This window comes from Poecilia reticulata, chromosome 11 (assembly GCF_904066995.2).
Source record: "Poecilia reticulata chromosome 11, P_reticulata-male-v2, whole genome shotgun sequence".
NCBI classification, from domain to species: Eukaryota; Metazoa; Chordata; class Actinopteri; order Cyprinodontiformes; family Poeciliidae; genus Poecilia; species Poecilia reticulata.
The window spans coordinates 10190014-10334192 of record NC_088840.1 but is presented as its reverse complement, the minus strand read 5'-3'; the positions used below and the strand labels follow the sequence as shown (position 1 = coordinate 10334192).

The following is a 144179-nucleotide window of genomic DNA, read 5'->3' as shown; positions in this document are numbered from 1 at the left end:
CTCTTACTTTTGAGGCGCTACTCTTCTGAATAGTGCATGTGTACAGGCACCCAAGGTGTGGAATTCAGTGTTTACTTCCTATATATAAATATTTAAGGATCAACTGACCATCTGAGAAAGGAATGTCAATGCTCCATAAACAACCTCTGGTGGTGATCACTTACACGTTAGCTGAAATAATCAGAATGTAGGTCAGACTGTCAGTAACACTTTCAGTTTCAAGCAGCCTGCATGCCGAACTGAGTTAACTTTCACAGATTGCGTAGCGTAATGTGAAATTACCAAATGTTAAAATTGGTTCTGTGGTCCAATATCCAAGTCATAGTTGCATTAATTTTGATGTGCAGTATCCATGATGTGCGATAGACAGTATGACAGCACGCTCCCATGTCAAATGTGCAGCAAAGTGATGCCGGAGCGTAATTTTCCTATCCTGTTGAAACTAAAGAGAGGGACACAGTTGTGTGACAGCGGGGAATTGCACATTTACTGAATAGGGGGAAAAAAATAAACATTTTTCACCACCTGACCAACCTCTTCAGGAAACATCCAATGACATCTGTTATGATGTTTTTTTTCTCCCTCTCTCTCTCTGCGGCATAAACGCTAAGGCACACAGATCCATACACAAACAAGGCGGTGAGCCTCAGCCGGTCCCCTAGCATCTTTATAAGGGTAAATAAATGGTGGGCTTGGCAGTGGGTAAATGCATGCGCTCTCAGCCTGCGGGGCCCAGATGGCGTCCCAGTCGTTTGCTTTACCTTGTTTTGTTTAATTACTACAATCTACTCTCTATTTCCAAAATTAATCACCACCAACCTGTTCCATTAGTCTCTCTCTCTCTCACCCTCTTTAGCTTACACATATCACAGCCACAAATCAAATGTTGAAAAATGGTGAATACCACACATACTAATGCATTACAGAGGCAGGGGAGGCAGCACTGACTTGGCTGTTTTTTTTTTTTTTTGTTTGTTTGGTTTTTTTTTAAATAAAATAATACTATTTTTATGTTAACCTAATGAAGAGGAAACAAAAAAAAGGAGAACACAGTTCTAGAGAAGGAGCTGGAGAGACGAGTGGGGGGAGGAGTGGAGCGTCAAGGCTGACAGCAGTCGGGCATATATGAGAATAACGGGGCGGAAAGCACTTCATTACGTCCCTTTTATTCCGTTATAATCACCGCACGGCCATCACTCCTGGGCGACACCGGGGCCCAGGCACTGACACGAGGATTGATGCACCGGAAACGTGGGGCTCCTGCAACACAATAAACAACACCATTAACCAATGTGCTCCCCCCACGAAGCCCCTCTCCCCTGCTCCCCCTCCCCCTCGTGCTTCCCCACCCCCTTCACCCCTCCTCTCTCTCCTCTCGACGCTGTAAACAGTTCATAATTATGGTCTGCCTGATACGCGCCTGCACGTTGCATTTAATCTGCACTAATTTGACGACAGTCGAGAAGATTGTCAATTATAGTTTTATGTGCAGATGATCACGGATGCAGGTTTAGCTGCTTGTAATGGAATTAGATGGAAATCAATTTGAGGCGGCGGAGGGAGACAGATATGAATTGATATACAGGCGAGCCCATGTAATTTAATGATAAGCCAGAGGGTTAAATTTACATACCTGATTCTTAATGGCCCTGCCCACCTCAGAAAAAAAAAAAAATCTTAGTTTTACCATTAATAACTAAATGCGGTTTTTTTTTTTATGTAAATTATTATTTGGTATTCATAATCAGCATCTTATTCAGGCTATCCAAACATACTGTAACAACATGACATGTTCACAGAAAGTGAAACTTTCCCAAATGTCAACAGCACCGGGTTAGTGTGTTAGAAACCCAACGTAACAGACACTTTGTAACACACACCACTTTGCCAGATGGCTGAGTGCTGCAGCCACTCTGTCTTCTACTGCCATCTAGAGGTCAAAATGCAGCATAGCGCCTACAGGTTAGGCCATGCAAGCTTTTGTTAGGTCTTTGTCACCTCTTTTATTCTTTTTTCTTTGTTTCTCATTTTAAATTTAACACAACCTCCCCTGCTATTTTTATCTACCGTCTGACAACAGTTTACCATGTATAAATATTCCCACCCCTTTAATTGGGTTGATGGATTTTCAGTAATTGCCAGTAAACTTTTATTTTAGTATTACTGCCACAACAATTTTGATTACAGAAACAAAACTGATAAAGATGTGGAAAAGGGAAGAAAACGAGCAGCTAGATATGAAATGTCCCTACCTGCATTGTGATCTGAGAGAAGAAAACGTTGTAAATTCCCATTAAAATGAATGGCAGCTCATTATAAAAGGAAGCTCCTGAATGAGGTTCATATAAAATGACATTGGTAAACGTTTTATATTCCCACCCATGAGAAATGCGCTGTGGAAATGAATCACACTTCTGTTTCCAGGGCGTTGACACGGATGTTTACTCTTCATGTAAACTGCTGTGTGACAGCAACACAGTTCCTGCTCTGAGAACCAAACAGTGAAACATCCTTGTTTCTGTTATGTTTTTCTTCTGCAAAATAGCTGATGCTTAGCTGGTTCTACAGTTCATAAAAATAACTATAAGGAAAAATAAGCCGTTATTTTCTGACATAATATTGAAGCCTGGCAGTTTGTAGAAAAACTGACCCGAACGTGGGCAGCATTATTCAGATAAAAATAATAATAGTAATATTAAAATCCAAGTGTACATTTTCAGAAGCATAAAGCCATGGAGTGCTTTGCTGAAGTCTTGAGACCCCTTAAATTTTTCACATTTTGCACAAACGTTACTGGATTTGGTCATGGTTTTAAGTGATGTGGAAGGCTTTGGGGATTTTTTTGTCTCTGCAAACTTTGCTTTCCTATAGGCTGCAATTTTTCAAGTTCAGTGCAATTGGACGTAATGTGTGCGTGAACAGCAATTCTCCTGCATTGGATTCATGAATGCATTTAGGTTGCAAATAGACTAGATCAACACATGGATAAGTTATGATCTATGCCATTCATTTGTAGCCCTAGCTGTATCATTTGGGTTGTTCTGTGACACTCTGAAGTAACAGGCCCTCTTCCAGGATTTCACAGTATTTCGATTTTTGTTTTTAAAGCAAGGTACAGTCGATCAGTCGTTATTCAGACCGCATTGTGAACTCTTAAGTTCACACCGACCACACACTATGCTACCATCCAGACTTATGTCACCAACTTTACTGCATAAATACACCATTACTGAACAATGCAATTATTTTTTTATTTATTTGTCTTTTGTCAAAGTTTTGTTGTCAGCGAGATGAACTGAACAAGTGTGGGGACGTTTTTGTTTACATCTCTACAAACAAGAGATACAAATAATTGAGTAATAATTAAATGTCAGATGTAGCTGAGGCCACCCTGAGAAGCACTGCCGTCACAGATGTGTGAGAAAAGAAAACGGCAGCTCTTCCCTGTGAAAAATATATTCAAACCACTCAAAGCAACAACAGCAGCTTACATAAGTGGTGCCCCAGGTGAGTACTTAGCCCTCTTTGTTTTTTTTGAAAGAATAAAGATTTCACACTATAACAGTTTAGAATAATTCAATTCTAGTTTCCTGAGTCTAAGTGTTGTGATTTACTTGTTTGATTAAGCTCAAGAGTGGGTCCTATTGATAGAGCGCACCCAAAATACTGACTTTTGTACCTTCAAGATAGTAAAAAAAACAAAAAAACTAGTTTTATAAACATTAAACTTAGTTTGGTTCAGTCTAAATAATACTGGGCTCAGGTTTGTATTATTTAATCAGATTTCCAGCTAGAGCTGGGCTTTGATATATTTCCAAATTGAAATCTTGAATGAGATAAACTTCGTAAAGGCAGTTCAGTAAAAAGGCTTCTGTGTCCATTTCTCTTCCATCTGTTCCTTTTGTTCTTTTGATGCAATGCAGCAATATTCTGGGACTATTTAACACAATTTGTAGTACTTTAAATGTATACTGTACCGTTTTGTTAATCCCAAAATGACTTTTTTTAAAAATATTGCTGTAATTGCTTAGAGGACCAAAAAAAAAATCTAAACAGTAGAGTATTTAAGTTTAAAGCAGTTTCTAGTCAGTACTTTAAATATACAGTACTGTTTTGCTGTCTCTTTTAATATTACTGTAACTCCTATAGGAACATAAAAAATATCTAAACATTATAGAGGGTATTTAAATTCAAAGCTGGTTCTGTTCAGTGATGCAGCACAGTCCCAGTTTTCGAGGCGTCGTTGCGTGTTTCCGTCGGTAGATGGCAGCCTTGAACGTGTAATTCTTTCCGAGGCTGGCGCGCGCTCCTGTGGCTTCGGAGAACGCGCACAGCTGCACTGAGTTAGCTCCTTCCTGTTTGTGGATAAACCCCGCCTCCGCGCGGCGTTTCGACGCGGTGCCGTCACTGTCGTGCCCGGGTGAAGAGTTCACGGCACGGACTTGTCGGTGAATGGTGCTGAGCCCGTGTCACAGCCTAATCTCATTGTACAGCGCGGTGAGTGTTATATTACTGGAATCAGTGAAGGCGGAGGGAGGACCTAAGGAGAAGCATGCCAATAAACAAAAGTAATGTCCCTCTTCTCATTTATAACTATTAGGAACACTTAACCTTCTGGTCAGAATATGGTTATGTATAAATCCACCACCCATTTACTGCTGTGGTTTATTGAGAGGAGAGACACTGCATCATCACTATTAGATTTTAAGAAAATAACAGATATTTTATTGAGCCTATTTGCATCTTTTACTGCCTGCTGCAGCTTTTGATAAAATTGACTTACTTTGCTCTCATGGCTCCACAAAAACGCACACAAATACACACTTACATAGACAACGCCGCCTTATCTGCTCTGTTTATATGACACCACGCAGACAGCTGTGCACCTGTTCTCCGAGTCTTCCAGTTAAAAACGCTGTACTATATCTCTGTTTTACTCACACACTGACACACACTCCAAGCCACAAATAGTTCCACAGCTCTGCCATGTCCTTCGGTGTGAAGATGCACTTGAATGATAATGGCTCTGCAGAGATCTCCCTTTGCAATCAGTGATGTTTTTTTTTTTCACAATGAGTTATTTCCATATTTGTTCATATTTATCATGTGCAATCATTTTATTAGAGGAAATCTACCCATATGTTACAGACCTTTTTCGTGTACCTTGTTCTCGACGATGTGTTTAATGATAAAGTGTCGTTAGTTGCTGTGCTTTGCAAAGGAAATAAAAAAATGTGAAGTTTTTTTTTTTTTTTTACATTTTGATGTGTTGAAACTACACAGCAGCATTAGTTGGATATCAGTTGGATTTGAAGTAACAGACCAACACAATAGATGTGAATTGGCATGAAAATGATAAATGGTTTCTATTTGTTATTATTTAACCCCTGTTTTACCATTAAGTCCCTGGAGATAAAATCTATGTTTTGAGGAAGAACTGGCCAAGAGCCACACTGGGATACAGTATACAAAACAAAAAAAAAACAAAAAACATTTCTAAGAAGATGTAGAAATCCAAAAAAACATGGTGTACATTTGTATGTAAGCCCCCTTTTTCAAATACCCTTAAATAAAATTCAGCAGTATACATCTGGTCTCCGTTTGCCTCGGGTTTGTTAGGCAACATTAATTAGCACCAACCGTCATGAAGACAAAGGAACACAAGAGATGGAAAAGCAATAGCCCAAGCTTAAAACATCTGTTGGAGGACTGCTCAATTCATCATCCCAAAACGTAAAGAATATGGTAGGCAAACCTTCCAAAATAAGACTGAGCACTTTAGCTAAAATGGAAGGCGAGGAGAGCGCTGATTGGAGAAGCTGCCAGGAGAAACATGGTAACTTCTTCTACCCACAGTTAAGGTAGAAGAAAGTTTTGACTGGACAACTGTTAAACTGTGTTAAAAGAAAGTCATAAAAACTTCAGCTTAAAGCAGTGCTGCCCGATTACCTTCATTTTGTGTGGTCGCAGATCATCCGATACACGAGAAACCGACCTTATCAGCAGATCTCATCTACCTCCACAGAGGTCTGAAAGTCAGCCACTGTCCCCTTTTGCTCTGTTGCTGTGAGAGAGGACCAGCAACTGATTGACCCGCCCATCAGGTTAACAATAGTCACCCCACTGCTGCCAGCTTAGCAACTTTGTGGCTATATTTAGCTCAAAAGATAAATTGGAATTGGCAGGTCAGGCTTTTTGAAGATCGGTGATCTGTCAGAAAACCGCAATCGGTACACCCGCGGTTTAAAGCCATGCAATGTGACACGGGAAATATGTGTAACAAGATGGTAGGGTCAGATAAGACCAAATAAACTTCTTTGTCTGCATGCAAATTATTATATGCGCGGAGATAAACTAACAGTGCACAACTCCACAGTGAAACATGGGGATAGAATGACGCTGAAGGCCTTCAGCGTCAATAATGAGTTTTGGAGAACTTTCCCTTGGGAGTGGAAGTATTTTTAGATTTGATTTGAACTGACAAGTTGGTCAGCATTGACAAAAGAAGATGAATGCAGCTAAATACATGGCTATCCTGGAAGAAAACTTGTTTCAGAACATATAGAAAAAAAGACACCATGTAAACTGATTTATCTCTTTTACTCTCCTGTGGAAATATTTATTTCCAGCGCACACACACACAAAAAGGAAACTGCAAAGCTTCAGTTTTCTAAGAACTACCGGTATGAAAGGAATATAGTGTTCTGAATTATGCGGTAAATAGGAGGAGCATTTCCTCTAATCTAACCATTTTTTTTTTTAAATTCAAAAAATAAATTGATTTAGTTACAAATTTCAAGAAATTCAGCATCTTTTGCATCTACAGCATAAAATGTGAGTGGTGTGTGAGAAGAGGGTCATCTTCTCCAAGTTGTTACAAGTTTCTGCAGTTCATTTGTTTCTCCAGTAGTTGGCAGTAGAGGACTAAAGCTGCTGAGACTCGCTTGTTCTCTCCAGATATTCCACACTGGAGTCTTGAATTAAGATTAGTTGTGGTAAAGTTAACTCAACGAATTAAACAGAAGAGGCAGCGACAATGATGGTGGCTAAAACATTTTATTGCCAGCAGGTTAGAAATGAAATATTTGAAAAAAGAAAAAAAAAATTGTTAAAATTTGATTTTTTTTGTCTTATAAAGAGCATTTGAGAAAGGGTGCAGAGGGCAGCCGGTATGTGTCACCAGTAAGACCCAGACTGCACTTCCTGCTCACCAGACAACTATCATGACACACACACACACACACGCACACATGCACCCACACACAGAGGGACTGTGGTAGGAGAGCCGACACCAGATGGAGGTGCTGACACAGACAGAGCTGATAACGGGGTTACCCTCATCATTCCCACTTTACACCCTAACAGCCGCAACTCTCTCTCATACACACACACACACGCAAGGACACGCACTCTCTGGTGGAGTGCGTGCTATCTGCGGTCATCGCACCCTCGGCTCACGTCACACCCCTGTCACCTTATCAGTGCCTCTCTGCCCTGAGCTGTAATGTTCTCCCTCAGAGGGGCGAAGGGACTAGTGAGACAGCTTAAACGTCTCCAGTATATGTGTGTGTGAGTGTGTGCCTGGAGAAGAGACCGAGGGAGGAAGTGTGTGGAGATGGCGTGGGTGCAGAGGGCAGCCGGCAGACACACAGCCTGGCACGGGGACGCTGAGTGAAACTGCAGAGGATGTGCGGTGTGACTGCTGAGGTGAAAGTGTTGCCAGCCACATGTGCTGCACCTCCCTACCTTTCCCTTCACTCCTCCTGCTCTAATTGTGTCTCCCTGCAGCAGTCTGTTTTCCCACCCGCTCTGACTCCTGGCCCTTTGCTCGACTGTGTCCTTCCTGCTACGGGTCCCCTCCATTTCTTCACTCCTCCCTCCCCCCCCTCATGGTCTGGTGTCTGCGTCACACTAAAGTTATCTGCAGTTCTGAGGATTTAAATGTGTTTTTTCTCCCTGGCTGATGCAAACACACAAACTTCTTGTATGATAGCCAATGATTTACAGGGTCTGTTGTTATTTTTACATGCTGTAAATGTTTTTATATTGCCTTGTAAAAATATTCTTTGAACTCAAACTTTTTCACATTTTTGCCACACTATAACCACATACATTAATATATTTTATTGAGATTTTATGAGATGCCAACAAAAAAGTACTGCATAATTGTCAGATTGAAGAAAATAATACATAATGATGGGTATTTTTTTGCAAATAAAAATCTGAAATTTGTGGCATACGCCTATGTATAGCCTCCTTGAATCAATAATGTGTAGAACTGCCATGTACAGCAATTACTCCTCCAAGCATTTGGACTTATAGAAACTCAACTTATTTGTAAAAATAAATAAACTAATTAATTTAAAAATATTCAGGATTGGATAGGTCAAACATCAGTTCTCAAGCTTAGACTTTTCATGGGCCATTCTAACAAGAACATCCCATTGTAACTGACTGTATATTTAGGGTTTTTGTTCTGCTAGTGGGGTCAACCTCTGCTGCAGTCGATGTGCATAGTTCCATCTACACCATATCATAATTTTTATGCATATTTTCTTACTCAAGAAATCAGTTGAGGAAAAAAAAAGACAAACTAACTGTCAAGAAATCTACATTGTCTTTCAGTTCTGTCATTTTCCATAACCTCAACCTACCTGGAGCACACAAAAGTGCAAGATGTTCACGTCTCAGAGACATGGCCAAGGTGAGAAAGGCTGAAACCCGACCAAGATGGAACAATAGGCCCCATCTGAAACGTCTGGACTGGGCCAAGAAATATCTGAAGACAGAATTGTCAAGGGTTTTATGGACTGATGAAAAGACAAGTGACTCTTGACAGACCAGATGGATGAAGCCATGGCCGGATCAGAAATGGGCACAGAGCGTCACTTTAGAGTCAGATGACATCAGGGTGGAGATGGGTTGCTGGTATAGGCTGGTGTTACTAAAAATCAGCTGGCTAGATATTTTCGGATTGAAGATGAGCTCAGAATCAACTCCGGAACCTACGGCCAGTTTCTAGAAGACACTTTATTCAAGAAGTGGAACAGGAAGAAGACAAAAAGAAGGACGATGCACCATCACAAGCATCCTCTTGGATTCTGTTTCAACCTAACAGTTTCTATTATTAAAGGATTTTGATATGTAAGAAGAAACCTGAACTTTGAGCAGACTTGTGGCAAACTCTTATGCTCTTCTTCTTTGTTATTCTGTTTTTTGGTTCAAGTTGAATGAAGGAGCAAGTGTGTTCATTCACTGTGACAGTAACACAGGCGAGCTGTTAATGATGTTCAGAACATGCCGCATCAACATACATCTGCATTAGCACAACTGGGACAATGAAATGAGGCAGCACCGCCTTAAACCAGGCTTTTTTTTATTTATAAGCAGAAGCAGAAAAATGGAGCTTTATACATCTTCATCCTTTATGTTTTGCCACTACCTCAGGCTGGTTTGGGGAAGTTATGAGTCGCCCAAGCATGTACAATGCAGATCTTTGTCTTTCATCTTCTTAGAGCTGGCCCTCCACCTCCCACTTTCTCTCTGACCATTTAGCTCTAACAAGTGCTCTCATGGTTAATGAAATTTCCCTGTCTTTGCTCAAATTTCTGCGATTAATCTTACTGTCTCCTCTCCCACTTTTCTTCCTCTCACCTCTTAATAACGCCTCCCTCCCCTCATCTCTGCAGAGAAACGAGGTTTTCCTGGCTGGGTACATTTTTCTGTTTCCTCCTCCACTACTAGCGGCGTCCTCCGCGCTCTGCTCCAGCCCCTCGTTCCTCCCCGCATTTTAATTGTATGCGAGAAGGACAAGCAGAAGGGAGAGGATGAGGAAAGCTCGGCCAACATTTGCCTAAGGCTCTGCAGCCCGGATCGATAAGTGGTCTTAAGTTTATCTGATTTTTATCAGCGGAGCCGACAGGGGGGTAGGTCAATGGGCTGTGCCCACGTCAAGTTGACCTTTTCAGGGACGATGGTGAGAGACCTCCCCCCGAGACCTCCACGGTCCCCTGTCGCCACCTGACTGGCACAAGTCTGTTGCGCTCAACGACAAAGTCTGCAGAGACGTCTATATCAGCGCTTGGTCCAGCTGACAGGGCCTGGCTGTTGTATTTATAAACTGTCCTTTGGCCGTGACACTTTGCCAATGATCGGCTTCTAATTTATGCAGGCAAATCTCCTCGGTGCAAAAATGAAAGCTAATAGAGTCATTAGCCGCTAATTCGTGCTGGGATACCTTGTATAAATTGGCTTACTTTGTAAAGCCCTCCCCAGATAATACCCCCCACCACCACCACACCTTGCTCTCTATCCGTCTCCCCTTTTCTTTCATTCCTCACTCGGACCTTAGCATAACATCATACACAGTCTGAGCACACAACATTATTTCACTGCCTAAATGGTCGATGGTGTGTGTTTGTTTAATGGTGTGTGAGGGAAGACATTTACCGTGTGTGTAGAGGCGAGGCTTTCTCCACATATGTGACCGACTTACACAAACACAGTCAACGTGGCGGGGATGCAGCGCCACAGAACGTTACTCCCCTTCTTGCATCTGTGCTCCAACATGTGTCCCGGCACCTTGCTGTCTGTGCCCCGAGCTGTTAGCGCTGATGTGCTGGTGCAGCCGCTGCTTGATGGCTGATTATGACATTAAACGTTCATGAGCATTGATCAGCGGTATCCCCAAACGCGCGAGCCATTTCATACCCTTACTGGCCTCTGCTTAACGGCGTACTGATGGATGCACAATGATCTCCAATACGACACAACTGGGAGACCTGCACACACAAAGACAGAGGAGCACAGTCAAAACCTCACAAGAGCACAGGGATCAAGCGGGCCCACGTCGTTAGGGGTACGTTAACGGGTCTGGTTTTGTTGTACGGTGTTTGTGTAGTGATTATGAGGACAAAATTGGTGTTTGGGAGATAATATGACTAAACTGGATGTAACAATTCAGGAAGACTGACTGAGAAACATTCTACTGATTATGAAATAATTATATGATCTTGTGTTAAAAATTGAGGTCTTAAGGTAAAAGCCCATAACTTGAAAATTTGCATTCAGTTTCTTTTATTTTACTATGTGTTCCTTACTTTACATTAAGTTGCACAGTAAGCCTATTATTTTATGGAATAACCATTAAGACTCTTACACTCATCACTATATTGTAATTGAATTTCCAAAAAATGTTAAGTAATATTAAGAATCCAACCGAACCATGTAAAATTGTGTAAGGCTAAACACTTGCCAGTGTTCAAATACAAAAAAGAAAAACATAAATCCTCTTTAGGGAAGACCTAAATGTATGATGTCATTTGCCATTCGTCTCAGTTGCCCTTTTCTCTTGTTCTGCCTCCAACCACCCATCTGGTTCCATGTCTGACTCTTATCAGAGTCGGTTGTCCTCTCAAAGCAAATCGATTGAACTTTCATCTGTTTTATTGAAAAAAATACTTCTAAAACACGGTTTTTGTGCATTTAAGTCAAGAAGAAATAATGTCACATTTTAATAATCATCATTCTGTCGAGTCACAGTTCATTGGCCACATAGCTCCACTTAACTTTTACCCGACAAACTGAACCAAGCCCATATCATAATACTACCATGTGTCGGCTTGTAGGCACTATGAATTACAAGCTCACATCTTTTTCATTTTCTTTTTGTCCTGATGAACTACTCTTGACTCTGGAACAGCGTAAATATGGATTCAGCAGACCACATTACCATTGCCATTAGTAGATTGTTATAGAATCCAATCTATTAACTCACTCACAAATGTACCCTTTCTTTTTGTTTTTAATAGCCTCACTGATGAGTGGTTTTCTTAATACACCACAGTGAATCCCTTGAGCTCTCTTCAGATCAGAAGTTTAAAGGTTCTCTTGCTTTCATTATGGCGCGGTAATGGATTTCATTTTTAGCTGGATTTTTACCAAGTATTTAACTCATGCCTGAAAATAAACAATTCAGATGAAGTGCTAATCAGATTTCTTGTTCAACAAAGATGAGTTCAACACTAATTTTCATAAAACCTCAGAGAGTTCTTAACCTTCTGTTAAATTAAACAGTTTCACTGGTCTCCTAACTCAATACACACCAATAATTTAACTAATCTAAAACAGAGCAGTATCTTTAATACAACCACAAGATGCTTTTTCTATGGGATGGTGAAATTGGTGTAAATGTCCGTACATATGTAAACATTTCTATTTTATTCAGTTTGTTGAGGGGACTTAAGATGGTTCACTGCTGTTAGTTATCCCTTTTCTTTATTTTTAATCAAAACTGCAGTATGTAACTTTTAGAAACAATATTTTTTTTACATATTGGTTAAAACCGTCACCATATCATGACAGAATAACATGAGACAGATAATCTGCTGAAAAAAAAGAGCTCCTTTGCTTCCTCCCTGTGGTTCTGTTGTCATCTGCAGAAATACACTGTTCAGTCAGACGCAACCAATCAGAGCCAGGAGGAGGGTCTGAGCACTGTCAATCAAACTTGCGTATGCACTGCTCACACCATCTCTCTTGTTGCCTTGAACAAGCAGCCTACTAAGTATAGCCACCGATGATGGCATTAGCGCATTTTAAGGACATACACAGGCATGATTGATAGCACTAATACCCTCCTGGCTCTGACTGGTTGTTTCTGAGTGGGAGTGGTGCATTTCTACAGATGCCAGTGGGAGCACTGGGAGGAGGCAGAGGAGCTCGATAATTTTTTGGAGTCTCATAGTCACAAAAGAGTGACAGTTTCAGCAAATATGTAAAAAAAAAAAAAAGAAAAAAAAAAAAGTCAGATTGTTTATAAACGTTACATAGTGCAGCTTTAATCAGTGGTGAATCAGTATGTTGATTATTACCTTTTATTTATCTAATAATTTTTAGTTGAAGTGTGATTATCTTTTGTGTATCTAAATAAATCCTAATCCCAAAGAAACTGACAAAAATGTCCTGCTTTCTAATATAAGAGATCACTCAGTGGAAAGGTTGGATTCTCCCTAACGCTTAATGGAGCCTTTTTGTGCCAGTGTTATTTATTTTATTTTTTTTTCAATTTTTCTACTGGCTATAATTGCTTTTGGTGTAATTCTGTGAGATCTGTTGTTGAGTGGTAGTGGCAGGCGTGTTGGTGTTGGAGGACGTAGCTGAAAAGAGAACATGCAAACTCAGCAAAGTACCATCCGCGTTTAAAAGAAAGAGCAGATGTAATGAAAACAAACAAAAAAGATTTTATGACGTCAGTTGTTTAGAACTTAAATGTCAGGGCAGAGGCTGGGAAATTGTTAATAGATGCAGGAGAAGAGCGTTGATTTTCAGCTCGCAGACATGTTGTCATTGGTGTTGTATGTCGTTAGCAAAATCCAGCTGCCATCTGACATTAAGCAGATGTAAGGCTAACGTTTGCTAGAGTTGGCCAAGAACAGAACCGGCCTATCATTCTTTTGTAATGCAATTTATGGTACATTTGAGTTGGTTTTTCCATTGGCGCCACTTTTTAGTTAAAAGTTCTGATGCCAGGCATGACACATGCTGAAGCTTGCGGAGACGGACAGTGCCAGCTTTTTAAAAGAAGATCCAAAAGCACTGCATGACTTCCCTGGAAAAGCTCACAGTCCTCACAGCATGTCCAAGGAAATAGCTCCCACACACACACACACATACGCACACACACCCTCAACAGCAGGCGGCAGATGGAAAATACCAAGTAGAATCTCAACATTTATTTCCAGATGTACTGTGCATATGTGGAAATAGGATCTCGGATTTTCTCCATAGTAGGACAGCTTGCAATTATAATTTATGTTATTAAAAAAAAGAAACTTATTGGGTTTAAAATTATGTTCTCATGAACATTAAATGTAGGAGAAAATCATGGCGCCACATTTCATCCTCTGATGAAAGCTGCTTTCCGTCACCTTGGAAACATTTTAGAAAAGCGAAAAGGAATATTTGACTTTATTTTTCCAAATGTTTAAAAGTGTGTTTTGTTACGTCCACCAGGCTCGTTTGATGGGGCAACATTAATGGAGACCACACAAGGATTTAATGTGTAAATGAAAGTAGAATTTATTAAGTTATATGAAAGAAATAACCCTGAAGAAAAAAGAAATGCCTGAAATAAGAAACCAAAATAGATTAGAGCAAAACCTATAAATAACCAGAAATGAGCAAATGCAAAACCTAACAAAACTCAACCAAAAGATACAAACCAAACCAAGTGGGGATCTGAGGAGAGGGAAGGGAAAAGCCTTCCCTCTGCTGTACGCCTAGCAGCTTTAAAGCTGCAGGACGCCAATCAGAGGAACACCCAACACCTGCAGGGCCTGACTGCAGAACCCTGCAAGGAAAAAGAGGGCAGGGCCCACTGATGCCGTAACACCTTCCCCCTTAAAACAGAGGTTCCCACTAGGACCTCTGTAGACATTTTTTCCTGCTAGTCTGGTCCATCAATGGCACGAGACAATGCATCAGCCAGCACATTTTCAGTGCCTCGAATGTGCCGAATTTCAAGGTTGTAAGGCTGTAGAAATAAGGCCCATCGCATCAACCGCTGATTGGGGCTCTGTAAAGAGTGCAAAAAGGTCAAAGGGTTATGATCTGAATATACCACAACAGGAAATGCACCCCCACCCACATACACATCAAAGTGCTGCAGGGCCCAAATAAGGGCCAAGGCCTCTTTCTCAATGGTCGAATAATTAAGTTGATGTTGATTGAACTTCCTAGAAAAGAAACACACTGGATGTTCAATTCCTCCTTCGTCAGTCTGCAACAAAATGGCTCCTGCACCCACAGTGTAAGAGTATAATCCTGATGGTACAATAAAGGAAGACACCTCTTGGGCTCGAGCAGACAAGGGTACTTGATAATAACCTTTGAGCAAATCAAATTTACTCACATACTTTGCAGTTCCAACCTGATCGACACAATCTTCCATCCGAGGAAGCGGGTAAGAGTCAGGCTTTGTAATGCTGTTCAGTTTCCTATAATCAGTACAGAATCTATAAGTACCGTCAGGTTTTTTAACCAACAAACATGGCGAAGACCAACTAGAACAAGATGGTTTAGCCAGGCCATTGTCCAGCAAATACTGAATTTCTGACTCCAAAAACTTACTTTTTTCAGGAGGCACACGATAAAAATGTTGACGGATGGGTTGCGCATCTCCCACATCTATGTCATGCTCAATTAAATTGGTACATGTTGGAATGTCACTGAACAAGACTTGAAAATCCATAATGGACTGCTTCAACTGCTCACTTCTTTCTGCAGACAAATGACTCAATAATGTCTGTATGTTAGACAACATCTCAGAGTTTTTAAGTCTGGGCTGGAACACTGTGTCATCTGGAGTCTGCACATCCTCATCCAAACCTGTGTTGCAGCTCGAGTCTGCCTTCACAGAAGCAGCAACTGCCTTCACATCTTTTCCTTCCAAAGTAGAACCAAAGTAAGGCTTCAATAAGTTCACACGGCAAAGCTGAGTTGGTCGTTTACGGTCTGGGGTAGAAACCACATAGTCCTGTGGTGACACCCATCTCAACACAGAATACGGACCATAAAACTTTGCTTGGAAAGGTGAACTCTGAATGGGAAGTAAGGCAAGCACCTTATCTCCTGGATGAAACACTCTATTTTCAGCTTTCTGGTCAAACCATCGCTTCATTTTCCTCTGAGCCTTTTTAAGATTCTCAGAAGCTAGTTTGCCAGCCAAGAAAAGTCTGCGACGAAAACCATTGATGTAGTCAAACAGGTTTGATGGTGGCTCAGACCTCTCCAAGTTGGTTTTTAAAATAGCAAGAGGACCACGCACATGATGTCCAAACACTAGTTCATTTGGACTGAACCCTGTGCTCTCTTGTACAACTTCACGAGCTGCCAGAAGTAGCCAAGGCAGACCTTCTTCCCAGTCTCTACTCAACTCTGTGCAGTATGCCCTCAACAAAGCCTTCAGGGTTTGGTGAAAACGCTCTAGTGCCCCCTGGCTTTGAGCATGATAAGCACTGCTCTGTTGATGGACTACACCTAGTTGTTTCAAAATCTCACCAAACATGCGTGAGGTGAAATTGGTACCTCTGTCAGTCTGAATGGTCTTTGGGATTCCAAACACTGAAATAAAGTTAGACAAAGCTTTGACCACCGACTTTGTTGTAATGGTTTTCAGAGCATATGCTGCAGGATAACGAGTGCTTTTACACATAACCGTCAGTAAATACACTGATCCGGACTTTGAAGGACTCAGTGGGCCAACACAGTCAATGATCAAGTGTTCAAAAGGCTTATCAGCAGCAGGTATTGGAAAAAGTGGAGCTGGTTTCAACGTCTGATTAGGTTTTCCAGTTAGTTGACAAGTGTGACAGGTTTTCACAAACGCAGCAACATCTTTTTTCAGACGCGGCCAATAAAAATGATGTAAAACTCTATTATAAGTTTTATTGACTCCGAAATGACCAGACAATTCTCCATGAGCAGTTTTCAAAACAAGGTTTCTGAACTTGACTGGAACAACAACTTGATAAATTGGACCAACAATATCCCTGTCACTGTAGGGTAACCATTTACGTACCAACAGATCTGCTTGTAGAAAATACCCACATGACGTTTTTGTGTCCTGTTCAGCTGTCTGGACTTGGTCAAACAGGACAGCTAAGGTTGTGTCCTCCTGTTGGGCTGCAATCAACTCACTGAGTGACAAAGGAACAGGAAGAGTTGGCAAACAAGCAGTCTTCTCAACAGAACTAGGCTTACCAGACTCAACCTCCTTATCAGCCAAAGCACGAGTGATGGCACGAGTTACTGCACAAGCTGGAAACGCCTCAGGGAAGTCTTGAGCACATTTGTCTGACACGGAAACAGATGGAGACGCTCGGACCACTAGAGGAGGTGCAACATCTCGCCACACACGTCCACCTGCCAGATTGTTTCCTAAAATGAGAGACACCCCTTCCACAGGCAAAGAAGGACGAACACCTATCGTCACTTCTCCTTGTACCAGTTCTGACTGCAAATAGATCCTATGGAGAGGCACAGAGAAAGTTTCCATCCCAATACCTCTAATTAAGACACTACGACCAGTATCAGAACATGAAGAAAATGGTAAAATAGAATCCAAGATGAAAGATTCAGATGCTCCGGTGTCACGCAGAATCTTTACAGCCACTTTATTAGAACTTCCATTCAGAGTAACAAACCCATGTGTGATGAAAGGAGCGTAATCTTGTCCGACATCCTTCACAAAGTTCTGGGGATCTGAATCAGTCAGTTCTGAAAAAGATTGAAAGTCAAGAGGTGCAGCTAAGACAGTTGGTCTTACACTTTCAACTTTAGGTAGCGGTGTAGACTCCACTGAATGCAACTGTGTAACACTGGCTAAAGCCACAGGTTTTTGATGATCCTGTTTGCCCCTATTTGATTTAGTTTTGATATTCAGAGGACACTCATTTTTCCAGTGTCCCTTCTGGCGACAATAGTTACAAACCAAGTCTGCTTTAGATCTCAGTGTATGATCCAATCCATTTTTACCAGGAAACCGGTCATAATGAAATTCCTTAAGGCTGTGGTCACCTTTCAAATTAGAATCCCTCAAAGCTTTATGGGTCAGAACATACTCGTCTGCTAAGACAGCAGCTTTAGCAGCAGTTTTTACTTTATGTTCATTGATATATATAGCCACCCGTTCTGGAATAATGTTCTTGAACTGTTCCAACACCATCAAGTCACAAAGTGATTCAAAATCATCCACACCTTCAGCTGATAACCAACGAGAAAACTGGGTGTTTAGTTCTCTGACCAGATCCGTGTTTGACCGTTTTTCAGCTTTCCTGCAGCTCCTAAATTGTTGCCTGTAATGCTCAGGAACCAATTCATAAGCTTTCAACACAGCTTTTTTAACAGATGTGTATACCTTTCTTTCAGCTGAAGTTAATGAAACGTATGCTTCTTGGGCCTTACCCACAAGCACACTTTGCAGCAGCATGGAGCAATCTAGATCACTCCAGTCATTGTCCTCTGCCATGTCCTCAAACAAAGAGAAAAACACATCAGGATCTCTTTCATTAAACTTAGGCAACAGCTTCAACATGTTAACCAAGTTATGTCCAGAAAACCCATCACCACCTTGAGACAGATTAACAGATCCACCACTTAACCTGCCCTCAGACCTCAACTTCAGGCGCTCAGCTTCCAAAGATAATTTCTTCACCTCCAACTCATGTGCTAACCTCTTCTCTTCTTGTTCCTGTGCTAGCTGCTTTTCCTGTAAAGCTAGTTTTTTCTCAAGCTCATATGCTAGCCGCTTTTCCTGTAACTCTAATTTTCTCTCCTCAAGCTCATGTGCTAGTCGTAATTTTTCTAACTCCAACTGCATTTCCATCTCAGTTTTATTCGACTGAAACTTTAATTGAGAAGCTTGAGACACTGTTGAGCTCGACAATTCATTTGGAGCACCAGTTAAAGAAACTGAACCGAGGGAAGTTTCATCTGTCACATCAGCATCTGAAAGAGAGACAGGAAAGACATTCAGTTTTACAAGTTCGTCTTTTAAAAAACTTCTTAGCGGAGGTAACCTTAATCCTTTTACATCTTCAAGATCAACTTTAAAGTGTTCAGCTACTTGACGAATCTGCTCCTTTGTAAGCTTTTCCAAGAGTTCTAATGTTGGAGAAGACAAGAAAGAACTCACAACGTCCATCCTCAAACCAAACTAACCCAACAACCCCACTTTCAAAAAAAAAAACAATACAGGTCAAAATATACCCAATTGTTTAAACAACCACAAGGAAGTGCATGACTGGTACAAACAAATGGCAAACCTCCATTTTCCTACCACTAACTAAGTGCCAAAAACTCTGACTAACCTTAGCCTAGTCTTCAGGCCTTCCTCCAAGAGCCAAGTCACTTTAAGCACCAAGATACCGCTGGCAGCAAATCCCTCCAGGCCAAGACCTCTCAGGCAGCAAACCACGGCGGTGCCCTCAGCCCAGAGTCCAACCCAAAAATAACAAACCAAAACAACAAACAGGGTAATCTAAAATGAAGTTGCCACAAACAAATACCAGACAGCACTTACCTTTTTTCAAAACACAATCCTCTCTCCCCAACCAACAAAAATCCTCATGGACCTCCAGCAACAAACATATGAAACATCAAAAATGTCCAAAATCTAGTAAGGTAAAATTCCTTAAACTAGCCAAATAACCTGCAGTACAGGAAAACCAAAGTCAGGGGCATGTAACTGCAACCTGAACTCACCAATGAGGCCAATCAAGCATAATTAGCTCCCACAATGGCAACCATGAAGGGACGAGCCCCCACAATGTTACGTCCCCCAGGCTCGTTTGATGGGGCAACATTAATGGAGACCACACAAGGATTTAATGTGTAAATGAAAGTAGAATTTATTAAGTTATATGAAAGAAATAACCCTGAAGAAAAAAGAAATGCCTGAAATAAGAAACCAAAATAGATTAGAGCAAAACCTATAAATAACCAGAAATGAGCAAATGCAAAACCTAACAAAACTCAACCAAAAGATACAAACCAAACCAAGTGGGGATCTGAGGAGAGGGAAGGGAAAAGCCTTCCCTCTGCTGTACGCCTAGCAGCTTTAAAGCTGCAGGACGCCAATCAGAGGAACACCCAACACCTGCAGGGCCTGACTGCAGAACCCTGCAAGGAAAAAGAGGGCAGGGCCCACTGATGCCGTAACAGTTTTGACTGCGCTACCTTGAACCTTCATCCGCTGAAACTCAATTTCCCTGAAACCTTAATCTTTCCTGAACTGTTTGTTTTCTTTCTTTGCTACTCTGTGTCTTGTATGTGCATTACTCCACCGGTACTGAGGCTGTTGCTCCTCCTACTGTCTGCAGGAGTCTTCCTGCTTCAGACAAGTGTTAATTTTTGCTGAGTAAAACTGTCAAAAACATTTTATTAATTCACGAGAGCGGGTTCCGTCCAGCCTGAAGTTGCATGTGTTCATGTGGGTCACGTGTGTTCCCACAGTTTACAGAGGAACGTTCTCGGAGCTTTGCAGAAAAGTTGACACAGAACAGAAAGAGAAGACATTTCGGAGAATTTTGCAATGTGAAGCACTAGTAACTGACAAAAACAAGACAAACCTGAAGTGTTATCTGGATTCAGGCTGTTGCGGGATCAGTGTGACGGAAATCATGCTTCAGCTAATGTCATGCAAGTTGAGTACCTTCTGGGATGTTTACAAGGCTACAAATTGAAAGACTGATCGAATGCTATGTAAATTATTATTCGCAAAAATTGCAGGAAATTATCTGAGGCTGGCCTGATGTAGAGCTTAAACTGTCCAATCTTTCCAGAACGCGAGGCCCTGGGTTTCTTCACCCTGCTAACTTTTCATAATAAGCACTCTTCTCCATTTCACATTTCCTTTCAGCTTCAGACACTTCAGCTGTCAGGAGAGTAGCTGGTAGCAGCCAGCTGCATGTGGTCTTTTAGTAACATCGGTGCAGTGTGAGGTCCCAGTGGTTATTCCAAAACAAAACCTAACTCAAACTGCCCACTGACTGCACATGCTTAAAAGAAATTGAAAAGTTTGAGAGCAGAACTGTAGGTATGTATTTTTGTCTGTTGCGCATGAAACCGTCTTTTTAATATTGCCATTGAAAACAAAATAAAAGAAAAAAGATATATATAAAAAAGTACAAAAAAAAAACTACTAAAAAATGTTTAAAAAATGACTGTAATTATTTAGTAATTGTCGTAGATGGTAACGCACAGATTAAAATAAGCGTTTTACACATTGTTTTTCTCAGTTTAAATATTTCCAAAGTGGTCATTGACATGTAATCAACATCAAATGTTGGCAACATCTCTTTACTCATGAAAAGAAATCAAAGCAGATTATTCCCCAGATAAAGTTATGATTAAGAAACTGATATGAGAAAGGGAAGAGTATTGAACACAAAGAAATGGATGGACAAAAAGGCATAGAAAGCCAAAAAAGAAGCAAAACGTATGTTGTGTTTGTCCATCAGTATCAGCTGGTTTATGATTTACTGATGACACATAAGATAATTCTTCTTACCAAAGTGTAGCTCATTTTATTCCTAAAAACAAGGAGACCTTCATAAAAAAGTCTTACTGATTCAAAACTTACTGACGGCAATAATAACAACGGCATTTTTAAACTTCTTAATGTTCCATTGAACACTGATTGACCAATAATCTAGAAGTGGAGAATGAACATCATTTGAAAATATACCAGCCACACACATGATTTCTGAGATATAAGTCAAATTTAATAAAGAATTAAACAAAGCATTTAAAAGTCCTGGAAAAAGCAGTACAGTTTCCCCATGAAAACAAAAACTGACATTGCGCCATACTCCACCGTTTAAGAAAAATAATGTTAAATCATGTTTAGAGTTTGCATTAAAATGTTTGGATAAATGCCAATATTTCATGTTAAGTACTTTGCAGCAACCTGCTGCTTGCAGATATGATGATAAATAATTTCATATATGCACTTATTCTATTTCAGCAGACCCAATGGTAATGTTGCGTCATGTACTTATTTATCTGAGAAGTTTAGATTGAAATGAAGGCACTGGCTAACTTGAAGTTTCAGATTGTTGGTCAAGAAAGGAGAGTTATATGTGTATATTTTTTTTTTTATATTGCAGATCTATGTTGGGACTTGTTTTTTTATTATTTTATAGGAAAAACAGATCTAGAAATGCTAGAAAATGCTTCAGAAGATGAAACATTTTCAACTTCAAAATATGTGTAAATGTATGTATTTGCACAAACTTAGAATCAAAACGTATCCCACCTCATTGCACCCCGACTTGAATTTGCAACATGAGCTTTCCCAATAATTGGACGATTAAGAAATACATAATTAAGGCAACTAAATTGCTTAATACATTTTTCTTTAATCACAAGCTCACAAATTTCCTTTTGCCTCCATTCGTCATCTGGCTCAATGGCTTCATTACGGATCAATGTGGAGCTGTCCCCATCAAGAGCCGCGCTGTCATCATGGAGATTAATCCGCCTGCATGCAGAGTGCGCCTTCAAGACATTTCCGTGGTAACCAGTGTGTAGCGCTGGACGCAAATAATAAGTGCCGTAAGATGATGCAACGGCAAAAGGTTTTTCAGCACAACAAATTCACATTTTCTTTCACCATAAAAGACTGTTCTTTTACACAAAAAAAAAAACAGAATCTAGGGCTTTCCATTACAAGGCATTGAAAAGAATGTGGAAAATGTACATGCTAAATGAATAGATCTATTCATGCTAAATGAATAGATCTATTCATTTAGCATGTACGATCTGATTTTGTACACAAATTTCGAGACAGTCATCTCTCTTCATTATTTTGTCTGATTTTGCAATGCCCAACTACCTCAGTGAGTAAAACAACCCAACATTATGATGCTACCACCACCGAGCTTGAACATATGTACAGTGTTCTTAGGTTTGAAAGTCTCAGCTTGATTTATTTAAACATTATTCTTGTCATTTCGGGCAAATAGCGTGATGTCAGTCAGTGTAAACATGAAAGAATTTGCTAGATGTTATTTGGCTCAGTTCTGTTTTGGTTGGTACCATATAAGCACCTTGATGTCAAGCACACTTCACTGTGTTTTCAGAAGTTACTTCATCTTCCAGTCCATAGAAAGCTTGAGGCTTGATGATTACTTGGTTTTTCTTCAACACACCTGCCCAATTTCCTTTCATCCGAGGGTGACAGGAATGTACAGACTGTTGATGCTTGGAAATAACTCTGGGTTGAAACAGCACAATTACGTCAAAGTGGCTTGAGAATTTATATGCAAGATACCAGATCAGACCTTCAGATGGCTAAAAAATGTGTGTGGTTGAGATCCAGCTTGTTATTGAGACATTAACCAGATAGTCAGTGTGTATTTATACATTTGAAGCTATATACATAATTAGCAAAGTTCCTCATCAAAACCAAACATGTGCCTTGAACCTTGAAATTAATATGGTGGTTTCCCTCGTAATGATTGCATGTAAACTTGCAAATGAAACTGTACATGGTCATCATAGGCAAAAAAAATTGTAAAATGATTTCTTAAAACTTGTTTTACAGAGCTATATGAATAATACAGCAAGTAACTACGCTGTTTAATTGTATAAGAACAGGCCAAAAGTGCAAAAGCACAGAAATTAAATTTAAAACAAACCAGTGAACCTAGTTTTTAAACACCTATTTATAAGTTACGGGTAATATGTATATGAATTTAAAGAGTGATCCTCCCCTCCTTGGCTGGGAGGTTGGTGCTACTTGACATATTAGCTGGTTGAAAAGTGGATCTTTGCAGCAATGAGCAGTAATGGTCTTTGCAGCACTGAGCCGAACACAACATAAACCGAAAGCTCATCAGTCATGCTACGATTTTCAAGCTGGCTAATATTTCAAAGTTGCAACTGTTATTATAAATGAAATCTGCTGAGAGAGTAGCCTCGTATCTGTGTCACGTTTGACAGGACTTATGGGAAATAAATCGCTTCACTAACAATTTGGCATAAACATTTAAACGTTGAAATAGATTTTGGGGCTTTTATTTTTAGTCTGGGTGCACAGAGGCTTCTGGTCCAGAGGATAAAATAAAAAGGCCTGTTGGTGACAAACATACAGCTTTGTAATAGGTCTCACTGAAGCTTCGCTGGTCTTTGCTTCAACACTCATGACTGCGCAGGTTTGTTGCTGTGCTCACTGTAAGCACGTGTTCATTTTTGCAATCCTTGAGCTTTTTATTTGAGCGCCTTGGAGAGCAGACAGGGGGCACAAACACAGCAGCTGGGTGACAAGTACAAAAACCAGGTATGAAGTCGTCTTCCCTGTTTTTAGTCTAAATTCCTCGCTTATTTGTTTGATTAATTTGCGCGACGGCGTGCCGTAACCCCGTTCTGTCACACGCCTCCTTCACGGGGGTTTTATTTTAGCGGGGCGGTAAGTGGCCCCATAATGTCAATGTAATACTAGGTCAGGCTATTTTTTTTTTCTTTTTCCGAAAGAAGGGATGAGAAAGGCGGGGGCTCATAGTGGATAGACAGAGTGCGGGGAAAAGTGTGGGATGAGAGGAGGAGGAGGAGGAGGAAAACGTCCCTCGTTCATCTTCCGAAAGTGTGTGTTAAAATAACACCTGGCCTGACTGGATTCACTGTGGGTGTGCTGGAAGCATCTCGCAGCAATTGTCAGTGGAGATGCTCTTGCAGACTCAGTGAGTGGAAACACAGGGGAGAGCAGGATCTTATGCTTGATAATAAGGAGCAGATTCCTTTATTAACATTTGTGAGAACCTGCAAGCCTTAAGCGGTCAATAAGTTGGTGGGTTGGTATGTTTTGGTATGAACTTATGAGTTTTTCTATTTTTTTTTTTTTTTTTTAGGGGGATGGGTGATATGACAGTTAGATGGTAGAGTTAAGAGGGATGGAGATAGAGACATCTTGCATATTCAACGCTCTGTCGCCTAGCTGTCATTGGCCAACTGAGCTTTGAGGAGATTGCGAACTAGTCGAATTACCGGCCGTGCTCGACTCTGTCTCCTGCTCTGACAAGCCTGTCAGAAATGGGATTTAATCTCTTAATAACGTACTGAGCTGAGATGTTTTTTTCCCCTTCCAAATTCCCCCCCACCTACCTCCTCTCGCTCAATCCTTTTCTCTCTCGCCCTCCTCTGATCATATCTGCTCATGTCGACAAATCGGGTGTATATTTAAAAGTGAAATATCCATGTCTGAATATCTCACATCCCCTTCTGTCTTTTCTATCAGTATCTTTCCATCTCTAATACAAGTTGTCTTACTACATCATGATTGATCATGGCCTGAGTGGCCAACACCAGCTCTCCCCCTCCAACTTCCCATCCCCCAGAAATGAATTGTGATCAGATGCACTTTAACTGAGAAGTAGGGAGCTGAATTATTGGTAATATTGGAAATCATGAGGAGGAGTCGGGGAGGTGAGCAGGAAGTAGATTGAGTTTGGTGAAACAAGTGGAGGTGTGGCCAAAAACATTGAATAGTGGCAACAATTGGATGATATTTGGCTTGACATCAGGTTGAGCCCAGGGCAACACTCTTCAGTGCGGAGTTATTTACAGTAAGAAGACGTCTGAAGTTATTTTCAGAATCTGTAAGATTAAAGGATGATGCAAGTGGAGCAGCTGCTCCCTTATTTTTAACCCTTGTGCGTGCAAGGACTGAGGCAAACGTAGAGGACTATGGAAAATGATATAAGTTTTACGTGTGTGGGGTCAGTTGGACCCCATTTCGACATACAAGGGTTAAAATTGGAGGTTCAAACCTTGCCACTTTAGAAACAGTGTTATTTCAGACTAAGTCTTTGAAGTTTTTGAATAAAAAATACCCAAAATTCAAGCCGGGGATCTTCAGCACAAAAAGAAGCTTATACACATCTAATCCAATACACTCCACATTTTACCAGGCTATGCATTGACTGTTAGCTCCATCCCTTAGATTTCAAGAGCTGTGTACTTTATACATGACCTCAGCAAAAGCATCAGACACAACTTTTGGTTTCCTGTGGGAGTCAGCAGAACTTTTGCAGACTCTGTATTTTTTCTAAATTCGCTCCCCAATTTTACAGCACAACCAGGCGTCTATGACTAAGAATTAGTCAGAGGAAGCGAAACAGGTGTAGGAAGATATTTCCAAGGGATACTGATATACTTTGAGCCATTTCTGTCGTTCATTCAGGTGGTAACTACAGGGAGAATATGGAACAACACAATGTCAAGAAAACATAAAATCAGGATTTTATTACTCAATGATGTGATACTGCTACTGGTATCGACAATGACAAGTACACGTTCTTAAGATGTTTGTCTTTCTCTTTCAAACTGTTTTTCTTTAAAATATATTTTTTATGTACTCTAGCTGCAAAACCATTGTACACACGTCAAAGAATTGAGGAACACAATTGCATTTATTTACAAGCTGAATGTCTTTTTTTTTTTTTTTCCTTTTCTAATCTGAACCAATAGTTCTTTTCCCATTCCTATACTTGGCACTCACCTTGGAGACAGTTGTAACTCTGGTGATTAATGCCCCAGGAAATGAAGGTGTTGCCAGGGACAATTTGGGAACATCGTAACTTCCTGTGTTGTGCTGGGGCTGGAAAGGCTGGAATGCTTCGGCGTACGACACCGAGCCTTTAGCTAATTAGCTAAATCAGCTCGCTTGGGCTTAATTAGAACCAGCTCGCAGACACAGCCGTGTCCTGGGGCTCTTTAATTACCCCCAGATTCATTAGGAAAGAGGAGCTTCAAGCTCTAATTAACTGGCTATGTGCACTTGCAGGTGTGTGCGTTTATAGGCATATATGCCCTTGTAATAATGTGTATGAAGGCATGTTTTTCCACATGTACGAAAACGAGAAATTTAGAGTCCAAAGGGGCAACTCTTGCAACTCGCAAAACTGTGTTGCAGATTTAACAGAAAACAAGGGCAAGAGAGAAAGCAAAAATAAATAAATTAAAGTAAATAGACCACTTAATAAGAGTGGGCGAGGGTTTTCTAGAAGTAGAAAAAGGACAGAAATTTAGAGTGACAAGTGGAGCCACGTGTGTCAAACAGATGGATGAAGACGGAAGGAGGAAGACAATGCCAGCTTTGTGTAAACCTCGCTGTTATCTGTCTTTTCTCGCAGTTGTCCGTAGCGGATACTAAATGTCTTGGCATTGTCCCTCAACGTGGAAAATACAAAACATGGATAGACAGGGTGAAAGCAAAGAAGAGCAAACATATACTATGTGTAGCATATGCATTTCAGGCTAAAAGTAGTTAATCTGCCCTCTGAAAGAGGTTTTCTAGATTTTCGTTCATGTCTTTGCCAAAATGAACAGTGCTTTGCAGAAATATTTTTACTTTTTGAAAAAATGTTGTTGTGTCATGATAAAATGTCTAAGAACTCAGAACATATGGATACTTTTGTACCACACTGTATTTTAACTACTGCCAAATTCAAGTAATGCTATGACACCTACCTCGCCAAGAGTCCTGTTTTAAGGGTGAGATGAAGTCATGTTTAGGCCTCGCCAACTGTCTGTCAGCAAGATCGTTCAGTCAATTAGGTTTTCATGAAACGTGGTGGAGGGGTAAGCCAAAAAAAAAAAAAAAATCAAAAATACATGGCTTGACAACTTCTGAAGTTGCAGTGAAGATCAAAGCGCAAGTCCACGGTACAAAAGTGAAGCCGACAGAGTTTGTCCGCGTAGGGGTGAATTTCTCCAAAGCCCATATGGTTATTACTTTTAAATGGAAGATGAGACAGCACAAAATTAGCAGAGCTATTGGGTGAACAGAAAATGGCAAGTTCATGTCACGGAGCATTGACTTTTGTGTAATAGGGTTTGTTAATGCAGCGTGTAGTGAGGTTCCCACAAGGGCAGATGCTGTCTTTTATGAGGCTGTCATTTCTACTGGGTGTTGATCTTAGGCAACAACAACTTTTTCCGTCATTTGATAATTTGCTGTTTGCATTCAGGCTCGTTTTACTCATTGCATAAATCACAAGTGCATTGCAGGCAACTATGTTTTTTATGTGTGGTTTGTATGGCAATATGGGATTTTGTGAAAAATAGTGATAGTATAGTATTATTTTAGTCATCCATTGATAACTGTTAGAGTTGTGATATCTTGTCAATGTCTAGGATATATATGGGAATTTCCTGATACTGCTAGTTTAAACTGAATAAGCTAAGCACAGTGGCGTTTTACATTTTTATGTTTTCAAACTGTGGCAGAAGTACCAGTGGTGGCACTTTGGCTGTCAAAGAAAATATTTTATTATCAGTTTTTGCAAAGTAAATTTGAATACATTTGTGCTCATATCAAGCTAATAAGTAGCAGCAGCGATAAAGATGAGTTGCTCCAGCTCATAAACTTTTATTTAATCAAAAACTCCAAAATGAAATGCAGTGGAGAAAGATACTTTACTCACAAGCTGAAGTGGATGGCAGTAAACGACAACTAGCAGTGCAAGCTAACAATAATGCTTTTATCTTCATTTTGTTTTATCAATCACTGAGGAAGTGTGTGAACAAAAGGAGGTTTTAATAAACCGCGTATGAAAGATTTAAAAAGATTTTAAAAAATTGGCAAATGTGCAACTACATGGATACAAGCCTTTGAATGCAATGCAACCATGTTGGGACTATTGAGAAAATTCTAAATGATCCAACTTTAATTTCAAACTTTCTGTTTCCTTTTTACAGCTTGAATCTGGAAAACTGCAGTCTGTTAAGACTGTTGTCACCTTTTTTTTCTTCTTATTCAGCAATTATAAAAAAAAGTTGCTGTTGTAACACTGTTCTGTGTTTTATGTCAGTTTAGCTGTACAATGAAAGTATTGAATAATAAAAAATGACATCTAACACTTTAATTGGTTGTTTTTGTATAGCATGTGGAAAATCAAAGTTAAAAGTTTTTCTTGAGTGTCTTATAAATTATCATATAGATGAATGAAAAGTATCAGCATTGTGGTGGTAACTATATACTCCCTGGATTCAGTTAATAAAAATGGCAACGACAAATCTTTGCAGAGGACATTCCCAAAAGAGCAATTTCTTCAATCTACGTTCCTGGGTCATAATCCCAGTGTCCATACACAGAGAAATATGCACATACACCTATCTTTAGATGTTCACTGTGTTGTCTTTCAAGCATAAGATTGGAGCTGTGCGTTTTGCGATCTTAAGGGACCGCTACAGAGAGACGGTATTAGAGTTACCAGCACCCCGGTCCCCAGTTCTGTGGCTGCACAGCATCCTTCTTCAGGCTGTTGTCCCTTCAGAATGAAGGAGGATTCCCATCCATCTTCTCAGCGTTACGATCTTGTCAGGTGGAGTGCTTCTTTTTGATCCCCACACCTAACAGTAAGCTCACCTCTCTGGTGATGCTGCCCGGAAACCTATCTACAACAGAACCACGTGTAACAACCCGTAACACAGTGGTCTAAACCGCTTTGATTAATTGCATTAATTAATACTGGATGTTTCATAAACTCATCTTTTACAGGAGAATATGATTTGCTCACACTTGTTGCGTCACTAATCACTTTAAAGTTATACATTATTTGATATACAAGTACATTAGACTGATTCCTCTTAAATAAAATAAAACGCTTCCATGTCGTAATGTTTTTATGCAGTGCCCTGCATATTCAGACCTTTTGACACATGAAGTTACAACCAAACATGTCTGTAAGTTTTAGTATATTATATTAATTTGTGATATAATTGCTTCAACAAGGGCAGGGCAGCTGCTCAGAGTCAAGAGGAAGATGGATAAAGTCAAATACTGAAGAGACATTCAGAGCCACTATAAAACAGCGCAGGTCAAAACATATTAATGTAGTTAAGATGGTCTGATAAAAGCAAAGGCCTAGATCTAATTAGGAATTTGCAGAAAGATTAAAAATGTGATGTTTGCAGACACAACATTCACTGAACTTGACCAACCTGGAGCTAATTTGGAGCAGGTCTCCAGATCTGCAAAACTGGCAGAGAAATACCCTGCAAAGACTCGCAGCTGTAACAGCAGAGTAAGGTGTTTATGCAAAGTGTTGACTCATTGATGCGCAATGCAAATCTAAACCAGACGTTTTAACGGTTTTATCTGGAAAAATAAACTGAAAGTGATGTAACATTTGCCCCCAAATACACAAGTTGTGTTGGTTTGTCACATAAAACCAAAAAACATTCTGTTTGTTGTAACATAACAAAATGTGAAAACCTTTCCAATGTGCTGCAAATCCTTTGAGGTTAAAGTAAATGTGTTTTTAACATATTCCTGTCATGTTGTATAGAAGATTTGTGCGTTGTAAAAAGGTTCTTTAAATCGCTATAATGTATTGGACACTCGCAGCAATATTTGATAGGTCTCACTTCTGCTCACTTCCAGACTAAGAAACGTGTGTCAAAGTTACAAATCCAGTGAACACGTTTATGTCTGGACCACTTTTGATTGAATAATCAGCTAGTTATTGTATTTTGATATCAAGATAGCTTTCGTAGGTGCCTGTCAAGCAATCATAGGTGAAAAGCCTTTGAAAATTAACCCTGGGGAAGCTTGCTGTGTCTAGATAAAATACACATGTCTGAATTGTCTGTTTACTAACAAAACTTTGAGGAATGAGACAAAATCACCATTTATAGAACAAAAATTCATTTTTTATCTGGATAACTTCTCGATGAGCTTGTGATTATTTTCTTATGTCTCTAAGTATTGACATTTACTGTTCTATCAAAGTAAAACTTTTGACTGATGTTCATTAATGTAACATGTTTCCTATGCTACAATCTCTTCCCAGCTATAATCCAAGACGTTATAGCTGTAAACACTAACTGCTGTGAAAAACAGCCAAGCTAAGATTGATGTAGCATTTTTATAACAACTGAAGGTGATGTAGTAATTTGATTGTAGTATAAAAGGACACTAAGTGCCTGGAAATTACATAATATCGCCCCGTAATAATATATGGTAAAAACAATTAGAGACTCTGTAGTTACAGTAATATACTGTCAAGTTGAATGTTTACATTATCTTACTGTGTAGGTAAAGACTTTCTATTTTTTTAAATAGTTCCTTCTTAGTTTTTCCACAGCTGGGTTGACAAATGGATTTTGTTAAGTTTTGTACCACTAATCGAGTATAACGCAATTCGGTGAAACAGAGAAAACATGTTTTGACTTTATAACAGCAAATCTCGCAGATTGTAGGCAAAGACATGCAGACTTTAAAGTTTTCTTAGAACATATTTACCTCATTAACATTCCCTGTGGTCTGAAAGTCACAGATTCCTCTGCGTAATAAAGGCAGATGTTTTATTTTATTTTTTATTTTTTTGTTTCTCTGTATTTCCACAAAAAGACAACTTCATGTATTTTCAGAGTAGCTGTTGTTGAGTGAGAAGTTCGTCAAGCCAGCTGTCAGATTTCTTCCTCTGTGTTGTTTATGATGTGTACATGTCTTTCTGCGCTGTTCACAAAGTGCTGCGCCACACTCTGTCAGCCCTGCATGAGACAGACTTTGTATGGATTCATTGATTGACAGCATGACTGTAAGCTGCCAGGCTTGAAGCATTGAGTCGGCTCAGTCGATTTGTCCTTGGCTGACAGAGAGAGAAGTGTGATGACACACAGAAAGAGCAAACTATTAATTCACAGAGTCAGTGTTACAGAGAACAGCAATGCAAGGACAGCACTAAAAGCGATCAGAAGGAAAAGAGGCCAAAGGTTTGATGAAAGTGATGATAACGAAGATTAACTGAATGAAAAGGATCAACTTTTATTAAATGGTTAAAGCAATATTTTATTCATATATTGTAGAGCAGGTTCCAATACAGTTATACTGACCCTTTTATGCGACAAAATGAAAATTTTGTGTGTTTGTCGAGACTTAGGGTACTTAAAAGAAACATACAGATGGTTCAAAGTAGTTATTTATGACAAAGTGAATAAAAGTTTGAAATAAAAGACAAAATGTAACATTTACTCAACAGAGCAGGAAATATATTATGAAATATGTGTTGAACTAAGAGCTTATTAACATTTGAATAGCTTCATATTATGACTTCAGATACTCCACATCTCAATGTTCTCAGAAGAGCTATATTAAAATTAAGATTTGAATATGTTTTTTGCTAGAAGTCTTACAAACAGAAGACAACAAAATTAAAACCTTTTTTCTTTGCTCACAATTTATTTATTTATTTTTTGTTAAAAAGGGGTGTTTCTAATTTAATTTATTTTTGTGCACTGTACCGACTCTGTGAGTTCAGATGAAGTGTTTGTTTATAATAATTCTACGCTAAAGTTAATATGATCAGCACCAGTAATGGGAAGTGTACTTAAGTACAATTTTCGTGTATCTGTACTTTACTTAAGTAGATTTCATAATGGATACTTTACTCCACTACATTTTACAGTAAGTATCTGTACTTTCTACTTCACTACATTTCTACAAAAGTGTCGCGTTACTCGTTACATCCAAGTCGCATTGTGTTTTTTTCCGTTAAAATGTGAAGTTCAGGGATTTAAGGTGGCGCCGTAAAATCCAAGCAATAACGTGACTTAGTGTCTGTTGTCACCCATCGCCTCCACCTTTACTCGCACGCGGAGCTCCAAGACATGCGCAGTGGTTTCCTCTGGGCGTCAGTAATATAATAGCGCTGCATAAATCATACAATAAAATCAGCAGCGCTTCGCTTTCACAGACGGTGGGACTTTGTCCAATTTTTAACGTCACTTGGAAGGAAAGCTTAAAGAAAGGTAAGCTCCGTGGACATGATGCTAGCAAAGCTAGCTGTATTGATTGAGACGTGTTGCATCTGCGATGAAAAAAAGTTGTCACTCATGCCCTGAATTACTGTGTGGAGGTGTTGACTGAGGTGTTGCATATATGGGACAATGCTGTGACCAAAGTGCAATATAGTAATATGACTTTCATGGACGATCCGATTCTTCTGGACGGATCTTGACTAAAGTCCTATAGTGCTGAAGCCTCACTGAGAGCCGTTCTTTGTTCTTGTAATGCTCTGCGTACACTGCAGTAGCTATTTTATTTTCATTAAAATATCTTTATATTTAATTGGCGAATAGCAACGCAGAGCATGTGTTGCTACGCAAAGAGCTCATTGCTCTTTGTTTTCGTCACCTGTTATGGTAGCAGACGTTGCATCAGGAGGGAGGATGAGAACAGTCACGGTGCTCCTCCTGCTTGGTTACTTCTTGCTTATTGGGCCTTGGACAGCGTTCATAGTTGAGCGTTGTTAATTGCTATGTTTAATGGTGCAGACAATTATTATTTCTGACATTGGCAATATGGGCAACCGCCCAGGGTGTTATTTTCTTTAGGGATGGCAGGAGACCGTTGTGTATTGTGGCACAGAGCTGAAAGCAAAACAGAATGAAGAAGAGTTTGAATTGTCACTGGTTAAATTTATTTCAGCTCTAAGTATTTAATATCTAGCTGTTTTTATGGGAAAGTGAATCTTTCAGATCAATTTGAGAAGCAATTTTGATAGGTGCACTTAATTTTATTGTCATGTAGCACGGGGTGCTGGTTTTGATTTGGTCTTGGGTTCAGTGGTCCAGACTACAACTCTGCTACGTGGCTCCTTGGTTCCATGTCCTCCTCTGCCAGTTGGATTTCTTTCTAAATAAATGTGTGGCAAAAAAAGTGAAGTTCATGTTATGTTAGGACAGGAGACGAGATGTTTCCATCCCTGAAATTATGATGCATAGAATCACATATCTAAGTCTAAACTAAGTTACAGAGTAAACTCAATAAAAACATGCTTTATCTGTGGCTTTGTTCATTAAAATGGCACATTACTGATGTATTAAAATTAAATACGATTGGTACACTTAATGATATTAGTAATTAGACAATGCATTTAGCAAGTACTTTTACTTTTAATACTTAAGTATTTTTAAAAGCCAGTACTTTTTTACTTTTACTTAAGTAAAATGATAATGTGGTACTTTGACTTTTACTTAAGTAAATTTTTGTCTGTGTATTTGTACTTTTACTTAAGTAAATTTTTTGAGTACTTTCTCCACCACTGATCAGCACTGTGCGTATGATGGAGAAGCTTTAAATGCAGTCCAATAACAAATTTCAGATTTTCATATTTTGATGTGAAGCAGTTTCTTAAAGTACTATGCTAACATTTGGATGTTTAATTTGTTGTTGATAGGACTTGTTGATCATTTGGCTTGTGACATTGAAAACAGCTTAAACAAAAGTTTAGGTTTGAAGTGTGCATCTCAGCAATACGTTGGTATCTGTTGGAACAGATGCCACTGTTAACACAATGCTAAACAGCTAAAAACAAATATCACTGAAAAATCTAGATTTGATAGGTTTACAAACTAATGCGCCAACATTTTCAGTGTTAAAATTAACTGCATGGAAAGGGAAAGTGGTAATGTGGCAATGTTTTGATCTGCAAGAAAGACAGGCTATCTTGCTAGCTAGCTATTTAGCTATCTCTTCTATATAAATTTCTGAATCTACTTTTCTACTTCAAGAATTAAGTTTGTGTTCAAATTCCACAATCTTGTCTAGTACTTAGTCATATCTTATCTATTTTTTATATTGTGTCAATTTTGTCCCTTAACTGTTGACAGAGAGAACCCTGCTCAAGAATGCCCATGAGCCTGGACTGTAGGAATCATGCACAAATAAGAAACCTTGAACTTTGAACCTTGAGTTATCTTAACAAATAGAGTGGAAACATAACTAATTTTGAATTTTGAAGGTATGGTGATGATTAGGTGCTCAAAAAAAGAGGTCATTTGATTGATGGAGGCTGGAATGTTTATCATACCAATGCTGATGCTAATGCTAAAGATAAACAAATTGTTATAGCTTAATTATGTTTGCCAAAATACTGCCAATCAAACTGAGATTGATGAATATAAATACAAAAGTAGATGCTATGGGGACAGCACAGAACATTATGTTGACGTCTAGATGATAAAATACATATGATAACAACGCCAATACTGTTGTAAATTAGTGTTGATAATTCTAAATGTAAATGCTGAGGGGGTGATGATTATCTAATAATTGTGTCAGACTGTAACAATGATAAAGTCGTTACTTGTAATTATTAATGTGAGGAGGTTTTGTTCAGAGATTTGTTGATGCAGCCCCATTATTTTGGTAATGATGATGAAGATAAAGGTGATAACAAAGCAGCGGTAGCAACCTTTGTGTGAGTAATAGTTACACATGTTCCATAAATATCCTGTTTACTCTCCCACTGTTTGATCTAACAGGTCTGCGAGGCAGACTCGCACAGACACTCCGAGTGCAGTATTGCAGAAATGACAGTCCTCCCTTTCCTTCCAGCTGTAGAGAACGCACCTTCAGCCATTCATCAGTGTCACCCTGTCGCCGTCGGTTACAGCCCGGGGCCCGTCGCGTCTTCATTACGGTCCAAATAAATCTGAAATAAAACCACAGATGATTTATTAGCTTCCGACGGCGTCGTGCTGGTTAGCATGGTCTGCCGCCACTCCGGCCTAGAGAGACAGTTCCCCGACATAAGCAGCAGAAATGTGATGTGACAGGGAGATGTTGGTTTGATATCAGTTTGTGATCACAAATTTTACCTGATGAGAGGAAGGGGGCATGAGGGAACTGTCACAGGCCAGTGGTGTTTGTCTGACGCATCCCTGCATGACGCGAGGAAGCAACGCGAAGGCCACAGAGAGCCTTTAGGAAGAAAGCACAGTTGGCTTGTTCTCCCCATCCACTGAAGGGTGAAGTATGTCTTTTTTTTTATGTGTGTGAGAGGGCGGAAGTAACTCATAAAGCTGTTTAAATCAGCCTTTGCATTATATATAGTATATATAATTGTGTGTAATTTTAAAAATAATGCATTCCTACAGGATGCCTATCTTTGCTTTACTCCACATTGGCTGCATCCTTCTGAAGCTGCTGAAACAGCTAATAATTAGAAATTAAATCTTTAGTTTTCTTTTAGTTATCACAGTTATGGACAGTTTTCTCAATTTGGATTCAGAAGCAGCAGAAGCCGCAGTTCTTCCTCTGTAGTCAGTCACCTTGCTGAAAAGCAAGAAGGTGATTTATTAAATATGATTCCTTGGACGAAACAAACTGTGCATGTGCAGCCACTGACCAATGTGCAAAACACATCTGCATGCCTGTTGAGAGGGATAGCATGAAATATACGTCCTGAGCTCAAATGTAATTGCAGTGCATGCAGAAGCAGTGTAAAGCACGTAATGATTAGGATAAAAAAAAAAATTCTCTTTTTCAGAATGTTTGATTTTCTGGTTGGTGAAAAATTTATTTTAATCGCCCAATTAAGCTCATTTTAACGATCATGTTGTCGTCTTTTCTACTTCTCTTACTATAGGTACATTTAAAAAAGCAGAGGAAAATAGCAATGGCATGTTGCTTAAAGTAATTTTAAAATGGATTTATTTTTTTTTAAAAAAGAAACAATGTGTACAATTTTATATATAACTATGATCCATCTGGGTTGAAATCTACAATGACAAAAATTTCATTAGTTTTTGGAAAATGATGGTCTGACGGGATAAATTGATGTTCACAGATGCTCTTCATCCAGACAAGGAAGAATGGGCAAAAATGTACAAATGCATGCCACACTTTCTAGATTTACATTCACCCGCATTACACCTTTACTTTTAATTTTCTATATTTTTGTTAACCTAGGACAGATAAAACTGCTGTTTTCTCATGGTGACCACTACATCTGCAACTTGATGAACTGACAATAAATTTTAGAGACCAACATTTCTTTCAGTCCTGGTTTTTATACAATTGATTTAACTTATCCAACAAATCTTTTTAGATTCGATTTGCTATTTCTTTAAAAGGTCACTGATTTACAGACAACTGTATAAACTGAAGTCTTGCACTTCATCATTCTCTTTATAAATGACCCACTTTATTTATTTGTGGGGGAGAAAAAACAAAAGAAACTTGAGGATGTCTGCACCTTCTCTCTGTCCACATGTTGTTTCTCTTTCTTAAGAGACACAGTCTGCCCCGACTGTGTGCTGCTGAGTTAAAAGGTCAGGATTTAGTCTGATATTTGTTTTGTGCCCAGCCATGCCTCTAACCCTGGAGCTGGTCCCGGTGTAGCCCGGCGCAGCCGAGGCCAGTCCAGATGACAGAGCTCCAGCTGACTCCAGGCCAGTTCAGCAGGGAGAGGCACAGCTGAGACCTGCAGGTGTCACATTGTCCTGGTTGTCACTAACCCAATTACACCTGGACCGCTGGGGACAAGCTTGCTCCACTATGAGGTACGAAAGCACAGGCACACATTTATGTGCAGGCAGTTTTAATACATGCAGATATCAAAGACGTGTTTAAGGGAGAAGATGGGGGTAAACTCAAGTTTTAACTAAAAAAAAAAAAGACAGGAAGTTATTTCTAAGTCTGCTAATTAATTGGACATTAGTAAAACCACATAGAGTGGACAAAAGTAAGAGAAAAGACACATTAAAAGAAAATTCTCATTTTAATTTTATGCTGTAATTCCCATCTTTCCTTTTTTTTACTGTTCTCTCGCCTTTCTGTGTCTGTCTCAGTGCCGTTTGGGCGTATTTAAACGTGTATGAACAAACGTGTTCCACTGATGAAATATTTGCATCCATAATTGCAGTAAAGCAGCTATATATGTGGGTGTTTGTGTGCCAGAATAACATATTTCTGATATTATGGGGACACAGATGTGTCTGCATAGTTGCATAATGGGGAATTGTGTCAAAAGCAAGTTCTCGTGATGTCAATCATTATTTTTTATGGCAAAACATCCTCTCATTTTACTGTTAGGCAGGCTCTTTTTCTGTATAAAGATAGATTAATGTGTGTAAGTCAGTGTAAAATCCTCTTAAGTCATGGAAACACAACTGCGCGTGAGTGTGTGTTTGCATGTGTGTGCTCTAATGGTGTTTAATGCCCAGACTAATGGTTTCAGCAGGGAATCCTTGTGCAGAGCTTTAGTCCAGGCCCAGGCTGATCGCTGGCAGGACCATTCCTCATCTTGATACCGCATGGAGGTGAGAGCCAGGGGAACACACACACACACACACACGCACACACACACCAGCAGTCTTTGCCTCTCACCAGCTACTGTGATCTCTGTTTCTTTTCCTTTGTTTCCTATTAGTTCTTGCATTTTACGTCTCTTGCTACCTTATAAGCTGTCTCCCCATTTCTGTTGAGTTACGTTTTTGCTCCTATTGTTTTTATTAGCACCCTTCCAGCTAAAACAAAAAATAAAAATTGCTTGCCCATTATGAGTTTTTTTTTTTTTTTTTTTTTTTTACTTAAGTAACAATGCTACAGCACCAAATAGGTATCGGAACTATCTTAAATGTGAAGAGAAGAATTAACCTCCCTTAGAAGAGCATTTATTGGACCCTCAAGTTAAGACACACAAGACATATTTCCTGTCACAACCTATTGAGGTTTTGGGGCTTTATGAAGTGGTGACTGAATCTAACAGATGTCCCCAGACTGCTGGTGCTGAAGGTACGGGGTTGGTATAGAACTTTAATTATTTTTTAAAAATGCACCTAGGGTTTTGACCAATTTTATATGTGACACATAAAATCAATCATTATTCCTACTACTGCTGAAATAATCCAACATGTAGATTATTAGTTATAATAATGTTATTTATATTTATTGTTGATTGTGATGCAGAGAGTCAAGCAGAGATATACTGTAATTAAAACCAGCTGAATAGATAGCCTGATCTGGTCAGATTTTGCTTCTTATGAATAACATTAATGTTCTAGGTAAAAATAAACAGGAACTTGGATTCTTGAAAATATATCAAAAATGGAGTTCATAAAGAACAGTTAGAGTCCATCAATAAAATAAATAAATCAAAGTATCCTACCAAATATTCCATTCAAACAATCTTCTTGCAACTGTGATATTACAATCACTGAGACTGTAATGACAATTAAAAGTCACTACAACCTGCAACCTCTATCTGATATTAAGTTGACTCCTAAATATAGAAAAAAAAATCAACTAGACAATACTAATGTACCGTGTTTTCATGCAGTTAAAGACTGAATTCCACACTCTCGATCCCAACACACATGCACTATTCATACTGGGTGCTACTAAAATGAAACACACATACTCCATAGATGTGGCAACAATTGATGTTTTATAAAATCTATTAACCTAAATCTATAAATTTGACCGAATGTAGATTTGTTTGATTCCTAACAAGCCAACATGCATGGAAACATGGAAAATTGTGTGACAGCATTCAGATGTCATGAATTAAAATTTTGCATAAAAGTAATAGTTTGTAGTGAGGAAAGTGGATTTATCGCAATATATATTGTCACTGTGATATTCAATAATAATAATAATATTGCAAGCTGCATTTTTTTCTAGCATCATGCTGCAGTGAGTGATGTTTATGTGTAGTGTTTTTGGATGAATCTGTAAACGCAATACTTACTTTGAAGCTGGATTTGGGCGCCATGAGGCCTTTTCGTTGGCCCTTATTGGTGCTCGTTTCTTGGATTCGAGGTAACTTAAGGACCTTTCTGACAATTTGTAGAGAACGTAAGGAGCTGGAATTGAATGCAGAGGAGACTTTTGACATAGTAATAAGTGAGTTTGCATAATGTTGATTCCTGTGTTGTGGACTGTGTCGAAGAAGACTAGCCTCGTATAAGGGGAAATTGTATTTGTGGGTTTCTGCACAGTGGCACATTTGTTAGCAACGTTGCCTTTCCAAAAGAAGTTATTGAGTTATAATCCCAGATTGGCATCTTTCTACACAGAGTTTGGACATTCCCCCCTTCATCTCTCTAATAACTTGTCTTTAGATATGAGTGTATCCGTGCATCATTATTTGCACTGTTACCCTGTGATGGACTAGTGAGTTGTCCAGGGTGTACTCCACTTTTGGCCAAATGAACGCTGGAGCTGAGACACCGGCCCTGGCAACCCTGCATAGAAAGGTATAGACGATGGATGACTGGACTTGTGGGTTGAAGCAACTGACTTTTGAAAGAAAAGGTGATTGAAGAGTAACATGATGAAGAGGAAAGTGTAAGGTGGTATAGGTGGAGTATGGATTGCAGAGTGTAAGACAAAAAAGTAGGCGGGAAAGTAAAAGGGTGCATGTGGAAGAAACAGAATGCAGGGTTGAAAATGAGAAGAAGGCATCGGGTATTTCTGTATGTGTGGGTGTAGGTGTAAGGAAGCAGGCGGTATATGGGTATATTGGTGCCGGGCAGCGGGGCTGGGGGTGTGTGTCAGTACAGATGCTCTGTGACCGGGTGTCACAGCTCGGGCCAGGAAGCTGAATCCACCGATTAATCACCAGGCCCCTCCGCTTGTAATCAAACGGGCTCTGGCCATGATGTATGAGCCATGTCACAGTTACTGACTAACACACACACACACGCAGAGACACACACACACACACGCTGCATTCACAGTTCATCACATGCACACGTGCAGTCACAAACGTATGAGGACGAACAGACGCACGCGGCACCCAGAACAACCTCTGGCGGCTCACCGGGATTATGGCTGTCTTCCAAAGGCCACTGGGGCAGACTTCAAAGGCGCAAACATAAACATCGTACAAAACCCAACACATTATAATCTTAGTCAGCAGCACAGCACGAGGAAACAGAAAGAACTGGAGAAAAAGAGTGGGAGCTGAGAAAAAAACTAAGGTGAGTCAGAGGGAATTTGGGACTAATGAGGAAGACTGATATACTGAATAATGGGAGTAGAAGAAAGACGGATGAAAAGATCGGAGTCCAGAGAAAGAGGCCTGTAAATGAACGAATCAGGGAAGAGATAATGAGCGAATGAGCTCCAGAAGGAAGTGAGGAGCTGAGGCTCGGATGAAGAGGTGAATCCATGGGGATGAGGGTAAAGCTCTTGGTCAGCGGTTTCCACGGCAGCACCGGACAGCGCAGCTGACAGGATGAATAATTTAGGACGAGGTGTGTGAACATCGATCCCGCAATTCACTTTGGCCTGATCACACTGACCCGTGCACAGATTCTCACAGAAGCAGACGCACTTAAATCACCACAGATAAGAGCTGACCTCCATCAAACCTACATAGTAGCAAATGATTGCCATCTTACAGCCATTATTTTGGCTACAACACAGTTAAAACGCCATTATCTCCAGGTTTACTCTGGCTTTAATGTGCACTTCTGGCATGCTTATCAAACAGCACCCTTCTTATTTAGTGGCAAAGGTGTATAAAAATAATAAAATCTCTATATTTCACTGGAGTGGATGATCTTATGTTGATAAAATTAAAGAAGAAATGTAACTTTTAAAGTCAGTACATTTATTCCATGTTGAGAAATCAATATAAAGAAAAGTTTATACTTTTTTTTTTTATTTCAATTTTGAAAATTTCCTATAAGGAAATTTTGAGTAGAGCAATTTCAAGCTAAATTTCTGATCCATGACACAGAGGCCCAAAACCAAAGAACATGGGTTATAAGTAAGACTTATGTGCTTTTATCTTATAAGTGGCTTAAAAAAATAGCTCTGTATTTCAAACTCAAGAACTTTGGGGCTTTTAATGACTTAAATAAGTAAGCAATAGAGTATCATACACTGCGACAGACTGGCGACCTGTCCAGGGTGACCCCGCCTCTCGCCCGGAATGTGAGCTGGAGATAGGCACCAGCAGCCCTCCCAACTCCACTAAGGGAGAAGGGTGTAAAGAAAATGGATGGATTGATGAATAGAGTATCATACAACACTAGTACTTTTGACTAATTGAGGAATTAAAAAAAAAAAGTAAATATATCAGGTTTGGTCCTATTGTTTATAATTTCAACTAGACACAGGTTAAGAACCACAGATCTAATTCAATGTGAATTTAAAGCTGTCTTGAGTGTTTTCATAGTGTATATGTGTATATGTTTTAATGTTTTGGGACACCAGTGGCCTTTATTCCTTCTACCACCGATCCACACAGCTCCTTGTAGTTCTAAAAAAGCAAAACCTCGCATACAAATTAATTCTATATTACTTCCTGAAGACTTACTTTTTATATCCTATGTTCATTAATTGTGGTTCCCTAAATAGATCAGGTAGCGCTAATGGAGTACAACAGATTAAAAATGCATGATCATACCAAAATAACAGTCTTCCTATTGCTAGATATTATTTATCAGAGCCACAACTCCACAGTATAGAATGGCATAAGCATGACTGTATAAATGTATTAATTTTTGAGGTAATTATGAATTGACACAGGGTCAGTCAGTTCTTCAAAATTCAACTGAAAACTGAGAAGAAGAGACAAAATTACCAGCACTCATTGGAGCTAGCGATTTATTTTCTTACTTATTTGATCATTTATTTATATCTACATCTAACTTAATTTTATCACTAGTGCTTTTTAGAAAGTTTCATATAATCATCCAATTATATGGATGATTACATGAAGACTCATGTAACGTCTGCATCTACTTTTTTTTGCTTGTGTTGATAGACGCCAATGACTGTGAATGCTGCTAGCTTTCAGTGGCTTAATCTGCCTAAAGTCCTTCCTGTTTGGACCCCATACTTCCTGTCGACTACAACCTGATACTTCCTAGTTCAGGCACATGTCTTTCATGCTTGTTGCCTCTGATGCAAACCAAACACAAACAAAACACACTGTTTGTTTTTCCTGCAGGAAAGAAGCAAGGGACAACTTTTAGATACTTATTTACATGGGAAACCTCTAATTGAGCAACTCTGTGCCGCCCGATGACAAATCGTCATATTTCACCACTTTATTACTTTGGCGAGATTGATATTAAACCCCGGCTATAATGAACATCCACTTAAATGGCAGTCTTACTTTTTTTTTAGCAACATTCCCTCAGCCTCTGGCACAACACAAAACCATTTTTAACCCAGCAGAACAATGTTTCTCCGAAATCTCCCCGGCTTCGCAGGCACCTCTCCTCTTCATTCATCACACAGCCTGAACAAGTGACCGGGGAATGACCTCGCTCGCACGCAGACGCTCACACACATACACACACACTGGCAAACTTGGAATCATCCCACACAAAAGCATGATTCATTTATCACAAACGATGGATACCTTGGAACACATGCTCCAGCACGCGCCCTCGTACACTCCCACGTAGACACGTACCTCGGCGCGCACGCTCACGTGTAGCGGCTCCTTTCACATCCGTTACAGATGGGTTCTCCTCCTCCTCGCTCCTAAATGAATATAAATATGTCTCTTTGACATCATTCATCTGCCAGAGATGAACACATTTGCCTCATTTTGCCAAAAGAGGCAGTGTTGCCTTCTCTTGTGTCGCAGAGAGACGCATATGGGGAAACCGAAATTGAAAAGCAGAGTGGCGGCAAGGATGAAAGGTTCAGAAAATAATAATAATCCAGCGGCATCTGATACGGCCTGGGACCGAACGGTAAATGATAACGCAAATGCTTAATGCAGTTTTGGTTTTGCCCTCCCACAAAGACACGCAGGACAACAAACTTCCCACTCTTTTTAAGCACATTTTATTTGCTGCTGCCTCCGATGATCAAATCCGATCCCATCTCTTGTGACGGCGAGCATTTACAACATGGTGCTTTGTGGCCCATCAGCGGCATTCTCCACCTGTGCAAAACACCTTAAAGGTGCCCTGACATAATCGGTAACAATCAGAGAGAAGATGACGGCCAGACGATAAGCCGAAGGAGATATCACTGATGGGAACAGATTGAAACAAAATGGCGGCTGACGCGGCACAAGGAGTTATGTTGTACGGGCCAGTGACGAGAATTCACGGAAGAACGCCAATCAAGTGTTTGAGAGATAAAGATCATCCAGGAAGCTTATTTTTGTTCTCTTAGGGATCAAAGGAAAGCAATACACCTGTTGAGAAGTCCTTAACGCCACATTATAAAAAAAATAAAAAAAACTCTTCCATGTCATTAAGACATCCTTCAATTATAATTTAGAAGCCATTACCAGACATGACCTGTACACTCGGTCGCAACGTCTTCTTAATGTTCTGCCAGTGACGCCCTGAGGGAGGCGACAGCGGTTTTCAAAGTGAACCAGCTTCTGCTGCAATCTGTGCTCCATATGTCATTAAGGCCATTAGGGAAACGCTGCGTTAACGTTAAAGCTACAGCGCCAGCCTGGTTGAATGTGAGCCGCTGTGGGTCGACATAAAAGCGCCGTCTCACTTTGTCTCCCCTTCCTCTCTTTGTCTGGCTGCCTGCCTTAACAAGCCATTGTCTTTTTTTCCCACCACCATGCTTTTCAGAACTGCATCCTCCATTTCCCCGCTTTGAGTCATTTCTCTTTCACTTCGCCCTTCTCCCTCCGCCCCCTTGCCTGTCTATCTCACCTTCACAGGCACTACACTCTGCCACTGGGGGCAGTAGAAGAAAGGGGCTTTGGGTTCTTGGGATAATACGACCAGTGAAGGAACTCTGACATTCCGAGAAATTCTTCCAGTTTTATTTATATCACCATTTTTTTTGTTCTTATATTTATTTAGTTTAGTTTTTTTATGTTTCTTTTTGATATTGTTTTAGAGCATTTAGAAAGAAAATAGAATCCAATTAGCATGCAATAACCTAAAGTGACACAAAATAAAAAAAAAAATTCCAAACAGGTATTTTACAGAAGAAAAAAGATAAAAGATTTTCCATTTTATCTCCATTTAATAAAGTAATTCATATGAGGACATAAACAAATGAGAAACAAAACATCAACTCTTGAAATGTACCTCTCAATCATCCTGGGAATTGTTTATCTTCAGTATGATTTTATATCTCAGCAGATTTCTCAGTTTATTTTCAAATGAATTCCAGTAATGAACCCCCCTGGAACTGGGGCACATTTCTTTAAGTTTTTCATCTGTTCGTTGTTTATATACACTTATCCTTGCAAGATAAGTCTATCTCCAGGGTCCATTGGGCGAGAGGCCAGTGGTTGCACCCTGGACAGGTTGCCAGGCCAGTGCAAGGCAACACAGAGACGCACAAGTCAAACTACTGTGGACCAAAAAAGCACAGTCTAAAAACATGACTGTTTTTGGATAGTGGGAGGAACCCACACATGCACAGGAATGTGTGGGTTCCTCTTTGTAGAACCCACTCTTTGTAGAAAGACCCTAAGCCAGAATTCACACCCAGGATGGCAATAGTGGCCATCAATGACACTTTTCAGTTATTTTACTTTTTAAAGCCCTTTTAAAAATGTATTTTTATGTTTAGGGACCAATTTAGTTTTAGCACTGGGTCAGGTTGGTTTAGCTTTTTCTATTAATATTTTGTATTTCCTCTGATCGTCTTTGTCTAACATTAACATTTGTTTGATGACTTGAAATTTTATTTTTAACAAAAAGGAGGAAAGGGCTTTCACGGCACGGTAAATATTTTCAGAACCAAAGTTTCAAATAGCTTGTCAAAATTGGAACAATAACTATTGCAAACAGTGCATATTATGACCTTATGTTGACAATGTTTTTGACTCTATGTACTATTGCAACAGACTTTGACATATTTGTCCTAATATAATTTATTTGGTTTCCAGCACAGTTTGTGATCCCTAATGAGCCTTAAAGATTTGCTTTCATAAGCTATGTTGTGAGACTTTACTAAGAAAAATGCACCTGTACATTTTTCTTTTATTTTAGGCAATAGAAATTATCTTTGTTGATTCAACAACGCATCACAGTTGGAAACCAAGAAACCAGTAGGGTATGTTCACCTAGAGGTTAGCTAGAGGTCAGCGAGTGTAGTGTCATGTCTCCGCTCCGATCCCACCACCCCTCCCGTTTCTTCTTCCTCCTCCTCGTTTCTTCTCGCCTCCTCCTTCCCCATTCCTGTGACAAAGAGAGCCAGTTTGGTTGCCAAGGAAACAGGCTTTTTCCACAGCGATGTTAGAGCACGTGGGAAGGGCAGGGCGGCTTTTGTTTCGTTCCCGAGATGAAGGATTTTCCACATGCATGTTTAATCGCCAGACTTATGGCCCCCGAAGCCCAAGAGCCCCGGCCCATCCACCACCGCCTGATTATGCTCAATGGAGCTTCTGACACCGTCATCTCGCCTGTTTTATCACACTTCGCGGCTCTCACAGCGGCCAGCCAAGCCATTGTTGCACAGCGTTCCTGATGAGACCACAGCTGGGACCGCAGATAGTCAGATCAAACAAGGAAGGCACACATGCATCCACTAATGGGTGCACCCCTGGTCAAATAAACGTGCTGACTTTACATACACACGTACACAAGGCTGAGCTTACAATCCTTTTTTTGCCTTTTCGTGCATGTTGGCACCCACCCAGTTCTCTTTGGCTTCGCACAGCAGGGGGACAACATGGCTGATCTCCATGGGAACTGTGTGTGCCGTTCTGCTACAGCTGTGATGTATGTGGTGACACTTTTAACCCTGTGGTGAACTCTATATTGCAGGGAGACTATCCCCCCTGACCCTTCCCTGCTATTTGTTGCGTATGACTTGAGCTAACGATATATACAAGGGTCACGGTCTGCTACAGAGTTTGCTTCCTGCATGAGGAAGACAAAATATGTTACCCTTATCGTGGAAACCATAAATGAAATGTTTTAAAATATGACATGTTGTTGGTTATTTATCAGTCACTGTGATTTATTGCCAATTTTTGCCAGACGTACACCAGAAATAATTCTGATGCGGATATCTTTTGATGGTTTTGGAGATGTATTTGAGCTTCACCTCTCACCCTTATAATGAAACCACTGTTTTAAGGTCCATTTTGATTCAAAATTATACCAAAAGGGTAAAAAAAAAAACTAGTGCAAAAAACGACTGCCTGAAGGTTTTGTCATATTTGGATGTAAAAAAAAATATACACCCATCTTTGTGACCGATATCTTCAGTTGTCATTGAGCAAAGGTAGAGTACGTCTTGGACAGATCACCAACAGATTTAAAAAAAAGTACTGTTAACTGCTAGAATTGTTAAAATCCTATAAAATTTTATGACAAACTTTATTATAAGAATTGTGAGAAATAAATTCCCGTTAAAGTGGTGAAAATCACACACGAGCTTATTGCTTCAGGCAGACATAACTAGACCATCGTTAAGGAGGCTAGACTTGATTAAACCTCATTCATTTAGTTTATTGGAATTCTGACTGTCACAAATTAAACTGAGCATCATGGTACGATTGAAGGAGGCCTTTAGAAAGGTAATTGGAGTATTTTCTGAGTCTGGTAAGAGGTTTACTCCAAGCACTTTAAATTAGAAATAATTTAAAGTTGCCATTCCACTGTACAGAACATAGTCGTGGAGAACATTCAAAACTGCTGCCGTCATGCCTTGGTCTGGCTTTCCAAACAAATTCCCTAGCACTAATCGTACCAGCAGGCCCCAAGAAAAAAATCTCTCTAAAAACCATCATCGCGTGACGTACAGCTGAAACATAACACCGTTGGTATGAAAGTCCATGCCTGTACGATAAAAAAAAAAAGAGAGTGTGGACGTTTAACTTTCATGAAGAGTGTGGCAGAAGGACATGTTTGCTTTTTAAGCAAAATATAAAAGTTAGAGAGAGAAATGACACAAAGAACACGACTTCTGGAGTAATGTTCTTTACAGAGATTAGTTTAAGACTGAATATTTCGTAAACTACAACAGAGGACATGGTTTGCAGAAACCAACTATTGTATTCCAGGAGGTGGTTTTCCAGGAACATGCAGGTCATGGTAAGGGGATGCTTCGATGCAGGGAAGCCGGGCCAGCTCACCATCACATAATCCACTATGAATTCCACCATGTAACAGAGGGGTATTCAGTGGAAATGTGACATCATTTCTAAAAGTATATATATATATATATATATATATATATATATATATATATATATATATATATATATATATAAGCTGAAGCATAATTGGACCCTGAAACATGGAAACACAGTAAGCCCACCAACAACTGACTGAAAGTTAGGAAATGAAAAGGGAAAAGGCCTGGACTGAGTCAACACCCAGTTGATCTTACTGCTTTGCTGCGTGACTAGAAATGGGCTGTACATGCAGTGGGGCCATGTTTGTCAGGGATTGACAAATGGCAAGAAGTTATTTCATTTGAAGAGGGTCACCAAAAGGTAGGACATGGGGTCCTAACTCTAGTGGTGAAAACCACATTCAAACTGGTTTTGGAATGGATAAATTGGACTTAAGCTAAGCTTCTGGAATAGCGCTGACCTCAATCCTACTAAAATATTATGGGTTAACATTTAGGTCTGTGTTTGAAAACCAACCAACTTAAATAAACCCGACCAATTCTATCGAGAAAAATCTTCATATTAATAGCTCGAATTATGACCGAAGTTTGTTGATCGCCGCAAGAAGCAACTAACCTTAGATTCACACCTGTGCACTCTAGTTTTAAAGCAATATTGCAGTTTATTTTGTATCGCTCCACCCTGCCCAAAGTAAGCAGGACTTTTATAACTATCATAAGTGCATGTAAGCATCTCATTGATACCAATTGCTGCCCACCTTGAGCGCATTTTAAAGATGGAAGACAGTCGCGGTCATGTTTGGTGACTGATAGGTTTCACTGTTTGTTTGGCCCTCACGTGTTTGTTTCCGGCCTGCTTCCAGATATGTATGTTCCTTATTGTCACATAACAATTCTGCAGAGCCTCTGTGGGCACGCATTTTCCACTGACATTTACAAATCACGCACATTGGTTCATACATAAAAGAGGGTCAAGCAAGCAAAACCCGGGCCCGGATATGCAAGTGAAAACACGGTTAGATTTCTCCGGAGGTTTACATACAGAGTGACTAACCAACGTTTTTGTGTGAAGAGACAGTCACGTATACCTCCATTGTCTCTGACTCCATCATTGTGACATAAATATGCAAGTATCACTGTCAATACAGAAACTTAACACACACAAAAAAATTATGTAATTTACTACTTCTGAAGTTCAGTCAAAGGTCATGGCTTCCTGCTGTGCTGGACACATAGAGGAACCCCAGGTAAATATGTAAAAAATAATAAAAATCCATCCATCCATTTTCTTTACACCCTTGTCCCTTAGTGGGGTTGGGAGGGTTGCTGGTGCCTATCTCCAGCTAACGTTCCGGGTGAGAGGCGGGGGTCACCCTGGACAGGTCGCCACTCTGTTGCAGGGCAACACAGAGACACACAGGACAAACAACCATGCACACACACACTCACACCTAGGGACAATTTGGAGAGGCTAATTAACCTGACAGTCATGTTTTTGGACTGTGGGAGGAAACCGGAGAACCCGGAGAAAACCCACACATACACAGGGAGAACATGCACACTCCATGCAGAAAGACTGGGGCCGGGAATCGAACCCAGAAGCTTCTTGCTGCAAGGCAACAGCTCTACCAAAATAATAATTAAATTAATCTTTCATAGCAGCAGCACAACCCAGCTCTAAAAAATAAAGAATCCAATATTTAATTGAAGAATTTACTCCATAAAGGCCAAAAAATAATAAAAATAAATCACGGGTAGTGAGGACAATGTGGAAAAGAATGCTATTTTAGGTTCACCAAGTGTCCATAACCTGCATTAGATTTTATCTCCATGCCAACCAGGTGTCTGGGAGGCATGCCAGGAAAAAACCCAAACACAGGTTACCTAAGCTGAGCTTGTAGTTTAAATGCTTTTGGTTCAGATCAGACCAAGATTAGAGGACTCTGGATTTGTTTGGCATGTGTCGAAAGGTAAAAGGAAAAAAGAAAAAAAAACATCTCATGCCCACCTTGTGTTAAGCACGGTGGAGGATCTGTGAATCTGACGATCTGTTCTTTTTCGAAAGCTAATTGGATCATTAACAGAGTGCATGGTATCATTAACTCTTTAAAGTGCTAATATATTTTCCAAAAGAATATAATGGCTTCTCCCAAAATTTGGAAAAGCTGTCATTGTTGGGTCTTTCAGCTGATACTGATCTACAACAAATAACCAACTCACCACAGACATCAGCATCAATCAACACCAGACTCCACAGACCTAAATCCTACAGAAAAGTTGCTCTTTTTTTTAATTTCCCCCCCTTGTCAAATTATAAAGTTAATGAATAAGTGCTGTGGGCTGTTGTAGAACTTCCAAAATGTGTTTCACACAATTGAACAGAACCATCAATTTCTTCTTATTTTGTCCTCCAACTGCATTTTTTAAAATTAAATGTAAAGATTATGCTACTCCAATAAAGATGGATTTATTTGAAGGCTTTTTCGTGCTGCATTTGTGTTGCCTTTGCAGAAATGAGGCATCTCTTCTGCTTTTCCACCACCAGGAGTGCTGCAGCTTTGCACAAAAGCCAGTCCTCCCAATTCCCTCAGTACTGCTATTCTCTCACCGTGAGCCATGAGGAGCAGAGGAGGAAGGGGAGCTGACACCCAATAAACGCTCACAAGCAGACACCCTCTTAATCATACACTTTATTATGTTTGTGCTTTACAGAAACAATCGGTTCCACATTGAACCAGTTGCGAGGTGATAATATATTGTGAGGGACGGACAGATAATGCAGACAAAGTGATTGCAGATGACAAAATAAATATATGTTCAAGCAAGATCTTAAAAATAAATCACATTTCCAGCACTTTGTGAAACAGCGACTGCAGAGATAAACAGCAGTACACGCTGAGTTTAAAGAAAACAATTTTCCTGAGATTTTTACCATTTCTTACGACACAAAAAATTCTCAATTCTAACACACATATATAGACATTTTATTAAAGTAGTAGGGGGATTTTCTTGATTTCTTTTGCAAGTTTAGTGTAGCAGAAACAAAACAAAGGGAACATTCCATGTGTTGTTGGAGCTCCTCAGTCCTGTTTGTCCTGCTCATGGTTTGGAGGGGTCATGACCTCCGAAGATGCACTCAGACCTGCCATACCACTGGGAGGTCAACTTGAGGGTCTGAAGACAAAAGAAGCAAAGGTATGAAACAGATAAAACATCTCAAAAAGCAGATAAAAATCTCAAAATTCAAGTTTATGTTATTTTGTTTTCCTTTTAAAAAATATCTGCTAAAAAAAAAAAAGTCAATCTAAACTATGGAAATCGGGTGAGTTGTGCTCTGTGTGGAAACAACACTTTGCTCGACCTTCGATTTGCCAGCTAACTCATTGCAGGGTTGACTTATTGTCTCATTTGTCTGATTTCTATATGGACAAAGCAGCTCCATGAAAACATATTTTATAATTCTTTAAATGAAATCAGGCATAGAGCAGACACCACTGCAACAAATAAAAGATAGTAAAAGAACTGACCAGGACACCGTCTACTGGAGACGAATGTGTAACTTGTGCTTAATTTTACAGTAAATCTGGGTGGACTCTCTACATAGAGTATGGGAACTAAAACTGGAAACTTAAAATCACAACATAGCCACTCCAGGGGAAACAACATTTTGTTTCTTTTAATTTTTAGTCAAAATCACAAATTTAAAGAAAAATTTAAAAAAGGTTAAACACTTTATATCATTGTTTTGATTTCCTGGATTGCCCTCTACCTCAAGTTGTAAGTCCAAGATGGTGCCCTTGTGGTTGGACCACTGTCTACCTCTACTTCAGCTTTGGATCCTATTCTGTTTTTGTGATGTGATTTGCACTGTGATTTTCACTGTAAAGTGCTTCCGTCACCTTAGTTGGATGCGCTGTATAAATCAATCAATCAAACCACCGTGCAGACACACTCACACCCGAGGGCAATTTAGAGAGACTATTTAACAGTCGTGTGTTCGGATTGTCGAAGGAAGCTGACTTACGAAGAGAGAACTCACACATGCACAGTAAGCGTGCAGAAAGACCCCAGGACTTTTTTTTCACTGCAAGGCAACAGTGCTGCCAACTTTTCCACTGTGCAGCCTCACATTAGATCACGTTATACGTTATTTTAGTTTAAAGAATCTCATACAGGTCCTGTTTATTCCTTTATTTTTAGTGTCTTTGTATCTGGGAACTGTTTGCTTACGTCTCCCTAATAATAATAATGCCATTGCAACATTTAACATTGTTATCACATATGTGACTTGACCAAAATTAAAAAGAAGTGTGAGGAATATACAAGTGTGAGTACTTTAGCCAGGCAAAATATACATGTAAACTGTTCCTTCCCTATCAATCACAAGTTGTGGTCGTCATGTTTGGGGACAGCGCCCATCGTCTTGTCCACCCCCCTCCCCCTTCCCTGTCTGTGGTCCTGCCACCGTTGTTGAGTGGGTGACCTTTTCTCTCGGCTAATCCACACCAAAAAGCCCTAATTACTGCTGCCGCTCCACCGGCCTCCTCTGACCCAATAATCAATACAGCCAATTGGCTGGCGGATCGCCCCGTCAGGCACCGGAGCTTTACATGCAACTCAGAGTTAAGTCTGCGTGTCTCAACATGCGTGCTTATGCGTACGCGACCTTATGACACAGCGACGGCGATTTCATTATAAGACCTTGCAGGGAGGAAAGGCAGGTAAGGACTTAAACTTGATGCCTTTTGGATCGGCCGCTACGGCAACAGAAAAACAAACAAGAGGATGACTAAAAAGTAACCCTACACGCACTTGTATTTACACACATCCCTCCCTCCGCGCTGAATGTTGTGACACCAGTTGACCTTATTGAGCTGCTGTTGTGCAAAGAGGCCCTGATTAGAATATCTTCCCTTTAACCTTTAGTAGAGTGACGCATCTCTGGATAGCAAAGAAATAAAATAGGTGTTTATACCGAGAGATAAAAGCATTCTGTTGACATTTTATTTCACTGAAAGTCCTGATGGCTTTTTCATGCAGAGCGCTTCCTGATGATGAGCTGACAGTGTGGGAGGCACATGCTGCCCAAAGCACTTGTACCTTTATTGCTATACCTCCTACTTTCTATCTCCTGATATATATATATTTTTTTGCATACCTGTGCATGCCTGTAAAGCCTGAGGATATCTAGGAGCAATAACAGATGCAACATGATATGGAAAAGAAAAGAGGAGTTTAATTTAGACAGCTGCAGAAAAAAAGTCATATACTGTAAAAAAAAAAAAAGGAAAAGAAAAGAAAAGAAAAGAAAAACAGAAGTAAGCAATCTTTCCCTCTTCCGTTTCCCCTCTTCCCTTCTTTTTCTGTCATTCTCTTCTGCTGACAGTCTTTGATTCTATTAGACAAGTTAATGAAAAGCAACAAAGAAGAGCCGACTGGCAGCCTGCACCTGTCAGAGTGTATGTCTGCGTATGCATACCCGCCAGTGTCTATGTCACGCTGTCTTCTGTCCTCAGGCACGCCAGTCAACACGGTGATGAGACATTAGGAGTGATGAGAAGCTCGTCTATATGCCTCCGAGGTGGGCTCCGCTCTGCAAACTGGAAAACGGTTATGAATATAAACGTCTTTTTTCCACATGAGGTGAAGAGAGAAAGTTAGGTAAGGCATCGCTTGTGCGGCACAGCAGAAAGTGGAAAATGCACGTGGTCAACATGTTGTGTCAGGAACAGAGATGGGTAGAATACCCCAAAAATTCTACTCAAGGAAAAATAAAGAGTAGCCATCCAATAAATAATTAAAAAAAAATACTTTTACTAGATGGATGGTTCGAGCAGTCTGTCCGGTGCAAATAGACAACGAATGTCATTTTTAAGGAACTTTACAAGATATCTAGAGATATATCGTATCAGGAGAAATGCAACGCAATTATAAGGATATATTCAAATTCAATTCCATTCCATACATCCCAGTTTGATCCTACTTATAATGCAATGCAATCAGCTTCAGTTCAGAAACCAATCCCAGTAGCATTGGGTCAGGGCTACTTTCTATAGGGAAAGCGTAACCTCGCATGCAGAATTACTGGCAGTCGAAGCTTGGTTTGTCTGGGAGTTAAACACAACTTAAAACAGAAGTGATGAATTGTTACATCCTTTTATAGAAGTGGGCTAACATCGCCAAGTTGACAGTGCTCATGAGATTAATGTTTTTCTTTATTGGAAAAAAGAAAATAAATAAATAAATAACAAATCCAGATCTCATAATTACAAGATAAGATGCCTATTTCTTTTTTCTTGGGTGAATGAAATCCACTTCCATTGAATAGAGACAGTTTGTGACACAATGGGAATATATGCATAGGAATCGCTGAAGAGATGAATTACACAGATCTTGACCGATGACATTACTGGACGTTTGTTAGCTATTCAAGCTGAACGAGTCGGGGTGTGAGCACCTGGGTACTTGAATGCATCTATAGCTTTTACTGAAAGAGTTTGTTTTCTTCGTAGTCCATTATATCTTTAAACGAGTTTAACAAAGTGTCCCATTATGAATCTACTGCCTTCAAGCTTAACTGTGCTAAATTGAACCAAAACCTTCTGATTTTTGTTGGGCGAGTGCATTGGTTTCCTTTTCTTTCAGCATAACCTTTTCAATGGACTCGTGGCATTAGCAATTAGCATTGAGAAGTATGCACATTTTAACTGTTTTCTTTCCTAAAGATACTTTTACATTAGAAGAAACTTTCAAATATTATTCAGTTTTCACTGTGAAACAGGCTGTATTAATCATGCTGTCCATGTAAAGAAGTAATAGGCACATTTTGTCCATCCGTCAGCAGAGGTTGATAAGGTGACACCATTACTGAGATCTGTGGTCAGCTGTGAATTATCTATCAGCTCTGGTCAGCACCCTGTTCAGAGAGAGCCAATAACTCCTGGGTTCAGACTCTTATGACATTTCATTTTTGCTATGAGTAAAGCATGTTGACTTGGAAACATAGATTTGCTGATATGTTGTGTTTTTTTTATGTTGTAATTGTTTTTAACCCTAAATAGTTAATGATGTGAGAATTATTTTCTTATTTGGATGTTCTTGGTTAAATTCAAGAAGAAAAAAAAATCATGTTAAAGCGTCAATGATTGAAAAGCTGTATTTGCTTTAGATTTTTTTTCCCTTCCTTCTACTCCTTTTATTTTGCTCATAATCATATGTGACATGTTCATTTTAAACTGTAAATTAAATAAAAAAATTATAATACACAAAATAAATAATTAAAATATTTAATTCACATCTAAAAAATGCTATTAGCTTCCCATCACTTAGCATGTTTTTACATTATTGCAATCTTACTGCGATGTCACATCTTTCCAACATAGTTAAAGGAATTATGACTAGCAGTAACCGCAACTAATCTCAACTGAAAACAATCAAAAGTATTTCTCTAACAAAATGTAATCAACCAAATTTAAAAACAGAAGAAATATGTAAGGGGGAAATCCCTTTTCACTTCACTAAATCACTAAACCACTAAATTCTTAGTAATTAACAGACAGTTAATTATAAAGAAATAGCTTGAGTTGAAAACAAACCATTCCTTTAAATTTTCATTTTTACGTTCAAGCATTATGAAAGATTAGCTAAAAGTTTGTCTGGCCACGACCCATGCTCCTGCATTCGCCAGTTTCTACATGTGTGCTTTTCCGTGAGTGTATGACGGTGAAGTGAAGCCTAATTCCACTCCCACAGAGAGCTCTCCTGCTCAGCCCGGCCTGCTGAGTGAAACCCTGTGGTAATGTTTAGCTTTTGGGGTGAAAAAGAGGGTGAGTGGAGAAAGGACAGGGGGAAGGATGAGGGGATGACAGCGCTGGTGAAGAGCGTTAGCGAAGGAGAGTGAAGAGCGCTGCAGCTGAAGCGAGGGAGGGTTTGGGTCATGGAGGAGTGACAGGGAGAGCGAGGGAAGGAAGGATGAAAGGTCCAATCGGGATGGAACACAGGAGGCTTCCCGCCTCGGCTTGTCAGTCAGTCGTCTCTCACTGACACCTGAACCTCCGCTGACCGGGTCGTGACTACCTCTCTGGCACAGGAGGTATCATTGGGGGGGGGGTGACCCTTGACCTCCTCAAGTCCTCACTTTGCCGTCTGAAGCATCTCTTTACTCCCTTCCCTGCTTTCATTTCTTTAAAGGTTTTTCACCTCCAACCCTACCTGCAGTTTGACTAAGCAGTCGCTGGAGCTTTACAGATTTATTAACTCTTCCTAAAGTTTAGGGTTCGCACCTCAGCTTCGTCGCAGCAGCAGTTGTACCCATTCAGCCACCCTACAACCACAAACAGATGCATTCAAGAGGGATTCTGTGTCATAAACTAACAGAAAATACAACAATAATGCTTTATTTTCACACAAAAATTCAGAAATTGCATATTATTCAGCCCCCATTTATCTGTCACCTCTAAAGAAAATCCAGCTACTCCAACTAATGGCAATCATGAGTTACCAAAATAATAAGTAAAAAGAATCATCCTGATGTTATGTAAAGCCATTCGAGCTTTGTTAGAGCATATTAGTGAGCAAGCAGCATCATAAAGACCAAGGGACACAGACAGATTAGCAACATAGCTGTGGAGAAGTTTGAAGCAGGATTAGATTTTAAAATAATATTACAAGCTTTAAGCACGAGCATTGGTCAACACATCATCTAAAAATTTAAATATGGGTACGAAAGACAGTATGAACTCCAGGAACAGCTAAGAGACCCATGATAACTCCAAAGATACACAGCTTTGTTGGGAGAAAATTTCAGGTGGACAGACAGCTATTAGTTCTGAACTCCAGAAACCAGAAAACTGACCATGTGGATTTTCTTCTATCTGATAAAATCCCAATAAAATACACTGATGTATTTTATTCATAAATGTACGGATATGTTGATGTACCCCAATAAAATACATTGATGTTTCTGGTCATAATGTGACAGATTTGAAATGTTCAAGGTATGCATACACTATAGGTTTGCAGGTGCTCAGTTTAGCACCTGCTTCATTTTGGTAATGAAGTCTGTCTTAAGGTCCACTGGTATTATTTGTCTGTGCGTATCAGGCCTTTCTATAAATGGCCAAATTTGATTGCTTCAGCCTGCATTTTCTCATACATGTGCTCGATCAGTGTAATAATTAGAAAATGAACCGCTAGTCTTTGTGTAATGTGGTGTTTAGATGTCTTCAGCTGAGACAGTGGAGTCAGCTGACGAGGTTTAGACCGTGGTCAGAGGACTTTGGCGTACAAATAAGGAAATCCGTGCGGTGAATTAATAGAAACTGAGCCAAACCGATAAGCTGACATATGATTACGCCATAAATAAACAGATACACATATTCAGCCATGCTTATGTATCCCTGGAGAGCAGGCGCTAATCCTGGGTTTACATTGTTAGCACAACACAGATAATCCTCCTAAAAGGGTGTTTATCTATAGAAAATTGCAACCTCTGAAACCTCAACACACGCTTGTGACCTGAGGGGGCAAGAGCAGCAAAAGGGTGACAATACAAAAGAAAATGTTTGCGTGGACCGCAAAGAAAGGTGAACAAAGAGAGAACAGAGGAAGGAAAAGGGAAGTACAAAACGACAAAGGAAGGATGCATCAGAGGAAGCGCAGATGAAAGAAAGCTCTGTGCTGTCAGGTACGCAGATGAGGGCAAGACGACATCAATGCACACATAAAGCATGCAGACTGTGATTAGAGACAGAAAACAAAGGCGACAGGGAGCGTCTGATAACAGAAGGAGCAGATAAAATTAGAGATGGAGACTTCCAGTGGTCACATAATATGCTGGAGGTCATCCATTTTTTTTAAACAAACACAGATTACATTCAAAGCTGTCCCTGTAGAACCTCTGAGTGTATATTAATTGGACCATAGGGATAGTTTTATCTACCAAATTCTCATTAGTCTCCCCAACAAATACACAATAAACCATCATCAGTTCTTTTTTTTTTGCCATCTTGTCATTGTGCTTTAATTTTCTTAATCTAACGCTGATCAAAGCTGCCAAGAAGGTTTTTAAAGAAACTGCCTGATTTTGTCAAATTTTCACTAACCAGAGTAAGTGGACCATGAAAACAGAATTGTGTAATGAAGAATAGATTTTCACTGGAAGGTGGCACCTATTACCGAGCGCACTGGAGAAAAAAACCCAGCTGATTCTGGTTTGAGCGTTCCTGGGTTGAGCACATAACCAAAGGCATAAGGCTGGTGGGTGAGCAACTTTTTTTAAACAAAAATATTCGAAAACATTGGATTTGCATTTAAGTTACCAGTGGTACAACCTGGTGAACCTTAATCTGCCGCTACTTTCTTGGGTTGTACATACTCTGCATAAACAGAGAGTTTTGATCTCTCTCCCAGGGTTGCAAGAACAAAATTGCATCATCCTGTTCTTGTTTTGTTATTCATCATGGGTGTTCTCCCGCAGGAGAGCACCGAGCCACTCTGCTCCAGAAACAAAAAAACTATCTTCTAAACTTTCTCTAGAATCTTATTAAAGGGACTTTCAAAGCATATAGTTATACATCACACCATTATTATGTGCAAAGTCCCTTTAGAAACCATAACTTTGTAAAATTATGCGGTACCTTATAACGTAACTGTAAAGCCTGAAGTGTGTGCATATATGTGTGTGTGCAGATGTGCATTCTACGCTTGCATCATAGTGTACATAGTGTAACAGCTCTTTCTCTTCTCATGAAGAAGAAACGCTCTATTGCTTTGGCCCAAGCAATGGCACCATAGATAGTGCTCCATTGAGAAAACTGTGACAATGTAAACAGCTGTCGGATTCAAAAGTAATGAGGTGTACAAATTCCAAACATTGTTCATTCAAATTTCTAGGAAAGTTTGGATTATTTTTTTTATTTTTTATTTTTTGCCGCGGGTGGAAATTTACCCATTACTGATAGTTGTTTTGAGTGATTCTTAGTTCAACTCGACCGAAACTACTTTTCCACGAGCCTCCAAGCTAAGATTACTTGGACAGCTGCTGGGAGACTATTGAATACTCTCAAATGTTTCCAATAACATGATTTAAAAAAAAACAAAACAAAAAAAAACCAACCACTTTAAGAGCTTCCAGTTGTGTGAAGAAGCACATTGCAAAAAGGTGGCAGAGTTTTGCCAATGTATTTTTTACTGCGCAGATGCAAGTCTTTGCCGTTTTGTCACACTTTAATGTTTCAGGTCACTAAAACAAATTCTAATATAAGACAAAAATAACCTGAGTAAATACAAAGTGCTGTTTTAAATGATAACTTCACTTTCTAAGCAAAAAATGCCCTTCAAGCCTTTTATTTCAAAACACAAAATACCTTACATTTTGGATTTTGCAAGTTTTGCACGTTCTTTTATACGGAAATACTTTATATCTACCTCAAGCATAACTGGAATGAGTATTTATGTAAACCCATCTGCTATGAAAAGATGGCCCATAGCCAATAAAATCCAACTTTATGATTTTCTCTATCATTAAATCTTCATTGTCTTACTGCTATGCTGCAGGCTCTAGCTTCAGATTTTATGACCCTGAACTGCAAGATAAATGGACAGACTAAAACTTATTGAAATTCCTTTTAAATCAAAGCTGATGTAATGTCTATTGTTTCAATTTTAAGTCTCTGGTGTGTGTGTGTTTTTTTTTTTTCCTTTTTCTTATTTCTGTTGCTGTTTGATGTTCAGTTTGAACTCTTGGTCTTCACTAACTGCTGAATATTTCCACCCCCACAGACTGTTAATGATGCTGGAAATGCAAAATACATTGCTTCCAGTGTGCTAGTGAATATATCCTGAAGATACCGCAAACACAAGACATAATGGGAACTGTTTCATCACCTGGGGACGAGTTTGAATTTATAATGTATGCTGTCAGAGGTAGATGTCACAAAAGTTATCATTTCCATAAAAGATAAGTAGCTTAATGCTGTAACACAAGCCATTCCTGATGGGAGACCACACTCTTAGTCACTCATCATTCTTTCATGCTTCAGCTAAACTGCCGGATGAAAATAATCAGTCTTAAACCAGAGCTGCTTTTTTTTTTCCAAGCATCTCTCAGGATGCAAAAGATTTTTGCTTCATAAGCTGGAAAATTGTAAGATTTGGCAGAACACACTCGGCTTCCTGGGATAATTCTAAATTAATACAATCCACTTTAAAGAGGAGAATTCATTTCTTTTAGCAGACACGGGACATCGCTTTATGCTTAATATATATCACTTCAGCAGATCTCTCAGTAGTTGTCAGTACAGGTAGGGATGTCCTAATCAGAATTTTTCATAATTTTTTTCCGACAGAATCACACTCACTCGCACTCATTAATGATTTTCTGGAAGCTTCCGAATCCATTTTAACAAAAAGCTAAATTAACTCACAACAAATTAAGTCTCATTACCTTAACTGATGCTTTAATACAATGATAACGTGACCGCTAAGCCCCAAACTATTGATAGGTTTAAAATAATCCTTTCGTTTCACAGATACTCCAGCTCATAGCATGTGTGAAATTGAACACTTTCAGTGGCGCTGGCTGGGTGGATCAGGTGGTAGAGCATGCGCATTGTGCTCAGAGGCTAGTCTCGACACGGATGTCCTAGGTTCAATTCCCAGTCTCGGGCCATTTGCTGCATGTCTTCCCCTTGTCTTTCTGTCTGATCACTGTTCAGTAAAAACCACTGGAGCCTAACAATCTTTTTTTGTTCTTTTTTTTTTTTATGGACTCATATCCAATAACTCATATCCAATAGCAACTTCTGCTGGGTTTCACAATGGAACTTGAACGTAGGTAAATTTGGGTTGATTCCCAGATCAAAGTTCCGAATGCTCCCCAGTCGAGACGGGTGGCACAATAGAAATCCAAATAGTTTCAGCCGTTTGACTTCTTGACATCAGACTGCGCAACAGCAACACTGAAACTGCACCCCATCGTCATGCATACACAAATACACTTCAGTGGCTAAATGCCATTCCAGTATCTAACACTGCCTGCTGGAATATTGCTCTGACTTGCGTTAACTCACCTTTTGGGGGAGGTTAGGCAGCCGCACTGGGTGTGGGGGGCAGGGGGGTAGGTATCGGCAAAACAGCGATGAGCTTTAGCATGCATGTCAGGGCTGGGGAATGCTTTCTGAGCCAAATGCCAGTCTATAGATCGCTGAGGGGACTAAAGATCACATCATCGTCCAGCCGGGCGTAGGTGACACTGGACAGCGGACGAGAGAGAGGATGGACCGAATGATCCCTGCCAGGGTGAGGCATTATAGACAGCCGCTGTCATTACAGGCCAAACATGCACTAGTTTGAGAGCGCAAATGTAAACACACCCACGGGGTAACACACACACACACACAGACACGAGCTGTGACAACGGTGATATAGACAAGGGCTGTCATTAGAGGAGTCTCTGTGGAGCTCAAATGATAACGAGTGGAGGGGGAGGATGAGCAAAGGGGGATGCAGAGAAGGGTGACTGGCCAGCTGTCTGCTGGGAGAGCCGGTGGTGTTGGAGAGGTCATCTCACTGTAAGAGCCCTTAAAACAGGTGACCCAATAAAACCACATTCCCTCTTTGTCGGTCAACTGTCTTCGAGAGAACTGCCTCCTTTAAACAGAATCAAAGGACTTTTTTTTGTGTACACAACACGGAACTCTAATTTGAAGTGATTGTTTCTGACACTATTTAGAAAGGTCATATATCAAAACTTCAAATGAGTCTTCACGAGAACAGATGGTTAAACACGCAGACAAGAAGCTACTTTGATAATGAAAGACTGAACAGGAGTAATTTAAGAGAACAGTTTGATTCTTTTTTTTATCCATGGCTATGTGAAGTAATTATTTAGTAATCTTTTCAGTTGCCCGTAATTTTTATTTATTTTTTTTAACCAAAGTAATCAAATAATACTGCAAGAAAATATAGAAATCTTCATACCAGCTAGGCATTTGGATTAGGTATCCTATCATGGTTTCATGCCACCAATGTGCTTGTGTGGTGAATTTGTAACATTAGATACCATTTAAGTGATTGGAAGACCTGAATTAAATTATTTGGATGGAGGAGCAAATGCGCTTTCAGTGCATCATATTCGGATAAGCTACACTATAAAAAGTTACAGCTTTTTGCAGAATAGCTGCAGAAGGAGGCACTCTTCCACGATTACGTTCATGTAAGAACTGCCTCCAGTAAGAGGGAGTGTTCTCTGAAAGTCAAAGTTCTTTGGATTGCTCACCTTAATTTTGCACAGTGAGATATTGATGTTCAAATAAAGTTGTGAAAAGTGCATTAAATAATAAGACAAAGTTGACATCAAATTATTCAAACAGTGTTTTCAAAAGTAGCAAGAATAATAAGGACTTGAGAAATTTAATCTCAGCTCAATTCCTTTGACATATATTCTCATTAATACGACACAAAACCCTGTGCATAAAGCTCAAGATAAACAAGAAGTCATCCAAATACAGTAAATCATACACTTTAACTTCAGATCAATTTGTCGGGCTAAGCTCCATGTTTTGAGTGCTGCAGATTTGAATCTAAACCGCTCTTTGCCCTAAGGGGACAGAGAGCACATCAGTGCATAGTTTCACTCCAGCTCTCTGACTCCCACTGTGTAATGTGCTGCAGGCTCTGTACAAACCAGAGGCTTTGAGTTACAATATGCTAAACATCTGTCACTAAAACATCTCTTTCATTTTCCACTCTACAACAAGCAGCTGTTTTTACACTGGAGCAAGGCGGTCTGCCTCATAATGTTTGAACCGCAAAAAAACACAAATCACGTTACATCTTAAAATATTATCCAGCAAGTGCAGGGTTTTTTGGGTGATGTTACTCAAGATGTCTAAATCCTCGATGGGATCCGATCTGCTTTCACGTGTCAGAAACCATCAAACAGACCTGAGCACTCCGGCTTGTCAGCTAACACACAAATTGTTCCCTAATCCCCGCAGATTTTGTTTCCAATGCTCCTCCTGTCACAGCACACGTGAGCGCCATTTCTCTTCTTATGAGAGTTACTGGCAGGTGGTTCTCAGGTAATAATGGTGTCAGGCGAGATCAAACGCCACAAAACAATGGTCGCCGGTCCCCGCGAGCAGAATCTGCAGCTCACATCGTCTGCAAACTCCACCTGACACGAAAGTGTTTGACTCAAAGTGCTGAAACCCGTCTTGTGCCCTCAAGCAGTGTAGGTGTATATCTGTGTGTGAAAGTGGTTACTGTGGTTGTTTCTCTCTGTGATGTGCCAGCAACTATCTCCTTGGGGCTGTTTTAACATGTACTGTTTAACCTGTCTTCCTATTGACGAGCTCAGCTCTTTGATATCAACAGCCTGGTCCAGGCTCCATTTCCTAATTGACAACGACTGGTGACTCTGTGGCTCAGGCTTTCGGAATATGTTTTTACTCTCCATCTTATTCCCATCTGTTTTGTCCAATTAGAAAATTACATCAAGGTTATCAAAAGCCAAAGCTAAATAAAATATGATGCAAAAGCATTGAGCAGCATCACCATCAAACACCAGACATGAGGCGGTTGGACACTGACCCTAAATATACAGCCAGAGTTACCATGGAATCGCTACTTTCATGGTTCTCAAATGGCTGGTGATAATTGGCCTGCTATTAGTGGTACTCAGGAAATGCTTTGGTATTATTTGCAAAGTGAATTTGATCACATTAACTGTAATGTGGGTCTTAGGACCACCAACAGTTGAAATAATAACCTGTTCAGGCAGTTTTAGCTGGGGTTTGTAAGAAACTTTCAAAAAAAAGTGTAGAGAAAACATTTTGGACAAGTCGTTCTATGAACTGAATTGGACAACAGTAGAACAAGGATTCAAGGATTTTTATCAGTAGTATGCATGTACTCACTTGAATTTCTACATTATATCATATTATTATTTACTACTTTTGTTAAACAGTATGTAAAACAATAAATTTGGCAAATTATTGCTGTAAAAGGCTTCAGTTGTGGCTTTTGCAAGAAATTGCCAAAATCGATTTTTTTGTCACTTTTTCAATTAATACCATGGATATCTGTACACCTGGCATTAGTTTGTTGTAAACGTTCAATTTCACCAACCGTTTCTTCTGACTGCAAGTTAAATGAATCCTTTTGTGTAGTCCAGTCACAGTCCCAACTTAAACATGGGAATCTGACGGCAGCTAAAAATTGGGAAGAAAGCCAGAATGCCATCCAGACTGAAATCCTTGGAGCTTATCGCTAAAGATAAATTCTTAAAATACCAGTGAAGACATGCCAAAGGTCGATGAGCAACTGTAAGAATTGTGTTGGTTCTAAAGATTGTTCTGTTGGTTATTGAGTTTGTTTCTTTATGATTTCTTATAATAATAATAATAATAATAATAATAATAATAATAATAATAATAATAATAATAATAATAATACAGAGTATAAAGGAAAGTCTGATTTGTTATGTTGGAACACTGGTGCCCTCTCATCACAGAAAATTCATGTTATATCCAGGTTCTTAACCAGTTTCTTGAAATAAAAGCATGTTTAAATATAGCTACATATTGTATCCTATGATGTGACACTAACTGCACGGATAATGCAATACTCACTTCTTGTTGCTCAAAATGATTAGCCTCATAATGTATAATCAAATTATTGGATCATTATTCACATTCCATTGGTTTTTGCCCTTTTATTTTTGTTCAATGAATGAAAGCTTCATAGCGTTGGTAATAAAATTTTATTACCTGATTATTACCCCTTAGCTGTTAAGCTATTGGAGTGGTTTAGAATTTAACAAATAAATAGTAGATTTGGTAGAATTCATCTCTTGTGTACAGGAAAAAAAAAGATATTTGTTTTCTTAAGTTTTACCACTTTTGCTTTAGTTGTTGGTCGCCAAGACTTCTTTAAATACAAAACATAAATCGCTACCAGGTCATTATTATTAGAACATATATCTTAAAGTTGCTTGGTCAAATAATGCTGCTTTGCTTAAAATTTTATCTTTCTCCATAACTCAAAACAAAATTTAAATCACACTTGTTTGGATGTGTCCATAAGACAAAGTAAAACTATTTACACACTAAGGTTTCTGATGCCATTTTGAAAGTTTCTACATTTTTCTGGGAATAGGATTTCATTCCCAGGAAATGTGGCTGCTCAAATAACCACATTTTCATCAGACCTGTTACTTTATACGTGCATGCAGCTGCTGTTCTTCCTCTGGATTGCTGCACCAACATGTTAGTACAGAGGTTGAAGAGCGACATGTCAAACACTGAGCGAACCGGTATCTTTCCAAAAATGCAGTTGCGGTTCTGGGCAGACTTTACTGCACCCTTTATGAGCATGAATGTGGTCATAATTTTGAACTTTCAATGAGTTATTCAAAGTTGTTGTTTTTTTTCAGTTGGGAATTGATTTTACAAAATATCATAATTTAAAAAGTCAGTTGCAAATTGACAGTACTCTTTAATTTATTTATTATTTTATATGTTAATATATTTCTGGCATAATTCTTGTTAGCTATTTTACCACTCATCTTTACATGAATCATTGTCCAAAAGTTGATTTACATAATCTTTCAAATGTACTCCTTACAGTTTCAACAGGGTTGAGATTTTAGATGTGGTTAGATCACTGTTGTTTAGAAATTCTTGTCTAAGTTCGTAACTTTCTACCATCTGACACAAACTCTCACCCTGAAATTTACATCTGCTCACATAGACAAGCCAGATGTCTTCAGGTGAAAGGTCTTGTGCTCAGATAAGACAAAGGTCTCATCAGAGACAGTCATTTTGGCTTGTTGGCTGATTTATTCAAGAGGCGAGTTGAAAGAATACTGTACATCATTTTTAAACATGGTGGTGGCAGCATCCAGGGGGAAAGCGGTATCGCATGGAGTGGATGGAATATCATTACCTCAAATCAAGTGCTGAATAGGTAAAACCTTGACCAGGTGCTCCAAAAGTATGTCAAGTTTTCATCAGAACTGGTTTTGGGATGGGCAAAGCTGCTAATGACCTCAACGCTATGAATATCTGGGAAATATGCCTAAAAGTCAGGCGTGTGCCAGGAAACAACTCACTTTTTAAATGAACCTTACCAAGAGAGACCTAATCTTCAGCCAGAATCATCAAGTGGTCCAAAGACAGTCATCCAAATGGTAGTGGAGATGTACATGGATAAGCCATTATGGATAGGAGAAAAACTATTATGAATTCTGAGGTGTATTGTTGAATTTGTACATGAATGAAATGCAGATGGTTTTTTTTGTTTGTTTGTTTTTTGAGTTAGCGACTCAGTACAAATTAGCATGCTGTGTTGTGTGACTATGATATATGGGTCTGACTGTTTTAAGAACAAAACAACCGAAAGAGCAAAAGGTGCGAAATGATAGAGTCGGAATTACCAACACACATTCCTGATCAAAAAAATATATCATGACACTAACCCTATATGACGAATCTTGAGTTTGCTGTAGTTATTTTTCTGTCCCATAGGTCACTTTTATTACTGAAAGTTTTACTTACTAGCTACTGCTAGGACGTTGCTCAGTGGCTCTTTCTGTTCAGACTACACTATGCGAGTAGTTACCTGAATGTGTGTGCCAGTGTACATCTGTCTGTCTCTCAGGTGTTGGTACTCGCATTAGTTAGAAAAAATATCAACAAAGGATTCTTGGAAACTGGGGAGGCCTACACAAAGAGCATCCAGGCTCCTTTCAGTGTCACCCGATCTCTTGTGTGTTTGGACGTGTATGTATGGCTAGATAAGTGTGTGTGCGCGTGTAGTTGGGAGTGTGGGGGGGGGTTCTTTCTTTAGGGTTTGAGGGCGCCTCATTGGCTCCAACGCCAGGGTCAACTGGAGGTCAGGACATGTGTGATGGATGGACCCTGTGTCTGTAGACCACTATCCAGCCTACATGCTCCTCCTGTGGGCCTCTAACCCATCAAAGTCCCCTGGCTGTGCTCTCCTGTTTTCACATTTCTCTGTGTGCCTCCGTTTGGCACCCCGAGTCAGAGTGCCTCACTGAGCCGAGCCGAGCGCAGCACAAAGAAAACCGCAGAGGTGAGTGCTGATGTCAAGATGTGGACTTTCTGCTTTTCCTCCATCCGGTCAACCACATCCCTCTTCCCTTCTTCTCTGTCTGCCACTTTAGCCGGCATGCTTATCCTACCATAGCAGCACACAGCGACTGATTTCATGATGCCATCTCCCTCTCTCTTCCCCTCCCCCCATCACTCTGTCAATCCATCCATTTGCCTCTGTCGCACATCTGTCGATGGAGGAATTCATTTTGTCTGCCAATCACGCCAAGGGAGTGGTCAGTTTGAGCAGATGTGCCAATACCTGGACCAGCATGATGAGTGGCTTCTGTCTGTCCACATCACTGCCTCACTGGGTTTCCACCTCTCTCTGTTTGAACTGTGCAGTCAGTAAAAGACTCGGAAAGAAATTTCTGAGAGAAGAAAGTGTTTGACCCTTAGACTCTTTTTACAGAGCTGTATATGTGCAGAAAATAAACCTTATTTGCAAACCCAGTTCTAACCTGTACACGGAACCACACAAATATTTCTTGCTGCTTATTTACCACGCAATATTTCAGACTGACAATGAAGAAATGGGACTATTCCTCTTCAACTATTATGCAAACGTAATTGACATAGAGGTAAGATGGGATTTATGTGAAAAGTTCAATCCAAATCCAATTTTTAAGACAGATCATGATCTTACTTTGTCAGTCTTCTGTATAATTAGTACAGCACACACAGACACAGAATTACAGAAAAAAAAAAAAAAAAACTGGCATCCAAAGCTTGAAACACCTGATTCCACAAAATCAAAAAGCCCTTTGACATTCTTTTTCTACAACGTTCAATGCATGTGTGTGGACATAAAAGACATCATCCTCTTCTACTTGAAACTGTTTCTATTACTTCATCAAAAAAATATTTTGCACATGTTACTGCCTGCCTTAGTGTGTGGGCTCTGGTTTAAATAGCTGTTTGCTCTCAGGTTCTTTTTCATTAATGGCTCTTTCCATGTCATACCTTTGCGGGAAGAGACAAATCCAATTATTATAATGTGTCCAGTTTTTAATGAGAATTTTTATTTGATGTCAATCTAAAAGGAAGCTTGATGTCATTCTTGTGAAGGAGGCGCCCTTTTTTTGGTCCATAGCTAAACTGAGAAACGCTCTGAGAAAGGAACTCTTTTAAAGCGAATACAATTACTTCCATATTTCTGGAACATACAAGAAAATGCAAATAAAAGTAAAACTTTGTTTTTACAACAGGTTAATTACTGCTAAATAAACACATTAGATAGATAGATAGATAGATAGATAGATAGATAGATAGATAGATAGATAGATAGATAGATAGATAGATAGATAGATAGATAGATAGATAGATAGATAGATAGATAGATAGATAGATAGATAGATAGATAGATAGATATTTTAGCAATTTTTTAAAATAAGATTATGAATTATTCGATTGGAAGAATCTACTTTAACATTTGAACAATAAAATTATGAATGCATATAGAAATAAGTATATCTTTTAGAAGCAGTTATCATTAAGTTATTGATTGATAAAATAATCAGATGTTAAATTTATGCTGACTGGAAACATATTCATGAGCGGCTTTGTCGGAAAATATACTTCATTGCAAAAAAATTAAATAAAATTATTATTATTATTATTATTATTATTATTATTATTATTATTATTATTATTATTATTATTATTATTTCGGGGTGTTTCCTAACTCAAATACCTGAAACCCGACGAGCCTAAACTTTGCCAGATCGTGTGAAACTTAATATTTCGTATTCCATCGTAATGCTTTAAACATTTACTGCTCCGTACCAGCGTCTAAATGGTTTGAGTTAAGCATCTGTCATCGTCCATGTTTATCTCTGGGCCTTAATAGAAACCATCAGGATCGTCGGGAAGTCCTCTGACGTGACACCTTTCCTTTTTCTGTCATTTGTATTGGTTTGCTAATTATTTTTACTTCGGAGATTCGTTTAAAACCGGCCGTCCAAGCCTGGTTTGTTTGCGCTGTGCCGGGTGTATAAACTCTAGTTTAGGTTTGAGGGGGTTAGGATGGTGCTGTGACAACAAACTGAAGCCGTGACCGAAGATTGACCCTGAATGCACGGCCTTTTCTTTTGAGAATCAGCTGGGTTTCACTCAGAGGGGATCCTGTAGCGCACACTAGCTGCAGGGGGGGACATAAGAGTGGCTGCAGCTCTTAAAGCAGGGTGCGCAGGGTCCCATAAAGGGAATGGGAATTGTTAAAAATCACATGTAGAGTCTTTTTCCATTTCATTTATACCAAACAAAGTTGCACATCTGCCGTGAAACTGACCCGTAATTACATCTTGTTGCATTTAAGTGGTGTAATATGGTGTCTTTTAAATTAACATAAATTGAATTTCTGATCAATTGATGTAGTAGTAGTAGTAGTAATAATAATAATAATAATAATAATAATAATAATAATAATAATAATAATAATAATAATAATAATTTGACCTACTTAAATATTCATGTTTAAAATTGTAACTATGTCATTTTCGATAAATATTAGCAAATTTGTATATTTAAGGGACCTTTACAACGAATTCAATTAAATAATTTTAGAAAATGTCACATTTTTATTCAATTCAAAACGGCAACAAAGATAGACTGAATCGATGAATTTGGTTATGAGTATAATAGCTTTTTTTAAACAAACCATAATTAGTAATTGCTTTATTTTTTTCTGCATAGTATTTATTAAAATATTTATTTTGTAATCTGAAATTGTGCTCAGATTTAGCCACGGGCTGCATAGGTCTAATAGTTTGCGTCTATGCATCTTTCAGGGTTATACTATGTTTAAAAATTGCATATTTGGTTTCTTTTGAGAAACAGGACAGACAGTAAACCCGCTGTATGTTACACGTTTTCAGTTAATCGCAGTGTTCAAAGAGGCCATGTAAACAAAACGGACTCTCACCTTGAGCAACAAGTGTGTGTACACTAAACTATTTATATAAAACAAATAAAAATAAGGGCGTCTACAGTTATCAAATAACCTTGCCATCGTCCAAAACGACACACGTTCTTCCCAATATAATAAACGCGCTCTGACATAACCAGGCGTGCCTTTGATCAATTAATTGCGCAAAAAAGAGCGGCTTAACTTACTCGACTTACCCAAGTGTGGAGTTGAATTGGACTGAGGCTGTCTGTGCCAGAGACTCTCTACAGCTCAAATACAGCCGCTTCTGCAGGTGGATCCAAGGTAAAGGTGAACTGCGCTCATTAATCACGCTTCTTTCACGGGCTTTTTGTCCTTTTAAGGCAAAATGGACGCGCATCCTGCACACCAGGAATTAAAACAACAACACAAAGCCGCGAAGCTGTTCTTTTTCCCAGGGTGTCGAATATACCGACTTTTTTTTTTCTTTTCTCACAGGTCATCTCCTTGAAAATTATGTTGTAAACCAGAGAGAACGACTATTGTTAAAGGAAGTTTGCACTCTTTCTTTCATGTTTTGGTATAGGTGTAAGTTTTCACAGTTTATCTTGTCGTTAGGTTGGCATGATGACACCCTCGTGTAACTTGGTGAACTTAAGAAGCTGAACTGACACTGTGACATCAGTCAATAGCCGTAACCTCGATGTTTCAATCAATATATTTGTGTCCCCTCAGTAAGCCGGGAGCTCGATAAGGTTGCCATCATAGAAGACGCTGACATCCTCGCTCTCGGATAAACATGCCTTTATTATGCCAATAACTGTTTACTCCAGGGACGGGAGCGCGCCAGGCCGCATACATTGACAGGACCGGACGGGCGAATAGACACGTGGAGTTTCTGTAATTTCTTTTCTATCCTTTTTTTGTGACTTATTGCTTTTAAATATATGTCAGTCGGATTTAGATTCGATAGACTGCTTAGATAGCTTTAAGTCACCCATGTTACGCTACATCATTCCAAATATCTACCCCGCAGGAGACAAAAAAAAAGTGAAACAGAGGAAAAGATTTATATTTAAACGTACTTTAATACACATAATTGACCCGTAAACGCCTCTCTGGACAAAACACTTTACATTCGTCCCACTTGATTAAATGGAATAGCAGATAAAAGCCTTTCACAGCCCTGAAGGACCGGCTCCGCAACTGATAAAACTCAGCGCCCCACTGGTGATATATGAAGGCTTTACATACCATGCAAATCCCATACAGTACATTCAAACAGTCGACACACACACACACACACACACACACACACACACACACACACACACACACACACACACACACACACACACACACACACACACACACACACACACACACACGCTCCCGCGTACAGACAAAATAAAAGACAGAGGTGACAGCGATTAAACAGCTACTGTAACTATTCATTCACTAACGATAAATAAACGAGGTCATCTCGTTGATTGCGTGATGCCTCATTAACAGCGTCGCCTGTTGCCCGTGGCGCACTTTTTTTTTTTTTTTTTTTTTTTTTGAGGTATTTGCTTGTGTGTCTGTGCAGATTTGTTTCTTTATCTTTATATAAAGCAGCACTGGGTCAGGGTATAGGGCATGGGGGTGGCAGTCAATGGAAAGCCACATTTTCAGCAAATAAACACATTTCAAATCATGACTGGACAATAGTGCTTCGTGCAGACACGTTAGTGATTATACAACAACTCTAAAACCTTTAAGCCATTGTCCATGTTATTGGGGAAAATGTCCCAAACGTCTACAAATGTACACACGAATATCATTCACGACAATCTTTAACTTTGGTGGTCAGACTCCTCACGTGGCCTAAAGAGGTAAAGAGTTGCTCCTCAGTTGGAGGCGTAAGTGTCAGTGCCCGTGGAAGAGACGGTGGAAGATGAGGGGGAGGGAGTAGAGGGGGACGATGAGGTCGACCTCTCAGATGCTGCATCGTCCATTTTCTCCGGGATGATCTCCTCCCGTTCTGCGGGGGGAGCTTTGGCCGGCAGCAGCCCCTCCTTCTCACGCTTTTTCTGCTTCATCCTCCGGTTCTGGAACCAGATTTTTACCTGAGTCTCGTTCAGCTGAAGCGCGGCCGCGATCTCTACGCGGCGCGCCCGCGTCAGATACTTGTTGAAGTGAAACTCCTTTTCCAGTTCTGTAAGCTGCTTGGTGGTGAAGTTGGTCCGGACTGTGTTCGGCTGTCCTGCGTAACCGTATTCCCCGGATCGTCCTGCAGACAGAAGTGAAGGCTTTATTCTGTTTTCTTTTTAGTACCATAAAACAGTTACAATGCCCCCCCATCCCCCAATAAAACCAGTCTTGTTTTAAGCATCTGGAATCACTTTTACGCACCAGAAAATTGATGGCTTCTCTTGCGCAAAAAATGAGCTCTGGTATTCTAATCAATGTATGCCATTGTGTCCTCTTAAAGATTTAAAGTTGTAAATTTGAAAGTGATAAAAATTCCTTTGGCATTTATTTATCTGAGCGCTGGGAAGAACACATAGATGTCAATATTGACCTACAACCTTATACTTAAGCAGCTTAAAACCAAGCAAACTTGTTGGCAGTTTCCTTCAAACATCGATGTTTATGGACGTCTTTTGATGTACGTTTAAGTTTAGCTAGTCCTTGTCTTCATTTAGCCCAAAAACATGCTGCAAGATTTTTTTTTTATTTTTAGCCAATACGTCCTGCCCAAAATTACAAAAATGTCAAGCATAATTACCATATTCGATCAATAAACATCAATAAACATCCATAGAGTCGTTTCACTTATGTAGTGAGAAAATGCTCACCATTGTAACAGGATTTGGAACATCTTTTGACTTTTGAACATCTCAGGCCCTTTTACAGAACTGTGTAAATACCAATACATGAATCTTTCTCTTTAAGTCTTCATTTTCGTTTTTCAACTTTATGTTGACAAAGTTTAGAGCGAAAGCGATGTCATCGTTTCTAGGTCTGATTAAATGTCGTCGTTATGTATCCTTTCTGCTCTTAAGGTACATTTTTTTCCCCACTCACCTGTTTTTGGTGGATTCCTCTTGACCTTCATCCAGTCGAAAGTCTGTGCAGAGGAGGCGCCCTCCGACAGAGGTGAGCAACAAGCCTCCAGGTGAGCTGCGTGGAGAGGTGACATGGGGTTTGAGCCACCAGGGTAAGGGGGCGCTTGCTCGTGTCCGCCTCCGTAGGCGGCGTGGCTATACTGCAGCTGGCCCAGTGGGGTGGCACTGTAACCGTGGCGGTGCTGAGGAACCATGGAGGAGGGTAAGTTACCCGAAAACATCAATGGACCGCACTGGGGAAACGCAGCTCCAGAGTCCACTTCCTGGTTCAAAGTGTAGTGGTTATATGTTGCGCAAAAACTTTGGGGCCCATAGCTGGAGCTGCAGGCCGGGTGGGCTCCGTAGGAGAGACCCAAAGTGTTTGCAGAAGACTGGTAAGACGCCGGCTGATGGGGGAGGCTGTCAGGAGAAGTCCTGTTTGCCATGAAGTGCTCATCCGCCCCACAGCTGTTGACAGCAGCCCCGCAGGACTGGAAAGCTGTAATCCCGTGGTCCGAGTGGAAAGCCCTGATGGAGCATGAGCTACCTTCTCCGCTCATCACCGAGTAGTCTAAGAAGCTGCTCATTGTGGCATCGCTCTCCGAGGGGCTGAGGGACCGTCCTCTCCAACAAACGCCCTCTAACCCACCCTTGCCCAAAGTGACCGTGCCAACCTTTACCTATACTCTATCCTTATCAGTGTTGGAAGGAGGGGGCGCGCACTGACCGATATCAATGAACGGCTGCCGTCACGTGGCTACAGGTCAGCCAGTGAGGCACTTGTCCTTATCCCCTATAGGACGGTGACAGATTGGTGTTTGAGAGGCTATTTAAATTCCGAGCGCTCGTCGATCAAGGTGACGCGCGACGCCGCTAATGTATTGGCCGAGCAAACAATGAGCTAGGAGGCAGACGGAGGTGGACAGTCCCGGGGTCGCATGCGGGGAGCAGGGCTGCTGCAAGCAACCCCGCTGCGCGCTCCTGCACCGGTGGAGAGATTAACTTTTCATCCTCTGCTACCTCACCGTGAGGACGGCCCTGCACTCTGACCCCCAGGTAGCCTATTTTTGGATTAGAGCGTGTGAGGCTGTGCGTGTGTCCTGCTCGAGTGTAACAGCGGCGTTGTCACATGCCGTCAGTCGCTCTTGGATAGATGGCCAAGTGTGCGTGTCCCTCTGTGTGTCTGTGTGTGTGCGTGTGCGTAACGTTGCCGCGGGGTATATGTGGGCTATTAATGTCTCATTCCGATGCGAAATGTTTCACGCTTGAACATTATGGGATTTTACTCTGCAAATATTGTCACAGTGTGACAGTAAGGAAGAAGCAAGAACATTGCCTTCCCAGTACAGACTGAAATGAGCAACATTTCCCTTTCTATATTTTTTCTTTTCTTTCATTTTTCGTTTCTTTTCTTCTTTTGTTATGACCTGTTAAATGTATCATTAGAAGATTTAGAGGGGCAATTATTTTCGCCTTTACCCGTCATTTTGCAGCTGGTTTTTTTTGTTCTTTTTTTTGCAGGTATGTAAAGGAGCTGGAACTGGTTCATGTATCAGTACGTGACCCCTTGCTTCGTACCTTCTCTGACAACCAATCATTACTTGTGTTATTTTTTTAATCATTCAGTCATCTCTGCGGTAAGGTCATGCGTTTACAACTACTCCAATTAGTACATTCTATTAGCAGGAGGAGAGAACAGGATGAGATATGAAATCGTCAGATATCAGGCTATATGGCACATTTTATGAAAAAGTGGAAAGTTTAAAATTGTATATCTGTTTTTTCTCAGTAATTAAAAAAAAACACTTGAGTAATGTACAGATGTAGCCTGGTTTGTTTACGGTACAGACCAAAAGTATGTTGGAATGAAATGGCATTGCATTGGTACAAAATGGGAGCATCATTGTCAAGGAATCTGTGTTTGCCTGTTGTACACTCCACCTCATGTGGCAGCAAGAGCGTCTCCAGAACTTTCTCAGACCAGATATTAACCAATGAGGATATTAGTGTGGGGAAACAAAAACCAGAAGTCATATCAAGACAATGTTATCGTTTTATCCATATCTTTATTTTTAGTGAAGTCTTGAGGAAAGGGAGGCAGAGAACCTTCAGGAAGAGGCTCAAATAAATAAATAAATAAATAAATAAATAAATAAATAAATAAATAAATAAATAAATAAATCTATTGATACATCTATTGTCTAACCGCTTATTTTTGCAGGGAGGGGATCAAGGGGAAATTGTTGCCAGCAGTATTTGGGTGAGGAACAGAGTTTCTGGTCCATCACAGGGCAACACAGAGACACACAGGGCAAACAGCCATAGAGTCGCACTTAAAATACCAATTGACCTAAGAGTCACCTGTTTGGACTCTGGAGAAATCCTTAGCACTCGTAAAAAATCCACACAGCCACACTGTGAACATGAAAACTCCATCCACAAAGAGCCTAGGCTGCGATTTGAACTCAAAACTTTCTTACTGCAACGTCACAATGCCAACTGTGCCACAGTGCAAATTTCAAATGTATAAGTAATAAAAATATTTACAACTCACAGAGGCTTCCTTTCTCTTAATATAGAGTGTATTTAAGACTATCAGCCCTGGTTGGTGGAGGGGGATGGGAGCAGATTTACAGGAGTGACCAACCTCACGCCACCAACTATCACATAACATTCTCCATTCTGTGCATGTAGTTTTACTTATTGATGCAAGACAACAATCTGTATGCTTCAAAGTTAGGCAAGCTTCTCAACACTATCCTATACAGAAGAGCATGCACACAAAGTGCATTTCACATCACATCAGGTTAATAATCAATAAATAATAATGAATATATAGTGGAGTCCATCATTTCTCTGACTTATTAAATTGGGTGTTCAAATGTCAGGGAAGAAGCGCAAACAAATCTTATTTGTTACGTTTTATATAAATTGTCACTCCAGGACAGACAGAGGAAGCGGATATGGTTAAATTAGCAACACTGAACTGTAACTACAAACAACAAATATTTTACATACATGTCCGTTTTTAGTATACTGATTAGATTCAAATTTTAAACTGAAACAACTTACTTATATTTTTTTAAATATACTCTTTAGGAACATTTTAATCCGTTTAAAGTGTAAGCTGGCACTTAACAATAACAACAAATTCAATTCTATGATTTCTATGTAGTACACAAGAATATTGATTTATTATTATTATTTTAACTTAACTTCAAATTTAATTGTAACAAAAATACCAATAATAAAAACTCTGGCCATTCTTCTAAGGCTTTTGTCTTGGTTTGAAGTTAATAGTGGCCCCGGGCCCCGTACAAAATCTTTTAGAGACGCCCCTGTCATGGTGTTTGCTTAAATCTCCTGTCCTGTACATGTAGTTTCACGCCACACGACACACACACACACACCAAACTATTTGCACTAAACTGGTGGTTGGGTTTTGATTTCATTTCATTCGTGAAATAACGCACAAAAAAACAAACAAAAAAACAAAACAACATACAAACCGCAACTGAATTAGAACGACGTAAATTCCGCCTCGTGTTTGGGTTGTCACAGGTGATGAAGAGGCAAGACAACACATTTACCATTAGGATGATGGGGTATTAATTTTTTCATCTCTAGCAGGTCAGAGGGTCTGCCATCTACTGTGGTTTCACTCCCACATGTATTCATTACGCATGTACGGTGATCAAATGATATAATAATGAGAGGAGGTCTTAAATGCGCCTATGTAGCCTGAGGTGTGAGTGTGGGCTGATTATCCTATTAAGATCATCAAATAAAGCTGCCGGAGAAATGAATGGCCGCAGAAAAGAAGAGGAGTGAGAGAGAGCCTGGAGAGCAGAGAGAGAGAGAGAAAAAGAGAGAGAGAGAGGAAGAGAGAGAGAGAGGGCAGGGGGCGAAAGGGAAGTATGCGTGGGAGACTTGCAGCAGATGCACAACCTCTCACCGAGGAAGGAAAAGAAAGGGGAGGGAGAAGTAAAGGATCTCATGGAGAAGCGAGCGCCCCCAGAGGCCAAGAGAAGCTAGACACCCACAATGATGCTGATGGAGTTCCCCTCGGACCACTGAACCGCACGTTGACGTATTTTCGTGATTGTAGGCCTCCTTCTTTATTCAGTCTGAAAAATATGTTTAAAAACTGACTTTTCTAAAGGTCTCAGCTTCAAATTGAGCCCTATCAAAGAAGTCGAGCTTGGCTAACCTATTACGTCATCGTGAAAAATATGCTCAAATTATCTTTTTTTAGGCCTTCGCTTCAAATATAGTCTTATGTAAAAGAGTCAGGCTTGGTTAGCCCATTACACAAACCAACCTCAACAACTGTTTGAACACATCAAGGTGTCAATAAACATTTCTTGTGGGTTTTGATTCAGTATGCGTAGCTTTCTGACTAAAGTGCATCAAGTTATTTGTAATGAGACCAACATTTTAATTCTCTTATTTTCTTTTGCGGTTTTTTTTTTTTTTTTAAATTGCTGCAGCTACTCTCTGTTGAACAGAGATTACCTTTTTAAGTCTTTAAGAGTTTAGATTTCGATAGGGGAAATGTGACATCACCATAAAATAAAAATGAAAATAAAGTGAAATTTGTTTGAAACTTCCCATCAGCGGGGAGGGGTGGAAAAAGCGCACTGGGTTCAGTTCCCCTCCACTCCCACCATTCCCCCCCCTCCCTCTTTTCTCTGTCTCCTCCAGCTGCCTCTGCAGTGAGTGGGCGAAGGCTCCTGCCTCACTATGCTCGTGGAAAGAAGCAGCTTCACCACATGCAGGAACCTCGGAAGGCTTTTCACGGCTCTTTGTGTGAGCTGCAGGAGCACAGAAAAGGCGCGCTGTCTCGGAATGATTTGGTTAAAACGGCCTCCACCAGGGTTAGTCGGAGAAACAGGGGAGGGGGAAAAAAACGTTGAATTTACTTTTTAGCCCCACTTCATGCCTCCTCCCAATCCTCATCCTACACCCCATCTGCACACACGCAGATACATATAACTCTTCTCAACTCTTCGCCCAATAATAAAATGCACAGAAGGAGTTGCTTAGCTTTCAGATTTTTCAGTAAAAAGTTCGAGCTGATGTGCCAAAGTTTTTAAATTGATCAATTGCAACTGGTGGCTTTTAACATCTGGCTCAAATGTGTTGTATTGACTTAATATATGTAGGAAAACCCCATTCCTGACGAGGAGTCACGTTGAATAAGATTAGAAATAATCCTTCATTGAATAGGAGGCTTTAAGGAGCAGCTGAAACATACGAACATCCAGTAATGTGGTAAAATCCCCCAAACACGCCTAATTTCCTGTTAAACAAGCTTAGACAATAATCTCTACTTGAGAAAGCTTTTCTTCGGAGTGAATTTGATAAATGTTCAATATTCCGAAAGGAGTCTGGCTTAAGTTTGAGCGCAGCCTCTTAATCCGGAACCGGCTGCTACTGCCGCTGCTGCTACTGCTGTCTCTGAGCCATGAGCCGTGTTCAAACAAGCTATAAAAATGAATTATTGCCAAACGCATGCAGTGACTCGGCCCCCTTTTAAGTTTTAGGAGTCCCGTATGAAAACGTAAGTGGGTGTTTTTTATTATTTGTTCACATTACGCGACAATTGCTCTCCTTAACGTCCGTCTCTTTCATGCCACGGGGGTGATTTATGAGCTCCTGAAGGCAAACATGGCTCCGGTTATTTGCCTGCAACTTGTACTCAGTGTTAACAGCTAAGATCTCCGCAGGAAATTTTATTTTTATTTATTTTTTATTTTTTTGGTCCTTTAAAAGAAATTAGTTTGGAAGTTAGAAACGTAAATATTGATCTTATAGTTCTCACATTTCTTTGCACGTTTAAGTTGAGGTATTTTGATATAAACAAATAAACCTGTTTTGCATACATTTTTAGTAGTTGTTTTATTCTTCATTTTGTTTTATATGTATTCTAGGTCTGGTTTGAAAATTACTTAAATAACTGCGTTCTATAAATGATTAGAGGGTGGAGTTATTTATTTATCCATTGATGATTAAAAACTTTTTTCTAAATTCTTTGTTTCATTCAAACAAGTGTTCCGTTGAGAAATGAATGCAAATCAATAATTTATATTCATTACCAACCTGTTGTTGATTTACATAGCCTCTTACTGTCGCTTCTGATTAAATGTTTCTTATAGGAAACAAGGAAACGAAAAAAAAGAGTTCACTCTAGAAATGTTAAAAAGAAAAGAGTCAAACACAAGCAGAAGGATTGTAGCAAGTTAGTTTGTATTCTAACAAAAATATCCAAGAAAACTATACAAAAATAAAAAACGACCCGGTTCCGTATTGACCTAACACTGTTAGATTACTTTCTCTCTCTCTCTCACACACACACACACACACACTCACACTTTCCCTCTTACACCCACACACTTGTAATTTCTATTCCAAGTGATCAAGTTGTTATGGTAATTAAGCTATAAGCAGAGCTATTTCAGTGATTTAGTTCCGTCCTTACCTTGCATTAATCGTCAAGTCAAATATCAAGAGAATAAATGTCGCACAAACAAACAATATGAATTAATGCCTTCGTAGCCTGATTTCATACACACATTCTCTCTCTCTCTTTCTCCTACACACACACACACACATACAGGGAAAATGTGAAGGATTTTTTTGTTTGTTTCTGAGTTAATAGTTCAGATGCTGCAGGTCGATTGTGGTCAGAGACTCCGAGAAAAAATAGAAAGTGTCCGCGGAAATGTCCACGGGGCTATCCAGAGACTCCGACAAGCTCGGCGAGGCTGTGTCCGAGAGCTGTAGGCAGGAATCCGAGGAGAAAGGCTGAAAGTCGTGCAAAGAAACATCCAGGGCTGAGGGGCTGTCGCCATTGTCCGGTCCAGATGCCGATCCGGGGCCCATTGTTGACATACAGCCCGGAACAGTGGGTGACGGGTTGGGAAAATGTTTCAGATTTTTGTCATAGCTTGCCGCCTCTCCATTATTGTGAAGCTGCTGCTGCTGCTGCGGCTGCTGCTGTGTGTTGTTCTGAAAGGAGCAGGTATCTCTCTCCAGGAGGGGCCCACTCTGCTCGTACAGCAGGCCGCTCCCCTCCTCGTCCTCCTCGCTGTGGATGCCGTCGTCGGCACCGGGGCCCTTCGCGTCTCCCCCTCCGTGGTTCTCCTTGGTCTGAGTCTGGCGCTTGTGCTTCATGCGCCGGTTCTGGAACCATACCTTGACCTGTCTCTCGGTCAGATCCAGCAGGGCCGCGATCTCCACCCGCCTCGGCCGACACAGATACTTGTTGAAGTGGAACTCCTTCTCCAGCTCCAGCAGCTGCGTGTTGGTGTATGCGGTCCTCAGCCTGCGGGAGCCCCCTCCTCCACCCGCTCCCTCCACGATCTCAGGCGAACCTGAAAAATAAACAGCACGGGGATTCTTTAAAAAAAAAAAAGAAAAAAAAAAGCAGGATACAACAATTGCATAATCCCGCTGCCAGTAAATATAACGTTATTGAGTTTTACATGAAGCAAAATGGCCGCTGGAGCTGTTAACCTGCCCATTTTACCCAAACATGATGTCTGTATTGATATAAACTCCTCACTTGATTCTTTTAGGGAATAAAATAGGTGCCTTCATGTGCGTAAAGCTCTCTAAAACAGTGCGGTCCATCCTGGTGTGGGAGTCTAATGAATGCTCCAGCTGCCCTCCTCGGCAAAGGCACTCCATCACTCTTCATTACTGTCACACATCAAAACTCTGCCTCGCCGAGGGGAATAAATCATCTTACATCACCAAACTTTACCCAAACTTTACCCCCCACGCTTCACACTCATATTCATTCACCGGAATAAAGCTATACTCAGGCATATGTTGTTGTTTTTGTGTGGTTGTTGTTTTTATATCCGCATTTAATGTCTTCCCTAGAAGGGGGCCCGGGTGGCTCCAAATGCAGCAACAGATAGTGAAGGCATTGTCGTTTTAGGATTCACCCACCTTTCGGGGAGAAGCACACGGGTCCGTTGGAGATGGTGGTGGCGGCGGTAGCGGCGGTGGTGGAGTTCGGCAGCTGGTGGTTCCTCTTGGAGGCTTTCTTCTCCCGCATCCACGGGTACTCCGGGGGTAAGGAGGCGGTAGGCAGCGGGCTGCAGCCATCGGGGCTGTGTCTGGGCCGACCGTGCCGCGGATGGCTGCCCGGGTTCAGGCTGGGGATGGTCTGTTCGAAGGGAGGAGGAATCAGTGTCGGGCGTGAAAGCGTCGAGCTCTTGATTGATGAACTTTGAAATGAATCAGCGACAGGGGGGAAAGATGTCAGGCACTCAGCAAGCGACGGCTGACTATTGATAAAACCGCTCTCTCGCTCGAATTCGTAATTCATCTCCGCTCCCTGAGAGCCGAGGAAAGTTTGCAGCGCCGTATTTTTATAAACGTTGCGGCTCAGTGAGGACGATGAAGAAAGAAAAAAAAAGAAATATATATTTAAAAGAAAAATCCCCTGATGTGTTTTTTTTCTATTTCAGTGATTACGGCCGTATGGGGACCGAGCTACCATTAAACTATAGAATTCATGGAGACAAGGTTGAAATTGGACCGAATTGCCTGTCACATGATTACCTCTGCCCAATGACAATTTGGGGCTTAATCAAAAGAAGCCACTCTCTGCCTGATTGATCCAAAAGGAATAAAAATAAAAAAAAAGAAAAGTCCTCGCTCAGCTGGGCCATGCACGACTGTTTTTATTTACATCTCTGTCCGCTCAGCTCGTCCTCGCCTCGCTCCTCCAGTCCAGTCCACTAAGCCACAAAATGTGTTTTTTAAGAAGCGCCTGACGCTCTCTATTACAGGGAAGGAGACCAGCTCAGGGTGCGCGGATTCGTGCACTCCTCTTTCTCGTATTGTTTGAGGATGTCAGTCGAGAACGCCCCCACCACTCACACACACATACATCACAAAGCACACACACACACAGAGAGAGACACAGACACACATTTCACCCTAGTAGCTCTTCATATTTAAACTCTGGGGGTGAAAAATGAACTTCAAAACTTGAGAGTTTTGTAATCAGAACGCACGTAAGTTGCTAAGCATGAATTAAAGCTGTAAAACTAACAATATCAAAATCACTATGATTTGACAAAACTGACTAATATGGCCATTTATTATGAGAACATCTAAACTTTGTCAAAAAAATGTTTCTCTCTTTCTTTTTTTGGAAAACGTCCAAATTATTCCACTAAGCAAAGTTTCGTTGAATTGTAATTGAGCAAAGTGAGAATGTAGTTGATTTAAACTGGTTCAGGTGAGGGGAAAAGAATACTCACTGATACAAGACTTTCACTTTTCTCAATCTGTCACCATCATTTGATACAAAGACAAATATATAACCCAAATTTAGTTCAAATAGTCAACTTTTTTTTTTCCCCCGGAGCAAAGCTTCGTTTATTAGACATCAGGTCGTGTTGCCTTCCAGTCTAAACAAGACGAAATACGAAAAGACCGCCCACTCCAGGACGTCTGCTGGGCTCTGTTAACTTCAGATTATTTTCTTGGACAATGACCCGGTGGTGTTTAAAAAAGACGAACCTATGTTGTACACTTCTGTTAACACAGTCAAATCTTTACGCCGAGCACATTACCACTAAACAGAAAAATAAAATACATGTCTGCCTTCCATTTCTAGATAGTCCTACACAATGACACTTAGAATCAAAACTATATTGGAAACATGGTTAAATGGCTAAAATAGAGAATGTGTCAACTTGTATCTAAACAACGTGGAAATGTGGTCGAGAAGTGAAAGGTTCTGGGTTATAAATGGTGGAAGTCGTGGACAAATAGATAACAGATGCCATGATTTACCATCTAAACAGCCTAAATATGCAGCTGAAAAGTCAGACGTGAAAAGACGTCTGTTACAGTTAAAATGGTTTTGATTACCTTTTTTTTTAAATAGACAAAAGAAATCTGAAGAATAAGACAATGTTCTGAAAAGTGAAAGACGGACAGAGATGTTTAATTAAATGAGGTTGAAATGTGATGGGGGGGGGGGGGTCAAATGGGCTAACCTAGCCTAAATTAAAAAAAAAATTGTTTATAAAAAAAATAAAATGGATGGAAAACCGATACCTTAAAAATAACTTCGGTTTTCGGCGTATTTCAGGGGCTAAACCAAAACAAGAATGGACAAACCTTAAAAGGCTTTTATAGGGGTGTAGTGTTTGGAGCCATGTGACAGTAGCATTAAGGCACATTTTTCGTTCATTCCACTAAAACGTCGAGCTCATAAACCCGTGATGAAACAGAATCTCTTTTGATGACTCAAAGCAACCACGATTACTGCATTCCTTTAAAAGCAGCGTTGGAAATAGTTTTGTTTTCATGTCAGGAGCGCAAAGCCACAAGGCTGCATAAAGCAAAGATTTATTGGACGGACATTGCCACACTTGCTTGGGGGAGGGAGGGCAGGGGGGGAATGAGCTTCTCAATGTATTTCTATTATCCTTCCTACCTGAAATGGTCATGGAGCAAGCATAAACACTGTTACAATCGACCTTTTTACAACGAAATCTATTTGCCAGCGTTATTATGCTGATGGGAATGCTATTGAGCTGCTCTCTTCCCTTGTTCGTGCTCAGTTTCATATGGCTCTTCTAGAAGAATCTGTAAAAGCCACATTCAGGAAGTTGCTCCCTGTTTATTTTTATTATTCGTCCGGAAGTACGTGGGGTATTTTCGTTCACAAAATATATATCTGTATGTGGCTTATTGAGTAAGAAGAGGGGAAGTGGAGAAGGAGAAGAAGTGGAAGGCCTCTCTCTCAGTTTGTTGCTTATATACCAAACAAAGAGTCCTGGAAGCCTGTGCGCGATCAATCTTACTCGCCAAAAGGTCTGACAGCTCGGTGCCCTCACAACACATTTAAGGCTTCTAACTCTCCCCCGGATCAAATGCAGCCAGGAAGCGCCGAGAAACAGTGGTCACTCAGATTAGAACCGGTTTCTGCTCGCACTGGTAGTCTGTTTGTCGCTGGAGGGATTTTTTTTTTAAGAACAAGGGGAAAAAAGGAATCTGGTCACACAAGATGCGACCATTTCCTCTATAAGAGCCATCGGTGAGTATGTGGTGAAGCTGGCTTCCCCACCTGGCTTTTATCTTTAAATTATTTTTTGTTGTTGTTGTTTTGTTGTTATCTTTTTTTTTCCTTTCTTAAGACTTGCATGTCTGCGAATGGACCTGTAGCGAGTTGCTAAGAGAAGAGACTGATGGCTATTTTGGAATTGCGCGCAGGCTTTGTATCCACGGACAGGAGTGGGTGGCGGCATTTAGGGGAGCCCGTTGCGTCCCACACACTTATCTTTAGAGCAGGAGAGATTTAGGGCGCAGTTTCCTACGAATGCAAAGAGAAAACGCCGTGTGCGCTCAATTTTGAATTTAGACACAATTTATTTGTGCGCTACCTGCGTCTGGCGCATGTGGGTCAAATCGCTGTCCTGCTGCGTAACGCGTGTGCATGTGTGTTTCTGTCTTGGATACAGAAATACTCATAGTTTTGGCCCTTTTTTCCCCCCTCGGTGACACACCATGCTTCAATTGTTCTAGGTTTTCCTGCTAACCATATGTCAGGGCTGGTAATGTTCGTGCCCTCTGATATCAATCATGTTAGGTTGAAAATGAGAGTTGTGTGTGTTGGTTGGGGGGGGGGAGGCAGAAGAAAAAATACATTAACGCGAGCATATATTGTGAGAAATAAACAAAATCCATCAGAGGTTTGTTGTGGGTAAGTATCTTGGCACACAGATTTATTTCGAAGACCTTCTGCATTCAACACATTTGCTCCTGGATTGCGTTTTGTATTGTAATTAAAAAATATATAATAGAATTATTACAAGCAATTAAAAAAACTGAATTATTTGTAATATTTTAGTTTGGCATTTAATTTTGAAGATAAAAATATTTGCAGCCATCTATGTCTAGCACTCGTTTTTCCTCCAGTCGTGATGTGGCCGGTTTTTTCGCATCAAAATCTGCACATTTTCAGGGTCTGATTGAATAAATAAAGTCCTTGATTATTGTACTTTAGACTGCTTCCTATGTGAGCGGCGTTTGACTGGCTTTACACATAGGCGGGATTATTTTTAAACGATTTCTCATTTGGCTTGTTGTCTCCGCAGAACCCTCCACGAAGACCCGGGTGACATTTTTATTATTATGGATGTGCCCACGCAGATGAGAGAGACGCGCCGGGAAAGAGAAGGGGGCCCACCCTCAAGGAGGAGAGAGTAAATAGATCAAATGTTGTTGTTTTTTCTTTTTCTTTTTTTTTTATCTGCGAGTTGTTCTTGTTTTTTTTTTAAATGAGATCTAATGCGAAGCAGTTTTGACTCTTTAAATTATTTTTAAAAATTTCTGGCAGGACTTTAATTTATGAAATTTACTTCTTGTATATAATATATGTAGTTTTAAAAGAGCGGTGATTTGATGCTGCTTTACCTATGAATCCATACCATCGCTGATAATCCACTTTTATTTTTAGATAGATATAACAGCGCTATGTGATAATATAAATGTGAAACTGCTTGCGAATTTTAAAATTAAAACGGGTGAATCTGGTTTTTTTTTTGTTTGTTTGTTTTTTTCATTTCAATGCCTTATTTGTTTCCTCGAACTGGAGCAGCATGGAATGTTTGACATCGAGAAGAAGGAAAAAAATGATGATGTGTTTTGCCTTTTATTCAATAAAGAAACTGCAAACGTGTGTCCTTCTTTCCACCCTTATTGCATGACTGATTGGTTTCTTTTTCATTCGCTGACAAAATTGAAACACCTCCTCGAATAATAATAATAATAATAATAATAATAACAATAATACTAAGAAAGAAACAAATTGGAAAACCTGCAATCTAAGTGACATGGCTGCATATATGGGCCGAACATGGCGCTAGTTTCTCCACCAACCTTCTCCCCTTGCAGACAGAGATGGAGGGGCGTCAAATAATACTATTGGAGTCTGAATAAATAACATTTAAAAAGTCCAATGGAACAAAACAGAAGCAAAAGGGGAGGCTGTGCAAGTTCATGACCCTTTGTTTTAAATGTAATCTCCTCACATTCCCAGCTCCTGGCTCTTAAGGTTCTTTTTGTACACAAGTGCAACAGAATGCAAAAAAAAAAAAAAAAAAACATCATTCTTCAATTGCGGATAAATAAAGACGGACAGTTTCACATTGAAAATGAATAACATGTGTTCATAATACCCTGTTTGAGATTTTAAAAAGACGTTTAAAAAAGGGAAACGATTAAATAATCCTATGGATATGCTATGCCCTTCTTCCTTCCCTCCGTTCGGCTCTATAGACACTCTATGGTACATAAAGGTCTTGGTCTTGGTGAGACAATGACACAATAGAGGAAAATTCAAGCAAGTCGTGATTATTTGTCCTACGCTACTTCACACATGAAACTATAGAGAACACAAACAAACAAACAATAAAAGGCAGAAGGAGAAGGTGGGAGCCATGAGGAGGCGCAGAAACAAAGCAGGGGGGATATGTCTGGAGCTTGGATGAGACAATGGGGCGGAGTGATCCAGGCTCGCGCCGCATGCTACAGATGCGTCAGTTTGGGCGCTTCCTGGATTCTTCCCTGAGAGTAGTGCGGCGTTAGGTCCGTGTACGTCGGCGTCGCATCACACACGCCGTGATGCTGACCGCCGCTGTTGCCCATCGTAATCGCCCCGTTGTACTCCATGCTCGCGGACGGAGGAGGCGGGTGCGGGAGGTGGGTGAGACCGAAAACTGAGGCCCCGGAGCTGGGCACAGAGTCGATGTAGCCTCCGCCGACGTAGACAGGGCTGCCCTGCATGTGCGTGCCATAGTTGCCGTTGCCGTGCAGGGGGTGGTGCGCGTCATAATCGGGCGTGGCCGAGTCCGTCCCAGGGTACCTCTTCTGGGGGTGTGGGCAGCTGTTGAGGGAGTTGCTCAGAGGAGGGGGATATGACGTAGCCATACCGTACGCATTTTGATGAGTTTTATTGTAAGAGGTTGGAGACTGGGACTCGTACGGTACACTGTTAACGAGAGAATGCATAGAGTTGAGGTATCCGCTCCCTCCACCGCCGCCCCCACCGGACGGTGGGCCTGCTGGGCTCCGGGGAGACTGTCCGCCCGGAGACGGCATCATCCCGACGCCCTTCTGATCCTTTTTGTACTTCATCCGTCGGTTTTGGAACCAGATTTTGATCTGTCTCTCCGTGAGGTTAAGCAGGTTGGCCATCTCCACCCTCCTGGGCCTGCACAGGTACCGGTTGAAGTGGAACTCCTTCTCCAGCTCCACGAGCTGCGCGCTGGTGTAAGCTGTCCGGGCCCTCTTTGATGCCGCTGACCCCGGAGGACTCTTGTCTCCTGGGCAACTCTCCACTGTCAGGGAGAAGGAGAAGGAGGGCGTCAATCAGTGATCCATTATAGGCACACGGAGAGAAACACAGACGCGAGACACAGGAGAGTGAGAGTGGGAGCAGAAACTGTGTGACAACACATACACTGATAGTGAAACCCTGCAATCAGGAGGGGCGGTGGTGGTGATAGAGCTCTTTACTAGATAAATATGCCCATTAAAGTACAGTTTTTCATCTCCTAAGATCTGCAGCCAATGTGGAGCAAACATCTCAACATTTTGATAAATCCACCCCCAATGTGGGGGTTATCATCAGGGGACCACAAGACAATTAACAATCAATGTGCCTACATGTGCAATCACTAACCAGAAATGCAATAGCAAAAAACTGGGTCACTATCTGATATGTAACCCTGGTTTCCTACACAAAAACATTTTGACCCTCATGCTGCCCCGAAAGTCACACCGCATAACAGGCGCATAATGCAAGCACAAGCATTTATAGATTCTTCAGGGTGTATAAAACTGCTCATCTTGCCCTCGCAGATAAGCTTTAAGAGGCTAGTACTTGCCTGCAGAATCCTAAGGTCATATCTACTTGCAGTGGCAGCCGGCCAACACTTAATAAATTTCACTACCTGTCTCCTAAACCTGAGGTGGGAGGAATGCAACATGACATAACCTGAGGCGTAATGATATTGCACAGATGAAAGAGAAGTCTGCACACATGAGAAGAAGAAATTGCTGTTAGCTTAGGCTCAGCCAATATGTGAATATGTGCATGCAGGCCCTGTTAGGATCTAGCTTAGTTTGGATTGGTTCTAAATGGTCTGGCGCTCCGAAAAAAAGAAAAAAAACAACTTTTTATACGAGATCCACATGGTTTGAATACAAAATAAAAACAAGTACAAAACAATTCAGACATCATATCTCAGCTGGTTCTTAAACAGATGTGATGCAATTCAGTACAAACTGAGCAACGCATGATCCTTGCATGTCCCAGAGTTTTTCCTTTGTCAAAGTCATATAAGCAGTAAATGTGAGGTCACTATCCAAACTAAAAACAATTAATTATGGAGCCCATATTTCAGCCCATTTCCCACCCGTATGAGCCCATATGTAAATATTGGCTGTGGAATGGAAGACAAAATGCTGATTAGTGATAAATATTTATAAATTAATTTCTAATACGTTAATCATTTCTTCATCTGCACAAAGAATAGCACTGTAAAAAAAATGGAAGCAGGGCCGGTTTAAGGAGGAAGTGGGCCCCTGGGCTAGACATGGTTTTGGTGCCCTGACCACACAGATTCCTTTGACGCAAAGTACAATAAAATGATTCAAGGTACTTGTTAACTTCAAGGTTCTTAGTTTCTCTGGAACTATTTAATGATTTGTTTTTGATTCTTTCTAAAATGTTTCATATAGACACAGTATTCTTTCTCGTAATTTCTTCCCTCATCTGCACATAAATATTTACCCCAAATGTTATAGTAACAGTCAATGCCTAGTATGTGGCGGAGTCAAATGCAGTTACCAAAACAAAAAGGGGGGTTTGGAATATGCCTTTAAGGCTTGGTGTTGTTGAGCCTCAGGTGCTTGTGGTTGACGGTTAGGGTGTGTGCTCTTGTCGTACCTGGAAATGGGCACTTTGGAGTTCTAATAAGTATATAAAACAAACCCTGAGAAAAACCCTGAAGTTACTTTTTTGACTGGAACACTTAGTTATTTATTATCCAATATGTTTTGTTTTGTTTTGTTTTTCAAACAAAACATAGCAAAGTTGCTTAACTGTTTTTAGCATTTTTTACAGTAACTCATATAGAGCGAATAGCACTGCCCAATATCTAAATTGTGAGACTCTTTTTATTTTCTGTGCACACAAATACATTACGGTTTTTGCTTGTGTTGCTAATGCTAATAAGCATTGACATGCTAAAAATAATCCCAATGAATATTAAATGTACATCTGGAACATGCACAACTCTGGTCAATTTTACCAGAATCAACTTTTGAGGCCAATCAAAAAGCTCCATAAAGTTTGTGCTTGGTCTATGACATCATCATTTTCAACAGATATTCAAGAAATCAAATTGTCACTTAAATATTAGTTCATGCAATTTCTCTAGCACTTTAAAATACAATATTTACAAAATATAAATTTCTTTAAAAAAAAATATGGAGCCAAACGTCTAATACCCAAGCATTAGACATTTGAATAGAGGGCGTAATATGTGTCGCCTCGTCCTGTTACTTTTCAAACTCTTTTTGAGGCTGCAATTACCTTTGAATTTTTAAGTGCTTTTAAGACCATTAGAGGCAAAATTTGTACAACTGAAAATATAATTTGGCTCAGTGAAAAGAAAACATTTGCAAGCATTTGAGACTTCAGATCATATCTTCATTGTTCTTGTAGAAAATGTGTATTAATGCCATATCCAGACCTGTCGAACTGACTGTGAAACCATAACGCTTGAATTTCAACCCTTTCTATAGATTGTCACACAAGGTGTACACCTGAATACTTAGTTTGGCTCATTACCATTTCTGAATACCACTCAGATCATTGTAGTTTTGATGCTTTTACCTACAATGTGCCGGAAGGACAACTTTCTTGATGTGCAATTTTCAAACTCACACAGGAACCACATAGGACTTTGAGCTTCAACTGTTTCTGAAGACCATTGCTAACTTAATACTTACACCAGAATTTTCAGGTTGCCTCAATGCATATTGTATTGCCAATATAATGTGACAATACATCCATACATCCATAAACAACTAACTCCTTAATGTTGGAGTTAGTGTGCAAAATTGTTAAACTTATACTGAAAGCACATAAGTGCAAAGCCCATCTTTTACAAAATCAGTGGAAATGTGTCTTATGATTTATGTAAAGTTCTTCTAAAATTTATTAGAAAAAAAATATATGAAAGTGCAATGTTGGTTTGCACTTTATTAACTGGCATGAACGTCAAATTAATTTCTTACACAGCTCATAATTTGTTAAATTCAAAAAGAAAAATGACTTTTTTAGTTCTTAGGATTTAAATCAGCCAAAGAGAGATTTAAGCAAAGAGACTTGGGATACATAAACAGGTTATATGAACATAAGGAGATGCCTCATGTGAATTACTGTGTTCTGTTTGCTCAATAATGTCAATAATGCATCAAATGTGTTTGAAATGTAGTAGATTACCAGTTTTCTACAGGCAAATAAGCTGAGATATGACTTTGTTTTTAACTGAACCTGAGTGACCACATCCTTAGTCTCAACAGATCTCATCAGGATCATCGCTCTGTGCATGGAAAAGGTTCATTAATTAAGCCAAAATATAAAACCTATAACTATAATCGTTTTATCGTTATCAGCATCGTTTTATTTTTTGTGAAAAAATAAAATAAAATAAATAACTGCAAACATGTTTAACATACCAGCCACAATATGTACAGCAGGTCATGGGAAGAGGAGCATCTTTAACGTTTTTAGGTTGGCTCTGAGTAAATACCCCACCCCTCCTCTGGCCTCCCCCTTTACCCCCCAAACACTGACCCACTGAGTTTCCCCTCTAATCAAAACAGCAGGACAAACTGAAACAACTGTTGTGTGTGTTTGTTTGCTGTCTCTCCGGGAACATTATGTGATCAGTGGAGATGTGTGTTTACAGTAGGGACAGGTCAGCTGGAGGGCATGGGGACAAACAAAAGGAGGGATCTGCTGCTTTTCCCCCCCGCCATCCGCCGCCTGCATTTATGCTGAATGATGTTGGGATATTAACAACATCAATAAAAAAGTGGGCCAATCGTCGCAGGATGCGGCTTCATCAAATGATTTGTTACAGCAAATGGTTCACCTAAAATGCCACAGCTCAGAAAATTAAACAACGTGACCTTCACAGGAAGCAAACTAATGTTTTGTTGCCGTTTGCTCACCTCCCTGCAAACCCTTATACCTGCCCACCCCGCTCTACCACCCCCGTGTATTGAACGTAACTATCAGGGTTTGTGTGTCCGCGGCAGCTTGTACCTGAACTGGAGCTACTGGAGGGTTTCTGCTTGGTGTTCTGACGGGACTCCTTCATCCAGGGGAAGATCTGTTTGTTGCGGGTACCGGAGGTCGGGGAGCCGGTCTTGGCTGCACCGGGCTGGCCGGAGCCATTGCTCGCGTCTTGACTGACTCCGCCGGGAGACTGCGAGGGGGGAGGCGGTGGGCCTGACACCGGCACCGGCGCTTGATGATTGCTTTCGGGCAGAACCTTGGCCTGCGCCGCCTGAATGGCCCTGTCGCAGCCCTCCGCCACCATCTCCCCTGGCTTCTGCAGAGCAACGGAGCCGCCGCCGGGAGACTGCAGGGAGCAGGCGGGTCGATGGTACTCGCTTTCCACATGAGAGGCCCTGGGATATTGGACCTGATTGGCATCATAACCGAAGCCATTTGCGCTTTGATACGGGTAGCCACTGTAAATTGCGGAGCTGTCGTAGTAGGTCGCCTTTTGCATCTCGCCGTTTCCCAATATTTATTTCAGAAACTGACAGGGTCTTGACACCCTCGTAGAATAACATTGGCACCCCGTGGTCACGTGACGCCTCTCCGCCAATGGCCTCCTCGGGTGAACCTAGGGTTACAAGAAGCACTGTGAGGAGGAGAAATGGTGGCGATCCATCTTACTTTTCAATACAGACCTGACACTGGAGACTGTGGAGGCAAGATAGGGCCAACAGTTCTGTGGACTATTACCGTTTACCTTATGGCTTACACAAAAGCGCACACTAACCTTGCATTACCATCTGTGCCAAACAGCATAACACGTTTTCCAAAGCATTCAAATCATTTTAAAAAAGCCTAACAAGAATCAGGGTGACAGTTTAAAACTCTGAGCCGAGAGGGATAAAGGGAATATAGTTACAGTAGAGTTTATAGGGGGAAAGTGCCTGCTGTGGAAACGGCTTGTTAGCGGGCTGCCACACAGGAAAATAATGTTTCTGTTACAATATTATTCTACCAACCGGGCTGTCAACAGCATATCTAATTTCCTGTGTAAGCAGGTAAAAGACGTTCACTTTTTTTCTTTTTTTTATAAAATTCTTTTTCCCAACTAGAAAAAAATCCTTCTGGAACAGTCAGAGAAAATTCGGATATATTTTTTTTTTCTTTCTTTCTATTTTTTTTTTTTTATTGCTTGTTGCAAGATAAATGAAAAAGAGGGCCCGAGGAAAACCTGAAAAACCAGACGGGTATCTCTGCGCTCCTATGACCACGGTGAGAACTTTTTTTTTCCCTTTCAGGGACCATAATAATTTCCTGCCGGCTCCGTCGTTTTGATATACGAGTGGCCGGGAGCGCCGGGCCCGGTTAAAGGAGAAGCCCGGTTGTAAAGCGGAGAAGAAACCCAGGGAAGACACATCTACAGCCTGCTGCTGTAAGAGCGGATCCAGTAATAACACAGGAATAACAAACTGTTTATCCATAACAGAGCTACTAGTTTTCCGGTGGTATTGTTTTATAGCCTGAGATAATAATAATAATAATAATAATAATAATAATAATAATAATAATAATAATAATAATAATAATAATAATAATAATAATAATGTTAAAATAAATTTGCTTCTGTTTAGTCTGTTTCATACATTGATACGCTTCCGTCTCCTATAGGGAGTTTTTTTTGACGTCTAAATATCAAATTTACAGTTGTATCCACAAATATATAGTTATATTTTATTCTATTTATCTGTTTATAAATAATAGTAAATATGTAGCTATCAATATCACGACAAGGTTCCTATAAACTACTAATTTTCTCAGTATTTATTTATTTTGTATCTAAAGCAGTCTTTAGTCTGAGATGCATTTGTTAAAACATGAGCAAAAAATAAAAATAAAATAAAATAAAAGCAGGACCTATACTGCCTGGCACACCAAAACACAAATAAGTCCAAAATGAGACCCCATGTTTGCTTTCAACGCAGCCTAACTGCGGATTGAAAGACGTTCTCTAATGACCGGTAAAAGGCATAAGGAGGCTTCTCCTCTCTGAATCTCCCTGCGAACCATTGCGACAGTCATAAATGGCAGAGAAAAGAGAGACAAAAGGCAGACTTGAGCTGTGCTGCTGCAGGAAAAATCCGTCCGCCTGACTATGTGTGTGCGTGTGAACTCTTCCTGAACCGAGATCTTAAGTCGTACGGTGATAAATCACCGCCGCGACACACAAACTCCACCATTTACAACCGAAAGGGGAGCCTATTTCTGGCCCCTGCTTACCTTGTCCTCTCACGATGAATGCAGAGCGGCGGGCAATATTTTCTCATTCAGCGACGAAATCGATCAAAGGCAGTAATCCAGAGGAAGAGGGGGCAGGAAAAAAAAGTTTTTAAAGGCAGCGGGGCTGACTGGGTTGAAGGAGCAGCGGCAGACTGCGCCCTGCCATGCAGGCAGGCATTAGCAGGCACAACACACAGGAGGAAAAAAAGAAAAAAAAAGAAAAAAAGGGAAGAGCCAAGAGAAGACCCCCTTTCCTTTTCTCTCCTTACTCGCCGAGATTGCGAAAGCAGGCGTGAGCAGTCGGGTCAGCGCGATAAGAAGAGTTATCTGCTCCCATGCTTGCAGGGTAATGGACAGGGCTTCATGGCAATATTAACGTCAGCCAAGGCTATGCTTGACTATGAGATCCTTCAGCAGTTACCATGCAGACACCAGTGAACTGCCCCGAACCAGAGCGTCACCGTAGACAAGAAAAATTATGCAAATGAAGCAAGCGCCTTGGAAAGCCAGTCCAAATCAAGTAGTTGCCTCTCCTCCTCCTCCCCCAACATCCCAAATGAGGTAGTCCGTCTAGAAAATAATAACGTTAATAATGTCTCGTTACTAATGCGCTGTCCCAAAAGGTGTTTTAGGTCATTTTCTTATCATTTACCCCGCGTTCTAGATAGAAGTTATGAATACAAGGAGATTTTCGGAATAACAAAGGGATACCGAGAGCTGCCTTTCCATTTTCATAGGAGATAAAAGCGCTTCTATAGGCTCCTTAATCATTAACCTACTTTTCTTCTTCTCTTTTTTCTCTCTCAGAATTTGCTGTTTTAGCGCAAGGACGTACAGTTCGTTTTCATTTCAACGTGAACCCGCTAAATATGAAGGAAAGCTGCAGGGCAGTCAGTGCACGTTCAGACCAAAGCTCCTAAACATTAAAGGAAAAAAAAAAGAAACCCACAGCAGTTCGAGCACGGGGATGAAAAATGGGCAGAGGTTTCAACACCAAAAAGGCCAAAGCGGGAGGACACGCAGCGTGGAGCAGAGGAGAAGAAGGGAGCCGGGGAATCCCTCTGCATGGTAATGTTTGCAGCCAGAATGAAAGACTTGATAGAATTAGATTTATGACTCCCCTCTCAGCTGTAAACACGGCCAGCAGCTAAAGCTTCTCCGCTGGTTTTCAGGCTGTGGGACAGAAGCATTTCGGTGACACAATTAGAAACGTAGAGAGAGCGCACGCAAGGACGGCGTGGGAGTCTTGAGTGGGCGAAAAAAAAAATCACACTTTAGGATTTTTTTAAGCTAACTTCGCCTTTTTCTTTCACAAAGAAACTGCTACCACTTTGTGTAATTATTTACTTCATTGTTCTACGCTAAAACGCTGATTTGGTCCTTTTTTTTTTCTTCACCATTTGGCCCGAGGAGAGGGTTAAAAGGTCGAGCGTTATAAGAGCAAAAAGCTACATGGGAAAGGTCGGGGGTTGGGGGTAAAATTTTAATAAAATAAAACGTAAAACCCTCTTTGCAGCAGGCTGTAGTGGCTCCAAGCAGATGGCTTTCGCAGAAAGTAGTTTAAAAAAACCAAAACAAAACAAAACAAAAAAAGCGAGAAAGGCAGCTCTCCAAGAGCCGCGATTCCCCTCCGTCACTTTTATGGTGACAAATTACACCACAAAGACAAGTGGAAGAGAAGGAAATATTGCTCTCGCGTTGGTCATATTGCTACTACACGGAAATATACAACAAGCCATACATAGACTGATTCTGCTTCTCTGGCCTTGTGAGCGCACTGGAAAGGCGCGCGCGTGTGTGGTACTTATTAGAAATTGAATAAGGATATCACCATCAAGCATTCATAACATAAATCAATAAAGATGTATGGACTTACCGAAGGCAGCTCAGGGTGTTTCCGAGACTGGGCCTGAAGTTACTCGGCCGGATTTCTGCAACGACAAAAGGATTTCCCCCCCTTTTCTTTAGTAACTTAAAGCATATTTTTACATGTTCTTCAACGGGCTTATGTGAGTTTTATTTTGTTCTCTCTTTTTTTAGACTAATTCAGAAATGTTCTCACATTTAAAATACACTAATGTGGATTTTGATGTTATTTATTTATATTTAAAGCATAGATGTAAAAGACGGGGTTTCTGTTTTATTATTCGTTTATGTTTGGGCGCATAATTCAACATAACTCTTTAGTTAGAACAGTGAAATGGGTAGTCGTGTTTTGTCTATTAGTCGGGAGGAAAATTCTAACTTTTTTTTATTAAAATAGGTTAACTTCGGATTCGGCTTGAGAAATTCCATAAAATGTTAAACAAACAGACAGAAAAAAGGTTTAAATATAAAGAGGAACTGATGGATCCCAAATTAGGCCTACATTCTTAGGTTTGGGGGAAAAACGATTTAACATATGCTTGGATGAAAATTGTTATAATATTATGCAAAAAGAAAAAAAAATGATTTCATTTTTGAGTAACTCTATTAGAAAAGGTTGCAACGATCAGAAGCCTATAATTCTCAAGAAATATACACACATATGAACTCCTTCAGATAACGGATGTATGAAAGCCCAAGCCATGAAACTCTTCTTTTTAAAACTGATCAATTTTGCGCATAGCTACGAAAACACATATGGGAAAATAATAATAATAGTAATCGTCCTGTATGCAAATAACGTGTTTGTTGTATCTCCTCTCGCAAACGGATCGAACAGTCATTAGCTGGCGCTCACCACCTTCCCAAAGTCCCTGCGCCCATAAATCAAAGCCGGAGCGCCGTGACCTCAGCGCGGCCGCGGCGGTCCTCGATGGCACTCCGTCTTCCATTATATCCTCATTTCCCCACGGCGGAGCAACACAACAACTACCCCAACTGCTCCCCACCAGCTACTTCTTTTTTTTCTTAAATCTTCTTAGTCTTTCTTCTCTCTCTCTCTCTCTTTTTTATGGAGAACGTCTTGATGCATCGTTTACGCACGGGCGCGGAACATAAACCAGCTTAAAGAGATGGGGCTGTTTAAGTTTTATGGGACAGGTTGACACCCTGAACCGCCGGCGCGCTCTTCTGTCTGGGTGTTTGCTGGAAGTCGGGATAAATGGAGTCTTTATTTACTCACACTGGCTTATTTGTCCAACAAAAAAAGGCTTCTTCTGTTATTTATTGTGCTATTACGGTGTAATTGTTCCAATCGAATTATTTGTGCAGTTTTTATATTATACAGAATGCATAAAATAGGTTATTTGGGCCAAAAAATATGACATTTATTTAGGTTAACTTATGTTATGCATATTGACAGCTTCTTCAAATTTCTTGCGCTGCAAAAAATGAAATAAAAAATAACAAGGAGACCCCTCCCCACACCCCCTTCACTGACTGACCTCTGTCTGGCGTAGCAATAACTCACGACAGTAATGAACAATCGGCGGAAATACCTCAAAATAAAATCCATCCTCCCAAAGCTCGGGCTCTGACTCCGTCCGCGTGGAAAAAAACACATATCCGTCCGTGTACAACAGAATACATCCACAAAAACCAGAGATCCTTCTCTCCTCTTCTCGTTTGCTCAAATCGGCTTTTCTTTTTCTGGATATTCAAAAAAAAAAAAAGAAAGAAAGAAAAGAAAAGAAAAAAACCTACAAAGCCAGGACTCCCCTCCCGAAAAGTGGGGGTAACCAGCATATAATCTGCATCATATGGCCAGACCGGGGCTCCGGTTTTCTTCCCAGTGCCATAACACCGCGCGGTATTATGCGCCCTGCTCACGTGACGCAACGTCAACTTAAATCCCCTTTTATTTGAGCCCGTGAATCATTAATGGAGGCAGTCATTGCCCCTGAGGAGAAACGGATCGGGCTTGTAGAGAGAGGGGGGAGAAAGAAGAAGAGGAAGAAGAAAAAAGAGAGGGGCTGTGTGATAGTGCAATGTATCTGGCTGAGGAGCGAGCCTCTCATTGAGAAGCAGCTTTTCCACGTGTCGCCCCATTCAGAGGGGAGAAATGGGGCTTTTTCTGACACTTTTAGAGCGCCATATATTTCGCGCCTGTTAGCGGCCGAAAGAGCAGCAGAGATTCGAGCACATTTTGCACGGCGGAAAGCTGTCCGAGCGCAACAAAACAAAACGCGCTTTTAGCTTCCTCTTTATTCTACCACCACCTCGCTTTGCATGGGTGTATTCCACGGCGCTCAACTCAACACCGCCCCCCCTGTTCTCATCGCGACTCTTGTACATTAGTATATACCACTTTGTCAGCCTCTGAGCCCCCCCTCAATCAGCGCGGCGCACACGCTGCAGGGGTAAATAGAAACCAAACGTTGCCACATTTACCTGTCACACACGGAGAGGCTGTGCGTCCCGGTGGTCGTGAGGGGCGCCTGTCAGTCAGCGGTGGGCGGAAAGGAAAGGTGAGGTGACCAAAGAGAGGCTGCTCGACCCTGCTGGTCAGTACATGGATCCCCATTAAACTAACATGGATCAACTCACTCAAGCTTGTGCGTAAAATAGTTTTGGAGATGAATAAATAAATCAAAGAAAGTATTTTTTTTTTAAAAAGGCAGGTTCACGCACACAGAGCGTATGTGGCCAAAAGCCCGTAGCCCGGAAGAGATTCTCTCCTGTCGGCGCCGTTTGGCGCTTGTTTTCCGTCAACACCGAGCAGCGGGCGTGGAAAAATCCCCACCACAACTATTAATCACTCGAGTCGGACAGAGGCTCCGTCCCACTCCCTGCATTGAGGCTTTTGTCCTCTCCGACTCCAACTCTAATAGCAAACTTTTCAAGTCAAGAGCAGAGTCAGATGCTGTTTCTTCACTTTTAGTAAAAAAATAAATAAATAAATCTATTCGCAACGAACGTGGACGCGTCAAAAAGTTTCATGATGTGATTTAGGACCAAAATTTTCACGGGTGTCTTTTTGCAGACCCAGACTGATGTAAGGCTTGTGAAACTGAATGACCGTGCCTTGCAGGATAATCCCACCCTACCTGTCGCCACCGCACCTGAACTTTCCCCTGACCCGTGCAGAGTTGAGTGGCAAGTCAGACATCCAAGCATCGACTTTGGTAGCATTTAAAAGCTCCTCTTTAATTTCTTAATTCAACAAGCATTCTAGCTCATCGCCATTTTCTGAAACTCTTTAATTGATCACGTTTTTTTCAAAATCAAAATAACACAAATGTTCCCAGATGTATTTCCACAAATCAAGCCTCCTTATCTCTGTCAGCACGGAGAGGAGCTGCAGGCGCAGAGACCCCCTGGATGTCGGCCAGACGACTGGCCATATCTTCCCACAATGTTGACACTCGGAGCTCTTAACAGCCAGGCTTGGGTTACCGAGCCTCTCAGCCGAAGATAACTGCTGCACTGAGGTTTACATCGGCCAACATCAAGACTAATGCGAAATTCAACGCCTCGAGCTGAGTGGAGCCATCTCTAATTAACCCCAGACAAACAGTGCAACCAACGAAGACCGAAGAAGTGTTTGCTTGGATGTGGTTGTAATAAAGCAAGTTGGATTTCCTTGTAAGAAGTGGCTCTTTATTATCCCAGAAAATTTGTTAGTGACCGTTTTTGTTAGCAGAAACTCTGTAATAATAATAATAATAATAATAATAATAATAATAATAATAATAATAATAATAATAATAATAATAATAATAATAATAATAATAATAATATTATTATTTTTTTAATTTAGTCAGTTTAGTTGTTATCTTTGCAGTTGCTTTGCAATTTCCTAATTGCATTGTTATACACCATCACAGTCAGAGAATAAGATGAGATGATTAGAGTCAAAATCTTTTTTTTTTAATTATGAAAACAACATAGAAACTGTGGCATGAGTTTTAGGTTTAGTCTCAGTTAAAGACAAAAACATATAAATGTATATTTTTAATTCTCTATGCCACCATAGTGTGAAACAAACCCACATTTCCACAGCTTGTGTTCACCCAAACTGTGAAATAGATAAATAAATACCTGCACGAATGAATAACAACAAATGGTCAGGTAGCAAGAATGTTTTCCAGCACTATCATCCCTTCAGATCAATATTCCTTTGCGATTTGCATGTATGCAAAGAGTGGATACATGGATGCATGCTTGTCAGCATTCACCACACAAAACACATACTGTGAGTAATAATAATAATAGTGTAAAATTACAAAATGTAAACACTTCATTGAGTATTATTTAAGAACTTTGAGCAACAGTCAGATTGAAATAAGATCCACACCTGGATCTATTTGATCACCGCCGCAACTTACTCAGAATGTAGATATGTTGATAGGCTCGACATGCAAGTATTTGAAAATTTGCCACGTTTTAACCTACACTGGTAGATTAACACATAAGAGCAATAAAACTCCCAGAACGATCTACAATTTTTGGGATATTTTACGCATTATCCTCGTGACCCTAAAAAATGGCTAGAATAAAACTACACCAATTCTACTTACAAGTCATGATGATTCTGCCTCCTGAAGTTCTGTCAGAGGAGAAGAGATCTGACTCGCACCTTGCAGAGCATCACTTCAAATGAAATTAAGTCAGATTTTCAGATCTATTTCTGACCCCCTGGGGCATCCATTATTCAGCAAGTCACGTGAACAAGAGTAGATTAAAATTTCAGCACTCTGAAAGTGACCTCTATTTGAGAATCAAAGACTTGAAATGCGTAATTGAACTATATATTTGGACGTGTGCATAAAGTACGTGCCAGTCAGGCCGAGCGTCATTCTGGAAGCCCACAGTCTAGGAGAAATTTTCTGCAGCAAAAAAGTAGTAATATTTTCAGATTTGTTCTCTCTCTCTCTCTCTCTCTCTCTCTCTCTCTCTCTCAATAAATGTGGTTAGGAGAAAAAAAAGCAGTTTGTTTGTGTCCGTTGTACGTTTAAATTAAATGACAATTTACAATTTATGCTCTGTAAACCCATAACCAATAAACGTGCCGACGTATTTATGGGCTTTAAACCAACACATGCCAACACATACTAAAATTTATGCACCCCAACATGAAGAATCTCAGCATGTTTCTGCTCATGTGCGCCCTCTCCTCCGGGCCCTGCCAGCGCTCCCTCTGTGATAATCTGCACATGCACAAGCGCTGTCTCTTGGAATAATTTTGGGAAAATTCATGGCTCAGTTTCACACTTAAACACGGTTATTGTTTGGCACGCCGTCTTTGGATAAATCTCAAATGGGCTGACTGAGGTCTCAGCGCTGATGTATGGTCTGAACATTGTGTGTGTCGAAAGGTCAGGGGTCAGAAGAAGTGCTCGGAGCCCGTGATTGGCCAGTGGCTGCCGCTGTCCCCTGGCTGAACTCTCTATTGTTTGGACGGGGCAGGTAGTGACCACCACTCACACTCTTGGTGTTGTAAGGTTGGCTGAGTTATCATTGGAGTGGCAAAGTTGGAACAATATGTGTGGCAGGATATGCATAGCAGTTCAAGTTTGGTGTTTTTACCAAACATTGTAAGTCCAGGATATTTTTTCTGGTCTTTGTTTTAACCTTGGAAAAATGTCTTTGCCCCATATTTAGCCAAAAATAAAAACTTTCAAAATAACGGATGGACGGTTTTCTTGAACTATCCCTACCACATTTAAACCACATTTAAATATCTATAAACACATTTGCTATCACGTTTCAGCTTGAACTTTTCAACATCAACTTTTAGATGGAAGACAATTCTGGCATTTTCTGTTTCTATTTGATAAAATCAAAACATCAACAAACAAAAAAACTTGCTGTCAGCTAATACTGCGTGGACTCGGATCATGTGTTTCTGCCACATATCTTCCTAATCCAAGAATAGCCGCACAACATGCCATGCACGTGCACGGATTTGGATCTGAGACAAGCGAGCGATGAAAAACACAACAAGAAGATGCAAACACATGTCTGGACGAAAGAAACAAGACGGATATTAGCGTTCACACCACTAGCAGTTGCACTCCGAAAGGAAAAAAAAAACAAACAAACAGCACTGCGCATTGATCTCCAAATTAAACCTCAATGCAAATGCCATAAACAGTTAGAAAAGAAAAACAATTATTTAAATAGGGTCGTGCAGGAATAGCGTCTTAACACACACAGCAAGGTTTTCAAAAAGGACTATTGGCAAATAATCTCATCAGTAAAGTTCATGTTTTTGTTGAATAAATGTAGAAATGACAACATCGAATTTTGTGTTAATATCGTGAAACCATAGATGAAATGTAAAATAAAGAAATAATAGTAATAATAAAAGTCCGTTGATGTCAAACTGTTGTTTCAAGGTGTGTGTAGTTTTTTGTTTTTTAATTGACTGATAAAAGCCTGACTTTCCGCGTTTCTGTTCAGGCTAAATTTGGACCGGACATGAAGGACAAACAAAAGTCAATTTTTTAAAATTTTTGGGGGATAGCAGATGCCCACGGGATATTTTAATATTGGATAGATCGCAATATTTGAGCGTAGAATGAGGAAAAATATTAATATCTAAATTCCGCCTCCTAATCTTTAATAATTAATAACGATTATCAAAAAAAAGGATCTTTTCGAGTTCGCTTAAAACCGCGCGTAAACGAAAGAGCGGCTTTGAAAACAGGCTGTTGCGCTCAAGTGAAATCAATACTGGCGATGACAAAAACATCCACAACCGCGTCAAGCCTCGTAAGTGGAGCACATATTTTATTTCACAAGGACAGGTTTAACCTACACTATATAGCCTACATTACATTGGTCATTACTGAGACAGCACATACAAATATTCACAGTTTAGAACACAACACAGCATAAGGACGCACGGGAGCACAAATGAATCTATATGGACTTTGTGTACAACACCGACAGAACTTGACACGAACAAAAAAAATCGCCCTTTTCCCTCATTGTGCCTTCATTAGGTAGGATTTGTCTATGTACATTTGATGTGAACGTCACCTGGACTATACATTCAACAGTAAGAACCAACCCAGTCAAACACACGAACTACACTGCTGCTCCTCTGACTGATGCCACCCCCTCCCCACCCCCCACCCTACCTAAAACAGCCCCTTCACCACCCTAAATAAACAGGCATCTACAGAGTCTCCTAAATATCTTTCAAGTATATTAGAACTTTCCATGAGCAATGGTCATAAAAACAATAATAATCGTAGAGAACATATAGAAAAAAATGACCACAAACTTACTTTCACCTGACTCAGTTTTAACTGCAATGATACACACTTTGTGATCCAAGTCCTACACGTCTGAATGTGCATTGGATTTTTTTTTCTTTGTTTATTTTTTTCCTTCCTTCCTTCCGTCTTTTCCATCAGAAACCAAACACTTCAGTTGCCACCGTGGCAATTAAAGGTGATTTTTCAAGCTTATATGAAGAGGGGGGTGGGGGGAGTGAGGACGAAATGGTGTACAAAGGACGTGGCACAGGCCCAATGTGCAAGCTTACAGAGATATAACACCATGAGTGTAAAATACTGAAAATCGGTCCATCGAATTCCACATGTGTTGTTCGCCATCTCAGTCTGGATTATGTGGGGTCTGTTATTCTGGGCACTATAGACCAACTGTGCACGGCGTTGGGACAAGCTGCTGGCCTGTTTTGATCTGCTGCTGTTGGTGCTGCTGCTGCTGCTGCTGCTGGGCCCCGGAGGCTGAGGAAGAGGCCGACCCGGATGATGAGCGGATCTTTGTGTTGGGAAGCTTGTGCTCCTTCTTCCACTTCATCCTACGGTTCTGGAACCAGATCTTGACCTGGCGCTCGGACAGGCACATGGTGTGCGCGATCTCCACCCGCCTGCGCCGGGTCAGGTAGCGGTTGAAGTGGAACTCCTTCTCCAGCTCTAGAGCCTGCTGGCGGGTGTAGGCAGTGCGGGACCTCTTGGGCACCCCTCCATTGTAACTGGCATTGACTGGGAGACGGGAAAAGGGGTGGGGGGCAGTGGGAGGCAGGTGTTACATGCAGGTTTAAGAAGGCATTATTTGCTTTTTTTCTGCATTTTTTATGTGTGCCCACTGCACACGCATATTGCATAATTCGTGCGCCACGTTTTCTGCAACCGGTTTCTAAACTCTCTTCTCCTTAACGGAAGAGAATGTGTACAAGCACTCGCATCCAGGGACACATCAAAGCTTAGGAATGATTAACAAAAACAGCAGGGCGGAATATAACACTTTGGCTCGCCTCCAGTGCTAGAAGGTAGTTTGGGTTAAAAAGCAACAAAGGCGCACGGCCCCAGACAGACGAACACAGGCAATAAAATTTACGAGGGTCCTTAATTACCGACCCTGCTGCTCGATAGTCGTAAATTGCTGCTGTAAGGGCTGCTACTAGTGCTGCCTCAGTGGGCTCATGCTTGTGTTTCCCGTGGCTTGGAACTCACCGTTGCTAACGTGAACCTTTTTCATCCACGGGTAGACAACCGGCTCCTTGCCCTTCGCCACGCCGGGGTACACTTCACCGGCGAGGCTGCAGTCTTTGCTCCCGTTTGCCCCTGCGCCACCGTCTGGCGCCGCGGAGAGGCGAGCGCCGTGACTCTGTGGGACCGGCTGCGGCTGTGCGTGGTGTCCGTCGCCGAAATCGTCGAGTCCTGCAGCGGCGGCAGCTGAGGGGACGGTTCCGTAGTCATAGCCCGTCTCCGCGTAGCCTGACCTCGGATAGGATTGCTCGTCGTGATGGGGGAAGCCCGTATCCTTTGGCCGCTCGTAGTAGTCGCCGTGGCTGGGGATATATCCGCTCTGCTGGTACTCGTCGCATGGTGGGAAGGAAGGCTCGATGTAGTTGGAGTTTATCAAGTAGGAACTCATGGTCATTAATTTGTGAAGTGCAACAATACTAATTTTTATCGCGCTGTCGTTTTTCTGATCTCCACAAAACCCTCCTACTCCCCCCTGTCAAATGTACAAAGTTGTCGGGTCACGTGCGAGGAGGCCACCAATCACCGCCTGTCCTGTGGGCATCATGTAAACAGGAACCAATGGAAAAGCATGGCACTGGTACCAGCAGCAGCGCTCGGACTGGCTTACGTTGGTGTTTTCCTTATTAAATCACAGCATATAAAGCAAAAGAAAGTAATCTGCTAAGTTGTTTACTGCAAGAGTCCGAACTTTGGTGGGTGAGGTTCAGCATCTCAGCTGAAGCAGAATTGAGTCTAGTCGTGCAACCTGGTGAACATCAGTGCTTGAAACTGGAATCTGTTGCATCCCAAAGATGCAACACAGATTTTAAATCAGAGCACATCAAAATCATCATGGTTGAAAAAGAAAACAAAAGATGTCAAAACCCTCGACAGTCGTCACGGGTTTGCGCATCCTTAAAAAAAAAACTGGCACATGTCTTCTGATTCACGCACAACACGTGCAAGCAACCTGGAAAACTCTGCTTTAAAATATTTTCAAATAATGAAAATGAAAAAACCCTCTAATCTGTCGACCCCAATGTTTCACCTCAATAGTTTGCTTAAAAAAACAAGAAAACGGCCCTTTTTTTGTTTTGTTTTATTTGTTTGACAACATGATGGAGAGTCTACATAGCCATATTTTGCAGAGCAAGCTTGGCTTGTGCTGAAAGCGTGCAATGCCGTGTGTCGAGTTCTATTAAAAGGCAAATAAATTTGTCTAACACTTAAAACATTTGATTTGCATGTGTAATACAGCCAGACGCCAAAGCAAATATCCTGCAGAAGCATTTACGGAGAGCTGCACGTCAGAGCTGAAAGTGTCCGTGCAGTGAGGACGACCACATATTTTACTTGCAATAATGCCCCTGAATAAACTTATGCATCACGGAAAGTCATTTAAGAAGTGCAAACATAGCCTCCAAAATTTCTACCACAAAAACTCAAATAGTTTTCTCTGTTCTTAGTTTCATCAAGTACTGCAATATTTTTTTATTATTTTTATTTTTTTTATTTAGTTAGTTTAGTATTGTTGCGGTTGTTGCTGTTAACAACAACAATGGCAATAATAATAATAATAATAATAATAATAATAATAATAATAATAATAATAATAATAATAATAATAATAATAATAATAATAATAATTTACAGAAATATACTTTGAAATTCTAAATTGTTTATGTTTCATTGCGATACAAAAAATAATTTAAAAAAATCTGATTATACAAAATAAAAACAGAAGATAAAAGACATGTTGCATGTTTACAAGGACGTAATGAAACGTATGTCTGACCGTGCTGTTCGCCATCAGCCATCATGTTCACGTCCAGTTTCCGCTCCTTATCCGAGATGACCCTCTGTATCCGTGTTCCTCGAGGATGCAACAACAGCAGCAGCTCCTCTCGGATCTGGTCCACCTCGACAAGGCCTCTGCAAGAGAGAACCAGAAGGGGCCCACAAAACTTACGGAAATACTGAAAGCTTTCTTTTCTTTTTTCTCCTTTTCTCTCCCTATTTTTTCTGTTCTGCTGCTGCTGCTCAGCCTCTCTCCTATTCTTTTTTTTCTGACGCTCCCCTACACAGAGATAACTTCTGCCTGACCCCGAGGTGACACCGTTTCCATTTTGTTTCTGATTAATCTTGCCCATTGACAGTCTTTGTTAAACAACAAGGCGTTGCCCCCTCTTTTTTTCCCAAAGAGGCGACATTTTCATATCTGTTAGACGCGGTGACCTGGGGTTCACCCCGGACTTGGACTTCAGTTTTGCAAGGCTCTCTTTTAGCTCTTCAGGGGGCGCGCTTCAACACACAAGGAGGTTCCTCAAGGGATTTCTTGGTAACACGTTTGCAAAAATACTTTATACGTTCAGACGTGAGGATATGAAATGCATGTGAATGAAGGGTTTTCTGGTGTTTTCCAGAGTCCTTATCTTCACAAAAGTTGCAGATTTTTGGAATAGAGCGCGCTGAGAACAGCCAGGCCTGTGCGCACTGAGCCAGAGCTGGTTAAGTATCCATCCTAACTCATTGCAAATGGCATACTGGAGATTCACTGCGTCCTACACGGCCGCAGAGACCACCTGAGAGGCAATGTGTCAACATAATGTCGGCGGGTAAGAAGGCTACACATGATATCTAAATTCACACTCTGCTGGCTTTCTATTCTAACACGGGTCCAGCATAAATATAGAGCTGGTCAGCTAAGCCGTTCTCCACTTACAGTAAATTAAGCCGACAAGGCTATAGGAGCGACTGCGAGTTTTACAGATGATTCTACTTGTTGCTGTTATATACCTCGGACACCTTTATTAAAACGTCATTATTAGAAAAAGCGTAGGAATGAACAGCTTCAGATTACTCCTGCTATCTACTTCAGGCCTGCCGCGCAATGGCTCCTGGAGACGTTTGTGCCAAAATGCAAGAAAGAAAACTAATCTGCTTCCAGTCCCAATGAAATCGAGAGCATGTGATAACACGCTCGTTATCCGCGCAATTTTCCACAAGATTTAAAACTGAAAATCACGCCTGAAACCGCAACAGGCTCGAGTTGAAATTTCAGCTTTCACAGCGAATGGGTTCGAGGTGTTGGCTTTCCGGGCGCATATACACTGCGAAGTGAAGGTCGAGTCAGCCCATATATATCAAGTTGACAGTATACAGTAAATTTGGATTATCAGAGAAGTGCTTTGAGATGATGGTGACAGATTGTGTATGGCTCTCACAAGGTCTTCTGTCTGCATGGGCAAGAAAAAAAATTAAAGAAATGCCATAGAAACATGCACAACTCACGTCTTTAAAGAAACATTGTGACTTGGGCTGGCATTAGTAACATAATCGTTTTTGCGCGGTATGCATGGCGTTATGACGTTTTCACAGCTTGGTTATTGCAGCAACAATTAGCTATTAGAGTGACTGACGTCTTTCCACAGCTGCTAGTTTTGATTGGACGCGCTGAGCGTTTCTGAAAAGTTTAACAAAATACTTTTGTCTGTTTGTTTGTTTGTTTGTTTCTTCCTTTAAACAACGCAAGTTATCTTTGGTGCAAACGATTCTGCAAAAAGAAAACTACCGAAAATACCAAATCCATGATTCATGAACTGATATTTTGATGATAAAATACATTTGACCGTACATGATGTTTATAGAACTCCATATTATCCGCATTATGCGTTGAAACTAATGAACTAATGGTCTTTTTTTAGGACGAACGTGTACAATCACAAGACGTGGAGCAGAGAACAACTAGATGCCACTAACTCATTAAGGGCACTTTAATTTTGAACTTATTTTTTTACGCAATTACAGCTTCTCAAAATTATTATGGAACATATTTGGACAAAAATGAACATTTTAATTGGTTATGAGACGCAAAAATAATCACTAACAATGTTATATGTATGGAATGCAATTCATTTTAATTCATAAAAATACCTAAATAAGAATAATTACAGTTTTTTTCCACTGTGGAATTAAGCATTCCTTTTCCGTTCATACCATGTTAATGTTACAATAAAGAATGTTCTATGATGTGGTTTTGTTCATCCTTTCCAGGTGATATAAGTACGACTGTGATTTCGTGGCATTAAAAGAAAATATGTTTTAAACGCAAAATGTGTGTCATCCATTCTCTGTTTTACTGTCTGCTAATTGTTTCATAATTGTGATAAATTGCGAAACCAAGGAATCTGATATGGAAATCAATAGCTGCTTTTGCTTGTTTACATTTTGAACCCATTTCTAGGACAACTTTCCAAACAGACCATCCATGCACATCTGTCTTATGTTCTGACTATTAAAAGTAGGTCGGTGATTTTTAATATTTAGGCCGGAAAATATATGATGCGAATTTTGCTTTTTACCCCATTTGTCCTATTTACTTTTTTTTAAAACAAAACAAAGACTATGAAAGTAAGGATTCTTCGGCCTATTTGATTAACCCTACAATATTTAGTCGACAATTTTTCAAGCTTTCTTTTCAGCGACACATTCAGAAGATAATACCCGTTTATTTGTCTGTTCAGTAATATATCGCCGGATACGCAAAGGCGGCAGATCACATTTGCGTTTTGCAGCTTATTTGATTTTATGTGCAAAAAAAGAAAAACAGTCTTTGTAGCTTTTTTCATCTTTCTCCCGTGTTTAGACATCAATAAACGTCATTTCTACATATTTTCACTCCCCAACGGATGTTTATATAAAAGGCAACGCCGTGTTTTCCCAGGTATTTTCAATAAAAAAATAAAATAAAATAAAACATCTCAGGGTGAAAAGGTTAATAACTATAACTGAATTAAAAATACGTATTTGGTGACTGGATGTTATTGCCTTTCGTAAGACAATACAATTAAAGCAAATGTCTGAAAAAAAATCTGAATCTGTTTGATACAACGCAAGAACAAAAACAGCAAACATCTGTGCCATTTCTAGTTTTTTTTTTTTTTCAAGGATTCTATTGAGCTGATCAGGAAGAGTGGGGCTAAATGTTTTTTAAAGGATCTGGGGGCTTATTCAGGGTGGGGGTGGAGGCCTTCTCATTACCCTGTGACCGGGTCGAGAGTATCAATCCTCAAAATGCAAATTTTGCCCTCGTCCCTAAACATATCAGATGCAATTTATTCAAAGGAAATTCACCAATCAGCCGCCCTAATAAAACGCCAAACACTCAATCTTGTTGCTGAGGCGGGGGAGAGACCCGTGGTGTGTGTGTGTGTGTGTGTGTGTGTGTGTGTGTGTGTGTGTGTGTGTGTGTGTGTGTGTGTGTGTGTGTGTGTGTGTGTGTGGGTGGGTGGGTCGGGGGGTCCCTTTAACCCCCTCTCTGGTCCCTAACGCGAGGTCACTGCGCATCCAGGGTTCACCTGGAGTGCACCGTGCAACATATGTAATGCAAAGCTATTCTGCCTTTTGTGTGGAGAGTCAAGATCGCTTTTATAAAGGCTGGCATCAAGCTCCGACTGAACAGATGACGGAGACTTGTTCAGCGCGTAAACTTTTGACCCCAATTTTTCCTCCTCCTCCTCCTCTTCTGCAACATATATCGCTCTCATCAGTAGCAGCCAGGAGAGATACGTATCTGCAACCTCCCACAGCCTTCCCCAATATACATATATATACAGAAATATATATATATATATATATATATATATATATATATATATATATATATATATATATATATATATATATATATATATATATATATATATAAACACACCAAGAAGAAGTCGACTCTTTTAATATGCACTAATTATCATTTTCCACAAATTTGATAAGCAGACGAGTTGCCAAAACCAAGATGCGAAATGCTTTTGCGTCTTTGTGATGATTCCCAGTGACAGTGAGGAGGAAATCAATCCAGCACCAAGCTCCAGCTCAAGGCTGATAGGGCTGTAAAATATGCAAATCATCCATTAGAGTCAGAGCAAGCAAAGCAGGGGAAATACTTTGTTGGAAGCATTACTTCAAAACTTTCTCTCTCTCTCTCTCTCTCTCTCTCTCTGCACACATCAGTCCCTCCGGTGTTGGTGCATAACCGCAGGCTTTGCACACCTTCGCTAACTTCATTTACGTGCACCGTCCTTAGGGCAACCTGGTATTGCCGAGAAGGCGTGCGCGCGTGTTTGCCTGCCGTGCATGCATGTGGAAGCGGTTTATTTCCCTCGTTTTCCTCTGCATGCAGCAGGGTGACAGTGAACTTGGCCTAAAGCGAGCTCTGCTGGTGGCTCCGAGAGGATGCAGATTCATCTTTGTGCTGAGGGGCTGACCTCCGGATGAACCCACAGCAGCGCTCCCCTTCTCTATCTTAGCCTGGCAGCGCGCTGCACATGGGGCCCTGTCGAACTGTCTCCCTTATTTGAAATATTGGCAAAGGGGAAGAGAGGGAAGGGGGGTGTTTGCTTCGGTTCCATAGATCCGCGCTCGAGGCACGTCCTGTTTGATTTTCAGTATGCCTCAAATGAAACTGGGAAGAGTATAAACAAATATATTGTTGTTGTTGTTGTTTTTAGGTCCAGTTCACGTTACGATAAAAAAATTATAAGAGAATTGAACCTATTGCAGCTTCACTTCGTATTTCTGATTTGGAAATTGATATTTTTATTTGTATATGATACAAAACAATCTTGTAGGCTTTGCACACCTTCGCTAACAAAACTTTTCCCATGACAATAGTTTATTTAAAGCTGTTTGAATTCAAAAAACAAATGAATTCGGTTCACCAAATGCGTTTTGTCAACGAATTATGTTCATTTGTGTTGCTATTTTTCTCACCTGAAAGAATGTCATATTCTGTTTTTCAACAAGGCCTCCGAAGCGTCGCAAAACTCTACTTAATCTGTCTGGTTAACTAAGAAGAGAGACACGTGTTCACCACCAATTGAATATGATGAAATATGACCAAATATATTTGGTCAAATTCAATTTCATTCTAGTTGCCAGATTTCTCAGCTGCCAACAATTTCTTACTCATGTCACACTTATTTGCACTTAAAATAAGGGGCAGACTGCCACACATTATTATTGTTAAAGCTAATAAAATAAACTAAAATGAGTCACAAAAAATATCTCTGTTTTTAACAAAAAATGTAACCGGCATTTTATTAAGACATGATTTTTTTTCGGTGGTCAAAAGTGCGAAGGCTCTTTTGACCGCCTTCGCCCTTTTTCAGACGAGACAAGAGGTCACCCCCAAAGCGAGAGTGACTCTTTTTTAGGTCAAATGAACTTTTCAACCCCGAATACACACACAAGGAAAGAAAAGCATGGTTGACACAAAACGGAATTCCTTGTTAAACGTTTCCCCCGTTGTTGCTTCTTCCTGTGTTGTGTTTACTCGACAGTGTTTACAGCCAACCCCAAAGTCCACCTCCACGCGCATCCAACATGTGGAGTGCACGTTTGCGCTCTTGCAACTTTTGCTGCTTTCCCCTCAGCGACTCTGGACCTTCACGCGCGCGCGCTCCAAAAGTCATCTGTGCAATCGCAATCCAATCACACATTGCGCATCTGCAGGCCTGCATCAGGGCTTAACTTTATCAAGCAACACCGCCCGCTCTCCTGCTGCCCTATATGGAACATTTCTGGCTGCACGGTCTGTGAGTCCTCCAATGTAATAAAACGACAAGTTTTGTGGGGGTGGAAATGGACACAGAGATAATTATCCAACATGTAAAAATGGATTATGAGTTACACCGCAGATGGAGGGGAAACAAGTTACGCAGGAAAGGAAGCAATTAAATAGCCATGAGCTGGACCCAACCCTGCGCAACATCTGCCGAGACCAGTATCCAGCACTCCACAACTGACAAATTAGTGTAATGCACTAATAGGGACGGATAGAGAGGGGAGCGAATACAATAATACGGCTGTTTAACACGGGGGTGACTGCACTCTGGCTACCGGTTAGTCTGGAGAAACTTACCCAGCGAGGCGGTCATCGTCCTGGAGAGAGAGAGAGAGAGAGAGTGTCCGGTCCACGCTGAGAGGAAAGTCCGAGCAACAGAGGCTGCAAAGAGAGAGTCAGACAAGGCTTCGCCCTCACTGCGATTATATGTTATGTGCAATATACTGTCAACTCCCCAAAACCATAAAACTTACTTTAATGGCCCACCACGTGACCGTTTATGGCCAGTGAGCCTATCTGGCCGCTCTGCCGGCTGGTTTTTTACGATCTAATTCATAGACAAAACCCCCCATTCATTTAGCACCCAAATGTCAAGAGGAGCCAGAATCGGCCCTGTAATAAAGTTTACAGCCGGGGAAAAAAGTCGAGTTAATTTGCTGGGGATTGCTCAGAAGAGTGTGCGCAAGGGAGGGGGGGACTGGTTGGCCCCCGCTTGGAGCTTGTTAGTGGAGTTCCCCCCCCCCCCCACACACACACACACCTCCCCTACCAACCCCACTTCCCATGCAACACCAGAACAAGGTGAGTAACAGCTTTCATTCAATCAGAGAACCTGTTGAATTCAACCGGATTTGGCTGAGAAAAGGCGAGGAAACTTTGATTTTTTTCGGGGGCGTGTGAGAGGGAATTGAATGTTTAGGAAGAACCAGCAGAGGCCTAGAATTAACCACACACAAAAGAAGAAGGAATCAAATGCCTTAGTGTAAACAAATGTGGTTGAAATGCAACAAGATGAAATGGCGTTCAAATGAAGATATTCACTGGTGTTTGAACCCGGTTAAAAATAAAAAAGTTATTTACCTAAAGAGACCGGCCAAATATCTAAATGCGGTCGAAAAATAAAAAGTGAAACGAGGTTATGTCTAAATATAGTTGAAAATAAAAAATAAAAAATAGACTGTATATATTTAAAGATGTCTACAAGTGGCGTTTCGTGACTAAATGCGGTCTAAGGTTTTGAGGATAAACAAGACTTTTGACTTCTTAGTTTGGACTAAATACGGATTCGGTCTATGGCCCAAGAAAATTATTTATATATATATATATATATATATATATATATATATATATATATATATATATATATATTTTTTTTTTTTTTTTTATTATTATTTTATAAATTTTTTGGCTACATAAAGAGAAAAACTAACCAACCCCAATCAGGAATAAAAACACACGTCCAGCTTTTGGAGGAAAAATATCCTCCACCAAGCGGTCCTGCGCATCACAAAGCTGAAAAAGAAACACACTTAAGTTGCCGTTTCCAGTAAAAAGTTTATTATCACGGCTATGACAGCCATCATCAACATGAGCATCGATATCATTCTTCTGATTATTGTAGCATATTTTTTTCCTCTTTCCAGTCTTTGAAAAACATTTACAAAAAAACAAAAAGCTCATCACGATGAAGTCATAAAGGTGGGGGACCTTCCACATAGAAACAGCAAGAAAAAACAGGGACGAGCACGTTTTTTGTCAACTATGCTGCGCCCAGGTGAGCAAGTCAAACATAATCTCCTGCAAAAAAAAAGAAAAAGAAAAGAAAAGAAAAACAACTTAAGAAAACAAAGCACCGCCACTGTACATACAAAGGGGCGAGACGGCACCTCTGTCCATACACGTGTGTTCACAATACAATTACGCACACAAAACGCTTATTTGCTGGTTATCGGAAGCGAGTTTTTCGTTTTTTTCTGACAAGTTGGCACAATACATGAGACAAATAAATACATACATATACAGTACATGTACAGAGAGAACTAAACACAAACCTTCTATTTAGTTAGTATTTATTAGACTGCTGTTTTGAGTGCATCACACAGATTTTTACTGGACAAGTTCAAGCTTTTGATTTTTTTTTTTATCCTTCTGAACAAGAAATAATTTAAACGTTTCTTTCTTCTTTTTTGCCCTAAATCTAAACAGAACTGTACAGAATGCATATTTTTACTCGCATACTGATTAACACGGTGAGAATATAAAGAAAATATAAGGTTAATGGGGGGTATTTACAGAAGATGAGGTGGCTCAAAGCCTCCGCCAACAAGTCTTTGCGAGAATTTGTTCTTATTTTTGTTTTTCATTTTTTGTACACTTTCAATAGTTTATTTCATTTCACTTTATTTATGAGAGAGGATGTAGGGGGGTCGGTGGGGGGCTATCAAGGCCTGTAGGCACCCCCGCCTGCGGCCGCCATGCTCATGCTCTTCAGCTTGTTGTCCTTCTTCCATTTCATTCTGCGGTTCTGAAACCAGATTTTGATCTGTCTCTCGGAGAGGCAGAGGGCATGGGCGATCTCGATCCGCCGCCTGCGGGTCAGGTACCGGTTGAAGTGGAACTCCTTCTCCAGCTCCAGGGTCTGGTACCGGGTATAGGCGGTTCGGGCTCGCTTGCCTTCCGGTCCGGACAAATCTTTGGACAGAAGCACACCAGAAAGAGAAAGAGTTTTACAGAACGTTTACATGAGTGTGTAAAGTTTGAACACATTTTTACCAAGATATGGGAGCTGTGCATCATAGAGCTGAATATTCGAGTTGGAAATTTAAAGTTTGAAACTAAATTAATTTTTTATTTTTTTCCGCTGAAAGCAAATTTGAGTGTGACTTTCTGGAATCTTTTTAACTGAATCGGATTTTAAATGTGTGTCAATGAATGTATCATAGATATATCCCTACCATGACATTTGTTGTAAAATAGCGCTGCACAAATAAGTTAAGCTGATACTGAACTGAGTTAAAAAATTAAAAAAAAAGAATTGCTAACCATCTGGACATTAATATATTCATCTACACACTTCAGAAATTAAAGTATATACACAAAATGTTTCAAAATCCAGTTTTTGTCGCTAAACAATATTTCATTCTCTGAGTAAAAGGTGAGCTTTGCTAAATGACCCTTATCTGCGTAAATCAAAGCTTTAACCAAACAGGTGAGAGGCGCAATTTGCTGCCACTTTTTTAATATCTGCGTCAGACAACACTAATATAAAATACCCAAATTTCACTCCGATTTGTTTGTAAGTTACAATACTTTCTTTTAAAAAAAACAGCACCAGCTCCTAATACAAGACATAAAATCGATAAGAGATCATTGAAGAGAGCAGTTTACCATGACTTATGTGGAGTTTTCTCATCCACGGGTATATCTGAGGCTGTGCCGAGTCGCCGGCACTCTGTGGAGTCGTCGGTGCGCTCCCCGCAGGCTTATCTTCCTCCAGAGGGGAAGCCTTGGACGCACAGTCCCGACCAAGCAACAGCGTGCCTCCCCCGTTCGAGCCTGAGCACTGGGCGCCGCTTATGGAGTTCTTCACGGCTCTGAGTTGGGGTTGCGTCTCGGCGCCCGGCGACAAGCTGGCCACCGTGGAGGAGGAGCACGGCAGAGGCTCAGGTGGAGGCGAAAGGGACGAGTTCTGGCTGCCGCCCGCGGACTGGCTGTACCTGACGGGTTCCACTGACGGGCTTGCCGCTGCCGCCGCTGTGTGCGTCGGGGAGTAGCCCGGCGTCCGCTCGCTGCCCACAAAGTGTCCGCCGCCGGTCCGCCCGACCGTCAAGTCCATTCCGTTGTAGCCATAGCCGTACCTGCTGGAATGCATGGCCGTGGAGTCCCTGTATTGCTCGTTCGCGGTATTATGCTCCCCATAATTATGTAACTGAAAGTCCGCGCCATTGGGATAGCGACCGCAGAATGAGTTCACAAAATAGGAGCTCATTTGTTGACAGTTCCACCTTTTTTGCCCGCTGCAGGTACTGCTGTTGTTTTTATGATTATTTTGGTGGAAGTAAACAGCATAAACCTGCAGCTCCTTGATTTGTGGCTCTTATGCTTTAGCGCGTCCTATTGCACCCTTGCACAATTTATGATGAATTATGGAAATGAGAGTGGGACATGGACTTGATTCTCTCTTACGTAGGCACCCAAATATGGGGTACGAGGCAGAATCACGTGCTTTTGTTGACCAGTCGTAAATCCTGCCTGGTGACCTCCAGAGGTAAACTCGTGCACGCAGGAAACACTCGGGCGGGATGGGAGGGGGCGCGCGCCTCCCCTGCCATGCGCTCTCAACTATACGAGGAGGTTTTTCTACTGTCGTGCTGCGCCATCCTCTGGCGCAACTGTTGCACTGACTGTCTGCGGCGCTTTTTTTTCCGAGGCGTGGGCTCCACAAACGGGGGTCATTCGGAGGTTAACGACCATTGCGGCAAAGAAAGAGGTCTCCCAAACAATACAACGTGACATGCTGAGAGTGCAATCTCTCCAGAGATAGTGTACAGGAATAATTCGATCAGAATCTGTTATGCACGTTGTGCCGGGAGATGGCTGTAAATAGGCCGAGTTAATAGAATAAAAGCCCATTCAGAGCAGGGCCGCGCTCTTTTGCACTTTTTCCCATATAAAAGAAACTGAACGACTTCATGGGAGAACGTACTGATGAATAAATGTTGGGAGAGGAGATTGAAGCTCAAAACATCACATACACAATATCAAATAATGCAACGGAGCCTGCCGTTCAGAGCCTTTGCAGCTTGTGCCACTTTGGCAAAATGAATACCCACACATACAGGCTTTATATGAACACAGAAATGTGGTTTATAAGCAGGTTAGAATGGGTCGATGCAAAAAATCAGGCACTTTAGAAGACGGCTATTGCATGTCTTTTTTTCTTCTTTTTTTACGCACATAATCCGACCTTATTTTTGTCTTATTTAGAGGCGACTCTTTTATCATTCTGACTTTTAAACGCTCCGTCCTCCAGCAAAGTTACTTTTTATATGTGAGTGTGAGATGTCAACTGAGACCGATGAGAGAATTACAGTTCTCTTTTTATGAGAAACTAAAGGCAACCGAGATTTGTTCTCGAACTCAGAGGAACGACGAGAGGGAGAAGACAACGCGTTGGGAAACAAATATATGAATATTTCGCAAGTAATTTGTAGTTTAAACTGAAGAAATTGTTTCTGAAATAAGACGAGAAAAAAGAAGAAAAATGACTAATTATAGCAGAAGGAAAGAAATTGGGGGTTCATTGCGTTGCACATTTATCATTTGCTGTTTTTTTTATTTGGAATTGCACAGATACGGCTAGAATTATGCATTTCTCGAAACAATGAATTTGAAGAATGGTCTCTGGAAAAAACAACAACTTTCAGCTGGAAACTTATATGCGTTCTCTCTTTTTTAACGTTTTTGCTCTTTTCAAAGCATTCCAATCACTCTGTTTAGCTTTTTGTTGTGTCACAAATGGATAAATCATCTTTAGACATTATATTATAAAGAGATGAACTATGGAATGAGGTCAGAGTCTTATGCATGAAGGCAGCAGAAGCCTCCATAAAGCAGTGCACACATGCAACGGCCAGAGCTTCCCGTTTGGCTCCCCTCACCCCCCTTTTTCTCTCTCTTTCTTTCTCTCTCTCAATTCTGGAATTTTTATGGCACCTTCGCCTCTCAGAAGCACAGACTTGTTCCCTGGTTCATGCCCTCTCTCACCCCCGGAGCGGCCATTTTTGTTTTATTTCTCCAAATGCACAAGCCCATTCTTGCGCGTTAAGAACGCAGAAACGCAATAAATGTGTTCGACTCGGTGAGTCCAGAAAGGCTCGATGCATGCTGCAGCAGTTCAGAGGACTGCACAAAGGTTGCGCACGAGCTGCTGCGCAAAGAGCGTGTTGCCGAAACTGCAATGCTACAGAAGCTGATCTATGAGTTGGGGGCCAATGACAACAAAGTTCCCACGAAACCTGTTTGAGTTGAAGCAGGGACACACCCGAGAACCACAGGGAGAGAAAAAAAATAAAGGAAAGGAGGAACGAGAGAGGCAGAGGGGCGAGAGGGGGGGCAGGGGGCATTCACAGCGACGCAGCATCACAACACGGTTGGAAGAAAACGCAGACAAACCGCTTTACAGTTGTCCTATGATGGGGACGTTTACCAAAATAAAGTAGAAAAATGAAAAATAAATAAATAAATAAAGTTATTCCTAATAATAATAATGTTTCAATGCTTTTTTACTTTTTTGGGGCGCAATCATCTTTACACAGTCGAAATAATAATTTAAAAAATGAGCGTTGTCCTTTTTTAAATGAATAATTTCAGAAATTGAATACATAAATATCTATAAATAGAAATATCTACATATATGCATGTCTGTATTACAGTCACACAATCTGTGAATGTACAAGAAAAAAATGTGCTTGGTCAAAAAAAAAACAGTTTGTAAAAGTTAACGAGCATTTTTTTTTAAATAATTTGCAAAGAGCCCTTTATTATTATTAGGGCAATGCATTAATTTTCAATATATGCATGCTCCGATATAATTACCATCTGTAATATGTGATGCACAAATGTAACAAGACAAGTTAAAAATAATGAACAAAAAATATATTGTCAGTTACTTTTTTTCCCCTCAAGCTGCACCCAGTAATTCGCTGCAAGGCAACTGAAGCGGTAAAGACTCGAATCTAGAAACGGAACTGTCTTGACGATTTGCATGCTCACACATTAAAATGCAAAAGATTTACAAGAAACAAAAGACGCAAATGTCAAGCCACGAGGGTTTTGTTGGGGCTGCACACAAATATCTGTAGCGCAGCAGCTGACACCACAAGATCGGCACAGATTCAATCCCATGATTGCACATTGATATTTTTAAGCCTGCATAATCAGAAGCAGGGTGTAACATTTTCAAGAATGAGATTGTCAAACGTCAAGCTCTGTGATGTTCTGGCTCCAAAGCCGAGATTTGCAATTTACCAGTTGCATCTTCAAAACTTGCAGTTTCACGCAGCGTAACGCGTCAATGTTTAAAATGTGCGCGCTTAGGTAAAATGCAAAACACGTTCAGAAAATAATCGCATACACAAATATAAGATTATACACAAATGTTCAGCTCTTTTGACACCAGGGCTAAAGGCACACCTTCATAACGTTTCCTAATCTTATCCACAGGAGGGCAGCAAAGAGCACGTTTTGAATCTCGCAGATCACATTTAAAGCAAAACAACAAGCAAATAAGGTCCACATGGGCAAGTCAGAACACGACGATATCACAAAATGCACGCAGTCTTTCAAGAGCCTGGACACGTATCTATTTAATATTAACATGTACCTGTCGTCAAAATTCAAACAATGCAAAGGAAAATTGAGCATTGGCATTTAACTTTGCAAATTTATAAAGACGGTTGAACATGTGCAGTCTGGGAACTTACCTTGTGACGGCCTCTGCATGTCAACAGTGCAGATCAGGGGTGGAAGGGGAAAGCCTCCAGCTGAGTCCATGGACGGAAACCGGGACTCCTGGGGGTCAGTGACGCACCAACGCTCCTTCCATTTGTCCCGCCAAGGCGTGTCAAAAGCCCAAACATATCCAATCATGCCTCAGTGTATAGCTCCTGTGTTTCGATTTAAAATAAGAGGGAAAACAAATGCTAACAATAATCTCCAAAATGGCAAAAATGAGAAAGAGTTTAACATAAGCTAGGTGACTGTTGGGAGAGTCTAGCAAGGAAGCCTGAGTCTTCTAAATGAAAGGCTGCTCTATTCCGCTATTGGAAATTATATATATATATATAAATATAAAAAAGTTCATGTTCACGGCTCGGTGACACGTGACCGAACCGTCCAGCCAATGGGAGGCCGAGTCGGCTCGTAAAGTTGAAGCGCTGTGTTGTAAATTTTCATAAACAACAACGGATTTATGGCCCGGCGCTGGGGACGGAGGGTGAGAGAGAGAAAGGGTGGGTGATGGAAAGGGGAGGAGAAAGGCTGGAGAAGGAGAAAGAGAAGAGAAGGAGGGGGGGAGTGCAGGTCGCCATCAGGCGCCATTTTACCGAGAGAGGATGAGAGGGAACGCAGAGTTCAACATCCGCAGGCAGCTAGTCTCACCTCGCATCCTCATAGTTCAAATTCTTTAACTTCACTGTTTATCTAACCTCTCACACAGAACAGACTTTAAAAATGGCCTGCACAGGTGACCGAACATGGATAACCTGCTATAGGTTCGCACTCGCTTGGACGAAAGTAGGTGAACATATGCAGACAAGTTCTCAACGTTTACACGCACACCCATGTAAATTGTAAATATATATATATATATAGGAAATATTTATTATTTCCTATAGTGTGCCAGATGTCGTAGTCCATAGTTTCTAACCTTTACTTTCCCTGTAATTATGTTCGTAATAAAAACATGTGCAAGTCGTAGCATTTTTTTTCTCAACATTTTTTATGGTCCATTACATTTTTAATGTGCATCCCATTCATTCATTTGGTAGTTGCTTGCTTTATAGTTAGCACACAGCCTAAATTTATCACAGTAGTAGCTACTAGCACATTGTCAATTACAGCTACGAACGCAACAAAAAATGCCGACTAATGCTTATCCAAGCATTTATTTATTTATTTATTTATTTATTTATTTATTTATTTATTTATTTATTTATTTATTTATTTATTTATTTTGAAGCCTTCGATTCTAGAGGTGTGTATGTTGATGGGAAGTTGAGGTAGAAACACCACTCATGTGAACATTCATATTTATTGATCAGGACACCTACATTTCCATTCAGTGATGAACTCGTATTTAATGCATACATCCGTCTCGAAAACAAGGCCCATCTATGCAGGAGGCAATGCATTTGCTATCATCAAAAGGAGTTCACATCCGTTCACTTAGAAAATATCCTGATTTAATTTCAATCTGTGAAAGCTTGATGTATAAAAATGGGAACATGTTAGGTAGTTTTCGTTCAACGGAATGTTGGTTCAGTAGTATTCAGTCACATGCATAATTTTTTTTTTCTTAGATGTGGAGCTGTTCAGTATTGAAAATGCAAGGCAGCAGAAATCACACAATCATTTCCGAAACTCAAATATGTGCACGCTTGAAAAGTGAATTAACATGTCCCTTATTTTCCCTAAACGTATATGATGATATTTAATTCTCTCTATCTCCGCCTTCAAAGTTTAGGCTCCACCGGGTCTCCGCCGCCGGGTTCTCCATCTGCGGATTCGGTCTGGATGTCGCCCTGTTTCATCTCCTCGAGGTTGGACTCTTCCTTGTGGTCCTTCTTCCACTTCATTCTGCGGTTCTGGAACCAGATTTTGATCTGTCTCTCGGAGAGGCAGAGGGCATGGGCGATCTCGATCCTCCGCCTCCGGGTCAGGTACCGGTTGAAGTGGAACTCCTTCTCCAGCTCCAGGGTCTGGTGCCGGGAATATGTCTGCCTGCCCCGCTTTCGGTTTGGATCTGCAGAGAAGGCGAAAATAATAACTTAATAATACTGTATTACAGTTTATATCATTATTATTATTGATGTTATTTTTCGGAAGCTGGCAATAAAAAACTTGTAGCTGCAGGCACAATGTGTTCAACTATGGTATTTCATTGGTGTGGTTCGTATTTTCGTATTACTTCATTTTTCCTCAACAGACACAAGTCTTTTTCTTTAGTTGTTTTGTTGTTGTTGTTGTTGTTTGTTTGTTTGTTTTTGACACTTTAACGTGGTCGTGTTGGAGTCATTTGCACATGTCTGTAACCGCTGGCGTCAAGAAGGCCTTTCCAACTTAAAGCCTATAATGGTCTTCTCACACACACACACACACACACACACACACACACACACACACACACACACACACACACACACACACACAAAAGCACGTTGCTGGATTAAAAACGAACCAGTTCTCACTGGCAAAAAAAAAGTATATATATATATATATATATATATATATATATATATATATATATATATATATAAACAAGAAACAAGGTTTCATTGTGCTCTAAATCCATCTGACGGAAATTGTGAGTCATATTGATCCTGGTTCTCAGAGAACAACACAGCCTCTGCGGTGCAGACTCAATTAGAAAGAAACTGCAGAGTATAGGGGAGCTGATTTACGCCACAGACCGGACTCTTTTACAGCCACAAAGGGGGAGAAGAGGCTGTAAGAGTAATAGGAGTGCAGAGGAAAAACCCCCAGCGGCAAGTCTCTGCCTATAGTGAACACACGGGAGCTTTGGCCAAATGAATTTATGGCTGAAGAACTCATTAGTTGCGCAATAAAAACTTTTACGATTCTTTCCATGCAACAGGAATGAGCTGGTGGGTATTAATCGAACTGCTAAGGTCCGGCGTAAGTATTATTTTTTTTATTGTCATTGTTTGGTTTTGGGGTCAGAACTTACCTGATGCCCTCATCCAAGGGTACATACGGTACTGTTTGTCCGGAGGCGAGATGAGGGGTCCCGGTCCCGGGTGACAGCAGCTCTCGCTGAACAGGCGGCCCTGATCAAGCGGGCTGCTGCAGTCCTGAGTGTGTATGTCCCGTCCCAGGCCATATCCCGAGGTAAACACAGGGTTCAGACTCTGGTAGGCTGCGTTATTGACGCTGTAAACTCCAGAGAGGGATGGCGTAAACGTGATGGCCGCAGTCCGACGGTTCTCCCCGCCAGGTCCAATGCCACAAGACGCTCGCTCGACGATCGGAATCAGAGAACTACCCGGCGCAGATTTGCAAAGGAGACTGTCCACATAATAAGAACTCATATTTTTTTTTCTCTTTTTTCACCCCCGCTCTGATTTGTTGGCCCAGAATCCTCAGTGTCGTTTTTACGAGGTAGCGTGATATATGACAGCAATACACCCTAGATTTACACCAAACCCCATTTTTACTCTGGACCAAAGAACTCAGCCATGTGACTAAGGCCCGGTTGCTCTCATCCAATCAGCAGAGGCGTGGATGTCGCGATGGCACCGGACCACGGAGCGGGATCAACACCTCACACACATAAACACGCAGAGTCGAATAAACACGCTGCAGAGAAATTCTCACAATCTAAACGATCTGGGGATGCAGTTACAGACGTAACGGTATTATGTCGCTACCCTCCTTTCTCACCAAGAGACTGGAAATAAATTATTGTTTTTATTCGTTTTAATACTTTTACCTACATCTAGTGGCATGTAACTATTCTCATAAATCCAATAATTAACGGCATTGGTATATTAGCAGTGTGACCCCTGATTTACTCCTTTTTAACTCTTTACACTAGATTAACTTTTGAAAAGTATAAATGTAACGAAATAATGGTGAAAGTGGTTTGAATCTTTTACGAGTATTTTATACGAATCGGTTAAGGGACTTAGTGATAAACTCAGTTTTATGCAAATACATCTCTATTTATGTTATGTATTAATATCACTGAAGCTAAACAGGTTATGCAACTTTAACTTTAACTATTTCGTCTATGAATTTAACACACACTTGAGTCAGATATGTAATTTATGATCATGAAAAGCTCCTTCAATTTTAAATTACAAGTAAATAGAGCCTTGTAATAAAATCTCGGTTGCTATTATTATTATTATTATTATTATTATTATTATTATTATTATTATTATTATTATTATTATTATTATTATTATTATACCCACATTGTATAATTTTATATTTATTTGACATTTTTCAAGACGCACTGCAACTACACCTGCACGTCCATCAGGATAAAAACTTTGCCAAAGGCAACTGAGGAAATATTACCAGCGCCCTTCCCGTATAATTGAATTGCAGGTATAAAAAAAATTCAAATTAAAAACAAGAACAGAAAACAAACGACTAACTTATGACTTACTTCCTTACTTATTTATTGACTAATACTATTTATTAATATGAATATTAACACATTTATAATCGATACATTTAGTCAATTCAAACGTCTTTTAAATAAACATAACACGTCATTGCTTTTCATCCTTGAAAAATATGTCAACTATTTGAAAAAGTACTATGACATGCATCTACTGTATTTATATTATTACATTATTACTGCTGCTGCTACTACCACTTCCACTGATATTAGTAGAATATCAGTAGAATATAATAATAATAATAATAATAATAATAATAATAATAATAATAATAATAATAATAATAATAATAATAATAATAATAATAATAATCAGCCTTAAAACTTTAAGCTGTTGAGGCTACTTAAAACATGGCGATGCAGTCAATAACCTCTGATCAAAAAAATATCAGGAATTATGAAACGCATTACTAAAGATAAATTAAATAGAACTACTACAGTCTGATCTGCACATTATGTAATAATTCTATTTTCCTTTTCCACCCCATCTTACTTTAATTATTTCTGTCAGGGTTCCTACTTTTTACTACCTTTAATTTAGTAACCCTTACGTTAGAATTATTAACTTTTTTTAAAACTTTATATCCTCTTTGTAAGAGCTACTGCAAAGTAAAGTACTGAGACAAGAAATACAATGGACGTCGAGGGAAACAAAATGCTAATCTGAATTTTCCACTCTATCAAAAAAACTTGGTTAAACATAAATAGATAAGTAAATAACTAAATAAATAAATAAATAAATAAATAAATAAATAAATAAATAAATGCCACCCCGTGGAAGGAAAAAAACAAAACAAATAAAAAACACCGGTAAACATGTAGACCTTCGTAGTGCGCATGAGCAGCAGTTATCCGGCGGAAGCCACATAGTTAAATCTTCACTCTGTCGCCTTTCCCCTTCTCAGGGCTGCAGGGTATGGCACCAGCTTCTGCGGTGAGACTGTAAAAAAGGTGTGAAATTATTTTCCCTGACTCTTAAAATGTTACTACAGTTTGTTCCCTCTGTGCTGCTTCGCCGGGGAGGAGCTGTTCAGACAGCAAAAACAGCAGTGACGTTGATGGAAAAGTGTCGCCACCTCCTGTCAACTTGTGGGTATTGCGGGGTGAAGGAGGCAGTTTCCAGCTGCGGCAACCTTTTCTTTTTTTCCTTTTTTAAATTTTATTTGTGGCATTACTTCAGGAATGAAAACACGTAAGAGAAGAGGGGACGTATCAGAGGTAATGTTGCGTCTCCACGGTTATGACATTTTCAGCAGCAAATGTGATTTTTCAGAACAATTTAAAGCTTGTTGCTAGCTTCGACTCCAGCGCCCCAGTTTGCTCCTCCACTCCCCTTTCGGATCAAAATAAAGAGCAGAGGGCGGAAGGTTCCCAGGTGGAAACAAAGGAGGGTTCCAAATGACCGTGAGTCCTGCGCGTTCCCTCTGTCGGATAGGAATCCAATAAAGCTGATCATTTCCGCTCGGCCTTTTGTCACAGATCCCAATCACACAGAAAGAGAAGAGGGTGGGGGGGGAGAGAAGCAAATGGGTGCCATTCTGGAAACGGTCTAATTGTGTCTGGACGGCCATAAAGCCATTAAAACTGGAATGCCAGACAGTGTATAGCAGAGCAGTTGCTTTTATTACGCTGTCTCTGGCCGAGTCTTTGAAGTTTGGGTCCATCTGCGTCCACCCCAAACGCGTCACAACACCACTCCTGTTGGACTCGATTGAGTCTTAGAAGGAAATCCAGTCAATACTTTTTGTTGTTGTTGTTTCTGCAGAGTCCGTGAGAGCTTGTTCCATCAGAACATGTTGATTGAAAAAGAAATATTGGATTATTTTCCGAAGTGCGTGTGTGCCAAACGCTTTCTCGAACATGCGAGGGACTTGAACCAGCGCCGCCATTAGAACATCCACATTTATAATCTACAAGCAGTAAGATATGCTTCACTGGGGGGGAAACATGTAACTGAGAAATAATCATATTTGTGTTATAATTAACTGTAGTAAACAAAGAAACGTCTAAAACTGATCGGGTCTGTTTACAAAGCCCTGCTGTAATGCTTGTCATATCTGTGCTGAGCTGGACACAAACACACCCGGGCTGCTTTCTTCTGAGCTTTCAGCAGTCGAAGATCTCAGTGTCTCTTCTTTTAGTGTGCGTGAGCGCGTGCGCGTCCCCTCTCGCCTCGTAGCGCTTTGCACCCCATAAAAGGTTATAGCCGTAATTGTCTTTTATGGCTGTATACAGCTAACAACATCCTCTGCCAAGACGCAACTCTTTCCCCAATACACACTCACTCACACACACACCTATACAGACGCGCAACCCCCCCTGCCCCCCCCCCCCACACACACACACACACACTCGCACCAGTAGATGCATTGTAATTACTGTGCGTTTGTGTGTAAAAACTGTCCAAATAACTTAACTTGAAATAAGTAAATAAGTGAATGAATGAATGAATGAATGAATGAATGAATGAATGAATGAATGAATAAATAAATAAATAAATAAATAAATAAATAAATAAATAAATAAATAAATAAATGCATTTTAAACAATATATTTTCTACATGCACTCTTATTTGTGGGCACCTTTTACGCACGGCAAACTAGGCTTGACAAAAACACAATCGTAAAATGAAAGTCCGATGACCAACGCTTTCGAGATATAATTTGTTTTATTTAATAAATAATACAAATTACATATATGAACCAAACGTCTGACGGTCAAAAGACCGTGCGAGGTATTCAATGGATAGCCTACAGTGTTTCCTTTTCTCTCTCTAACAAACATGGTGTCCCTTAAGGTGTCCCTTAATTGGAAATGTCACTCCCTGAAATTCAGTCAGACGTGTTTTTGTTTTTGTTTGTTTTTGTTTTTTACAGTGATGCCAGCATATCTATATGATCCAAAGTAAAAAAAAAACAAAACATATTGTAGGTAGTTGAACGATATAGGTAGTCGATGATAGTAACTATACCTGTGATAAGATCTATTAGGAATTTCTAAGAGATCTGAGCGGCTTGTGTATCAATGCGAACTGTTTTCCCCACTACGGTTTTTAAAGTTAGTATCAAATTCACGGCCATCTGTCAATGTTCTATTACTTATGGAGAAAAGACAGTAAAATTAACACAGTTTTCTTTCATAAACTATACGTTTAGACAACAAATATAACTAAACAAAACAGACACACACACACACACACACACACACACACACACGCGCACACACACACACACACATTTGGCTAGAAACATCCATACACAAACAAGCACAATTAAAAGGAGCAGGCCAACTAATTTAACACTTTAACGAGGTATTAATTCAAATCAACAAAGCAATAAAAAACGAAACAAAACAATGGGCACTGCCAGAATTGTGCAATTTAAAGGTAGTAGCATCAAACTAATCTCCGACATGCTTTTTTTTTCTTTTACAAGACAAATAATTCTATAAGATGTTATATAGTACAATAAGACAAGGGAGTTTTAAAAACAAATGTCCTGCTGATCTGCTCACAGCCTAGATATCCTGTGTGAATCTGCGCGTAATTCAGTCGTCTTTCGGCGCGCCGTCCTTGTTAAACTTCTTCATCTTCATTCTGCGGTTCTGGAACCAGATTTTGACCTGTCTCTCGGTGAGGTTCAGCAGTCGAGCCACCTCGTACCTGCGGTCCCGGGTCAGGTAGGTGTTAAAGAGGAACTCCTTCTCCAGCTCCAGGATCTGGTGCTTGGTGTAAGGGCAGCGTTTTTTTCTCGTGGCGCTCGCGTGGAGCCAGTTGGACACAGGGTTATCTAGGAAGAATTTGGGTAGGGGAGGGGGGAAGATCAAGTACTGGTTCTATTTTCAGGAACATTTCAAAATTGATGTTATGAATAATAATAATAATAATAATAATAATAATAATAATAATAATAATAATAATAATAATAATAATAATGGATCAGTAACATATGTGAAAGTGAAAGACGCTTCGTGTCTAAATACAGCTGTCCCCCTTTCTGCACTCTCAAACATTTGATACTGCAACGTGAGCCCCTCACAGCCCTCCGTACGGTAATGGCACGTTCAGAATGCCAACTGACATCATGCACCTCGCACCTCGTGGCTTTTATGCGTAAAAATAGCTGAAACATAAAAGAGCGCAGAGCGGGCTAACTTACTTGGGTCCAGGCCCGGTTTGTCCTCGCTCTCTGCGCCCAGTTCCCCTCCCTGCGCGGATAGCTCGTCCTTCTCTCCGGGTGACGGTGTCGCCACCGTGCCGTTGGCGTAATCGGAGAGCAGCAGCGCCGTGTGAGATCCAGGCGGCGTACCCAGACCCTCCGGTTTGATAGCATAGTGATGGTGACTCGGCGGTAATCCAGTCATTGACACGGGCTCAAGAAGCCAAGACTGGTAGCGGCCGTCCGTCTCCGCGCCCATCGGGCCTTGCGGATGCCCGTAGTGGTGATAAACAGAGGAGACGGCGCCTGGGAACTGAGCCGGGACGTGGTTCCATGACGGCGCGAAAACGGGGGCTTTGGACGGGAAGCCGCAAGTTCCGAGCTCACTGTGGTCAACCACAGGGGCGGGCTGTCTGGCGTGCTGAACACCGACACCGGAGGGGTACCTCGGGGTGGAGAGCTCCTCGCTTTCAGGCAGGATAAGGGAATCGACGTAGTAGCTCGTGAGTGCTCCGGACGTCGACATGGCAGGGAAATTAGACCGATTTCACATGTACGCAGTCATACAACAGATACATGCAAAGTAAAACAAAAAGCACACATTCCCCAAAAGCGCGCACACACACACACAAATGCACGCGCAGCAAAGCGCAGCCTCACAAAATAACAATGTGGAGAAATCAAGTAGCAACTTGGCCCCATGCACGGAGAACTACAGTGGGGAAAGTAATGGGGAGCCACGGCACGATGCCATTGGGCGGCCGAGACACGTGATCATAAAGCCGAACAATAAAAGATAAATCAATCCCTGCAGTCATTAAATACTCAGCCTGCGCGACTATAACAAGCACTGTTTTTTATAAATGATCAAGATTTGAACATCTGCGCGGAGTGAGATTTAAAAGAAATATATATGAATGAAAAACAGAGACAAGAGTCAACAACAGCACTGCTACTTACAGCCATTCAAATCCCTTCCTTGGTTTATCCAAAACGATACAATATGTATTTGGAAGCCTCATTTTACGAGTTACTTTATTGGACACGTAAGCGCCCCGCCGCTGTCGCTCGCCAAAACACATTTAAAAACACCCGCGTATTAAAGAGGAACTTTGCAACTCGAGGATTGAAGCAATGCGAGGATAAATTACGACCAAAACACACTGCGTCCTGTTTTTATTTTTGCTCCGAAGGCTGAAGGGAAACATAATCCAATGTGCGTCATTTTCCATTGTTGGAGTCTCCGAAATCGCTGAATGAAGTACAGATTTTGTGCTGCTTTTGTTATTTTCTGATGCAAGATGTATATTCGGTTTGAGCGGTTTCATTATTATTATTATTATTATTATTATTATTATTATTATTATTATTATTATTATTATTATTATTATTATTATTATTATTATTGTTGTTGTTGATGTTGTCGTCGTCAAAGCTACTTGTCTATATTTCTGTCATTTATTTTGCATTAGTAGTTTCATCATTATATCATTAGGGACACTCTTTATTATATAGCTTATAAATTGTGGGTTATTTTGGCAACAGCAACAAAGAAAGATTTTTTTTTAGGTGAGTTTATTTACAAAATAAAATAACTGCATAAATGCGAAACGAGGCTGTGCTATACTTTTCTAAATGATCCCTTGGTTAACGGGCTGTTAAAGTATATTACACAACTAACTTTCTCTGCGTTTCATCGTCTATATATATATATATATATATATATATATATATATATATATATATATTCCTTTTTAATTATTATTATTTTAAATAAAGAAAGAAAATTAAGACTGAATTGAAGACAGGCGACAGGAAAGTAATAAAAGTGTAGTTTTTGTGCAATGCACGATTTATTTTTATTTATTTAAGAAATAAATAAAATAAAAAAAGACATTTAAAAAAAAACATTTTGTCAGATGTAACATTTAGTTGGAAAAAAATTACAGTGTAATTTCGGTGTTCTTAAAATCATAATATGAAGCGATAAATTAGCAATGATAATAAGTAAATACATTAAGTAAGACTTGTATTTAAACTGCATGCAATAATACTGACTAAATTAGCCGACTCACGTCATGTGGCACAGGATCAAAAACCCAGTTTGTATCGTCTTTTCATATATATCTCCACGTAAGAGATTAATGGTAAATCGCAGTTTGCTTAACTCGACGTCCTTTACTATTTACACCGCCGTTATCACTTGCGCTGCCCTTGCATGTTGGTTTCATCGCCACCATTAACAAACGAACTCCTAATACCTGCCAGCAGCCCAAGACTCGGTGTAACATTACGCTCAAAATAGTACTAAAATGAACCTTAACTGTAGTCCATACTTTTTACCCTTCAATAAAAAAATCGCGACAAAATTAGGTTGTATTTTAAATGTGGTTCGTGAAAGTTTTAGTTTATAAAATGCTGAAGCACCTAAGACAAAATTAAATATGCGGGAATATTGTGCCAGACTTAAGAAACACGCAAATATAATTAAATTACCATGTGGAAATATCTTATGACATTCCTAAACTCTTAAATATACAAAATATATTCAAATATTTAATAGCTCAATTTATGCAATGGACTATTACTGAATGTATAAAATGATTTTCTTCATAATTGTGAATATATTAAGCGTAAAAGCAAACAAAACAGCACCAACTCGCTTTTAAGAAAATAAAAAACAAGAAAAAAAGAAGGATGATTGAGTTTATGCGTGTCCATTTTCTAATAGTCTAGCTCTAATGTAGTACCATGGGGTCTTAGAAGCTGCCACTTTGGGTTTTGCTGCACGACTCTGGTGTTTTATTTCATGCAAGCATATAAACAGTCTGGCCAACACCCTTACAAGGCCACAGGGAATCCAAGCCGTGCGGATTTTCTGCATTCTGCACAGCGTACAGAAGAGGATGTGGGAAAGGAACGACTCCGAGGTGTCTAGAATGCACAATCTGATTTCCCATCACCTCTCTGGTTATACTTGCACAGTATCCAAGCAGCAGACATCAAACAAACCGAGCGAGGAAGGAAAGGAGGATGAGACGGAGCGGCTGCAGTGCGTCTATTTGTTCACTGAAACCTCGAATGGACAAACAAGAATGGACAAACACCTTTGCAGCAGGAAAAGACGCCACCACGCCAATGGCTGTCAGGGCTGTAAAAGCTTTTAAATCAGGGTGTCTTTTTCAACCCCCGCGGTTTACCGCAGGGGCTATTCACTTCTTTTGCTTCTGCAGATAACAGCCTGTCTGGCGGATCTGAAAATCGCCATAAAGCCCCCCATTCCTCCTCCTTTAGTGTTTGGAGCCACTATTGCGCAGAGGAAGCATCCGGTCTCATTGCCCGCGGAGGTCGCTGTTGCCCCATTCACCTTCCCCTTCCCCTCCACTGCTGCAGTGGTCGTAACCGAGGCCTTGTCTGGCGTGTCTGCGTCACTATTAATAGCGGAAAACGCTGTAATGCTTTATCCCAAATCCAGCACGCAAACTGCGTCGGAGTTTCGGTCACAGATATTCAACCCCAGTCCGGCTTGTCGTGTATTTAGCGAGATTGGAGGGAAAGCAAGAAAAAAATATTGGACACAAAGACTGAAAGCAACCAGCCCAGCCCCTCCCCGATTTATTACCGAGCCATCCAAACACCTATACATATTGAGAAAGAAAAAAAAAAAAGTCCCACCATCTTTATTTCTCCAAGCTGCCTTCCGCTTGGTCTCGAGGTTTGGAACTGGGGCAATTAAGACAGTTTCATGTTGCAGAGTTAAGAAATGGACCCCAACAACATGAAACTACCTAAACCACTCGCCAGTCGATCCGGGGCCTCAAGTGGAATACAATCGGCCGGTTTGTAATGCGCCGTGGTGGTCGCTTCCGTCATCATGCTTCAAAAAAAAAAAAAAAAAAAAAAAAAGCACAGCATCTCGCTATAAGACAGCATTCTACAAACTACATGTGTAGATAAGCCACCGAGACAATGCGCAGAACAACAACAACAAAAACAAAAATGAGGCAGAATCACAAAGGCGATGGACTCACCAGAATCCTCGGTCTGTTTATCCCATTAATTCCCGGATTGAAGCGTATAGAAACAGTTTATCCACAGTGTCTTCGGATTACTAATAGCCTGTGAGACGGGCCTCCTCTCCGTGCGACAGGCTCTCTCACAACTGAAGCAGCTCTTCGAGGAGAGGGAGAAAGCTCATATACCAGCCAGTCATAAAACTCTACAATAGCCGGCTGGGCATGCAGCAGGACGGCTTATACAGCCTAATATCTTAATTATTTCCGATGGTCTCAGAAACGGTCCTTTCTCAACAAAACAAAAGGATCTCCAGAGTTAGGAAGTCTGTTTGATTTTAAACGTTGACTATTTAATCAGTTTTTCTTTTTTACCCCTGTACTAACAAGCAAAACATATTGAAATCAACTTTGCAAAAATTCAAGCTGCTAGTCCTGAGTCCGAGCTGATAATTTATTAGGCATTACACAAAAAGAAAAACACATCTGTACACAGAAATATACAACAAAAAATATTCCTCCTTCACACTGCTTTTGTTCTCAGCGTGAACAAAGTTACAATTTACACATTTAACTCGAACGTGTAGAGGCAGCCCACGTCTCATGGAACATCACATTCTGATTGATTTTTCAGCCTTGGAGATTCCCTTATTCAAAAGTGAATTTGTGTGGAAATCTTATGCACAACTCCAGGAATTAATGAGAATATTTTCCAAATTTAAACAGCGGCTCATTTGGGAATTTAAACCTAATAATTTGCAAACATTTTTGTCAAGAAATAGAGTGTGTGTGTGTGTGTGTGTGTGTGTGTGTGTGTGTGTGTGTGTGTGTGTGTGTGTGTGTGTGTGTGTGTGTGTGTGTGTGTGTGGGGGGGTGCGTGTGTGTGTGTGGGGGTGCACGCGTGTGCGTGCGTGTGTGTGTAGGTGTGGGGGTGGGGGTTGGGGTGAGTGTGTGTGTAGGTGTGTGTGTGTGTGTGTGTGTGTGTGTGTGCGTGCGTGCGCGTGTGTGTGCGTGTGTGTGTGTGTGTGTGTGTGTGTGTGTGTGTGTGTGTGTGTGTGTGTGTGTGCGTGTGTGTGTGTGTGCGTGCGTGCGTGCGTAGGGGTGTGTCGGGGTAGTGAAGTGTATTCAACTGCACTGATTCTTTCCTACAACAGATGTAACAATACAAAAACATGAGAAACAGTCACAGCTAAAACATCCATAGATTTGTTTTTTTTTGTTTTTTATTTTTGTTTTTTATTTTCGCTTTCTTTTCTCTTTTTTTTCTTTTTTTCAGAAGGTCAGATACGATGATGGGCAACTAGAGAAGGTTGAATCTCTCAGGGAAATGAGACTTTGAGCATGGAGTTGAGGAATTCGGAGGATAGCTTGTCAATAAATTCATCTAAACTTGTTGTTCCCATTTGAGTCGTTGTTTATCATGAAAATCCATAGTTGGAGGTGAGCTCCCGGATCCTATTCTCCCGCGTCATTTTCTTAAGCTTCATCCTGCGGTTCTGGAACCATATCTTGACCTGTCTGTCCGTCAGGTGGACGCTCTTGCTGATCTCTAGGCGGCGCTCTCGGGTCAGGTACATGTTGAAGAGGAACTCCTTCTCCAGTTCCAGCGTCTGGTGTTTGGTGTACGGGCAGCGTTTCTTTCGGCCACTTTTCGCTGTCAGCCAGTTGGCCGTGTTTTCGCTTTTTATGTCTCCTAGAAGGATGGCAGATAAATAGTTTGTTTTTTTGCTTTGTTTTGTTTTTAAGCAGTGAGGATCATGAATGCAAGAGCAAAGCAGCTTAAGCACATGTGATTATGAAGCACACAACAGCAAACATAAAAATTTAATCTTACTCAGACGTGTTTTGTATATTTCAAAGAATATAATTTTCCTCTCTAAACAGTGGGAGTCCATCTGTGTGTTCTAAGCCCAGAAATTTTTTTTAAGTTTTATTCATAAAGCCTTCAAAAAAATTTGAAAAAATGTGGTCACCCTAATCGCCTTTTAATGATATTTATACATAAACAGACGCCTTTACGTGACTTTACGTTACTCAGACGTCGTGTAATATCTTCCATACTAATTCGACCAAAAATATGAGGAAAAAACGGATACATTTTTAGCAAGACTGAGATTATAGTTTTGCCTGTTGGCACAGTTGGTCCCTTCAAACAACAAGGCGATATTATTCCAGTTTCTTCTCACGTCTCATTTTTCAACCAATTGTTTTCTTTCTATTGTTTAGATCAGCTAAGGAGAGCTAGATTATTTTTCCCCCTATGCCTGTTCAGCAAATCTGTGCCCGGGGGATAATAGCTATAAACACATTTTAAAGGACGGCTGTAATAATGAACATGTCTGGAGAAGAAAAATGACAAACGCACCAAAACATGTGCCACGAATTAAAGCACGTTAAAGTTCAAATTTACAAATCTGAATGGTGATTGAACATTTAAATAATTAATTAATTTAAAAAAGTGTCTCCTCTGCCACTTTTCTCAACCGTGAAATAATGTCACGTTTTTTTTTTGGTTTGTTTGTTTGTTTGTTTTTTTTTCCCTTTTGACAGCTATTATCTATAAAAAACGTTTACGACAATTACGCATAAATGCAAAGTATATCTACAATGATGTTTTGGAGTAAAAATCTTAGAAAATGCTACCTAGTGCCAAAAATGCGTGTAGGCCTGTGCGCCAGTTTCCACGGCGGTCTATCACTGAAAATATCTCTAATCCTGAAATTTTAGAAGTTATCTCATTTGATCGTTTGAAATTTGATAGCTAAGTGAAGCCTAGCTCATAAGCTGTAAGTTTGGGGTTTTGACGCATAATAATAACAATAATAGTAATTCTAAAACCGTCTTGGTGGAATACTTTGTGAATGCCATGTTTACAAACACGTGCCTCCACGTCTGACTGTAGTCCAAACCGCAGCACAAGACATGACAGGTGCCAGTAAAAAGCTTCAGTCTACCTGTTTGCCACCAAAACAAGGCTGACCACACCTAAGTCCCGCAATGATTACCTTTATTGGCCTTTGTTGCTCTCTCCTTGTCATTCTCCTCCACCTCCTCTGCAGAGGAGGCTTCGCCGTCCGAGGAGTCGCGCCCCTCCTCGGTGCCCGACGCAGCTTGAGGCGGCGGATCTGTTGTTTCCACCGCGTCCTTCCCCTTCTTCTCCGCCGTAGCTGGGACAGACGCAGAGGTTGGTGGCGGCGAGTGGAAGCGAGCGTGATCGGCGGGGTGCTGCAGGCCAAAATGAGAATGGGAAGGGGAAGGGTTCGACTGGGGGCCGTTGTTGGCGCTGTAAAGTTTATGAGAATGTGCGTGCGTCTGAGACAAGCGGAAGAAGCCCGGCACAGGCACCGACCCCCCGCCGCCCCCAACTCCACCACCACCGCCGCCGCCATCGGTGACTGTGCAAGAAGAAGTCAATCTTGAATATGTGAGGTCTTCGGCGGTGGACGCTTTGGGACACTTGGGCTGCTCGTACAGGCAGTAGGTGCTCTCTTCCTTGATGTTCTGCGGGAACGTGCACGGTGAGACCTGGGGACCCACAGAGTGCTCTTGGTCCATACGACATGACCTCTGCGCGTCCATCCACATCTCCATGCTGGACATGTATGCACCTGAGGTGGACACCACATTCTGGGGACCGACCTCGCTCCGTTTAGTCATACCTGGGAAGTATCCATAGTTGTGTAGTCCGTAAGGCACTTCTGCTGCGGTGCTGTGCGGCACGCACACAGCACTCCCGGCATAGTGACCCCCGCCGCTCTCGGTGCGGGCGCTGATCAGGGAGTCCACTAAAAATGCGTTTCCAGACGGGCTGTCCGAACATGACATTATTGTAGTGTATTTTGGCGAAGGGAGAAGATAGCCCTTTCTGGCTGACATTTCTTGTGCAAAACATGCTGGATATGATTAGAGGCACCCCCCTCACCGCCGAGAGGACTGTAAAACCAATGAAAACGCAGGAAGAAGGGACAGTCCCCTCCCACTTTCAGGCTACGTAGGAGTCGAACAGAAATCCATCATGGAGCTCAAGCAGAAAAAGAAGCGGGCAGAGCAGAATGTTTCCACACCTCGTCTTAATGCACCAACCTGTGCAAAAGAGACTATAAGTCCAACAGTGCACATGGTTGTAATAGACATATTTATTTGTTTAAATGAGAACATATCTAAAAAATAAAATAAAATAAAAAAAAACATTTCCAAGTGTTTCAAGTATTGTAGCAATACAAGCAGATCAAATATTTAAAAAAAAAACCTCAACAATCAGAGCAAGATTTATTTGGATCCTCACAAAACTCCATTTTTAAAAGTGACAATAGCTAATTTTGGGGGTGAGTGGGACCCCTAAACTAAAACCAAAATAAACTCAAAATTGGTTTAACATTCACTAACATGAGGCTTTACAGGCTCTGCGTAAAGATGGAAAGTAATTTTAAACTGCATAGCTTCTGTGATCCTCCAAAAAAAAGACATAACACAAAAAGCAGCGGGTATCCCTGGCAATAAAGTCTTTAATAAGATTGCAGACAGGAGTCGCCTTTGGCAGAGTGACCTTTTATCTGTTGAATCTTCGAGCCGGAGGACGACAGCTGGTAAAAAGGAACAATGTTTACGCAAAAAAAAGCCAAATTGTATGCATTTTTCCACAAAGCAAAGTCAAACCTTTTATGAAAGGTTTAGTTGTATCCCACACTTCCTGTTTTAAATTATGCGGTCACAATATCCTCGTGAGTTTGAACTAATATTGATATGTGCTGGGGGTTAGCAGGAGAAGAGTTTGCGCATAAAACCGATTAAATATATACTCCTAGAAAAATAACACACAAAAAAGATACTCCATTCTTAATTTCTTGTTGAACTGCAATTTTCTCAAACGCTTTTGCTTGTTCACAGTTTATTTTTTGGTATGACATTCAGGATAAAAAAAATGATTGAAACTATTTTCTAATAAATGTATTTGTATATTATGATTCATGTTGCGTATTTATTATTGTGTTTCTCATAAGGTATAGACGATTTCAATAGATACATTATTTGTTCATTTTGTCTCCTTTTAAAGCTTCAGAGCATAACTAATATCAAAGTTAACATTGGCTTACCTATTTAAATGCTAAATACCACCACTAACAATAGTAATAATAATAATAATAATAATAATAATAATAATAATAATAATAATAATAATAATAATAATAATAATAATCTCCCTTAAATATTATTAACGCAGTTGCTCAAAATTTCCCTTTGTCGATTTATGCGCTAATTCTAAATAGGAAAATTCTAATAGCAATCATATTTTTAAATGCGTGTGAGAGTGTGTTTGTTTGTCTGTGTGTATCAAGCAGATCTAAATCTTTGACGCATATGAGTCCTATTGTTGGTTCTCCTGTTGAGCGTTGAGAGACACAACAGAACTCCAATTGTGCACCCTTTTGCATTTTATTTTATTTTATTTTCCCGAGGGTTAAAAATAAACTCTGTTTATGTTTAACAACACAGACATCACGGTTTTAAACCGTGATGTATTTATATTAACACATTCTAAAGTTTCTTCTTTTTTTTTTTTACTGATGCAATTTGACTTTATAAAGCAGCATATATTTTTTTCCACGTCAACGGTGATCATTTTTCAATTAACGCCGCTCATGACGCAAATAAATAAAAGGCTTTCTAGTCAATTACTCTTGAAATATATCTATTTAAACAACATTCTGGATGAAAATCCAACCGATTTTATTCACAAATTAACACAAAAAGCACGCCCACGTCTCCCAGCAGAGACCATAGTTTTCTCTTGGACACACGATCCAGAGAAGAAACTGAAACCATCGATTAATAACACGCACACTTCGTGTTGTCGGAGAAGCATTTTGGAGGCTGAGGAAGAAGAGGTGGAGGGCAGCTATCGATATCTTTGTGTTACAGTTATTAATTGTTGCTATTAAATCTTCATTTCCACAGCTGCCCCGCTGTAATACCCTGAAAACACTTTACTCCAACCGCTGGCTTTGATCGGGCCCATATAATGGTGGCCGAAGAGGCCGCTTGACTCGTATCATGTTCGTCCTGAGTGCAGTTATGAACAATAATGCGGCGTTTTATTACATCCAGCGGAAGCATTTATTTTTCACGAGAGACAGACAAAAGGTTGGGGGGGAGTTGAATGGGGAGGGGAAAAAAGGCTCGGTCCAGAACTGACACGAGCGTAGCCAAAGTTTATCTCGGCTACACAGAAAGAAAGAGACGTGATAGCTGCACTATCGAAAGCAAATCGAGCCTTCATGGCGTTTAAATTTGGCAATCAAAGACAACGCGTGAAGCAGGTTCAGTTGGATTTTCAGGGGAAGGAGAGGATTTGTTATTGCGATGGTAACTGCATGTTATGCACAGGTACGAAAAGGAAACTGTCTCCAACTGTTATCAATTATATCGGCTTAACCTAATGCGAAACATTTGGCAAGCCTAAGCTTAGACTAGTAAACGGTCAAGCTCAGCGAAAAGAAAGGGACCAGAGGCATGAATATATATGTATAATCTTTTTTTATTTTTTTTGCCTAAGTGTTGCCTTATTAAGTCCTTCTTTGAGATTTTTTTGTTCAAGTTAGTACCAGAGAGAGAAATCAGGAGAGAAAACTCTACCTAGCAAAAGAGAAACTACGCTATTGCTACAGAGTAACGTCTGCTCTCTTGAGGAAACCCTTACCTGCATTCCGTTTGGAGCAGAAGATCCAAGGCCATGACTTTGGTCCCAATAGCGCCGCCCAGTGGTAGTAGCGTAAAGTCCTCGGTACAGAAGAGCCGAATCGAGGGGGGGAAAGGTCCAAAATGAAGTCGATGCAGCAAAGCTCACTAAAGGCTCTCTTGCCATCCTGTCCTCTGCTTGTCATCGCTGTCGCCTTGCTTGGTAACACAGTTAATAACCTTGGGTCTCAGACGGTTTATTGCACCAGCACTCCAATTGTACAAATGCTCCAGACCCTCAGACAGCTTTTATGACCACGTTGCCTTGGCAACGGGGGAGGATGTCCCGTAATTAGGGACGGAATTCCAACGCGCAGTAAAGGATGCGCATGGCGAGGCGAGGTAAGGCAAGGCCGGACTATGGCGGAGAGAGGCAACCATAAACTTCAGCCTCTCTCTCCCCCGCGTTTATGACCCTTTTGACTGTCATATATGAACGCCAATGCGCTGCGGCCAGCTCCCATAAACACTGTGATAACAACAGCAAATATGGCGACCCCTTTGCCAGGGGAGGCTGCTGCTGCTGCCGCACGAGTGTTTCCAGGGTCAGTCAGCAAAATGACAGCTTGCACGCAAAACCGAGAAATGATCCAGAGGAAGGCCATTAGAAGACAAACTGATGTAAAGTCGTTAGTTTTTAAAATGTATTTGCAGCTAGATACCCCCCACCCCCCACACACCCCAAAATGTCATTTGTGGCGGACAGAGTAAGCTATTTTATAGCTTTGGAAAAGATGGAGAGCACCGCGACGCAGCGAGATGGCTGAACATTTTTAGAAAGTACAAAATAAGGGCAGAATGCAACCGTTTCAATTTATTTAAAGTCGACAAAATAAACACTTTGTGACAAATGACATAAAAATTTCAAACAAACTGTCATCCTTTTTTTACGTGGGGCGTATGCGTGTCTTTGTGTGTTTGGACTGCTTTCAACTTGCATTTGAGAGACCTAATTTTTAACATGTGACTAACTTAAATTGTCTGCTGCACCCACAGACACCTTATTCCCGCAATGTTATGTTACTTTTTCTGCGAGTGTGTTAATATGTTGATCTTGTGTGCGTAAAAAGTTTCACATGCGCGCATGTGATCCATTGAGACGAGATCCAGCTTTTAACAAAGAAAAATAGCATGTGGCCCATTAAGCAAACAGGATTTAGACTGGTATCAAAGCTATTTTCAGTCAGCGTTTCATTTTGGCTCTATTGGTTTTTTCTTTCTTTTTCCTTTTTTTTTTAAATAAATGTAATATAATACACAATTTGGGCAATCCAAAGCAGTTGATCCAAGCAAATGAACCCTTTTATGAAAGCGCAAGGATCACGATTCTTGGAAACAAACATGTTGCCAACAGCAAACCAAATCCCATGTGCAAAGATATGTTAATTACACAAAGAAAAGACAAAGTAGCACTCTGTCTAAATAGCTCTAGAAAAATCGTTGAAAAAACGCCTACATCAAGACCTATTTATAACCACATGTATGTATATCGTGTTGGAGAGGCGTTTTAAATGGGCCAACTAAGCCTAACTTTCAATGTGTTTATTTAGAATACATTTACGAGACAAAATCCTACTTAAAAAAATAAAACAGCTACTGAGACCGAACGTATTTTAAACATTATCAAACTATTCTTAAACTTATTTGTAAATGTGGTATATTACAAAGAAAAAACTCTTTTGGCTCATATCAAAGCAACTGACTCCTTGCGATGACTCTGGATGACGCTGCAATTAATGCGCACGCGAAAAATGTTTCATGTCACGATTCCTTCGTGAGTTTGAGCACATAAAACCAACAGCACCACCAAATCCTTCTCTCGCAAAATTCAGAGAACGTGCCTTTGCCTTCCATCAGCGCAATGTAAAATGTGAGCGCATCAACATAAAGATGTCTCCTGATGTCTAAATGTAGATTTAAAAAAAATCTGGCTGGATCAAATAGGCTCATCGAGTCTGACGTTCAATGTCTATGTTTAGGCTAAATATAGAAGAGATAAACCGAGTGTCAGATTTCTGACATATTTCTCTGGATGTTAGAAAGAAAGTTTGGTGAAAGGTGGATTTACGCTGCACGAAAGGTGATTTAAAAATTACTCAGAAAGGAAAAGTCATGTAAAGCCTCAAATTGAGAATGACGTCGAAACGTCTTTTGCAGCAGAATCTCTTCAACAAAAGAAATTGTGTATTAAAGACAGGGGGAGAAAAATACCTCATTCTGACTCCAAGTAAAAAAAAAATGCAATTATAATTTAGAAATGTGAAAACACGTCTATAGACGTTTATTGGAGTATAAATGTGGCTTAAGGGTGGTTCCAACCAATTGTGACATTTAATGTCTGTATTTAGGTTTAATTGAGATGGAAACTATGAAGGTTTTTTTTTGTTGTTTTTTTTATATTCACCTCTCCGTAACTTTCGCTGGACAAAAGAAAGACAAGGACGAATAGCCATGTTTGGTAAAAGGTGAAAAAAGCTGCGCAGGCTGTTCTTTTTTATTATTATTTGAAAACACAATCAAACGTATTATATAAAAAGTGACAATGAGGTTGTTACTTTTCTGCAGCAGAATATCCCCTCGCAAACTCTTCTTGACTTGCGTTCTGACTAAACAACAACAACAAAAATGTGGTTTAAAAAGTCAAAGACGGAAAGACGTCTATGCGTCTGTTGATGTCTAAATGTGGGTATAATGAGCAAACCAATTACGACATTCAACCTCTTTGTACAGGAAAAATTTAGACACGACCCATGGGCTAACTTTTATTCTCTCAATTTAGAGTATTTATCTAAAGATGAAGACTTAAATAGCCTTATATGCTGAAAGCTTGAGAATCTTCTTTAAACGTTTGAACGCTCAACCAAATGTACTGTGGCGTTTCAATTTGGTTGAAAAGGTGTTCTAATTGGCTAATCAATTTTGACATTTAATGTCTTCGTTTGTGTAAAAAACTAAAAATTGGACGGGATCCTACAGTCAAATGATCAACACATTTTCTGGATTTCGTAAAAACAAGGTCTGATATGCCTCATAAAAAGGATGCATAGAAGTCGAAAGATTGGAGGGATAAGCTCTAAGCTACACCTGCGTGAACACCTCAGTGCTCCGGATCCAAGCGGACAAAGCTTATCTGTCTGGTTTTGGCCTGCATATGATCATCAGCATGGCTTTACGTGTTTTAAAAGATACGCATTATATAAATAATTAGCCCTCTTTTTTTTGTTTTTCTTCCATAGGCGACCGTCAGAGATAAGAAAAGTTGGTTTGGGGCGGAATCTCAACAGCTTGCCCGTGGACTGGGACTCGGACAGCCGTGGCATAAAAAAGAGATAGAGCAAACGAGTGGCCATACAAAATAAATAAGCACACACATGAACAGAAACACCCATCATTCGCGTCCGTATACGGACTCATTATTTGGTCACACCAATGTAGGCTCCACCAATCTCCCTAAATAGGTCAACCTACTCGCCTTAAAGTTTAAATCCAGCACATTTCTGATTTAAACAACAAACAAAAAAACAAAAAAATGAAATAAAATAATATTTTTTTTTTGATTACAAAATACACTTAGGCAGTCAATTAATGACTGTTTTTTTTTTTCTCCCCTGACAAATAAGAACAAACAGGTTCTAACAACATGGCTCTTTCCGAAAACAGAGACCTGGAGCGCACACAGAAGAAGAAGAAGAAAAAAAACAGTTTCTATGTATTTTTCTCCCTTTCTTTTCAGAATCAGTTTGATGCGCAAAACCACGGCCCATGAACGCATACTTCATATCGGCGCATTCTGCGTGTCATCGAACATTGAAATGAACAATCTAGCAGTGTTATTGCTGCCGTCGCCGGCCACTGTGGTATAGTACACGAAGTACACTGAGGAGAAGTCAGTGAGTCTGTGGACGAACCCTATGTAGTCCCACAGGAGGGGAGGGGGAACCGGAGCAATGTGCTTCTCCTTTTTTTCTTTCCTGGATCCCCCCTAAAGCAGAGGATTGGACGTGTAGTACTGTAACCTGTCTCTGTTCAGCTTCTTCTCCTTCATGCGCCGGTTCTGAAACCAGATCTTGACTTGTCGGTCGGTGAGGTTGAGCATCCGCGACAGTTGCAGCCGCTTCTCTTTGTTTATGTACACGCTGAAAAAAAATTCTCGTTCAAGTTCTCTTATTTGATATTTGGAATAGGGACATCGTTTCTTGCGCGTCCTCTGTCCACCTGGAAGGCACAGAAGAAAAAAATATATATATTTTTTTAAAAGACATGCAGTCACAAATTATATAAGCTCTTTAATATGCTTTCACTATAATGTATAGAAGCCATTAAAATGTAATAACATCTATTTTATGTCATATTGCACAAGTGGGAAAACCGGGTTAGTTTTGCAGGCTTTCAGGAAAACACTCTTATCCGATGTAGATCACAATAACAAGCTCGTTTAGCTAAACATGTTTAGAAATGCGCAAAAAAAAGCACTTTAAATACGAAATACCGACTGGTTGCTTTAACAGGGCAGATCATGCGCGCTACAGCTTCAAGCGCACAGACACCACCCTCGTTACAAGCAAGAGGTCTTTTAAAGCAAAGAAAGCGTAAAACTAGCACGCTCGTCATAAATGGAAACTGCTGTGTGAAGATCCTTGTTCAGTGAGAGTCACGGCAAATACTACAAAATACACACGCAAAAATAAATAAATAAATAAATAAAAAACTAGACCATATCTGACGGGCATGCTGTCTTTCACGGCCAATTTCAATTCCAAACACGTGATCCTGCAGTTTATAACAAACTTTTGTTGGAGAATGGGGGGGTGGGTGGAGGTTGAAGAGGGGGGGTCTACAGGCCCTCTATAAACCCTTATATGCTTATAAAACAGCATATAAAATTTTTAACAGCAGCGCGCAAGATTGCAAACTTTCTCCCATATAAGCAGAGCGCCGAGTTTAAATACGTACTGCTGCTGCTGCCGCTGCTGGATTTCTCCTCATTGTTGCCGGAAGATAGCTCCGGACTGCTTGTCTCCTCTCGCTGCTCCTTTGCCTCGGAGTCCCGGCAGGACGGCGTCTGCTCCGGCTGCTTGCTTGCAGGCGTTTTGTCCCCTGAGAAGGCGGTGTTCACCGACGACGAGCTCTCCGACGCGTTCCCGTACGCGGTTTCGTAGAACTGGTCGAAGGCTTGCGGGAGCACGCCATTTCTGCCCACGCTCCCGTAGAAGCTAGCGGCGGCTGCTGCGGCGGCGGAGCCAGCACCCGCAGCGCCACCTCCGCCGCTCCCGCTGCCATGGTGGTGATGGTGATGGTGGTGGTGGTGGTGGTAGGGGCTGTTTTTACCAAACATGTCACCCACGACGGCAGTCTGCGCCGACAGGCACTCCCGGTGCACCATGTCTTCCGCGCTCGAGTAGCACTGGGACAAGTTCCCCCGGTGCGGCCACTTACCGGGCGCTTCGATACCCGCATAGTCCCTGAATGTCACCTCCCTGACGGGCTGGACCTGCGGCAGGTTAGAGGAATAGGAGTATGTCATTGGGCGGGTGGAAGGGGTCTGAGACAAAAACGAGGGAAGACCCGAGAAATCGGTCCCCGCCGACACGTAGTAAGTGCAACTGGGTAAGTACATGTTCGATCCGACGGGGACCCTCTCGTCAAAATCCATCATCGTTGCTCGGCCGCTTCTACAAATCTGTGCTGGGCTTTGATTCCTCTATAACCACCCCGAACATGGCTCTGAAGCGCCGTGCCTCTCGCCTCTTTGAAGCAGGTTCGCTAAGCACAAATTGGGATACGTAAGCTGACGTGGAGAGCCATCTCCATCCACTCCACTGAGGAGGAGGCCACGTGACCACGCGGCAGGAATTGACAGATTTTCAGGCTCCAGTTGTTGTGTGCGTGGGTGCGTGCGTTGCTTGCGTGCGTGCGTCCAAACCTCTGGGTGTGTAAGGCGTCGGCAGGGGAAGGAGTGTGTAGGAGTGTGAGAGACATGACTGCTGTGTGTCGTGAAGCTTGACATTGGTGGTTTATAACCATACCGGATTAAAATGAATTACTTAACACGCAACCGAGGAGAACAAAGACATCTTTAACTGGTTAGTGACTATCTAAAAGAAAAAAAAAGATTTAAATCGAAATTAATGCAGCAGGTAGAACACGTTTAAAAAAAGAATAAACGTGCTTCTTTTTCCATGAAACGATGAAGCCCTTAAAGTTTTTTAGTTTATTTCAGAGGAAGCAGTTCCTCAAAAGTGAATTATGTTGCCTGATCTCAGCCTCGAAAACAACACTGGAACCAAATAAATGGTCT

The 144179-nt window shown here is 40.6% G+C and overlaps 9 protein-coding genes and 2 long non-coding RNA genes across 28 annotated transcripts; 1 reads left to right on the top strand and 10 right to left on the bottom strand.

The window, feature by feature from the left end:
- Positions 1–17150: 17150 nt before the first annotated feature.
- LOC145553804 (uncharacterized) lies at positions 17151–19723 on the bottom strand. The gene is made up of 2 exons (XR_014089851.1): positions 18593–19723; positions 17151–18507 (listed from the first exon to the last, which is right to left on the bottom strand). It is a non-coding gene; the product is annotated as an uncharacterized LOC145553804 (long non-coding RNA).
- A 27841-nt stretch (positions 19724–47564) lies between these two features.
- Positions 47565–78564, bottom strand: LOC103472199 (homeobox protein Hox-A1a). The gene is made up of 4 exons (XM_081612902.1): positions 72416–78564; positions 69583–71618; positions 52821–52941; positions 47565–50515 (listed from the first exon to the last, which is right to left on the bottom strand). The coding sequence occupies exons 1-2, from the start codon at positions 73020–73022 to the stop codon at positions 71236–71238; spliced, it is 990 nt and encodes a 329-aa protein (XP_081469028.1). The 5' UTR covers positions 73023–78564; the 3' UTR covers positions 47565–50515; positions 52821–52941; positions 69583–71235.
- A 101-nt stretch (positions 78565–78665) lies between these two features.
- Positions 78666–83152, bottom strand: LOC103472197 (homeobox protein Hox-A2a). The gene is made up of 2 exons (XM_008421646.3): positions 80395–83152; positions 78666–79811 (listed from the first exon to the last, which is right to left on the bottom strand). Exons 1-2 carry the CDS (start codon positions 80774–80776, stop codon positions 79090–79092), a joined length of 1104 nt encoding a protein of 367 aa, XP_008419868.1. The 5' UTR covers positions 80777–83152; the 3' UTR covers positions 78666–79089.
- On the top strand, positions 83149–85153 carry LOC103472193 (uncharacterized). The gene is made up of 2 exons (XR_534820.2): positions 83149–83509; positions 84570–85153. It is a non-coding gene; the product is annotated as an uncharacterized LOC103472193 (long non-coding RNA).
- On the bottom strand, positions 85114–118882 carry hoxa3a (homeobox A3a). 18 transcript variants are annotated; one of them, XM_081612886.1, is made up of 5 exons: positions 118531–118882; positions 111344–111427; positions 105221–105357; positions 90818–94986; positions 85114–86813 (listed from the first exon to the last, which is right to left on the bottom strand). In XM_081612886.1, exons 4-5 carry the CDS (start codon positions 91287–91289, stop codon positions 86002–86004), a joined length of 1284 nt encoding a protein of 427 aa, XP_081469012.1. In that variant the 5' UTR covers positions 91290–94986; positions 105221–105357; positions 111344–111427; positions 118531–118882; the 3' UTR covers positions 85114–86001. The 18 variants fall into 18 exon arrangements, with proteins under 18 accessions (XP_081469012.1, XP_081469016.1, XP_081469017.1 ...); XM_081612890.1 differs by lacking the exon at positions 118531–118882 and having other exon boundaries at positions 90818–91406; positions 93056–94986; positions 111344–112126; XM_081612891.1 differs by lacking the exon at positions 118531–118882 and having other exon boundaries at positions 90818–94228; positions 94932–94986; positions 111344–112126.
- hoxa4a (homeobox A4a) lies at positions 101697–104947 on the bottom strand. Its single transcript, XM_008421644.3, has 2 exons — positions 103411–104947; positions 101697–102939 (listed from the first exon to the last, which is right to left on the bottom strand). The coding sequence occupies exons 1-2, from the start codon at positions 103838–103840 to the stop codon at positions 102584–102586; spliced, it is 786 nt and encodes a 261-aa protein (XP_008419866.1). The 5' UTR covers positions 103841–104947; the 3' UTR covers positions 101697–102583.
- hoxa5a (homeobox A5a) lies at positions 112581–117282 on the bottom strand. The gene is made up of 2 exons (XM_008421645.3): positions 114434–117282; positions 112581–113737 (listed from the first exon to the last, which is right to left on the bottom strand). Exons 1-2 carry the CDS (start codon positions 115032–115034, stop codon positions 113487–113489), a joined length of 852 nt encoding a protein of 283 aa, XP_008419867.2. The 5' UTR covers positions 115035–117282; the 3' UTR covers positions 112581–113486.
- A 957-nt stretch (positions 118883–119839) lies between the features above and the next one.
- On the bottom strand, positions 119840–123245 carry LOC103472192 (homeobox protein Hox-A7-like). Its single transcript, XM_008421639.3, has 2 exons — positions 121515–123245; positions 119840–120569 (listed from the first exon to the last, which is right to left on the bottom strand). The coding sequence occupies exons 1-2, from the start codon at positions 121873–121875 to the stop codon at positions 120280–120282; spliced, it is 651 nt and encodes a 216-aa protein (XP_008419861.1). The 5' UTR covers positions 121876–123245; the 3' UTR covers positions 119840–120279.
- A 2380-nt stretch (positions 123246–125625) lies between these two features.
- hoxa9a (homeobox A9a) lies at positions 125626–128549 on the bottom strand. The gene is made up of 2 exons (XM_008421640.2): positions 127134–128549; positions 125626–126764 (listed from the first exon to the last, which is right to left on the bottom strand). The coding sequence occupies exons 1-2, from the start codon at positions 127657–127659 to the stop codon at positions 126523–126525; spliced, it is 768 nt and encodes a 255-aa protein (XP_008419862.1). The 5' UTR covers positions 127660–128549; the 3' UTR covers positions 125626–126522.
- Positions 128550–131586: 3037 nt separating this feature from the next.
- Positions 131587–135225, bottom strand: LOC145547489 (homeobox protein Hox-A10a-like). Its single transcript, XM_008421641.3, has 2 exons — positions 134152–135225; positions 131587–132839 (listed from the first exon to the last, which is right to left on the bottom strand). Exons 1-2 carry the CDS (start codon positions 135020–135022, stop codon positions 132565–132567), a joined length of 1146 nt encoding a protein of 381 aa, XP_008419863.2. The 5' UTR covers positions 135023–135225; the 3' UTR covers positions 131587–132564.
- Positions 135226–140331: 5106 nt separating this feature from the next.
- On the bottom strand, positions 140332–143945 carry hoxa11a (homeobox A11a). The gene is made up of 2 exons (XM_008421638.3): positions 142835–143945; positions 140332–142096 (listed from the first exon to the last, which is right to left on the bottom strand). Exons 1-2 carry the CDS (start codon positions 143535–143537, stop codon positions 141864–141866), a joined length of 936 nt encoding a protein of 311 aa, XP_008419860.1. The 5' UTR covers positions 143538–143945; the 3' UTR covers positions 140332–141863.
- Between the last annotated feature and the right edge of the window lie 234 nt (positions 143946–144179).

Bases quoted from the DNA above. Each gene is read 5' to 3' on its own strand.
- LOC103472199 (XM_081612902.1), bottom strand. From the start codon at position 73,022: ATGAGCAGCTTCTTAGACTACTCGGTGATGAGCGGAGAAGGTAGCTCA. The intron at 71,619-72,415 runs GTGAGTGGGGAA...TTCTGTCTGCAG, and splicing joins GAGGAATCCACCAAAAACAG to GACGATCCGGGGAATACGGT.
- LOC103472197 (XM_008421646.3), bottom strand. From the start codon at position 80,776: ATGAATTACGAATTCGAGCGAGAGAGCGGTTTTATCAATAGTCAGCCG. The intron at 79,812-80,394 runs GTGGGTGAATCC...TTTATTTTTCAG, and splicing joins CGTGTGCTTCTCCCCGAAAG to GTTCGCCTGAGATCGTGGAG.
- LOC145547489 (XM_008421641.3), bottom strand. From the start codon at position 135,022: ATGTCAGCCAGAAAGGGCTATCTTCTCCCTTCGCCAAAATACACTACA. The intron at 132,840-134,151 runs GTAATCATTGCG...CCATCCTTCTAG, and splicing joins AGCAACAAAGGCCAATAAAG to GAGACATAAAAAGCGAAAAC.
- hoxa11a (XM_008421638.3), bottom strand. From the start codon at position 143,537: ATGATGGATTTTGACGAGAGGGTCCCCGTCGGATCGAACATGTACTTA. The intron at 142,097-142,834 runs GTACGTATTTAA...TGTGCCTTCCAG, and splicing joins CAGCAGCGGCAGCAGCAGCA to GTGGACAGAGGACGCGCAAG.
- hoxa4a (XM_008421644.3), bottom strand. From the start codon at position 103,840: ATGACCATGAGTTCCTACTTGATAAACTCCAACTACATCGAGCCTTCC. The intron at 102,940-103,410 runs GTGAGTTCCAAG...CCCGTCTCCCAG, and splicing joins AAAGGTTCACGTTAGCAACG to TCAATGCCAGTTACAATGGA.
- hoxa3a (XM_081612886.1), bottom strand. From the start codon at position 91,289: ATGCAAAAGGCGACCTACTACGACAGCTCCGCAATTTACAGTGGCTAC. The intron at 86,814-90,817 runs GTACAAGCTGCC...TCTCCCTGACAG, and splicing joins CTCCAGTAGCTCCAGTTCAG to TGGAGAGTTGCCCAGGAGAC.
- LOC103472192 (XM_008421639.3), bottom strand. From the start codon at position 121,875: ATGAGTTCTTATTATGTGGACAGTCTCCTTTGCAAATCTGCGCCGGGT. The intron at 120,570-121,514 runs GTAAGTTCTGAC...CCTTCTCTGCAG, and splicing joins CCCTTGGATGAGGGCATCAG to ATCCAAACCGAAAGCGGGGC.
- hoxa9a (XM_008421640.2), bottom strand. From the start codon at position 127,659: ATGTCGACGTCCGGAGCACTCACGAGCTACTACGTCGATTCCCTTATC. The intron at 126,765-127,133 runs GTAAGTTAGCCC...AATTCTTCCTAG, and splicing joins CAAACCGGGCCTGGACCCAA to ATAACCCTGTGTCCAACTGG.
- hoxa5a (XM_008421645.3), bottom strand. From the start codon at position 115,034: ATGAGCTCCTATTTTGTGAACTCATTCTGCGGTCGCTATCCCAATGGC. The intron at 113,738-114,433 runs GTAAACTGCTCT...TTCTGTCCAAAG, and splicing joins AAAACTCCACATAAGTCATG to ATTTGTCCGGACCGGAAGGC.